At 40.3% G+C, this 127250-nt stretch overlaps 4 protein-coding genes and 1 long non-coding RNA gene across 5 annotated transcripts in view; all 5 read left to right on the top strand.

Moving 5' to 3' along the window:
- Positions 1-2863: 2863 nt before the first annotated feature.
- On the top strand, positions 2864-3726 carry LOC145434628 (uncharacterized). The gene is made up of 2 exons (XR_013913501.1): positions 2864-3325; positions 3395-3726. It is a non-coding gene; the product is annotated as an uncharacterized LOC145434628 (long non-coding RNA).
- A 29490-nt stretch (positions 3727-33216) lies between these two features.
- Positions 33217-50258, top strand: LOC145459057 (beta-1,3-galactosyltransferase 1-like). Its single transcript, XM_080337642.1, has 3 exons — positions 33217-34570; positions 36118-36290; positions 49146-50258. The coding sequence occupies exons 2-3, from the start codon at positions 36122-36124 to the stop codon at positions 50249-50251; spliced, it is 1275 nt and encodes a 424-aa protein (XP_080193768.1). The 5' UTR covers positions 33217-34570; positions 36118-36121; the 3' UTR covers positions 50252-50258.
- Positions 50259-57011: 6753 nt separating this feature from the next.
- LOC145459095 (lambda-crystallin homolog) lies at positions 57012-69328 on the top strand. The gene is made up of 8 exons (XM_080337696.1): positions 57012-57107; positions 57875-57982; positions 58054-58180; positions 59892-60056; positions 60537-60731; positions 62728-62833; positions 68814-68920; positions 68983-69328. The coding sequence occupies exons 1-8, from the start codon at positions 57082-57084 to the stop codon at positions 69094-69096; spliced, it is 948 nt and encodes a 315-aa protein (XP_080193822.1). The 5' UTR covers positions 57012-57081; the 3' UTR covers positions 69097-69328.
- A 1977-nt stretch (positions 69329-71305) lies between these two features.
- LOC145459033 (UDP-GlcNAc:betaGal beta-1,3-N-acetylglucosaminyltransferase 7-like) lies at positions 71306-107698 on the top strand. Its single transcript, XM_080337614.1, has 3 exons — positions 71306-72141; positions 104410-104598; positions 106508-107698. Exons 2-3 carry the CDS (start codon positions 104451-104453, stop codon positions 107671-107673), a joined length of 1314 nt encoding a protein of 437 aa, XP_080193740.1. The 5' UTR covers positions 71306-72141; positions 104410-104450; the 3' UTR covers positions 107674-107698.
- Positions 107699-120822: 13124 nt separating this feature from the next.
- The window catches only part of LOC145434627 (UDP-GlcNAc:betaGal beta-1,3-N-acetylglucosaminyltransferase 7-like), a 6965-nt gene continuing 537 nt past the window's right edge, over positions 120823-127250 (top strand). Inside the window, exons 1-3 of the mRNA XM_080311971.1 lie at positions 120823-121013; positions 123853-124038; positions 126601-127250. The exon at positions 126601-127250 is cut by the window's right edge and continues 537 nt beyond it. Of these exons, the coding sequence (XP_080168097.1) occupies positions 123864-124038; positions 126601-127250 (825 nt within the window). The 5' untranslated portion in view covers positions 120823-121013; positions 123853-123863. The remainder of the gene's footprint in view (positions 121014-123852; positions 124039-126600) is intronic.

The raw sequence follows: 127250 nt of genomic DNA, 5'->3' as shown, positions 1-127250 counted from the left end.
AGAATGGACGCTACCGAGAATTGACACCACAGAGAATGGACATTACCGAGAATGGACACCACAGAGAATGGACATTACCGAGAATGGACACCATAGTGAATGGACGCTGCCGAGAATTGACACCACCGAGAATGGACATTACCGAGAATGGACACCACAGAGAATGGACGCTACCGAGAATTGACACCACAGAGAATGGACATTGCCGAGAATGAACACCACAGAGAATGGACGCTACCGAGAATTGACACCACAGAGAATGGACATTACCGAGAATGGACACCACAGAGAATGGACATTACCGAGAATGGACACCATAGTGAATGGACGCTGCCGAGAATTGACACCACCGAGAATGGACATTACCGAGAATGGACACCACAGAGAATGGACGCTACCGAGAATTGACACCACAGAGAATGGACATTACCGAGAATGGACACCACAGAGAATGGACATTACCGAGAATGGACACCATAGTGAATGGACGCTACCGAGAATTGACACCACAGAGAATGGACATTACCGAGAATTGACACCACAGAGAATGGACATTACCGAGAATTGACACCACAGAGAATTGACATTACCGAGAATTGACACCACGGAGAATGGACATTACCGAGAATGGACACCACAGAGAATGGACATTACCGAGAATTGACACCACAGAGAATTTACATTACCGAGAATATTGACAATACCGGGAATGGACATTACCGAGAATGGACATTACCGAGAATATTGACATTACAGAGAATGTACATTACCGAGAATGGACACCACCGAGAATGGTCATTACCGAGAATATGGACAATACCGAGAATGGACATTACAGAGAATGGACACCACCGAGAATGGCCATTACCGAGAATGTATATTTCCGAATATGAAGAATGTCGTGAAATCTAAACCAGAAAATACCTAATATCACGACGTTGGGATCAATGTTATAGTTGTTACGCGCTGTTGTCCAAGGGACCGCGCAGTGAGTTGGGGAGTGCGCGCAGCCTCGTGAAAAATTAGAGAGTACGATTTGTGTTTGTGCGATGTGCAATGTGCATATGCATAACATGCGTGCATTATAGGCATTGTGCATATGAGACAGGACAGAAATGTGGTAATCTAACCCGCTTACTGTAAAATGTCTCGTACTACTTTCTGCCACCGATAAGTTGATAAGCGTCGCATTGTTTCCTTCTCAACAATTACCAATTAATAATAACAATATGCTGCTGGAAGGGGAAGGTGCAGAATAGCCTTATAAGGCTTTCTAAGTCGAGCAAAGTAAACATTATTGAGAGGACATTACTAGTAGCCTAAAGCCAACCGTTTACTGAAAATGACTAAGCTGCATCAACCGAAAATGTAGGCCATGATCCGCCTAGATACTTGTTTATCCCCTTTTCGAGATTTGAAAGAATTGATGCCTTCTTGCGTCATACCAATCACAGCAGCTCGATGAGTTTCGCTAGTATTACAGATATCCGTTCCTTTGAAGAAAACTATAGTGTCATAGTTTGCCTTTTCGCTTTCAAGCAGATAAAACGAATTGAGATACGAATCACATCAGGTTGATGGGTTATTAGAGGTAGGCTATCCATGCCAGTGAAGCGACGGAATTCCTTATCGATCCATAGTTTCTTTAGTGGCTCTTAATCATATTATGCTCTTTTAAGATTAGAATCACAGCAGGTTGTTACAGATTTGTGCGCCAGTGAAGCGAAATTATTCAATGTTATGCCGTAGTTAGTATCATCACCACACTAATGTGGAGTGTTCGAGACAATCAGCTGTTTTAAAACCAACCGTATCGGTCAATCACATGCTTTACGACTAAAAGTCATGACAGGTGTTGGTCAGCTAAGAGAGGTGGACGACGAAATGGCAGAACAATCAGGACCTAATGTATTAGCAAAATACATTACTTCGACCCGAGGAAATAAGTTAATCGCTGTTGGCGAGTTCGTATTTAGGAGAATGAAAGTTTCGAATGGTACTTCGTACTGGATATGCACGCATTATGACAGAAAAAAATGTCGGTGTTCATTGAAAGTCCTTGAAGGAGCAGAGCCACCAATCGTTTTGAAGCAATCTCAAGAACACAATCACTGTGCTACGTTTGGCATAGTAGAGGCAAAAGAAATGGTTCAAAGGTATGATGTTATTTCAATATCGTTTTATGGGAAATGTATTCACGTTTAGCCAGACCAGTGGTTCTCAAACTGGGGTCCGCGAGACAATTTTTCGAGACCGCGAAACACGTTCCAACAAATTCACTAATAATATTGAGTTTCCCGTTTGCTATTTCGGCTCGTTCGTGAATAGCGCAATACCGTTTGTCAACCGAATGCATAAAGAGTAGTGATCAACCGTTTGTGAACCGAATGCATAAAGAGTAGTGATCAACCGTTTGTGAACCGAATGCATAAAGAGTAGTGATCAACCGTTTGTGAACCGAATGCATAAAGAGTAGTGATCAACCGTTTTCGGGGGTTGGATTTGAATTTGAAATGGTTGAATCTTATTCACAAAACTAGACGCTGGAATTAAATATATGAAAAAGGAAAAATCCTGATAAACGGCGGTAAAGTCAAATGATTCAATAAATAGTTTGTTACCCACACATGGCAACAAACCTTCAAGTCTATTTTTGAATGCAGTCCTCGAATTGTGCTATAATGACGTCAAGTTTCAAGCGGCGCCGAAATTTGTTTGCGATTCGCTTTCGCCGCTTTGTGACCAAGTCATTATTCACATATCAGCCTACTGAATTGAATAAAATAATCCATCTAACTCTATATTTTAATATATAACTTAACTGGCATATGTTTATGCGTGTAGAGACGTAAACGTGAACTGGCATATGTTTATGCGTGTAGAGACGTAAACGTGAACTGGCATTTGTACGTACATAGATTTAACCCGATTAATCTACTACAATTTAAAACATTGCCTGATTGCAAAAAAGCACACCTCTCCCCCTTTTGATTCACCTCTGAAGATTGATGACACTTTTGCGAATTGTCCATGACTAACGTCTTTTCATTACCACATTATATCAAACATTGATAGTAGGCCTACAGATTTGCTTCGCGAATATATGAAGTATTTAACTCATTATTGTTTCTGCCTTAGGTATCACGAATGATCAACAAGGCAGTAATAGGCGGCCGCTGTTCCCACCCAGCATTTGGTATGTGCGACAACGTACCATCGATGGCATGCACCGAACCAACAATTCTGTTGAAGGATGGCATCACGGCGTCCGCGCTCTAGTTGGAGGATGTCACGTAACCATTTGGAAATTTTTAGAGTGTATAAAGTGAGTATAAACAATTGAAGATGTATATGTGTTCTTGGTTTCAACTTGAATATACATATATTTTTGAAGGATGGATGTCATGCAAAATCGAGTGCAGCTGTTACAAACTTCCACAGGCCATAGGCAACGCCTAAAAGAAAGAAAAAATACGTCGACATTAGCGACCAATTGAAGCGGCTTTGTGATGGAGCGTGGTCAACCGACATGACTACAGATTTTCTGCCTAGAGTGGCATACAATCTGAGTGAATAAATAGATGATAGCGATCACCACATATTTAGCATCCTTTCTGATGAAGAAACGCCTAGTCTGTGTTGGTGATCACCGCTGTACCTATTTATCTTCTGGACGTTTCATTCCAGCATGCCACAGACAAGTAATAAAATGCAAATAACCTGGAACATGATTGCTTATAATGTTGGAACTAGAGTTTCTGGGCTTACAGTAAATTCAGAACTTCTCAGTCTCTTATTTGTGCTAGCCGTAGAAGTTTTAAAACAGTAGGAAAGGAGCGACAAGGAAATATAGCGTGACTATCCGCAAGATAGCGTAATGGTTGGCTGTCAGTTGTCAGGTTGCTGAGTAAAACGGCAGCCTACTGATAAAATATTCTGCGATTGTAACAGGTAGAATTATCATCATCGCGAAATGAAATTCGGGTCCAATTAGTACGGTACAGCGACGCAACGTATCATTGAATATAGATATGATATATTGCATTACAAAGGTAAGTGCATAATTCGTTGATTGTCCGATTGTTGAGCGAAGCCATATCCTAGGAATCACAATCGTCACAGTCATAATCGAATATATTTCTGCGTAGGAATATTACGCAGTGTACAGTTTGTCTAGGTTTGCTAACTGCTTTAGATGAAAAATGCACCTCTGTCAATTGTATACGCAGCGATCAACGAAGTTCCTTTATCTTGTGTTGTTCAATCCTGATGAACGCGATAATTGAATTTTTAATCAACCCAACTTTATTATCTACGCCCTACATTAAATTGTGTTTGCGCCCAGAATCACCACAAGACACGTTCTCTTACAATAATTCGTGAGCCAGATTTTCGTGACGGTCACTACTGATTAAATACGCACTTTCTCCATAGTAATCATCTGCTACCAATATTAATTCTTGTCTACTTGATACCCTCTATTCCAGAATTATCGCGTCAGCCTAAACATATGAATTATCGCGTCAGCCTAAACATATATGTTGACCAATCTATATAATGACTAACCGTCTACTGAAAATTAGTAGGCCCATGCCGCAAATGAAAAATGTAGACCATGATTTGCCAGCATATTTGTTACTCCCTTTGCGATATCTGTGAGAGTTGATGACTTCTCGATTTCAACCATATTATACTCTTTTGAGATATGCATGACAATTGGATGCTACAGATTTCCGTATCAGTGAAGCGGAGTAAGCTAATTCGTATGTCACGGTACACGAATCGGAAACGTTGTAGACAATCAGCTGATATTGTAAAACCGCTTTAAAACCAACCCCATTGATTGATGATCACATGCTTCAGGACTATAAGTTCACGTGTACAATTTATGCATGCACTCATGCAGGCATGTCATGCATATGTTGGTACAGATCGCGTGTATGTGCATCACGGCGTTGCCACATTCGGTGTCAATTCGCAGGTATAATTTTCCCGACAACGTCCGTGTCTGGTCCGTCTCAGTAAGATAGATTCTCGACATTGGCAATTCTCGGTAATGTCCATTCTCGGTAATGTCCATTCTCGGTATTGTCCATATTCTCGGTAATGACCATTCTCGGTGGTGTCCATTCTCGGTAATGTCCATTCTCTGTTGCGTCAATTCTCGGTAATGTCCATTCTCTGTTGTGTCCATTCTCGGTGATGTCCATTCTCTGTGGTGTCTATTCTCGGTAATGTCCATTCTCTGTTGTGTCCATTCTCGGTAATGTCAATTCTCTGTGGTGTCAATTCTCGGTTCTGTCCATTCTCTGTGGTGTCAATTCTCGGTAATGTTCATTCTCTGTGGTGTCAATTCTCGGTAATGTTCATTCTCGGTGGTGTCCATTCTCGGTAATGTCCATTCTCTGTTGTGTCCATTCTCGGTGATGTCCATTCTCTGTGGTGTCTATTCTCGGTAATGTCCATTCTCTGTTGTGTCCATTCTCGGTAATGTCAATTCTCTGTGGTGTCAATTCTCGGTTCTGTCCATTCTCTGTGGTGTCAATTCTCGGTAATGTTCATTCTCTGTGGTGTCAATTCTCGGTAATGTTCATTCTCGGTGGTGTCAACTCTCGGTAATGTCCATTCTCTGTGGTGTCAATTCTCGGTAATGTCAATTCTCTGTGGTGTCAATTCTCGGTAATGTCCATTCTCTGTGGTGTCCATTCTCTGTAATGTCCATTCTCGGTAATAGCGTTCTCGGTAATGGTTTTCTCGGTATTGGTATAGAACCGCAGTCTCTATCGTCAGTTCATTTGCTCAGTCATCGCACTTTAATTTCAGGGCTTTTTAAATCACTGCAAGTGCAGTGAGGTCGGCGATGCGGAGCCCGTATAACCTCCGACAAATAGAAGTTAGTCAGAACCGGGATTCGAATCACTGCCATTGGTGTCGAGCAGAGTTGAATCAATTGTAATTTGTAATTGAGCTGAATGTATGTAATTACATTTTTTTCATGTAATCGTAATTGTAATTGTTATTGAAGCATTTCTATTTTTTGTAATTGTAATTGTAATTGTAATGTGATAAAAATTTTGCCTAATTACAATTTCAATTACATTGTCACTGAAACCTGACAATCACAACATAAAATAATCAGCCTATTTACGTCGACGTTCTACGCGTGCCTCGTTAACTAGATAATTAGGCCATGCTAAACTGTTTCCCATACCTCATTAGCGACAGAAAACTTGGTGAATTACAATGTAGGCCAGTGGTACCCAACGTGGGCGATTTTGAGAAATAAGGGGGCGAAAATGCCAAAAGAGGCGACTGGGGGCGAAAATCTTAAAACGTCCAGTGGGATATATGTAATTAACACGGTACACGGCCAAAAAAACGCACATGAAGACGGCTTACTCTGCATATAGCCCGAAAAAGAGGTCAACTCAACGGAAAGTAGACACGGAAACCGGTTTTCCGAGTACCTACCATAGTGATTCCCAAACTGTGTGCCGCTACAGATTCTCAGGCGTGCCGCGAATATTTTTGTAATTTGTTCAAATCAAGGCACGCAGGCAAGCACATGCGGAAAAGGCACTCTAACCACTTCATATCTGATAAACAAACACATGTGGACATTACAATGGAACCAATCATGACATTGATGATGAGTAGGGTCAGGTTAATTGTCTCGTTATATAACGAGACACGCTCACGCTCCTTGTGAAGCATCTCTTCAACATAAAAAATACTCCAAAAACCTGAGCACACTTCCTGGACTTCAGCTTGCATTGCAATATTTCGTCTCACGATTTGTTGTCCCATTCACATAAAAGAAACATCCCGTTTTTTGAAACGTTTTTTTCACAAAAATGGTTGTCTCATTTCAAATCCTGACCTATATCATGATAGGCACAAAAGCGATCCGAGTTGTATTGCCATTTGTATCACGGTGAGTATGTGAACATAGCTTCTTCGTTTTGAATATTATTGAAAGCTGTGCTCGAGAGAGACTGCTTGAAATTGACGACGAAATACGGGTACGTCGTCAACAATCCAATGTAGCTTAGTTTCAGTCGCATTATGCTCATATACATGAGCATATTCATCGCATTACCACGTAAATTTTTTCTCGAAAATCACATTTTTAGTAAGTGTGCCGCGAGTGTTTTATTATTTTTCTAGTGTGCCACAAGCAAAAAAAAATTAGAACCACTGACCTACCTCCTCGGAAAAATGGCCTTTTTCAGTAAATTCACCGTCGATCTGAGTTAGGTGAATAAATCTTCCGTTGATGTGTCCTCTTTTTTCAGATTCGTAAATATCGGGGAGAAAATTTGCATCGAGATTGACAAGGGGGCGATGAGTCGAAAAAGGTTGAACCATTGATGTAAGCTAAACCAGTGGTTCTCAAACTGGGGAGCGTGCCCCCTTGGGAGGCGTGAAAGCATCTGAAGGTGGGCGCGAAGATCCGGTAAACTGAAAAAATAACCGCGCTTGGCGCAATTTACCTCCATTTCATAGTTATTGATCTGTGTATGGTCCGAATTTCATATTGGTGAATTCTCTCATCAACAGTCATAACCTGTCATACCATCAAACTATCTGCAAGGATTGTTAACATTCTGGTTTCATTGTGTGATATGACCATTAAGGGGGACACGAAATATTTCATTGTCATAATGGGAGGCGTGTCTAAAAAGTTTGAGAATCAGTGGGCTAAACTAAATCTTAATATTCCAAAAATGGATGAACAGCAAATAAACTATTCTGAAACCTGTACTGAACCATTTCCTATATCACGGTCAGAGTTTTTTTTAAGTCTTTGACCAGTACTGAGGCTTGCTGCAATAATTGCAAAAATAAATTCAAGTTTTCAACCAAGGCTTCATCAAACTTGATCACGCATTTGTAGAGATGTTATCCCAATCTTACCTCCAATCTTTGCCAAATTTACTGGGGCCGCACCCGCACATCCGCACCCTAATGTTTATTAAATGCAATCTAACAGTTTTTGAGCAAGTTAAAATGTGAATGCGAACCAAAATTTTATAATTCGTAGTTATCAGGAGCTTCTTTCCTTTTGCAGTTATTTTAATTTTACACACCTTATCGGTATCCTCCTTATCGCTGACGCCTTACCAATTATATTTAATTTGCCTTGCTTAGCTTTGAGCAGGGCCGTAACAGCACTTCGTCAGCCCCCCAAAAAAACGTTGGTCTTGGGCCCCCCACATGATGATAAACCGAAATCCCCCGAGGCTATACGCTGTTGACCGCTGCTTATCATCTACATTGGGGCCCACTTAGTCAGCTTCTTTAACCTAAACACGCGAAGCGGGAATTTTTTTTATCATTCATGATTGAATCGGTCAATATGATCGGGATTGTATATTTCTATCAATTTTTATCCTCTCTCTGCTCACGTAATCAGATTTACAGGTAGAGCTGAGTGAGGTGTCTTGGAAACTGTAGGGCCCGTTGAGATGACTCCGTAACATGATGTCATTTCGTGACCTCCTGTCTGCTATATCAAAAAATATAGAATCGTCCAAACGCAGACTACTAAACTAAAAGACGCACACGATTTCAAATTGGTATTTCTTCACTGACGTATATTTTTTCCCCTGCAGGATTGTAATTTGTCTCGTGAGGTTCAGATGGCCAACACAGTAACATTCGGCGCCAGTCATACGCGCCTATGGACAATTACACATATATGTATTTTGTATATATAACGAAGTTTTCGGTCAGCATAAGGGCAGTCCTTTTCGGCCAAGGTTTTGTCGCTGCCGATCGTTCTTGCACATTTCTTGGAGTCGCATGTTACATGTTGGTGATACTCGCATACGCGATTCCTCTCGGATTTGAATCATCCAGGTACGTGACACTGTTGACGTCATAAAATTGATCATAAAAATGATCACTTTCAAGATAACAATTTCAGCCATTGCGTGTGGAAAACTGCAAATTGCAAAAATTGCAAAGACAGGCCCGAGTTGATCGGCAATATTATTCAGATGAGTGATGAAACATCGCTATATGCAGAAGAATGTATAAAAATGCGAATTTGATTGTGCCATCGGGCGAAGTCATGATCCGCAAAACGTGAACTTTCCGCCACGAAAATAAAAGATCTATATCCTGCGATATTCAGCCAGTATTTGATATAGTCTACTCGTATGCATGCGTTTACTGGAGAGTGCATTTTACACGGTGGTTTTATTGGCAAATCATTGTGAAAATATTGGAGCGTGTCCCATATGCCCTAAAAATCAAGAAGTAGTCTGAAGAGCCAGTGTTGGGCTCAAGTGGAAGGAAAATATTTAAAAATCCTCAATTAGCAGTAGTGATTTCCAAGGCTTGTCACTACGAACATGTAAACGTATAGGAAATACAAAACTTAAAAAGTATTCAAGTGAGTAAATTCGCAGCGTAGACATGATCGAGGGGTCACATTGTTTTAGCAGTCAATCGAAGGTGACTTCCTTCGAAATATCAGAGGCGCAGAAGCAAAATCATGAATGAACCTACAAATAGGTACAATTTTCGAAAATATTCTCAGTTACCGCGATAAAGGGATTCCTTCGACCGGTACTTATTACAATTTTTTGATGCTAAAATATTGAATGTGTGAGAGTAGACCAATACCTGTGAGTCCTGATATCTCGCGATCCAAGCCCAACACGTCGACAAAAGTTCATTTGTAATGTTTGTATGCTACGATTTTACGTGCATATCGGACAAGAAAAAAGTGCATCTAACCATAGTTGCACGCTACACAGATCTGTGAAACATTATTCATTACAAAAAATGTAGCCGATACAGTGTGGTTCCTGTCACTAAAATTTCTCCTTTAGTATTTTAATGTAGAACTCTAATGTATTGCGCGAATCAATGGTATCCAGACTCACGAACCCCCGGATCAGCGAAATATTCGGTTTATTTTACAAAACCGAGCATTCAACGTTGAAAAACAATGTGTGTCGTTATCATGCGAACAAGGTTTCTATAGGTCTTTTGGTGTTCTTCATAATTTAACCCGTTACGACAGTACATGATGACCAGTTATTTGGAAAACGCTACTGTGATATCGGTGGTTTAACCTCAGCACACCGAGTACCAACTCTCGTTGCCACACTCTACCATGCCTGCCGATTACCCGCGCCCGTTGCAGCTTTACAGAGAAATTAAATGTTATGACGTCATAACGAATGATACTCGATTACTTCACCCGGTGGACGCAGCTTTTTGAAACACGCGATTTCAAATTTAGCTCCATTATTTTCCTCTGCAGGTGGCATTTGTACTACTGTCGACTTAGATTATAATAAAAGGACGGGACCATTCGTTGCCGACCATGTCTACGACCGGTCATATCAATAACGAAAGTTTTAGGCAACCAGCGACGGTCATTTTGGCCAAGGTTTCATCGCCGCCTTTCTTTTTGCCACCGCCCTTTTACCCAGGCGTATGTTGGCCACAATTTCTTGTCTTCAAGTGTCCCGGGTTGTCCTCGAAATAACTGTGTCCGAAATCGGTCACTCGCTAGATGCACAATTCTACTCCAAAGCATCCCAACGGTCACCAACGGTGTTTTCCAGTGAAATCAATGTCTGTAAGTCCTTATCATTAATTCAAACCAGCTTGTGTTATACAAAGGTCTGCACATTTTTATGATCAAGCCATATTGTATAGAAACGATTTTTCCACGTCTATAGCTTCTTGACTATGGTATACTCAACACAATGAACTCGGATATGTAAAAACTTTTCACAGGAAATCGCGCGAGGTGCAAGGATTTTTTGTTGAAAGAAATTGAACAAATATTGCATACATATTAAAATATCGCTCTGGTGCCATCGCGACCCACAATTATACCATTCGCATGCCATGTCATGTTTGCGTCGTGACCCATACTTTAAGAACCCATGCCTTGAAGGAAGCAAAATTTGTATTACAGTTACTTGTTGCAAATGAGAGTCTGTAATGATGGTATCATTATGCCTCGTGGCTATTCGAATTGTTATTACGAAAATATGATGATTATCGAAAGAAAGAAAGAAAGCAGAAAGTCAATTTTCCGCGTGTCGTAGACTCAGACGTGCTGATGCCTGGCCTGCCAATACCCACGCTTTCATTATTATTATTACAACAGTGGTGCTTTTAGCCCGTTTTAGGCTTTGTGCTTCCCGCCATGATAATTCAACGCTTCAATTCATTTCTTCAAGTCTTTGTCATTTTTTGTGCACTCTCTCAGGCACGCTTCATCGGTTCGGTTGCTGCTGAATGATAGCTCGGTTCACTGTAGTTGTGCTATTTAAGTCACTGATATTGCAGTGAGGTAGGCGATGAGGAGCCCATATAACCTCCGACACATAGAAGTTAGTCCTAACCGGGATTCGAATCACTGCCATCGGTGTCGTGACGCTGATGCTTAACCAACTGCGCCACTCGCTTCCCCACCCCCGCTTCCAAAGGAGACTTCATGATTACGTAATATTAATAGTGCGGAAATATTAATTTACTCTAGCACTAGCTGGTGCGAGAAAAAGATTTATTGTAACAGCTACGATTAGTCTGCGTCGTAAGTGAAACATGTTTTTACAAATGCGTCGTAACGACAAACGTTAGGGATCCACTGTCCATAGGGTTTATTTGAATTTTTCCACGTCAGAAAAGTAAGGAATATGCACAATGTTCATCCGCACTCATCCATACCTCGTTTGTCATCTGCACTGCAATTAATTTTCATCCGTACCATCCCACGTGTTTAAAGGCACTGCTCTACCCGACATAAGCCTAATACTCGAATCAGAATCGCTTGCCTGGGTGATTTGACTGCGATTCAGTATCAAGCATCGAGGCTATCCGTGTATTCGAGTACCACATACTACTACGCCATAACAAAAATAAATGATTTTAAATTTCCAAATATGTATCTTTATTGCGTCAACGTGTTGGCAGTTGCCAGTCATCTAAAATAGTTTCTCATTTCTGAGCCATGACTATTTCGTAGCGCCTTGTGGACATTGTAAGGGTCGACCACTACGGGTCAGTAATGTTGTCCATGAAGATCCATATTACAGACTTTGGTAGCTTATGGAGACAGGATAGGAAAGCCTATAGACAGATTTGCATTTAAAACAAATGCTTTTTCAAAACAATTTGTTTAAAACATGTTTTTTTTGTACCCGATATAGTCGACGTATAGGATATGGAATGATCCGAACCATTGAAATCGTCTTCGGTTCGACAGTTGCCACTTACCATACGTCCTTCTTTAGCAGGATTTGTCTTCCTTTTTCAGGTTTTTGAAAATGTCTTCTGAGGACGCCTAAATGTCCACCTTTACAGCTTTTACAGCTTGGTTAATGCACAGGTTCAACTGAAAATCGGCATAAATGACGTGAAATAGGTAATACGGACGTTGTATGAAAGTAATGACCTTTTTTTCGTCAACACCACAAAATTCAACTAAAACCGGGTAAATCGGGAGTCGAGGGAAAACGATGATTTTTTGTTTTAGTCCACTTAACACAATTTCCAGTAGCCTAAATATTGCAAAATCGTCTGGTTTAAGTGTGGAACCACTGAATTTTATGATTTGGTAACAGTATCCTCCTTTCCCGATTCCAAAATATGATAGGCCTAACGCTAGCCTAGTCCGATAAGCAGTTATCGACAGATTATGAATGAAGTCAAAGAACCTAAAAAGATAGCCGTATTCCTCACTGACAAGTATGAAGAAATCAAAGATAAACTTGACACCACCGGCAAGGAACTATCGAGAGTGAAATCTGAAAACAACGACCTGCGGCAAATTGTGTTCGAACTTCAAGCATCCAATAAAGATAAAGCCAATAGTGCAATAAATGAGCTGGACCAATACGGAAAAAGAAACTGTAGAGAATTAATGGTATTACACTACGATCAGACAGAATATACTGAAGATTTCGTAATTTCAGTAGCAAGGAGATTGGGTGTGAACATCTTCAAGCAAGACATAAGCGATTGTTACAGACTTGGAGTGCCAGCTGCATTGTTTCCAGATCCGATTTTAATCAGATTTTGCTCAAGTAGAGTCCGAGACATGATCTACAACAACAGCTCAAAGCTGATGCGTGAAGGAATATATATCTATGAGTGCTGTACGTTTATTAACCTTAAAACATACATTGCTTGTCAGGAATTGAAAGATGCAAAAAAGTTTAAATACATATGGACAGAAAAAGGAGTAACCCACTTGACAAAGGACGATAAAAGTGAAGTTACGAAAATCAGAGATGAAGAGGATTTGTCAAGGTACGACATCCCCTTGTACTACACTAAAACCGATACTGAGATCATGAGATGATCTGATAGACATGCTGACTATATCACAAAACCACGATGCCATCAAGAATGAGCCTACCTATACTATTACTATAGCTATTATAGCATACACAATTTCAATGGCCTTTTTGACGATAGTCCTTATATGTTGATATTACATGCTAACATGATATCCCTCCTTCGGAACAAAGACATTCTTTCCTCCATGATTTCTGATCTTAATCAACTGATATAATTGCCCTCAGTGAAACTCGAATAGCTTCCACCCCTTTATTTGAAATATACCTGGAGGAACACATTTTCATAAATGTAAACTCGCCCATCATGGGGGTGCGTGATTCTATATTATAAATAGTATCCAACTTCAAATTATCGTTGAATTTAATCGAATCTAAGAAGTTGTGAAGAACTATGGATAGAGACTCTATTCGTCTGTAACAAAAAGATAGTACATTGTTATGAGTGCTATCTATAGACACTCTCACCAACCCCTGGCTCCGCTTATTTGTACTCTGGAGAATTGTTCAGGAATCTCGCTCAACAATACAAACTTTCACTTATTGGTATAGACTTCAATATAGATATTGAAACTCTGACGTGATAGCCTAAAATCTACATGATAAATGATCAAACTAGAATAACTTTAAAGTCTCAATCGTTGATACTGTCACAAACAACCACCTTATGCACCGCTATGGCGTAATAATAAGCGACGTGTACGGAATAACTACCAATATACCAATACCTACCAATATTCTGTAAGATTTCCAATAAAGAAAAACACTCGATCCTGCATGCTGCCATCGATAGTGCTGAAAACACATATCAGAGCTTGTTAAACAAACTAATAATCATTGGTATTTATTTCGATCGGTAAAAGGCGTTTGGCACTGGCGATAGAGGCATATTACACCACTATGAAATTAGAGGAGACATGCATAAACTAATTGTAATCAATAATAATCAATAATCGTTGGGTTATATTTTTCATCTGAACAAGTCACACACAATGTACAATGCGATAAGATACAATGCGATATAATGAACAGATAGGAGGATATCGAACGACACGCAGTTGCGATCCTTTTAGACTGACATCCACCTCGGCCTAGAGTGCCCGACGTAACAGCTTTTTTGTCGCCGTAAGAACGGCGACGGCGGGGGAAGAGGAGCCCAGATGAACCTCCGACGGGAATCGAACCGGCACCGCCGGATTCGTGGGCGCTTATCGTCACCACTACGCTACCTCTCCCTACTTGTTCCTACTTGAATACGTCAAAAACCATAAATTCGTACTGGATACTTTCTTGTTTTTGATATATATAAATGACTTCGATGATGCCTCTGATTTTACTAATCAGTTAATTGTGGATGACATCCCTCAGGTTACTATCAAAATATACAACTTGACAACATTGATAGCTTGTACATTGATGGGCAAATTCCGTAGTTTTTGTATGTATTCTGCGTCCACGAAATACACAGAATAATGACTGACACGATCTATAATTATAAAAGAAACAGCAAAAAATATTGCATGAATTGCATGAATGCCACGATATCAATATTTATCGACTTGATGCCATGTATAAACGAATTCACTGTACCAAAGAGCGCTCGATTGTCATTTGATATAGCACAGGCTCTTAAACTGTGGTCCATTACCCCTTTGATCCATGGATTAGTTTTGAGGGGTCTATTAAAAGTCAATATAGAAACTGCCACTTTAAACTTTAAAACTATATCGCCCTTATTCATAAGATCTATCTTTACTTTGGACTTGCGTCTATTCGTATTTCCAGTGGTCCACCACAGGTCACATTATAAGTACCAGAAGTATCAATTGCTCTCATACCGATAATGACGTAGCTTGTTATGCATCAGCGATCGGGAACCTATGGCTCGCGAGCCATATATGGCTCTTTTGGGTATAAGATATGGCTCTTTTCCAAATATTTAATTTTTAACTGAATTGATCAATGTTGCTGCACCTTAGTAAATTTCCATCACGACCATAATAATTATTCTCGTGACCTTATAAACATGTCTTTCGAGAGGTAAAGACAATGCCGTCTCCAGGGTTAGGGGCTCGGACCCCCTTTTCAAAATCCCTAAATTGAAGTTACTGTCGCCCGGCGACCAATATCACTCGCGAATTTGATGTACCCGACTCGAAATTTTGAATTGCACGATACGTTGATTGACGAAAGAGAATAGCAGACATGACGATGCCCATATGACGATGCAGTTATCAAATAAATGCGCACTGTCTTCATGATCTACGGCGCGAAATGAACTGCCTTGGAAGTGACATTCACAATTACAAACTCGAATTACAAACAACGCCGTAGCTATCCACGTTTTGGATTGGTAAGCCGCTTTGTAGTAGATAAAATGTCGGCGTGTGGCGCAACGTTATATGTTTCCGCCTTATACTTTGAGAATTGAGAAGTCGAGCAGTATTTAGATATTGAGAATCAATGCGACCATCTTATATTCAATTAATCAGTTAGGCTATTATAAATTCTAAGCTATTTGCGATGAATTACGGTATCAATAGTGAAGATTGGCCCGTCTGCATAGCCTATCGTTTCAGGCTTAATTTTCAAATAAGAAATTTGCAAATTTACTAATTTAGGGAGGAAAATGTTCAAAATGCTGTCATTCATGAACATCCATAGAAAATATCGTTAGTAATTGAAGATTTCACTATTTTCGTTCACTCATCCTGGCGACAGGTGACGAACTGCCTCACTTGGCTCCCCTGACCCCACGTCACTGATGTGACGCACCTTGTGTTGGGCATGTACTGCTCCTGTAATGACCATGTTTGGCTCCACTTACGCATGTAATCATGGGTTCTCGCATTTAAAAGGAGCATCAGTACGAAGCCACGCTCTCGTAACTCAAGGTTCGCATGCTCGAATAAGGTTATACCAGCATGATTAGTACGAGTTTTTACAGAGGAAACGAGGCGGAACACAATGAATCCCCTGCAGTGAGATTGTTTAAGTGCTAGCATGACGTCACAAATTTTCAATTGTGACGTAACAGTTGATTGACATGTATGGCTCTTTGGGAGTTGAAATAGAAAAAATTTGGCCAAAATGGCTCTTCGGACGAAAAAGGTTCCCGACCACTGTTATACATGATATTACTTTTCGCAGGCATCAAATATAGTAGATGACAATGAGATGAGGCTGTGATTTGGCTGACTTATTTTATTTGGTGAATAGTGGAACAGTTACTTTAGATCAGTGGTTCCTAACCTTTTTTTAGACACGCCCCCCTTTATGATAGTGAAAAATTTCGCGCGCCCCATATCGTCATATCACAAAATCGAACCGGGATGCTAGCAACCTCAACAGATTGTTTGATGGCATGAAAGGTTATGACTGTTGATGAGAGAATTTAAAAATCTGAAATTCGGTCTATATATAGAGAAACACGCATGAATTGAAGGCTTTCAGGCCCCCATCCCCCCAGGGGGCGCCCCCCCCCCCCAGGTTGGGAACCACTGCTTTAGATCATTCGAGTCGATTGTGTACTGCTACATCAAAGTAAACCTGCTCAGCGGTCTTGATGCGAACACGTCCCGTATCTTTATAACAGCCATTAGATGGTTTATGATGTTTTTTGGAAACGGTTAATAATATTTAACTCGCTCTAAACGAAAATAATATAAACAAATTAAAAGACAATCCTTTGGGCACTGCACATTTCTTGAGCCCGACAATGAAAACATGAACAGGGAAAACCCCGGCACGTGACTGCAGTTATTCGCCCGTTACAAATAGCTTCCCCCATTTCGTGGCTAGGCTCTTCAGATATTTTGGCTGTCGTTAAATTTTGAAAAAAAACTGGTTATTCCGTTCCATCAATTTTTGTCGGCCTAGGTCACGATACGGGAGTCCACGCAACCACCCAAAAATATTTCGGGCTTCCCTCACAAACAAGTTTGCCCTCTGTTATACCAATGCTTGCAATTTATCTACATTAGACCTGGACATTGTACGGTCGCGGTCCAAATGCGACCCGTGAAAGGTTCGACGGCATTAAGACCATAAAACATTAATGAGCTGCATGAACTGAACTGGAAACGTATTTACTTTGAAGTCAAGTCTATTTATGTTAAGTGATTATACGTAGGCTAACCTACGTACATAGTGTGAGTAATCCAAGTATGCCGTAGCAATTATAGTCACTTTTTCCATATTAAAGTTCAAATCTCGTTTGTTGCCAAGTCTGCGCGTTAAACTGTTAGGACATTCGTAGAACTGGGCCCAAGGATCCGAGTTCTCAAATCTGAATCGAGTATTAATTTGAATGATTCGAGTCGAGTAGTAAAACACGATTTTTTTGAGTACTGAAATGATACGCTTCTTGCAACTGAAAGTTAATTTACCAACGAGAATTATAGTTCTGCTGCCATTTTCCACTGTTGAAGCCTTGAAACCTTGATTGCCCATGTCGCAGCACACGAGACATTGTACAAAGCTACGAACGTTACTGGAAATAACACATTTCCGAAGTCATGATCATCCCACAACATTGTCAAGAAGAGCAGTGAAATCGGTATGGTCGAAAAAATACTAACGTATCTTTAATGTGACGGATAACAAGCATTATGTTATTTGTCCTGGCATAAAAGGTACATATTTGAACTTTGACAAATGACATTCCGTTGTGACGTCAGAATGAGTGATGCTCGAATACTCGGCTATACTCTAAGCGTAATACGTGATACAGAATCGAATCAATCAAGTACTCGATTTTGCCCAGCCGTAGTCATTCGTTTCTCAATCCTAATTCGTGAAATAGTGCAATCAGTGCACGTGATTAGCGATCATCCTCACTCACAAACGATGATATGTCAAGCAATGAAAGGTGCGCCCGATGGCTGACATTTCAACAAGATTTGGAGCACTAAATTTTGTTTACTGAAGTTTATAGCCGTGAACCGGGCTATTCGTGCATTGTGCGGCCGATGGCTGACATTTCAACAAGATTTGGAGCACTGAATTTTGTTTACTGAAGTTAGCCGTGAACTGGTCTATTCGTTTATGATGAGCACCCACGAGGTCTCTGTGTTGACTGTTGAGGGAATGTAATTAGAGACGGTAATATGATAAAAACTCATGCAGCGAAATACATTCACCCGATAGGATGCGGAGACCTGCTAGCGAGGCTTGCGGGCCTATTTTGCGCAGCCATGCATAGCTCGGAAAGCAGCCTAATAGTAGCACATTCGCTCAGCAGCATTTGTTAACAATGTATTTCACTGCTTCGAATTTCGAATTAAAACTGCATTGCGCAGAATATAGTTTCAACAAGAGGTTCCAGTTCCAGTTCGGTTTATTAGAAATTTTTATCTGTTCAATACACCATAAAAATACGATACAATGAAAAGATAGGAAGGTGTGGGAACGACTTGAAGTAGTCTTTGGAATCAGACACCCGTTGGTATATAGGGTTGCATTTAAAACAAAAATCAATTTAAAACAAACATGTTTAAAATAAGACCCTTGTTTAAAACATGTTTTTATTGTTTTTATGAGCCATGAAGTCACGAATATTTAATTGTGACGTCATAGTGGATTGACATTGACACTTAAAAATATAGGGTAAATATTACTTCTTTGACGAAATATCTGTACTATAGCTGTTGAACTGACTGTTTTGAGGTTCCATTCTTCCCATATAGATATACGTCGGCTATATCGGGTTGTAATTGTCCGCAGGCGAACACAACATGTTTTTGGGAAGTATTTACAGAATTATGGCATAATCCAGTGGTTCTCAACCTTTTTGACCTCGCGGCACACTTTGAAAACGAAAAATACTTCGCGGCACACTAGCACAGTGGTTCTGAATTCTTTTGGCTTACGGCACAGGCAAACTACCAGAATGCGTATAGCAGCAACCATAGTCTTACAGAGGCGGGCAGTGGGCACTGATGAAGTACTACTAAAGTAGGCTTCTCTCTGCTTGAGTTTTCTTTTATCTCAGCGGACATCTCCCGAATACGTATGCGAATGGTATCATTAGACACGAGAATCGTTTACCATTCTTCCCAAACATTTCTTTACAATTTTATTGCAGGCCGGAAGAATAACTTTCTCCGCTTCCGTGCGAGGTTTTGAATTATCCGCTTACCACATAACTGGCCTGCTGGGATCTCGTTTAAACTTCAGGTTGAGCTTAATTTCATGAGATTGGCTTGACAATAAAGTCTGCCCACTAACGCATTGTCGATGTAATTAACCGTCGCATTGAAGAGTCCAGTCGCGATCGCCACTAACCGATACAGAGGCGTAGAAGTATATTATGCCAAACGCAATTCCACGCAGATCGTGTAATGGCACCTGTGGGGATAGTATACCTCAATAGTGTTGCTGGCAGCCACCCGCAGTTGTATTGCAGTTCCAACAAACCGGAATAATAAACCTCCGCGATGAGAAATTTGTAACTGATATAATTTTATCAACTTTATTCTCAATTCTCTAATTTGCCGCCTGCAACATAACTTTGTGCCCTGAGCCTACATTTTACCTCCAGTGCTGGCACGCTACCTAACAATCGCAATGTGAATGGCTATGTTGGTAATTCTAATTTGTAAACGTGAACATCACTTCCAAATGAGTTCATTTCTCGATTGTGAGAATGCCTTCCTAGGTGTTGGAGGTTTATGTAGGCTGCTACTCGTCCTCCGATCCGCAAAAGCAGTGTCTTACAAAAATTGGGGGGCCGTGCTATAGGTTGGCATCTCAGGAATCAAAATAAGTAATATCGGTATGGTGTAAAATGATCATCGATTACAAAGACATGGCAAGAATACGACCACAAATAGAAACAGAAAAAGGTCATCAATCTGCGTCATGTCCCTGTTCTGCATCCGGTTCTGATGGGGGTGACAAGTATAAGGTGAACACCTTCATCCACACCTCAATATCACGGTACAATTGCCCGAGTTTAGTTATCACCGTTCTAAATGCTACTATGCGTGGGCAAACTAGCGTATCACCCCCATTGACGGTGGAGGCCCCAGTTTGATTCATGGCAGTGCAGTAGCGAGTTACGAAGAATCGCAGATGTATTAGATTCTCCGCCCTATACGTTGCTGTGCTCAAAGCGTCTTTAAAATATGAAGCCCAAATAAAGACCCAATCCATGACCTAATGGGGATGTCAGATTGAGATACGGTCGCCTTGACATCCTTATATCTGTTACTGCATCACATTGTGCATCGCGTGTCTTGATCGGGTAAATTCAATAAAAAAAACCAACAATGACACACTCAAAATTTGGATTTTTCTTATACTTCGACATAGTTTACCACATTTGCTCGCGGCACACCTGAGCAGTCCAATTGGCACACTAGTGTGCCGCGGCACACCTGTTGAGAACCACTGGCATAATCTAACAACTTGAAAAAAAAAACAATTTTTTTAATATGCCTTTGTTTTAAATGCAACCCTATTCGTATGCCGCGTGCCAAATTTCAAAATATTGCCGATTCGCGAGCCAAACTTTCAGATTTTTGACATATTTATCGTTCCAAGCGAGAAAACCCACCAACTATGCTTATCTGAAACAGGCAACGGCATCATTGCACCGGTGGTTCCTGAAGTATGGGTAGCGGCAGGGATAAATTTCGGTCACGACCGCATCATAGCTATTGTTTAATGTATTCGTAATATTCGATTAAATTAGATGAGACTATTTCGCGCGAAGAGGAACTGAAAAGACCGACCGCAACTTGGACCTCTTACCAATTTTTTATGACGGCAGTCCTTAAAATATGGGGGTGGGCGCCAGACCTAGGCAACTTTTGAAAGAGAGGCGCTGTAGGAAAAAGGGTTAAGAATCACTGATTTAGAAGTGATTATAGGCGGCATTCGGCTGTTGATGGTGTCAAGAATTCCCATTTCGGGATCTTCTGTTGCACTTTTTGCAACAGACATGGTTATAATATGTCGCGCGCGTCAAATGATTTGGCGTGCCATGAAAATTCATCCCGCGTGTCAAACTTCCTCGTAAACTTGATTCCACGTATATCATATACCATATAAATAAGCTCACGTCCTCAAAATTAGATCCGATGTACGAATGCGACATATCGTCACTGCAAGCGTGTTTTAGTTGATGGTTGTTAAGTGAGCGCGTGATAATCCGTCGACTCGCATACCCGTCACTCCGCTTAAATGAAACGGATTTGGCACGCTACCAGAAGTTGCCGACCTCTGGTCGAAAGCTCGAAACCCGCCGGGAAAAATAATTGCGTACCACTGATCTACATCATGTAATTTTTATCTCCGGTTGATAACCACGCCGTTCTGGAATGCTCTCCCTGGTGTGTGGAAGGTGTTATTCGCAATCGCTGTAGCCACTCTCTTCTGCACCGTCGTAGACTATATAACGACATGAATTGCAAATTTGCAACAATAGCTAAAATCCTGAATTTTTACTACCATAACCGTACTTTTATCCACGTATGTTTGCATGGATCGTCATTTTCCCACTAGTGAGATCTCATTATAGATGATCCAGCAATTTGTTTTCAGAGCCTCTATTCACGCACCTGGCACAATGAAGGAAATGACAATGAAGAATTTGCTAAAATTTTGGTGTTGAGCTATAGCAGTGCTTTTCAACCTGTGTGACGGTTCGCACTGGTGCGAATGAAAAAAATTGCAGTGCGAATGACGGAGGTGGTGCGAATGAAAAATCCGGATGAGTGCGAATGAAAATCGTGCATGATTGATAATTTTTCTGATGTGGAATAATTCAAATAAACCTAATACGAAATTCAAGGGCAGTGTAACTTTTGTGGTTGAGACGCAATTGTAAAAACTTGCTTAACTTACGACGCACCACTAATCGTAGCTGTCACAAGCCGTAGTGAATTAATATTCTCGAACTTTAATTATTACGTAACCGAAATCCTGGTTTGGAAGCTGGTGTAGTGGCAGACATCAGTATATCAGCCAGTCTGAGCCTGAGACGGGCTGAAAAAATGACGTCAAATTGACTTTCTGCTTTCTTTCGCTAAACAAACATCATATTTTCGTAATAATCTGTTCGATTAGCGCGAAGCACGAGGATAACATAGTATATACCATCATTACAAACTCACATTTGCAAGTTGCAGTAACGTAAATTGCGTCATACAAGGGCTAATAATGTATGGACCGCAATGGGTATAATTTTGGGTCGTCACGGTGCCAGAGCTATCCGTTAAGATGTATGTAATATTTGTTGAATTTATTGCAAAAAATCCTGCCACAGTTTTCACATATCCAAGGTCACTGTGTTGGGTACTGTAGCCAATAAGCGAAACACACAGAAATATGGCTTTATCATGAGAATTAATGATAAGATTTGTCCGACTGGTTTTTCACGGAAACATGGTCGAAGACCGTTGGGATGAACTATAGTGTAGGGGTGAGCAACGAGCGACTTCAGGCCTATGAGACTCATTCATTTCGAGGCCAACACAACCACCTCTGCGTCGGTGCACACGAAGACTTTAAGTTTTGGCCAACAAACCGCCGATAAAATGCGGTGCCAAAAACATAGGGATGGTGTGAACTTGAGGTTCACGTTCGCGTTCTGTGTGTGAACCTCGGAAATTTAGAGGTTCGCGTTCACAACAGAACCCTGGTAGGTTCTGCACTGTGAACCTTTTGGTAAATTGTAATTTTCACTCCATCTTTGGCTCGAATTTATTGCATTCCAACTTCGGGCCACTCCACGCATGGTGCTGGCAGCATAAAAAATCAATACTAAACGAGCATGCACCATGCACCTCGACAACCTTAAAAGTTTTACTTTCTTTGTTGCAAAAATTTTCTCGGAATATCCAGCTCTCCGTTTGTGAAAAATTAGTGACTCATTGCTGTGAGCTTGACCCGCAATCGATATACGTAGTCCACGAATGATGCTTATTCAACCAATCAATGACATTGATATCGGTTTCTGATGTTAAAAATCGAACGGTCGCACTGGGTCAATCTTGACTTCATATATTTACTGTATCATTAAAACCAAATCCGTGCGATTAAGGTGCTTGCTACTGTTGCATAACTTGTTGTTTGTGGTATCGGTAGCGAGTATAGAAACCCGTTGTAAACTCTGCTCAATATCAATGTAGCAATAGTCAAGATTCCGAACACATTGTCCGGTGTGGCTAAGACGGTTAAGGCGTAAGCTTATATTCCTTGGTAAGTCCTCGTCGAAATTGTTCGCAAAGCGACGGAATGTACTGATTTTATGCAATTATTATATCCTTTGATTACTGCGGTTGATACATTTAGGGACGTTTAAAATGCCGATATGTACTTCAGCATTGTGGCATTATGTGGGCCGAATCTTCGCTATAGGTATCGTGCACATTAATATAGGGCATAGGCTATCACTTCATTGAAAGAAAGGGTTGGAATTAGCAATATGACGTCACGAGGTTCACGTTCGTGTTCACACAGAACCTTTCAAAAAGGTTCGCGTTCACACGAACCTGAACCTTTCAGAGGTTCACACCATCCCTACAAAAACATTAGCGGCGACAAAACCTCGGACAAAAATGACCGATGCTGGATGGCCAAACCTTTCGATATGGATATGATCCGTTGTAGGCACGGAATAGTCCCGTTCTGGCAATCTGAGTAGACAGTAGTCACAGTAATAACTGCGACTTGCAGAGGAATTTAATTCACCCTAATTTGAAATCTCGTGCGTCAGACATGTTTTGTAGAGCTGTTTTGGGTAGGATTGTGGTGTGCGCGTTCTGTATGTCATACATGTCCGTGAAATCGCAGCATGATACTGTATTATTAAAAATAAATTCCTTTTCAAGGGTAAGGCTCGGGTCGCGAGATGACGCTAAAACTCAGATGTTGGTGGTAGTCTAAAAAGCTGCCTTACCGTTAATAAACTGTTGTAATTCCTCGAGTTTGATTGGGCTAAAGAGCAGAACTCACAGTATCGTGACTTTATTTGTTTTTCTCATTTACTCGCGAGATAGAAAATAGGAAATCGAAAAAAAAAACAGAACACAAGTAGGAGCAACGTATCAAAAGGTAGCGAGCTCTAATGCAGCTACTCTCCTTGACCATTTTTAGATCTTATTTCCCAAGACACAAGGCAAAAGCCCTCAACACAAACATGTGGGTTTTCACCCTCTCGACAAACTGGAGCCACCGAGATCTTTGTGTCAGCTCTCAAAAACGATTTCTGCCAGCAAGCATTTTTCACTCGCGAAAAATACGCTGTATTTTGGTTAGAAGTGCAGAACAGATTTTAAGACCTGGCCATCCAAGCACTAGTAGATGTTCTTGTACAAAATCCAACAACTTGTTTGGCCGAGAAGGGTTTCAGTGAAATAGCTGAAATCAAAACTAGCGAAAATAGTTGCATTTTTATTGAGACACTTCATAGCTTAAGCTTAGCCAATTTGTTGCACATCTGAACAAAATGTTGTTCTTTTTGTATAACAATTTTCGGTTAGTTTGTGCGAACGAAATTTATTTTACAAAAAAAGGGCGAACGGAGCTCAAAAAGGTTGAAAAGCACTGAGCTATAGTATTCTGAGTTGTGAATTTTAGGATAATAAATTAACTTAAGTAACGTCCAAGCCTCTGTTGGTATGAATTGAAACAGACAGGCTCTCTCTTGTATCTCCCTATCTATATATTGACCCGGTTCTGTGTTGGACCCTAGGTGGCAATAATGATACCTAATTATCAAGTCTCGCCCAATGTTGGTCATTGTTGGCTTGATTTATCGAACCTACAGGTAGATGCAAAGCATGTCGCTTCGCTTTACGCGGCTTCGCAACCAGACAGGGCTCACAATTTCTTGTAGGTGTGGAAAGAAATATAGTAATTACATAGCTTAGCTTGCGATATTACCGAAAAATTTATTAACATTGGTTTTGAATAAAAGCTACTGTCGCAATGATTCCTAAAATATATATTATAATCATGTCAGGCCCCTGCTAATACTACAACAAAATTGCACCTAAATTGCCGAAAATGAGCATTGCTCCGATCAATCGCCATACAATGACTATAAAACTGACAATGGCGCGCTCCGATTGTTCGCTACAATGCAGTTTCCTAGCTTTATCTGGTTTTCCAACCGTACTGTCACATCTATTCGCAGGTGAATTATATGGGGTAACAGTTGACACATGTATGCAGCATTCAAACGTGTGGACCCACCCAAATAAGTAAAATGTCACATTCTCTGCTGCAATACGCCCAATTGCTGGCAAACATCTATCAGAGCACCGAAATGTACTGTTATAGTGGTATATGGATGTAGAAAGTTTCACGCTGCTGATAAGATCTTGTTGCTGGCTGTAATCTTTACTAGGGTTACCATCTTTTTGTGGATCAAATTCCGGAAACTCTTTAGCGCCCACTAGCGGATTTTACAATGAAGTATAAACACATTGTCAGTGAATATGACGTCACACTAGCCAAACTTCGCCTGTCGACTGTACACAGGAGTGGAGTGGTTTTGAATTGGGCCATCTCTAATGTGAGCTCTGGTGATTGCTTGGGTCTGCAACAGATTTCTGCATGGGCCGGATGAAGTCGTCTGTTAGACCTCATCCGGTCCGCCGGTTTTGTGTTTGACAGCCCTGCTATACTGTTAGGTCGGTGCGGTTATCTGGTGGTGTGTTGTAACCAGGTCCGAAACAACATTGTTCAGTCCCATTCCATATACCCTGTATAAAATTCTCAATGATATTATGGTGTTGGTATCCTCATTGAAATTTAGTCACGACTAGTATCAGCGCATTTAGGAGTCCATGAAGAGGTGAGGTATTTAAGCTGTTCAAAATCCTGCTTCTGTAATACCCATCCGATGACACATTGTTATGACGCTCGGATTCGATCAACTTCTTCCATGATCACCTCGACCGTTGAGGGAATAGGTGGTGATGTGTAAGTTCGGAAATTTGTTGAGTGAAGGGGATTGTTGGACAGTCTCTATTCCGTCCCATTCTTCGTAGTCACCATCTTACAAGTCAACTATGATTGTAAGAGTTGACAAACTGGACATGGACAACATTACAATTAAATGACTATACAAAGTATATGCTGTGAATAATCATTTATATATCATTGGTTGTGCACAAGTCTATCAAACCTGAAAAGGACAGTGGCAGGAACTTTCTACCTATTGTGGGTCGCTCTTGCGCACACATACACTTATAAGATAACCCATCATATCATGGTAAATTGTACTCATGAAGTAGTTTGCAAAAGTAGGTTAAGACCAGATTTTGCAGACGTTTGCTAGTCAATTGGATATTGAAATCTACTTGTTGAAGCAAAAAATCAATGGTATGAAGAGTACTCGAGTAGTATGAAGAAATGAGTTAGACTATACTTTGTATACATCTGTTAGTCAATTGTATACTGTATCTACATGCTGCTGACGATTACTCCTGATAAGTATCAAACAAAAATATTTCGATTTATTCAATTGTATATTAGGGTTGTTCAAAAAAAACTTTTTTTTCCAAATCTCACTCGCCTAATGACTATATCGTCAGGTTGTCCAAGAAAACGATGCACACCAAATTTGACTCAATTCCAACCAGTAAAGGCCGTGCAATCTTGAATTGAAATTTTTAATTTATTAATAAAAATTAAAAAAAAAAAATCTCAAATTTTTCTGTCAACCCCATTAAATTGTTGAGCTGTCTTCAAAGACGATGGAAAACAAATTTGAGTCAATTCCGACTAGTAGAAGCGGAACTATATGAGTTTTTCGTTGATAATCCCCGGATCAAGGATAATCCAATAAATATCAACGAAAAACTCGAATAACTCCGCTTCTACAAGTCGGAATTGACTCAAATTTGTTTTGCATCGTCTTTGAAGACAGCTCAACAATTTCATAGGGTTGACAGAAAAATTTGAGATTTTTTTTTAAATTTTTAATAATAAATTAAAAATTTCAATTCAAGATTTCACGGCCTTTACTGGTTGGAATTGAGTCAAATTTGGTGTGCATCGTTTTCTTGGACAACCTGACGATTTAGTCATTAGGCGAGTGAGATTTGAAAAAAAAAAGTTTTTTTTTGAACAACCCTATTGTATATAGGAGCATTCGAATCACAAGATGAATCTCCGTAACAAAGGAATAATGACTATTATTACTTCAAAAACGTGATGCTTTTTGCGATATCCTCAAGTAGGTTTTGCCTACTTTCACAACTTCAGAAGGCCTGACTTCAGAGTCAGTTTTAGAACCTGCCTGAATTGACTTGAAAAATTTACAAATGACTTCGTGACTTGATTAAAAATTTGCAATGACTTGAAGATAGTGACGTGATCCCAACTCTACCTCGTACTATGAAGTATCCACCGTTATTTGATGCTGCGAGACCACCTCCGATCACAATGTTCATCACGTAGGCACACTGGTACATCAGTTTCGTCTGAATATTAAGCCATGCTACTGGTAGTGGCCAAAACCTGTACAGTATGCACACATTTCACCTGCAACAGAGGCCTCGATAAAAAAACTTTTTTAACTACGTTAACGCTAGTTCCTGAAGAAAGATTGCTGGCGAACCGTTTGTTTACATCGATTTCATACCGCTGGTGAAGCATGACTCGCGACGCGCTCAAACGCGGAGCTCACTGGAGTTTCCAATCATTGTATATATATCATTGCAGGAACGTAGCAAGAGACGTATAGGCACGTGGGATTTATGACCGCGATAGTTCTGAGTTAAGTTCTGTTTTGATGTACCACCCTTGTCGCCCCTTTGGGTGTAAATACACACCGCTTCTTCCTCAGAGTGTACACTGTACGCCACATAATTTTACCATATACTCAATTTGAAGCCACCTACAGCGTAGCCCTAGCCTTCGCGCAAGACATCTGTTGCCGTTCCGTCGTCCTGTCGGTAATCTATACTTGCTAACAGAAGACTATGGCTACTTCCATCTCGGTTCTTCTCTGGATAGATAGATTGTATAGATTCTAGTGGATTTAATAAAATACCAATAAAACCGACCAGACGCAATCAACGACAACTCACATCAAAGCATAGTCGTATTGGAGGAAAAGCTTTTGGGGATGCGAAAACAAATTCCCAATTGACTGCAGACCACAGACGAACCCTCAATTACAATATCAACATAATGGCTTCTACTCACTTCGCGGAGATTCAGCATTAAAGCACGTTACACGCATCTAGGATATTGAGCACGTAAACGTATAGCGACAACAAGCAATGAAGTGTAGGCTATCGAATAATGGATCACCTGTTAAAGACCAATGCTCTGATCATGGGGCTACATGGGCAAAACCCAGTACTGGACAGTGAGGAGACAGTGGGCTTAGTCATGTAACCAAGTACAGTATTCGTCAAAATACTATTTGATTCTTGGATTTACGCAGCCACAATGGAGCTAATGTCAAGTATGTTTTTATGTTGCTTGAAGTAATCGAATAAATCGTAAACGATGACAACTTTGACTAGAATTTATTCAACCAAACGCTCTACTGAAAACCGAGTACCTGCCCAACCCTGGTGAGTTGTTATTATTATATCCGGTTATTGATAGCGGTAACGTCGAATTTTCAACTCCACTGCTCAAAATGACATCACAAGTATGAGATTTCCTTGTCACTGTATAAGGAATTATCCACACGTAGTAAATATCTATTCGATTTAGAGGTCTCCAGATGAAATACCGACCGCCATCCGGCATGCCAGGTTATCGATACGGTTCGACACCACCACTACCCAGAACCCAGGAGGAGGAGGACAATCACCACTCTGCCTATAGTTTCAAATAGTAACGTAATTAATGATGTTTAGTTAACGCAGTTGGAACGTTGCTGCTTTGCAAACAGTATGTCCACCGGACAAAGATTGGAAATTTTATACTCGTCAAATATAACATGACGATTTCTACATAGAAGCATTATAATTTATAAATCAATGATTGCTGATAACAAATAACAAAACTGTTATTTGCCGATACTGGTACGGCAGATCGCAATATGAATGAAGTGATTGTGGGCAATCCGTACGCCGTAAGTTCCACTGCGAGAAGCGTCCTTCATTATGGCAGAATTTTATATTCACTTTAGCTTTTTCTGATACGGCCCAACTTGAAACGAGCACCAATCGTTATTTTGCAATTCTTTATTCAACAATTGAATCTTTGGCTATAAGAGCCATCCTACAGCAGGTTAGCCTGAATTGTAGCTAGAATGGCCATCGCAGGATGGCGAGAAATCGAGAGCTACAAAGTTATGCAATTGACATATTGTGACTCAGCGAACTAATGATGTCGCGTTAAAAGAGAAGATTGTTCTCCCGTTAGGCCTTCTCAGCCCAATCGGTATATTGTCTTCCAAAGTTCCAACAAGTGTTCAGAGGCTCCAGTACTAACAAGCAAAATAAAGGTAATCGTGAGTAATCGTGATTACTAGGGCAAGTTTTTGTTGCAGTTAAATCCGTGGAAAGTTGCATTTATTTTTGAAATAAGTTGAAAAGTTGACCACACTTTGACCACATTTTGCTCGGTTGACGAAAAAAAGGTCAAGTTTCCGGCTCAGCTCTCGAAATACCCGTAAAAGCGTTACTTCGGTGCTGATTTACGGTGTTTCAGTCGAATTTGGCCGTGTATTTCACCAAAATCGAAAATACTTTCATGGAAAATCGAGAAAGTTGCAAAAAGTTCCATGGAAAAAATGGACAAAAGTTGCAAAAAGTTGCAATATAAGATTCCTTCAAACAGCTTAAAACAGCATTCTACATATCTTACGAGTATTTAGGAAGCTGCCGGTAGCTGTAAAAAAAAGTTGCAAAAGTTGCAAAAACTTGCACTAGTCATTACTTTTCCAGATACTTGTAATCATAATCGACTATACTTCATGATTGTGCTGTAATTGTAATCGTAATCGCGTGATACAGCGGTAATCGTAATCTAAATCGATTACATTGGTGAAGTAATTTCCCCGTCCCTACCTACAACAACCCTTATGAGGGATCGCCGAGTATTCCTCAGTCGCACTCGCATATGCAACCGCCTGGTGTTGCTGCAGCGGGAAGTACCACTACGATATCATTCAAGTATAATAAAGCATAATGTCATGACCTTGACGCATATCATTGACTTAACGTTCATCTATATGCTTACTACAATATTGTAGCCGAGTAAGTTTCATTTCTTCGGCTTCCGTAATCTGCATAGTGTATACTTTTCCTCTTAAATATTACAAAAATTCGGCGAGCCCGTACTTAATCAAACTGTAGGCGGCCTCGTTGTTTCAATTGATCGAGAAATGCCTCAGTTTCGGGTTTGAGAGGTTCACAAGAGGTCTGAGAGGGTTTAATATATCCCACGAGTGTCGTTCAGTGACCGTATTCGTGCATCTCAACGGGCGACAAGTGTCAATTATGCAGAACTTGATGGAATTGATAGCTGCAACATTGGCGACACGAGCGTGTGAGCAAGAATATGACCTGGTGAATCGTATGTAGGGTAGTATACTTAGAAACGGTATTATTATTGGTTAGTATCCCTTCACAATGACATATATAATTAAATTATCTTTTGAATGAAACATAAGTTGGCAGCGCCAGTTATTTGATTCATTCCAATCGGAATTGCAGGTCGATTCATGCAGCTTAGTCCATTGGGTTTGAGTACCAGGCTACAGAGTTATCATGGGTGTACTCTTCATGCTAAGCACGATGTGCTGATAAACGGATTTATAAGTAGGTATATGATATCGTCAAATTCGTTTGATCATCACGCACCATCTTATTAGCATCGCGTTGCTTTTAAGACCAGGCAAGCGAGCTGGATCCATATCTTCTTGACTTCAAGGTAGGCCTACTCCGGTGAGCTAAGCAGACATCGATGTGAGTTGAGGTTCAGTGCATTAATTTACGGATTCTATGTTAGTCAATAACAATCAAAATCTTTCAAAGTTTCATGATACTTCGGGATGGACGTAGAAAGTAAAATGGGGCCAAGGAAAGCTATAATATTGAAACCCGATATTACCTAACTGTAGGGTTACCATACGTCCTCTTTTAAGAGGATTTCTCCTCTTTTTTGACTTTTTTAAAAGTGTCCTCGGAGGACGCCCTTTTGTCTTCTTTTTTGAGATTTTGTCCTCTTTTTTGAAAATTTAGGGCATATTTAGAGCAAAATGCGAGTGATATGCTGTAAATTAGCACAGAAGTGACGCTCCGGCTGGGCGAAAAGTTGACCTTTTTTTTGTCAACCACCCGGCAATGTGGGTGAAGAAACGGTATTTTGGGCTCTGAGCGTGAAAGTTGACCTTTTTTTAGTCAATTGATCATTAAGTGGGAAAAAGTCACCGATGTTTGACAATTATTCTCTAGTTTTGCAAGTCTCAAATTTCTGAAAAAGTGTCCTCTTTTTAGATTTCCAAAACATGGAAACCCTACCTAACTGTCACGGCATGCTACCCTCATCGTATCCATGCCGTTTAAAAACATGCAGTCATGCAGGCATAGGTATTAGGTTAAAGAATGGGACATGCCCATATCCCAGCACAGGTTCACCATATTTTGATATCCGAAAAAAAAGGACGCTTTCCAAAATTTCTCAGAGCTCCACTGCTCTAGTAGCGGAAAAGAAAACTGGCGATATTTTCCATCTCTGCTCCCAAAATACCGACGTGCCGTATTTTACGTTGATTGTCTTCTCAACTCTGGAGTTCGCAGCGTCGGAGTACAGTTCTTGATCGCATTTTAACACTTTTTCTTGAAAATGAGAACAAATTCTAAGAAAGTGGACAATAAGACGTCCTCCGAGGACACTTTAAATTCTTGAATAAAGAGGACAAGTCCTCCTAAAAGAGGACATATAGTAACACAGCCGTAGTACTCCTAAAAATCTAGCCTAAATAACGGTCAGTTATCGGTCTGTTGGGGATCTTGTGACATCATATGTGTACAACAGGTCAAAATGGATCCGAAATGTTCCGTCATTGTTGCAGTCAAAATGCAGTCGCGTTAACCGCACCCGGCACGCTAATCTAAATACTTGATTTATCCAAATCAGCACCGCCAGTTGGCAGAGTTAACTTGTTACTGACATATTAACACTCCTGCAAACCATGAGACGTATGTGAATTATCGGGATATAGAAATAGATTATGTGGACCGTCAAACTAATTAAAGAATCGAATCCTTCCACTTCAGTATGCCTACAATGCGACCTCTGAAATGGATTGTAGCAGGCAGGGAGATCGATATCATATAATCGTAATGAGTGTCGCAGCTCGAAAGCCTCACGCATACGGATCATGCAAGAAATCTCCGGCCTATTAAGCCTAGTAAGTAGCAACTATAGCACTTATCTGAACGCCGAATCGACCTGAGCCTAACTCAAAAGTCATAATTACGCTTGCAATCATTGCAAATCAAGGTCAAATTACATTCCCCAGATGCCAATTTCCAATTGATTAGTCACCCTGAATCTGATGCAAGCAAAGAAATCGACGGAATGTTTAAATGAATTGACATCAGCGTCTTGTGTCACCTCATATTGCCTGGGATGACCTCAGATTTTTACGGCTCGCGGTCTCCTGCCTTCAACAGACCTATTACTGTATTTGACGCACAGTTGCGAGTGTTTGATGAGCAGTAGGTTAGCCTATCTGGTATAGGCCTTGGTAACGTTGCGTTGCGTTGAGATGGATTAAAAACGTTGAACAAAGTAAAATCATTGCGCTGTGTGGTAGGGTTCGCGGGATACCAATGCGGACAAAGATCGGCAGCATACTGTTTTGGGTTACCATATTTTGGAAATCTAAAAAGAGGACACTTTTTCAGAAAATTGAGACTTCCAAAACCGGAGAATTCTGAAAAATCGGTGAATTTTTCCCACTTTGTGATCGGTTGAATAAAAAAAAAGGGTCAACTTTCACGCTCGGAGCCTAAAATACCGTTTCTTCCTCCACCTTGCCGGGTCGATCTTGTAACACTGGCTTACATTTGACACCTCTTATTTTGATGAAATTCCAGATACGCTAGATATAGCGAGTAGAAAAATGATCTGTTAAGTAAGTGAGAAATGTTCATCAAAGTGGTATTTCTGTGAAACACGGCGTTGCCAACCATATTCCATGGTTGATAAAAATGGTTGATGGTCGTCAAAGTCCAGTGTGAAAAACCTGTCGTAATTTCCTTCCGACTTTGGCGTATGAAATAATCGCGGTAGTATTACGATTCGTTTCGACACAATGGTAAATGCGGTGCGGGCCACCGGAGGAAAAACTGATAAAAGATAACGTACTCTGTCCGCTGTCCAGAAAACGTCAGCGAAAAAGTCTGGAAACACTGATTTAGTTCAATTCAGTAACTATAATGCCTTTCCGACTTGGATATTTCATTTTGATTTGTGAGATGATGCTGAGGTCGACCGCGTACTTATTTGAATGCGTAATGACAAGATCTCCTGCTGCGTCGTATCCCCACGCGCGTTGTCGACTTCGCAGCTCGCACCTCACATAAAATAACGATCTTATATAGTCACAGTGAGAGAGCTGCAGTACAATAAATTGTCAATGCCGTTTGTTCAACATTTGTCTTCATGAAGACAGGTCCGCGAAAAATATGTGATTTTTAAAACCGGTTCGTAGAGCAACAAGAGTTGGCGACACCTGATGCAACAGACGTTTCGCTAGTTGATAGCCCGATCAACATTTAAGCCGCCCATCTCACCAGATTAACAATGCATGCGCATGAGATTGCGCTAATGCAACAAGCAATTTATATGATTAGTCAATGTAATGACCGATTACAAACAAGGTCACCATTAACTTAAAGTTGTTATGGACGTAACATCTTACTTGATGTATAACACGCCAAGGTGATGAATGCACATTGCAAAATTTGCACGTCGCGAATGTAGTTGTCCGATAGCCATCCAATTATGATAGCAACTTTGCAGGACGACCGTGGGGGGCCTATGTATTTTATATATAGCTGGATACACCTACAGGCCCAATTTTAGTGCATATAAGTGGTCATTACTAACGAATTCTTCTTCCAGCAGAACTCGTAACTAAATATTACTGGCTGGTGTCACATACCGTTATCCACTTGGCATGCAGTTCGACTGAAGATCTCTTGGATATGTTATGTGACAAAAGGGAATCGGGATTTGGCGCGCTCATTTAATCTAAAATCACCACTTTGCACTCGGAAGGTCGTCAAAGTCTGATGGTACGCACAGATCATTTATTACGTTTCACAGAGTCCAGATCATCGGGCTACCGATCTATGTCGTATTAGGGATTATTCCAATGAAAAAGCTTTCACGGCCTCATAACACACTTCTGCGCAAATTGTTTTGAATTCGCGCGTGGTTAATTCGTGAAATTCACGCGCTGTAACACGATATCGAAACACTGTGATCAGCTGATTCGCTTGCCAAATTGCAGATCAGGATTATTCTGTCCATATCCCCTTTATTGGTAATCAAATGAAAACCAGATGAGCCGTTTTCTAAATCCGACGGCCTGCTGTTGTTGATTTAGTATTCGATGTGTGTCGACATCGGCGGTCTTTGGCCATTTTACACTAGGCCGGTATTATTATTTTCATTCCTGAACCGTAGACGTATAGCACTCCGCCTGTTCTTCTATGGATTACGGTTTGACACCGCCTAAATTTGAGTCAAAAGCCGTGCTGCAATCATGCGTTTGTTGTCACTATGAGATAAATTATTAACGAAAATTGTATAGTTTCGATACGGTTTTCCCCGGCGGAAGCCCTGAAACCTCGATCAGTTTGTTTGTTTATTGATATTCATGGTGTTTCGACTACATTAGTCATTTTACACAAGGTCAATACTCTTTACTTTTTATTCCGTATTTACCGACTTGTAGCAAGGCTCACTTCTTGGCTTTTTATAAGAGACCTCTGTACGCCGATCACGTGGCGAGGAGGAAACCCCAAGTGGCCGCATCGCAGCATAAAAAACATGTAGTACAAAGATATGCACTTTTGTGAAAATGATACATCCGCAAAGTTACGAACAATCCACAGCATTGCCACAAAGTGCAATGAAATAGGTGTTGTCGAAAAATATACCAAGACTAACCTTAGTTGTAGTTTATGGTATTCATGTTATTTGTCGACTACGATGTTCAATTGTTCATTGACACCAAGCCGATATTCGTTAATTTGATTCCGTAGCTGCTGACTTGTAGCACGGTCCACTGCTAGGCTGTTTTAAGACACCGCTTACAGTATACACGGATGATGTGGCGAGGAGGAGCCCAGATAATTCTCCAACACTTAGGTATAACAATTCTGGAGTCGGTCTCTTACCCGCAACCCATTGGTGTTGCAGCTGTGGATTATACCACCACGCTATCTTGCTACACATTAATTGTTGTTACGACATCGCAAGTACCTCTACACTACGCTATTATGCATATTGTGGTCTGCATTTTCAACATTGCTCTCACGATCCCGCTCATATATCTCAATCCGAACGTGACAAAGCCGGTAGCCTGGACATAGAGGTGACAAATTCGGCAGTTTATTCATGTAGTCTACAAGTCATGAAGAACAGTGCACTGATATCATTTAGCCTACTTGAAAAAGCTACATCAAGAAATATGAATATGAAAGCTACAAATTTGATTTATTGACTTGCTACCACGTAGAAACGATGTCATTGTATCCGAGAATACTCGACCGCAATCTTATATACCAATGTGTACAATTTATCTAAAATTACATCTTACGATTTTATATCTCAGATCGATGATGACCTCACCGATCTGGAATCTTCTTCCCGCTGGATGGAAGCTGTTATTCGCAATTGCTGTAGCCACCACTTTCTTGTGCACCGTCATAAACTACAACGACGCTCATTTCAAAATTTCAACCATAACTAAACAACTGGTTCACCACTCATTTGGAATTGCGAAAGGTAATAATGCAGGGATTTGAAGATTTCAGAATCAAACACGGTTTGCATAATTGCATTGCTCGTCTTCGCATATGTCTGTATCAATCCTCATTTCCCATGAGTAAGATCTCATGATAGGCGATTGAGCAATTTTTTATGACACCTTCTATTTTAGCACCTCTTCTGCCGCAAAATGAAAGAAAATGGCACTGAAGCAGTTGCGAAAATTTTTGTGTTTATATTTGTATTTTTTGGATTTGCGAATGTTACAATAATAAAGTAACTCGTCTCCTTACAATAGGCCAGTGCTTTTCAACCTCTGTGACGGTTCGCACTTGTGCGAATGAAAAAAATTGCAGTGCGAATGACGAAGGTGGTGCGAATGGTGCGAATGAAAATCCGAATCAAGGGCGAATGAAAATCGTGATTAATTTTTAATTTTTCTGACGTAGAATAATTCAAATGAGCCTAATAGGAAATTTAAGGTCAGTGTAACTTTTGTAGTTGCGACGCAATTGTAAAAATTTTCTACGACGTACCCCTAATCGTAGCTCTCAAAAGCCGTAGTGAATCAATATATTAGCACTATAGCTATGACGTAACCAAAAGCCTAGTTTGGAAGCAGGTGTAGTGGCAGACATACAATATATCAGCTCGTCTGAGCCTGCAACAGGCTGAAAAAATGACGTCAAATTGACTTTCTGCTTTCTTTCACTAAACAATCATCATATTTCCGAAATAATAACTGTTCGATTAGCGCGAGGCACGAGAATAGTAGTAAATTCCGTCATTACAGACTCACATTTGAAAGTTACTGTAACGCAAATTTCGATCCCTTCAAGGATTATAAAGTAGGTACCGCAAAGGGTATAATTTTGGGTAGACACGGTGCCTGAGCTATCTGTTAATATCTATGTAATATTCGTTAAATTTATTGCAAAAACTCCTCCGATAGTTTTTCCATATCCAAGGTTACTGTAGCGAAACACGCAGAAAATATGGCTTTATCATGAGAATTCATGATTCAAGATTTTTCCGACTGATTTTTTCTGGAAAACATGGTCGAAGACCGTTGAGAGAGAGAGAGAGAAAGAGAGTTCTTTTATTCGTCAACCATGAAATATAGTAAAGGCAATGTCCACAAACATTCACGTCCAATAGTATACATTTTTTAAGTTTTCTCAACTATAATTTACACGGTATAGACTGGGAGACCCGATATGACCGAAGTCTTCTAGGCCGGAGTCACCCAAGCATATTGGCAGTATTAATTATAATATGGATCAATTTCTTCTCTCAGTCGAGTAGCACCGAAAAGAGTAACGAAATAAACAAAAGTAAATAAAAGACAGCAACACTAGTGAAGGACGGTTACCATAGTTAACAGTGTGATCAGAAAATAACAATTTGACCCATGTACACAGTGGTAATATTATTGTAGCATATTGAATGAATCAAAACAACAAACAACATCACTGTGGTCATGAGATATGTTCTTCTTAGTACTTGGATAATATAAATTTGCAATAGCGAGGGATGAACTTTGTAGGGGTGTGCAACGAGCAAGTTCAGGTCTATGAGACTCATTCATTTCGAGGCTAACCCCTTCTGCGTCGGAGCACATGAAGACGTAAAGTTTTGGCCAACGAACCGCTGATGAAATGCGGTGCCATAAACATAAGCGGCGACAAAACCTTGGTCTAAAAATGACCGATGCTGGATGGCTAAACTTTTAGATAGATATGCTCCGTTGTCGGCACGGAATAGTCCCGAAATTGCAATCTGAGTATACTGTAGTACAACTGCGACACGCAGAGGAATTTATATCGCCCTGATTTGAAATCGCGTGCGTCAGACATGTTTTGTCGAGCTGTGTTGGGTAGAATTGTGGTATGCGCGTTCTGTATGTCATACATGCCCGTAAAATCGTACCATACAACTGTAATATTAAAAATGAATTCCTTTTCATGGGTGAGGCTCGGGTCGCGAGATGCCACAAAAACTAAGATTTCAGTGGTAGTCTGAAAGCTGCTTTATCGTTATTAAACTGCAATGAATTTTCAAGTTAGATTGAGCTAAAGAGTAGAACACACAGCATCGAGAGTTTACTTGCTCGTCTCATAAACTAACACGACAGAAGTTGGAGCAACGTATCATACGGTAATGCGCTGTAATGTGCCCACTCTCTTTGATCGTTTTGCAACTTATGCTTCCAGACATAATGCAAAACTTCAACACAAACTTGTGGGTTTTTCCTCTTTCCGACAACTTTGGGCCTCCGGGACCTTTGTGTCAGCTCTCAAAAACGATTTCTGCCAACAAGCATTTTTCACTCGCGAACAATACGCTGTATTTTGGATAGGCGTGCGGAACAGATTTTAAGACCTGGCTATCCAAGCACTAGTAGACGTTTTTGTACAAAACCCAACAACTTTGTTTGGCCGAGAAGGGTTTTAGTGAAATAGTTGAAAGCAAAACGAGCGAAAAATGTTGCCTTTTCAATGAGACACTTGAAAGCTTAAGCTAGTAGCCAATTTGTTGCACATCTAAACATAATGCAGTATCTTTATCTTATTCTTGTACAACAATTTTCTATTAGTTTGTGCGAATGAACTTCATTTAACAAAAAAAAGTGCGAATGGAGCTGAAAAAAGTTGAAAAGCACTGTGCTATATTTCTGCGTACTTCTGACGATATCATTCTAAATGCTTTGTAAAGGATTGACATCTAGCATAGGTAAATCTCTCATGACTTCTACAACAAATTTCCGAAACGTTTACAACCAGAAATCAACAGTAGACTATGCGATATTTAGCAATGAAGCAGTTGCGCGAGAAAGTAGCGTGCTAACCAATTTCTAGTTGCTATGCGTATCGTGTCACGTGATCGAAGTCCTGCAAATAAGCCTATTGAACAGTATATTCATATAGAAAGGAACCTGAATAATTTTGGCTGCACTCATCAGAGGTAATCGGCAGCAATTAGTAGAGATATTTAAAATAACTTTTTTGTCAACAGTCGTATCACCTCTAAGTATGAGCTTTTGTCGAAACAAGCAGGCTTTCCTTTTTTTCTACTGACCCCTCTCGGTGTTGGACGATAGGTGGCAGTAACAGTACGTAAAACCAATCTCCAATCTAGAACTTGTTTGGGTGGAATTGCTGACATAGGTATGCGACTATGCAGCGTTGAAACATGTGCGCTTTGTCAGTATTCACGCTTGTTACCGCAGGTAAACTCCCAAATAAGTACAAAATGATATTCGCCGCTGAAATACGCGCAACTGCTGGTAAACTCATGTTATTGCTATATACGACCGACGGACTGTACCTGCTTTAGAAATTTTCACGGTGCAATTATAGGTCTTGATAAGGCTGTAATCTGTATTCTATAGGCTACTCTCTTTTAAAAACATCACTGCTCTGTAGCGCGGGTTGTGGGAATGTTGAAAAGGCTGATATTGCCTACAGCCTTATAGCCAGGCCGTGTTATTTTTGCCAATTCAGGAGCCTGATGCCAAAACTGCCAAAAATAAAAATTTGAAAATGCCGAAAATAACACGGCCTGTCAATAGTGTATTTCGTTCATGGTGTTGTGTTAACAAGACCGCGTTACAGGCTAGAATAGGGTTGCCATACGTCCGGAATTTCACTGTTAAAACTGCGTACGGGAGGAATTTCTAAAATATGCTTAAATGTCCGTAATTCTGAAGGCTTGAAGTAAGCTCATAATTCTTTCGTAAATCAACATGAACAATATTTTTTTGAGCAGATTTAGGCTACATGAACCACCCTCGCAAAATCTGCGATCAAAAATAAACGAAAATAACATTTATTTACAAAAATAAGTGTAATTGTAATCACAATTACCAGATAACCGGATATTCATAGAGTCGGTTTAGGCCGTTTGGATGCTTTAACCGAATATAGTGCTTCTAAATCTGGGGGTAGTTTGTCTTTATTCTGGGGTTCGCGAAGATGTTGAACGAACGTAATCAGCTTCCAAAATAAAACGCGAGTAAGTCTGGGCTATAATGGGCCGACTTTTAATTAGTAATCAGCTCATCAAATTCTGAGCTGGGCCACGGGACATTTTGAAATTGGAAATGGAGTCGTAATCATAAAAGGTTGGAAACCACCCGATGTGCGGTGTTTATATAGCTCAGTGGTGCATAGCGTACCGGCGTTAGGCTGATAAATAATCTTATCGGTGTGACATGAACAATGAACATGACTTAACGATGTGCAATTACGCTCCTTGCATTTTCGAAGTCATCATCCTCCACCAGCTCTACCGCTAATGCTTATCATGTGGGCGCCGTGGGCGATGAGAGGATCAAAATTATAAAGTAATATACAGACGAACCAATATTATTGACATAATCATTCAAATCATTTAACGACTAGATGCATATAGTAAGATTCGGCCCTGGGTACAACTTACAACACACAACCACATACTCCTGAAACGGATCGTGACCACCTCCAGTCGATAGACAAAGCTTTGCTGGTTTGACGTCATATTGAGCGACAATGTGCTCATACCTCATTTTCAAATCCGCCAGTGGGCGCTAAAGAGCGTCCGGAATTTGTGCCATAGAGATATGGTAACCCTAGGCTAGAAGAGCGTGTGTGAAGGGCAGGTTTCTTAATCTGGGTCCAGCGCACCCATTAGGGTTGGAAATGGAAGCATGGTGTCCTAAATGGTGTGGGCTCCGCGAGATTGAACGGCTGACTGCTTTTGGTTTACGTCATACTTTCCTTTTGTCCAAAGGCAATTTTACGACCATTTTTGACCGGCTTGCCGAGCGCTAAATGTGATAAAACGGGTATCCATGGGAAGTTGCCGCTGTACTGATTACTAAAATATAAATTGCATTGTGCTCATGGATCTGAAACCGTAAAAATCAACCACGATTTTTGCATTGTGATTGAGTTGAGCATTGTGACGCAACAAACAGTCTGGCTATTTTTGAGCTGCAGTCTGGTTTTGCCAGACAGTCTTGTTGCGTCAATGTTCTTAAACAAGCTAACCTTCCGAAAACTCTTCCATGTAAGTTGGTAATATTAAAGCCATCTGAAGTGAGAAAAGTCCTCCGAAAATATTTCGGTAGACTGGAGGAGATGTGATGGTTGAGAGACAACACAGGAAACTCCTTGAAAATTATCGGGAAGAAAATTATTTCCGCGATGAGATCGATGGCACTAGCGAAGTGGTCTATTTTTATGATGCTTGAAAGCCAGTTCGGTCCTCCAAAATTTTGAAGATCTGAAAACCTTTTGTTAAGGACTGGCAACATTCTTTCCCTCAACGGCTACTGTTGAAGCCGATATTTCCCAGATTCGTCAGGCGAAAAATGAATTCAGGACAAACTTATAGCTGACCCGAGTTTGGAAGCACTGTCACAGTCCAAACAATTTAGGTCTATTCAACAGCCATAAAAATCAGGTGTTGAGCGTGTTTGTTAGGCGGCTTTTCTTTCTTTTTGCTTATTGGCACCGATTCCGAGTGGATACTACACATTTTGTGGTTTCGGTTGATATTATAAACCTATGAAATCGCTAGGTTTTTTTTCTTTTTAATACTGTTTGTTGGCACTGATTATAAGTGGATGCTGCACATTTTGTGGTTTCTTTTAATAAACTGGCCCAAATAAAGCGTTTTATGACTAATTTGAGTCTGAAACTATCTATTTGGAGGATGATGCCAAAACTGCCAAAAATAAAAATTTAAAAATGCCAAAAATAAGCCATTAAGGCAGTGTTGGCATATGCCAAAAATAACACGGCCTGCTTATAGCTCGTGCTACCTATATTCTCAATTTGTAACCATCTAGTGCAGGGGCGGGCAACATACGGCCCGCGACGGGATTTTGTGAGGCCCGCGACCAGTTTTCCGTCTTACATGATAAGCTGCTAAAGGCAGCATAGCGACAAAAAACTACGCAGTATAGAGAAAGCGCGATGGATCCACCAAAGTTATGTTGTTGAAATTAACTAAAAAACAAGACTCGTGGTGTTTTAGCCAATGGATCTTCCTCCGTAAGCTGTCATAGGCGGGCTTGACCCTACCGACAAAAATTCGAAGATTGGTATTTCGAGAAGATATAATGCAACATAAATTCTGGAAAAGTTGCGGATAGAGGATAAATCGTAATTATCGAAGTAGTTGTAGTATAGATGTAGATTGTAGGTAGGTAGTAGATATTTAAAAATGATTATAAACATAACGTAAAACGAATAGATATATAGATATAATTGTGAAAAAATAACGTAAGCAGAGGGAAGTAATATAGTAAAATGGATATTGACTCAGTCCAAAGCAGCTCTACCATACCATCTCACGTCGTCAGGGTAGTAAAGGTATAGGTAGGGCCTTAGTCTCTCCTTTTCTGCAGCAAATGCCGGTGATACTTACACCCTACACTACTGGCTTAAGTCAAATTGTAGGGTGTCCGGTCAATACCGAGAATGCTATTACGGAGAAGGACAATACCGACAATGGACATTACGGAGAATGGACAACACCGAGAATGGACATTGCCGAGAATGCAATATATGCAATGCAGGCATGTTATGCATATGAACAGGTCGTGTGTTTGTGTGCATCACGGCGTGGCCACTAGGGTTGTCCATAACTTGGAAAATCTCACAAATGCTGCGTATCCATTTCTCATTCTATAGATTATTGATAAAAAACGTCAACGAGCCTGCAATAAGCTCCCAGGAAAGTCGTTAAGATTTGTCTAAATGCGTTTGAAAGTAGCTGCTGTAGAGTGGGCGTGCCAGCGACCATAGAACGGAGAGAAGACTAGTAATCACGAGATCACGGCTCATGATTGGTTAATCAGTTATGCTTGAATGATCACGACCGCAGCAACTTTCTGATTACGTGCTTCTACTCATTACAGAAGTTTGCTAACGGCGATGATTCTGTAGGGGCATTGTAGGTTGGTGATTTAACAATAATATGTGACACCTGGTGATTTATTGTTTTGGTTAAAAAGTCGGTTACGATAGGTTTACAGCAGCAATAGCCTATTGCAGACATGGCAGAGGTGTAACAGTGAATGATTGTGAACTTGTAGAACTAAGTATAAATCCGAGAAACATCTAGTCTGATATGCTTGTGATTACGCCGAGTCCTCCTGCTTTTCTGGGTGCAGGTAAAGTATTAGCCATCGCCAAACTGGTGCAGCACAGCATGTGAGATGGATGCTGCGGGTGACAATCCTGTATGCTTATAAGATGATATGTGGACCGACCAGGTAGCTTACATTGGAACTACGAAGAAGTGTAACTATCGCATCGATTAAATCCATTTATATATCAATGTCTGGTTTGATTCAAACATCAGTCGTGATGCAGCAAGTGATGATCTATGATTCATTTGGGACAGACTAAGCTCTACAAGCAAACTGTAGTTTTGCTGACCCTACCAGTCTGTGCATACCTTTAGATCTCTTTCTGTGGTATGATTGAGGACTTCGACAGCAACTACGGGTAGATTCATTATGCTGTAAGAATCGGACAGGTGTCACGCATAAACGGACGATTCAGTCCATCCTTAGAGCATTCAAAACTTAAATTATATGCCACGACCAGAGCCTAATGAGATCAGACAAAGTATTATTATCACTGTCAAGATTTCTATTTGTAATAAATGATGGTACATCCCTTCTGAAACTAGAAATTCGTACGCTACTTGCATAAGTGCCATTGCAATGTTTCTTTGTGTGTTTTCCCTCGATTAAAGCAAGGTACACAGACTACAACGGTTACCTTCACAATAAGCCAGTCATGTTTCAAACGTTTTTGTGAAGCAGCTGTCTTTTGTTCGTTATGTAATATGTTACTAAACATATCCCGAATCAATCTCAAATCATCATATGCGGACCAACCTACAATGCGCTTACAGATTCACCGCCGTTAGCAAACTCCTCGAACAGCTGATCAGCAAGCCGCCACTGTCGTAGTCATTCAGGCATAGCCGCTTACCCAATCAAGCGCCGTGATTTCATGATTGCTAGTCTTCTCTCCGTTCTATGGTCGCTGGCACGCCCACTCTACAGCAGCCACTTTCAAACGCATTTAGACAAATCTTGACGACTTTCCTGTGAACTTATCGCAGGCTCATCGACGTTTTTTTTATCAATAATCTATACAATGAGACATGGATACGCAGGATTTGTGAGATTTTCCAAATTATGGACAACCCTAGTGGCCACATTAGGTATCGATTCTCAGGTATAAATTTCTCGAGAACGTCCGTCCCAAAGCTAGATTCTTGGCATTGGCCATTCTCGGTTATGTCCGTTCTCGGTAATAGCATTCTCGGTAATGTCCATCCCGGTAATAGCATTCTCGGTAATAGTATGTTATTATAGACGCAACGTGTGTGAGTGAAGCTTGCGCGTAAGTTCGTCGAATCTAGAAGACTTGCAATATCAGCATTGACGATGTACTCAACCCTAATGAATTGACATGTTGTTGTTGTTGTTTGTGGTACCGGGCATATCAAACGCCTTGGATTGTATAGGGTGTTGAATGATTAGAGAGAAGCAGATATGGCGGCGGCTGTATGACAATGCCGTTCTCCAATCCACATCGTCTTCGTCATTATCGGCGAAAAATGGCTTCGAAGTGAAATTGCTGTTGTTAAAATGCCGGCTTGTTGCAAAACATCATGTTGTCGCCGCTAAATCAGATAGCCTCATTGAGTAGGCCTAGTGGTAAAGTTAACCTAATGATAGGCTTACCATATTTTGAAAATGCAAAAAGAGGACACTTTTTCAGAAATTTGCAAGATGCAAAACCGGAGTAGAATTCTCAAAAACCGGTGAATTTTTCCCACTTTGCGGTCGGTTGACTAAAAAAAAAAAAAAAAAAAGGTCATCACTTCCGCTCAGAGCTCAAAAACACGTTTTTCACTCCACATTGCTTGGTGGATGACTAAAAAAAAAAAAAAAAGGTCTTCATTTCGCTCAGAGCTGAAATCACCGCTTTTCCTCCGAAATAACCGCCGGAGCTTCACTTCTGCGCTAATTTGCGGCATATCACTCGCAATTTCCTCTATATCTGACCTAAATTTTCAAAAAAGAGGACAAAATCTCAAAAAAGAGGACAAAAGGGCGTCCTCCGAGGACACTTTCAAAAACGTCAAAAAAGAGGACAAATCCTCTTAAAAGAGGACGTATGGTAAGCCTACCTAATGATATCAGCTAACAATTTTCTCTATGGTTGACGTTATTATCCCGGTTTGGCTATCCTCGCGCGTACAGTCATAGGCCGTTGAAAAGCGCACATTCATGCACGCCTCTGTATTTTTCTTAGTGGTGATCGTAGTTTAGGTATAGATAACTAACCTACGGATAGATAGCCAACAGCCGTCGTCACGCTTGCTTGCTCGGAGGAAAATACTGCTCTGCAATCTGAACTCAACGTAATTGCCAATCCCATAGCTGACGACCCGAGCGCTCAAATTTAACAAAGTTGATCTTATTAGAAAGCTACTGTCGCCCTGATTCCGAAAATATACATTAAACTTTCGTCAAGGCAAAAGAACCAGCCCGAAATAGCGTTCAAAGTCTGAAAATCGGCATTGTTCCAGACAATCGTATGGACGCACCACAATGACCATAACAATAACCCTTGCGTGTCCTCGATTGTTCAGAACAATGTCAATTTTCAGACTTTGAGGTGTATTTCGAGGCGGTTCCATTGCCCCGATCGGATTTGAATGTATATTTTCGGAATCAGTGCGACAGTAGCGTTCAAGTAAGATCAACTTTATTCAATTTGAGCGCTCGGGTCGTCAGCTATGGGATTGGCAATTACGTTGAGTTCAGATTGCTGAGCAGTATTTTCCTCCGAGCAAGCAAGCGTGACGACGGCTGTTGGCTATCTATCCGTAGGTTAGTTATCTATAGTTTAGGCTACCTTTTCTATCACCATGGCGATAATTACATTGACGATGCGGCAATGTATACGTATAGTGACCGAACAAATCTTGGGAAAATGCGCACGTGCACGTAAAGGCCTCTTCACACTGAGCTCGCGACCCGATAAAACGAGAGAATCGCGCCTGTCTGCGACTGGACCATGCAGACCGGAGTCGCCGGCAACTCGCAACATGCCGTCTGCGACAGGGTTGCGCAACTCCGCGACAAAGTTGAAAATTTTCAACTTTGTCGCGAGTTGCGAGCGACTGGTCAGCAGTTACTGATCGTTAGCTCTATGTCACCGCAATAGTTTGTCCGGGTATTGCGTGTTTTGGCATCTATAATTGTTTCCTCATTGAATTTAGACTGATTTGAGGTCATTTTAAAACTTGAAGCTTAACTGCAAGAGCGCATTCTACTGTAAGCAGTACCGGTACTTGGTAATTACCAAAGGCCAACCAGCTCCGGCAGTACCGATACCGCGAAACTCTCAGTCATTGTATATCTACAGGTGGATTTATTAGATATATACCTTGTCTGATTCATTTTAACCTGTACAGTGTACATTGGTTGGAAACTGGGTTAAGCAGGTACATATAATCGTGGTATGTCATGGGTTCATTGATGTATATTTCAGATACCGGTACATCTCAGTACACGAAGTCTGAAAATCTTTTTGTTGACTAGATAGCAGCAGTGTAACTCTTGATGTTAGATTTCGTCTATTCTCCTCTTTATCAGACTTCGGTACGAATTGTAGTGGCTAATATTATAAGTCAGAAATGGACTATGCATCATTATGGAGAATGAATCAACCAGGCCTACGGATCAGTTTCCATGCTTGATACCTGAGGGCGAATCGAAGATTGAAAAGGAAAGAATCCCAGAGTTATATTTGAATATTGTTAAGACTTAATTCATTTACAATAAAATTATAATGCATTTGAATGTTGTTCTCTATCTTATCGAGAAATTAATGTATGAGTGCTTGACAGTTGATGCAGTCACTGAGGCAGTGGAATACGGAAAGGCTTGGTGTCTGTAGCATAATAGGCTACAGCTAGAACTCCAGAAATTTGGATCGGCAACCGGAAATAGCGCCTTTAACTGGGTCACCCAGATCATGCGTTTTCAGCATTGAAATATGATATTGGTTCGTTAATGGTAGGGTTACCATATTTCTGCAACCCAAATTCCGGACACTCTTTAGCGCCCACTAGTGGATTTAAGAATGAGTTATGACGTCACACTAGCAAAGCTTTGCTCATAGACTAGAGGTGGTCACGATCCGGTTCAGAAGTAGCCTATGTCGCTGTGTGTTGTGTAACCGGGACCGAAAGCACATGCTTTCAGCCCCTTCCCGCCCAAATAAACAATCATTTTGAGCCCACACTATAGTGTAATCTATGCAACTTCCGGGGGTTGTTATAGTAATCTGGTTTCTATATGCATCTGGTCAATAAATTATTTGAATGAATTCAGTCAATAATATTGGTTGTTCCATATATTACTATATAGATAGGCCTACTACTCTCCGCCCACATGATCACAGTTTGCTGGTGGAGGATGATGAGTTCGAAAATACAGGGAGCGTAATTGCACATCGTTAAGTCATTAAATAGTATATTCATATTGAAATGAACCCGAATATTTTCGGCTGACACTAGTAGAGAATTGGAAAGAACATTGTATATCAACAGTCGTATCACAAAATATGACGTCACCAGCATGAAATTTCGAATGAGAGAGCTCTTCGTTAAGTCATGTTCATGTCCTACCAATAAGATTGTTTATCAGCCTTATGCCGGTGCGCACCACTGAGATTTATAAACACCCCACATCCAGTGGATACCAACCTTTTATGGTCGCGACTCCGTCTCCAATTTGAAAATGTTCCGTTGCCCAGATCAAAATTTGACGAGCCGATTACTATAGAAGTCAGCACCTTTGCCCAGACTTACTCACGGTCTATTTTAGAAGGTGATTACGTTCAACATATACGCAAACCTCAGAATAAAAGCAAACGACCCCCCCCCCCCGTTTGGAACCACTATCTTTGAACAAAGCATTTAAATTGCCTTGAAGATCTCTTGGAATCTATCGTTCTCCTATAATTGCAATTACAATTAGGCTTATTCCAGTAATGAAGGTTGTCTTTATCTATATTTTATTTCAGTTTTTGCGTGGGTGGTAGTCATCATAATAAATCCAATAAATGTGATGATAAATCGCGCGCAGCGCAAAGAAAAATATCATGCATCAGCATAAATATTCCCAAAAATATTGTTTTTAGGCTGATTTGCGAAAAAAATTATGAGTCTACGCCAAGTCGTCAAAATTCCGGACATTTGGCATATTTTAGGAATTCCTCCCGGACGCTAGTTTGAACAGTGAAATTCCGGACATGTCCGGGAAATTCCGGACGTATGGCAACCCTAGTTAATGGAAAAGTGTGTGCATATTAGACGTCATCTTATTCATTGACAAACCAATGTACACCCATCGAAATATTCATTTGCGATCTATCGGGAGCTGTGCAATGTGTATCCATTGCGAGACTTCGGACAGAACGCGCAAGAGCTGTAGTTGCCGCTTGTGGGCACTGCCGGGACCAGTGTGCATTGCTTCGCGACTTACGACTCGCGACTCGCAACGCGCAACTCGCGATGTTGCGTCGCGAGGTCAGTGTGCAGAGGCCTTAAGGGTTTCTACGTCCGACAAGGAACCAGAGTTCCAAGAACTTGTTGACAGATTTGATCGACCACATATGTCTCATCAAATTCAACAGATATGGAAGTACATTTCGTTAATAAATTCATTGAATTCCGTGTTTGGTGTCAATACTTAATGAACTTGAAGTTTTCATTCATTTTATACGATTTATTCCTTGTATATGTGGATAAATAGGTGAATAATGTATTATTTATTTAACACAGGTCGAACAAATCAACAAGAATTGCTGAGAAAATCAACCGAACCAAATTTTTACGAAGCAAAGGGCAGTTATGTAACTCCAGCCGCGTTTCTTCTGCAGACAACTCACCAGCCAATAGACGACAACCATACCAGTTTACCTGGGCTCGAAAGTATGGAAAAATATTTACAACTGCCCATTCCGCTAACAGCCTTCACGCCAATCGATGACGCGTCACAGAAACGAGATTATAAACTGGTCATCTCTTCGAATGAAACGTGTAGCAGGGCGCCCCAAAGAAATGCCACTTCGATTGGAAAAGATGAATTTGATTTCGAAACAGATATTTTTCTACTAATGACTGTCAAATCAGTCTGCCGTTCATCAGAGAGAAGAGACGCAGTTAGAACTACGTGGGGAAATGGGTCTTGGATTTATCGAAACCTGCACGTACGAACTAAATTATTGTTTTTACTCGGCGCGTGTAACTCAGACGAAGATCTAAAGAGAGTGATATCGGAAAGTCGTCAGCATTCAGATATTTTGTTGTGGGATTTTACGGACAGCTTTCGAACGCTTACTTTAAAAGAGTGTTTATTTCTGCAGTGGTTTGCTGCGCATTGCGGGGACGTTCCCTTTTTATTTCAGGGCGACGACGATATTCTGGTGAATGTCGAAAATATCGTGCAATATCTTTTGTCTCTTCCGCAAAGCGATAGAAAGTCTTTGTGGGCGGGGTCGCTGTTGAAGGGTAGTCCGAGAATTACCGACCCCAAATCAAAGTACTACGTTAGTAAATCTATGTATCCCGAAAACACGTATCCGCCTTACGTTTCGGGCGGTGGCCATATTTTAAGCGGGAGTGTGGCGGTGAGATTTTTTATGGAGTCGATGCGCACTCGTATGATTCCTATCGATGATGCTTTTCTTGGTATCCTAGCTAAGAACATTGGCATCGAACCGAAAAATGTTGCAGGTTTCGAAAGTTGGGGCATGGACGATCCAAGTCCTGAAAATCTTGTAAATATCAAAACGTATCATCGTGCCCTGCCGGAAAGAATGATTGCAATGTGGAATGCTATTAATAATTTTAACAGCAATGTCGGAAATAAATCGAACTTGAAATAAGCTCGAATTTGTGCTTGTGAATGTACGAGAAGAAGAGGATCAGTTGCTCCAAACATTGGATGCTATGTCCTATTCAGGGCCGTAACAGCACTTCGTCAGGCCCCCCCCAAAACTTTGGTCTTGGGCCCCCCATAGGGTTATAGACCCAACTTCTGGGGGGCTTCGCCCCCCAGACCCCCCTCCGGCGATTGACTTTTACCGCTAATCATCATTTTCATTCGGAGTTTGTTTAGTGAATAAGCTTTTGACGCCTAAGCGCGCCAATCGCGGAAAATTTCTAGAATTCATGATTACATCGGTCAGTATGATCGGGAATTGCATAAATTGTTATCAATTTTTATCTTCTCTCTGCTCACGTAATCAGATTTGCCGGTAGAGCTGAGTGAGGTGTGTTTGAAAAGGTAGGACCACTCAATATTAATTAAACATCTTCGGGGGTATACCCGTTGGCAGGAACGAAACAGCACCTGGTCAGGCCCCTAAAAACGTGGGTCTTGGGCTCCCATAGGGTGATGAAACGATCCCCCCCCCATCACGTTGTTCGCGTTTGTCACGAAATTATCTGTACTATACTGTGAGCCAGCGCGATGCGCGAAAATTTTCGATAATTTATGATGAAATCGATCAATCAGATCGGCGATTGCATATATATTATGCTATCAATTTATTGTCCTCTCTACTCACGTAATTAGATTTACCGGGAGGGCCCGTAAATAATCATTAAACATCTTCGGGCTGGCGGACACGTTGATATGACTTCGTCACATGATGTTATTTTGTGACTTCAAGTCTGCTATATCAAGAAATATAGAATCGTCCAAATGTAGGCTTCTAAACTAAGAGACGCACACGATTTCAAATTGGTATTTCTTCACTGGCATAAAATTTTTCCCAACGGGATGGTATTTGTCTTGTGGGGTTCAGATTGCAAAGACAGGAACATTCGGCGCCAGTCATTTAGGCGCCTATGGACAATTAAACCTATATGTATTTTGTAGGGATGGTGTGAACCCCAGAAAGGTTCAGGTTCGCGTGAACGCGAACCTTTTTGAAAGGTTCTGTGTGAACACGAACGTGAACCTCATGACGTCACGTGACGTCATATTGCTAATTCCAAACTTACATTTCAGTGATGTGATAGCCTATAACAATGTGAACGTCGACAAACGTCAAGTGTGTCAACTGCGGCAATCAAATCATATAATAATCCCATAAAATCAATATCTTCCGTCGCTTTGCCAACGAGGACTTGCAAGGGAATATAAGCTTACGACTTAACGATCTAGGCCAGACCAGACAATGCATTCGGCGTCTGAGCATTGCTACGTTGATATTGCGCAGAGCGTAAAACGGGTTTCCATACCTGCTACCGATATTGCCTCATTAAAAAGTTATATAGCAGTAGCCAACACCCCAATCGCGACGATTTGTTTTTTATGATGCAATAAACACATGAAATCAAGATTGACCCCGTACGGCAGCTAGATTTTTATTACCAGACAACGATATCAGTTTCATTGATTGGCTGAATAAGCATCATTCGTTGGCTGAATAAGCATCATTCGCTAAGTCAGGGATATCCCTGGCTAAGTTGAGTATCTACGTATAGCGTATTTCCCTCTTGATCTTGTGTGATTGCGGGTCAAGCTCACATCACAGAGTCACTAAATATTCACAAACGTAAAGCTGGATATTTCGAGCAAACATTTGTAACCAAGCATGTAGAATTTTTGAGATTTTCAAGGTGCATGATCGTTCAGTGTTGATTTGTTTTTATGCTGCCAGCGCCACGCATAGAGTGGCTCGCAGTTGACATGCAATAAATTTCAACCAAAGATGTTATAATGAAGTGAAAATTTTGATATATGAAAAAGGTTCGCAGTGAAGAACCTACCAAGGTTCGTTTGTGAACGTGAACCCCTAAATTTCGAAGGTTCACACACAGAACGCGAACGTGAACCTCACGTTCACACCATCCCTAGTATTTTGTATATATAACGAAGTCTTCGGTCTGCATAGGGCATAGACCTTTTTGGCCAAGCTTTTCTCGCTGCCGATCGTTCTGGCACACCTCTTGGAGTCGCATGTTATATGGCTAAAAAACTTGATTGTATGTCTTGGTGGGTCGGGGCGCGGTAATGGTCCAATACCCAATACTACAGATCAATGGCTACTTTAATTCGCGCGCGGCGCGAAAAAATTTTGAAAAAATTGCATAAAATTTCAAAAAATACTCTATGATTTATGCTGATTCAGGAAATAATTTTGGGCCCCCTTCGAGCTCGGGCCCCCCTCAATTGGGGGGTTTGGGGTGCGGCAGTTACGGTGCTGGTCCTATTAGCCGATGAGGATAAATATACATGTAGAACATAAAACTACCAGTTAACCAGCGTTGTCTTTACAGTCTGATCCATGACATGAACAGCAAAACAAGTAAACTATATACGATGGAAAACAACATATGCCATGGCCCCTGTAGAATATAAATGCTGATTTTTTGTGTTCGCGATACCTCAGATCAGTTGGTTGCTTTGTACAACCATTTAGACTAGCTATGGATAGATATAAATAGGCCTACTGCAACGATTTAAGGAATTTGTCTCTGTGAAGTATAACTCAGAAAGTAGCTGTCCAAGTGTCCAATTTTAGGCTGTAAGCCGTCTGGTACTTAACTGAGAGACTGTCCTGGTTTGCTGTCGCGGTAGTTCTTCGTACGATATATATTGCCCATACACATGCAGTTTATTCAACGTTGAAAGTAGGTTTACATGAATCTCGTCTCGAGTCAGCTAAACATACGTTTGTATAGACTCGTGATAGTTGCAATAGGAAGTCATATTCGTATCCTAACCTAATATGGTGTGAAATACACAATTTATCATACTCTCCCGCAATCAGGTGCATCACAGCTGTATTACAGCTTTATCAGCGGTATAAGTTGCTACAGCTTGGCAGCAGTTGCTTTTGATCGAATGAAATAAGCCAGATCGAATGAGATCAGCTTGCGGTTGGTAGGTTCATGTAGGTTTGGAGGTTGTCAATTACCATATACTCCCACACTACCTAGGGAAACGGTGGTATATGGTGTACATAGGGGTTTAAGTACATTACAGGACTGATCAGGGTCATTAAGGTGATGATGTTGGAGATATACATCTAAATAAAGTGCGGTAATCGAATAATGTCCGATCGAGAGTAGCGATGCGATCGAGTATCGATGGAACATATTTTCAAGTCATTGAATAAATTTTGTCAGAAATATTCATATCATGATCACATACGCATATTTTCGTGTATTTTGGCCAGTAGCTTACTCCTGGCCCACAGGAACTTAGGCCAAATCGAATACACAACACATACTTAAATTATAAACTCGATCACTCTACGGGCCGCACACCAATACAATTGGCATTTTCTTACCGTCTACAAAAGCCATTGATTTTTCATGCCTAGAATGAGGCAGTTTTGTAGTTTTACATATATGAATCCGAGTAGCCTACCATGGTTACGTGACTAATTTACTACGGAACTATATTCAACATCCGGACAGCATTGGTTCATTGTTAAAAGGGACGGCTGTGCACTATCAATTACAATTACAAATTATATTCCAAACCCCCTTTCCTTATTCTATTTCATCTGTTCAAAAATTCCAATTCAAATAGAGTCAAATGAAAGTTTTAAATGTGATAATCCTGTTCATCTATGGTCAGCAGCGCAAGATATACAAAGCAACAACTAGGCTACACAGACTCCTAGTCCGCCTTCAAGACTACCGGACCCCAATCTGACTTTATCGACATCGCCTACCGACCGACACATGCTGCTTTCATTTTTCGTCGCTTCCTTTTATATTATCCTTTCCTAACTTTCCAAGTCTAGACTACTCTCCAGACTACTCCAAGTCGTTGCGGCATCAGCGGCGTAAATAATAATCGTTAAGTTATATTTTCACACACAATGTAGCCTACAATGCGATAAGACACAATGCGATGCGAAGACACTTGGCGGTTCTGGCTGAAAGGGGCGGAAAATAAGGCTGCACACTCAGCACAGTGCACACAATGCGATGATATGGCTAATCACGACCTAATTTGTTACGATCTATTACTAAAAACTGGAGTCGGTGATTTTTTTCGACTAGTTGCGCGTGACAAAATGATTTCAAGACCGATATAAGAGGCCGGTGCGAAACAGTGAAGCAACGTTTGATCGTAATGCAACAGCATTTAATGTTTTACAATAGCTAAATCACACCTACTTGATTCGACACGGTATTCAGCATAGGTACTTATGTCTGAATCTTTATCTTACCATTTGTGTTTCAATTGCGAGCTGTGAGAGGAGTTTCTCAAGCTCAAAAGGATGAAGTCGTATTTACGTTCTACCATGAATGATGATCGGCTATCAGCTCTGTCGATTCTGCATACAGAAAAAGACTATACTACGTTCAAAAACTTGATTTCAAAGATATTATTGCTGACTTTCCTCCAGCGAAAACCCGAAATAAGTTCAATTTTTAGGCTGCTATATTGCTCTTTCATTTTCCGAATACATTTGTTTTCCATTGTTTGTCTGTTATTTTTGGCCTTTTAACGCTGACACTGCGAGCTGGCTTCTTTGTCAAGCAATATAGAACATCTGAGATGTACGTGGTATAGTATTTGTATTTATTTTTATTGAAAAGATTGCTGGAACATGAAACTATTTCAAAATCTATTGCAGTCTACTGGGGGCGGCATTTTCAACGAAAGCAAGTGGCGGCAGCATATGCGCCTATACGTCACTGTGCGGCACTCTCTTAACTTTTCACTATATCGCAATCTTGGGGTTTTACCAGATTCGAACTGTGGTCTGTTCTACTGAGACTACATGCTATTCTGGGTTCTTCTGATACTATCTATAAATCATTATTCCTATCAAAGTTACAATATGGCATCATCTGTTTAGGGCTGCCAATGTTAACGCACTGAATCCACTGCAAAAACTAGCCTACAACATCAGGTCCTCCCTATCATAGTCAGGGTCCCAAAGGGACCATGCAGGACGTAGGTCCAACAAATCACTGCTCAAGAGATTCGGTGTCCTAAACATGAAAGATATGAAGAAACTAGAAATTGCAAAGTTTCAGTTCCACTGTCGCCATTGGCAGGAAAAACTTACAATCGACTTCTTTTACCTCGGTATCAGAAGTGCATAAGTATGAAACAACGCTCGTCCACGTCGACCAATTACTATATGGTAAAAAAGAAATATCATCGCTGTATCAAATATGCCGGACCTGATTGGTGGAATAGTATCTCGCCGAGTATCCGATGACAGTCATCGAGAAAGTCCACATTCAAGTCGAAATACAAGCAATTTATACTTAATCTATACTAGTTAGCCCTCTAGTTCACTGGGCAACGACATGGCATATCGATTTCGTTTTCTGATACATGACACCTTTTTTGTCGCCTCGCTGCATGTCCTTTTATATTATCTTCTTTCACTTTTCATTCAGTGCACATGTCCCAATTTTTACATCATCTAGGCCAGGTGGGTGTCTGATTTCGAAGACTACTCCAAGTCGTTTATACACCTTACAATTTTTCATTGTATCACAGTCTTGTGGTGTAGTGAACCGGACCACGACTGACCTATCGATCTCGCTTCCCATGACATGCCGCCCTATTTATTGTCGCTTTCTTTTTCTATAGTATCTTCTTTACTTTCATTCAGTGTGCATGCCTCCTCTTTGCATCGCCTAGGCCAAGGTGGGTGTCAGATTCCATAGACTGCTCCTTGTCGCTTCGACACCTTCCTGTCTTTTCATTGTATCGCATTTTTTGTGGTGTATTGAACTGATAAAATTGCTAATAAACCAATGATGATGATAGTGAAATGATGAAATTTTTACTATTGTTAGCAATAAATTGAATTGAATCTCATGGTGTATTGATTTGATAAAAACTATATCAAAATGATGATGATGACATCTTTGGGATACCTCGAGGTAAATTGTAATGAAGTATCCCTATATTTGCTTGTCCAATAGTTCAGGATATAATTAGGCAGTAAAATGCAAGAATATCAAACGAGCTTCAATATAATTCCCATTTAACGTCAAATTTCTTCAATGGTTAGCAATGCATCCACGCATGACGAATTTTTGCGTTGTTTGCATTATAGAATGTAAACATGGAATGGCAGCGACCGATTTTGCAGCTTCGTTCCGCTTCGCTGAAGCTTTACTCAGACTTATTTTACGGCAGCTACTGTAGGATTTCTGGCAATCCAAAAGTTGTCTTCCAGAGCTCAGAATTTACTGAACCTGGTCTTGATCGAAAGCTACTATCGCACTGATTCCGAAAATGTAAATAAAAATATGATCAGGCACTGAACCGATTAGAATTCGCCCTCCAAGTCTGAATTATCGGCATTGTCCGAACAATCGAAGAGCCGCAATGGGTCATTGTTATGGTCATTGTTTTGCGGTATCCGATTGTTCTGAACAATGCAGATTTTAGATGTTGAGGGTGGTTTTTCATCTCAGTACGGTGCTTCACCATATTTTGATTGATATTTTCGAAATCAGTGCGACAGTAGCTTTCCATCAAGACCGGATTCAGTAAATTCTGAGCTCTGGAAGACAACTTTTGGATTGCCAGAAATTCTACAGTAGCTGTCGTAAAATAAGTCTGAGTAAAGCTTCAGCGAAGCGGAACGAAGCTGCAAAATCGGTCGCTGCCATTCCACGTTTACATTCTATAGTTTGCATTTTTGTTTGCTCGATTGCCGCATGCTGTCTGCGGCTGAGTTCGTGGAGTCGATTAGTTTCATCTGGAACAATGAAGAAAATTGGAATCGTGGGAAGGTATTTGATACTTGAATATTGCCTTACTATTTAGATTAATTAAGAAGCAATTTTAGAGATACCGGTATCAACCTTTTCTCCAGGATATATACTCGATTTAATTATTTAAACAGCTGCCTGCTTTCAGCTACACATCAATGACATCATCATCATCATCATTGGTTCATTAGCAATTTCATCAGTTCAATACACCACAAAATGCGATGCAATGGAAAGATAGGAAGGTGTCGAAGCGACTTGGAGTAGTCTATGGAATCAGACACCCACCTTGACCTAGGCGGTTCCATATCATTTATCCCCAAGTTTTTCCATGACGACATTGTGCTAACTTTCGAAAACGGTATCACCAGAAGCTCTAGGACTCGCTATTGAGCAATGGAGAATCATCGCTGCTCGTTATTGCTGTTTACTGATATAATTTTGTACTGTTGTTGATCTCGTTCAAACTGAAACTTTTCACTTTTGGGTGGCTTCTTCTGGAGGATTATGTGAGGATGCCTTTGGTTGAGAGCTCTTTGTTCATAATGACAACTGCTGTTAATATACCTGCCTGGTATCCTGAAATGAAAAATTACTCATAACCATAATTCTATGTGATCACTTACTATGTGTATGAAATAACTAACTGACTCAGCTTGGAAACAACAATGATCTCCATAACAAAATAAATAAGAAGATGTGACTACTGGCACTTGTCTATCAACCAATAAAATGAACAATACTATACGTCATATACATTGCAAATGCAATACTCGATATTGTTTCAGTGGCCTGATCGGTCGAAGCTGGGCCATGCTTTTCGCTGCCGGCGGTTACAAGGTGGTCATGTATGATATTGACAAGAACGCATTGGAAAGAGCATATAAAATAATAGAGTAAGTGTACATGTCGGCTGAACCATATATGCATAGCTGTAAAATATAATCAACGTCTCTTCTCACTTGAGAGAGCAACTGTATGATACGGAAAAAGATGGGTTATTGCGCGGTTCTCTGAGTGCCAAAGAGCAGTCTGCGTTGATATCAATCACTAGTGACCTTCCAGAAGTGGTCACAGACGCTGTCCATGTGCAGGTTTGTATTGTATTTTCGGTTGTAAGTATTATACTCACAAAAGATATTCTGAAATATAGTATTTCAAAATTTCACTTACACGGACACCGATCATATTGTTTGTTGTGGTGATCCGCAATTAGGCAATATTTACTTTCATTGGATTAGTTCCTTTGCACAGTATGTTGTCTCCTTATCGTTATCGTGTCATTCATTCACACTTTCTGTTCTGCTGTCGGTTGTGTTCTATGTTGCTTGAAGCCACATTGCTTATACCTTTACTGTAATAAAGCTATAGTCAGTAACGACGAGACGATAGTCATTGTACGACATTACCTTACCTGAAATCTCGTTACGCACCTAAGTTGGCTCCATTCCAATTCACACCAGTAGCAGCAGACCAAATTAAACTTGAAATTTCAACCATATTACCAAACAATAGTATTTACGGTGGTAAATTTGGTTAAAACATCTTGTTCCAGGCATGGCTAAGGGTAGAGTGATGCTTTTTGACACATTTTCATCTTAATCGAGGTGATGATAGAGTTTGGGGTAAAGGAATTGCTAATTAACCCAAAAAAATTATGATGCTGATTTGATTGATATCGGTCGACTGCATTGAGAAAGCCACGTTGTAACAGGGGTGAAATAAGTAAAATCGAGAAAATTCGAAATTTTCCCAAACAAGGTTGTAACCAAGTCACAAGGCTCCGGTCACTAGTCAATCTCACTTTTATAGTTTTGACTCGAGTCAATTCTAGTCATTTTCAATTCACCACCGAGTCAAGTCAGAGTCCAAGTCAGCGAGTAGAGGGCCGAGTCCGAGTCATGGTATTATGACTCGAGTCGAAGTCATTTTGTTGACTGGTCAGTTTCCAGTTAAAGTCTTGTTAAACCACTTTTTATAACTCTATTTGGTGATATCGAATAGTTCGCATTTATAATATACTAATTCTCCTCACTTTTAGCAGTTTCTAGTCGCATTTTCAAGTACCAGTTACCAATAGACGAAATCCCGATTGTGTATTGACTTATCCATTCTTCGAAATTACAATGAAATGTCGGTCTTGGCTGTCTGAATCTCGAGTCATATGACTTGATTCGAGTCATTCGCAATGACTCGAGTTCAAGTCGAGTTATCAGATAATCGGGAGTCGAGTCGAGTCTTCGCGACCCTATTGATTTTGTGTTCATCAATGGCCCCCATTCGTGTAAGAGGTGTTTTTGATATTTGATTATTCAAATGCTACAAGAATAGTGTTGTTGCTTTGATAGTTGATAGCTTTGTGCAACTTTAACAGATCTTTATTGACTATGATTATTTTATTGCTTTTCGGCGAATACCCTTATGGACATCATATTGGAATCTAAGTCGCTCAAATTTCAACTTCTCTGAAATGTGAGATATCTGCCATGTCATGCACGGATCACCAACTAAAAATTGGCCACTTTTACAAGAGGTCCAACTTTTCAACTTGGTAGGCCAAAAATATCAATATCGGAAAACGAAGGCTCTACGATACTGCTGCGTCACTCAATACACCGTTTTCATAACCGGTTTTTGTCCAGTAGATGTTGTAATGGGCTACTTGTGGGTCACGAGTTGCTGGCCCCTGCTGCAATGTGTCATGTTTGTAAATGTGGCATATTTCAGAATTTTCAAGTCCAAGCAGTCATGACCTGAATTGCTATATTTTTTGCTTTAGTAATGCTTTTCTGCAATCGTATTTAGGAATGTGTTTTCGAAGATGTGGAATTGAAGAAAAAAGTATTTCGTGATATATCAGATTACTGCAACAATGACCAGACCGTTCTGTGCAGCTCTACCTCGTGCATTATGCCGTCAAAGCTCTTCACCGGACTGAAGAGAGTTTCGCAATGCATCATTGCCCATCCGGTAAACAAAACTATTACCACTCATTTTTGAGAGCTAGGTGTATCAGAATTAGGGCTGGGAGCAATAATTCCAGTACTCGATTACAAATTGAGTAATAATTGTAACATTTCGAGTAGAATAGTGGGATGCCATTTTTGCTAGCACTGATTTTCTACCACTGTCTTTGTCGCTAAGTGTTATCAGTGGTTCTCAACCTTTCCAACCTTGCGGCACCCTCTCAAAGTGAGCATAGTCTGTGGCACCCTATACCACTTCGAGTACCATGAGTGGCGAGTAGGGTAGTGGCACGTTGCACCCAAATGCTACTATATTTGGGCGAGTTAGTGTACCACCACCTTGGACAGTGAAGGCACCAGTTTTAATTCTTGGTAGTAGCCCCATTGATAACCACATTTGTACATTGTCATATACACTAGACTGAACTTCATTCTTCAAAGTGTCGCGCATTTCTCAATAACGCCGAGACTTTAATTCCAACAGTGCAATCCGCCTTCGCTTTGCCCACTCACGGAAATTGTTCCTCACCCCGAAACGTCGGCCGGTGTGATTGAACGCACGCGGAACCTAATGGCCGAGATCGGACAAACGCCCATCACTCTGAAGAAGGAGATCGACGGATTCGCGTTGAACAGAATTCAGTACTCGATCATCAACGAATGCTGGAGACTAGTGTTGGTATGTGACTTTTGAAATTCAAAGACTCGGTATGTTTTTCGTGGCGCACAGAACAGAATTCTAGAAATGTTGCATCTCAAACTGTAAGTTAATAGCAGAGTCGCCCAGCAACAATGCACTCCTCGTTTTACAGAGTACTAGAATAGCCGTCGCCTACACTTTTACTGCTTGCTCAATTGATTGTTTTTACACTACCGGTACTTACAATTCGCAATTTCCTAAGCCAAACCACGGACTTTTTACTCTTCGTGTGCTATAGAAATTGAAATCTATTAAGAACGAAATGCTTGCATCAACTTTACGGATGAAATTTTGATAATGAATGGTACTGGTCAAAACACCCCGCGTGTCACCGTAACCGAATATGTTTAAAATAATTTCACTTGTTTGTGGTGTCGTTGGCCGCCGACTGAAATTTCTTGCGCACCTACCTCTGAATAATTGCTAATTGTTTGTGATGAGAAAATGAGAAAATTGAATTTGACACGTCAAAATTTATTCGAGTGGAAATTTAAAATCAAAATCTTAAAGGTACTCTCGTAATTAGTTTCATAAAGTAAATTTATGTGAGATGTATCGTATCGACCGAAAGTGACTGCAAGATTCATCTTGAAAGTAACTAATGAATTACAAACTAGTGCAATTTTCGAAATATATTGATTTCCTGGTACCGTGATAATTTGTTGTTACAATTTCATTCGTCCACTTGATGAATACATGTTTCAAGACTGCTTCCACCTCATTAAAACCAAAGTCTTAAAAGTATGCATTTTGCCTGAAATCTTGAGTAGTATTGTAAGTGCCAAACTCAGTAGAAGTAGGGGTAAGATGAGACACTTTCCGCATGTTTCAACGCCACTCGAAGACAATGCCTTCTGAACATAAATTTTGGTTCCTATAGAAAGCTTTATGATTCTATTTTGACTAATAATGAACAAAATACTCCCGGATTTCTTGGGCATCAAAAATCCTTGGTCAAATGTCTCACTGAGTGAGGGTAACATGAGACACACTGTGTTGAAGTTGTGACACCATGCAATTCTTGTTTGTTACAGCACCAAATCATCTCGAATGCTGAATCAACTAGTAATATTGTGAATAAAATCCATTAATCATGCGAAAATTCACTTTCACGAATTTATACAACATATATAATTTTTAATGCCATCAAGAGCAAATTATCCTTGAGATCCTGCAACAATAACAGCTTGTTTGTCTTGTACTGCCACTGCCGCATCTGGTCAATTACTAGATAACTAGGACCTACTCTGTAATCTGTGCTGTGAAAAGTTTCAATTTTGAATACTTCAAGGCTTTCAATGGAAAATATGTCCGATATCCACGTCTCAACTTGCCCCCATGTCTCTGTCTCATCTTACCCCTCACACCTCCATTATTGAATTAGCTTCAATGAAAACCACAAAAATACCTTTTAGGCATTTTTCTGCCCAATCTCATCTGTTTGCCTGGTCATATGGTCGGGCTATAGACTACGCTATGGGGTCAGCATAGTTGAATGAATCTGCCGATTAGAAAATAAATTGTTCTATGAAAAAAATGCATGTCTCATCTGTGCCTCCTCTCCCCTACTTTTTACTGACCATATCTCTGTTTTGGTAATGCTGATCAATAGGGCGATTTTTTTTGACATGTCAAATAAGTCAAAATTAGGTCAAAATTGTAGAATTGGGTCATAAAATGTTAAAAATTTTTACAAGGTTAAACTTTTTTGCAACCTGCATTTCGTTTGTATCGTAGATTTTTCACTGTCGTTGGACTTATCATTTGACATTTTACAGCTTGCAGCCCACTTTATAGGCCTTAGTTTTCTACCCGACAACAATTTGTAGTAAAGCCTCTTCGTCACTTTTGTCGCACGTCTGCGTTTTAGTTTACACCATCACTTTTTGATCTGCTGGGTAAGTCCTAACATGCTGCGGTTGAGTCAATATTTGTCACGGCCTTCTTGAGACTTTTGAATTCCTTTTTATTTCAGGACGGCTACTTGTCAGTGGAAGATGTTGACAAGGCAATGACGGACGGAATAGGAATGCGCTATGCGTTTATCGGACCCTTCGAAACATGCCACCTTAACGCCGAAGGTAAGTTGCCGGAGTATAGTTCCCAGAACTACAATCATGTTAATCAAGCCTTGAAATCGATTATATAACTTGATGACTCTTAACTGAATGGCACCGGCAAGCTATCCCGAAAAATTTTGCTTCACTTTTCAAAACTGTAAAATACGACCTCAATGGCATGCGAAACCAGCAAGTTATATATCGTTGGATACAGAACGTTAACGCCTAACCAACTACACCACCAAGGGAGACGAGAGCAGGCCAACGCTCGTGTATATGATTGAGAAGATGAGAAAACCTTGTAAAAATCTACATGTTTCGGTTACTTCCTTATGTAGTCCTCAACGTATACCTATTGGGAATAGGTTGCCTACATACTATTCACTGAGACAGAGATAACATCTTTCAAACAAGCCATGAGTGACTGCTTTTGCTCAACTCTTTGGATTGCTACTATCAAAACACTACAGAGCGATTCACTATAAACCTCAGCCTGACTCATCTTGTAGTAGCTAGGTAACAGAATTTGAAATCCATGGACAACATCAATTTTATGGTGCGCCAAGTGCAGATTGTCAGTTGGACATTCTAGAACGGAATGGGCATGATAAAGTGCTTAGCGGGCCGGATTTTTCAAAGGATGCGATAATCGCGTATTTATCCACCTATACAAGAAATAATCGTATTTATTGTTTACTTCAAGTTTGAAGTGTAGATACCCAAATCAGTATCTGTTGAATTAATTAGCATAATGTACTTTAATAGCTGTTGTTGAAGTCAATGAGACATCTGTGGTCGATCAAAGTTGTCAACAAGTCCTTTGAACTGAAACTTGGAAATCCTCGGTAAAGACTGCACGTAAACAGCAGTTTAATGCAACTCAACTTTGTCTTGTTAATGTTCATGGCCGAAAATGTTGGAAACACCATGTAGGAAAAATGAAGGGGGCCTTTGTGACGGAACATACCACGATACCAGTAACATGCTTGTGAAGTGACTGAAAACAAATAATTAGAGAACAACCTACAGCTACAGTCACTATAATTTGACGTAGTAAGCAAGTAGTGGCGATTGCCTCAGACAGCGGCCACTGGCCACATGTAAGACCGAAAACTGTCTGCGGACCGCTCAAAATCACGTCACGTGCCGAATGTGACCCGCCCCTGTTATAGTAGGTGTATGACTGTAGGCCCTATGTCTTTTTTCTATTCTGTATTCGATCGGTTTACGGACTGCAAGATCAATTACGAACACCAGCTTTAATCACATCCTGTATTGCGTTTGGGAATAGGTATGAATTTTCAAAGGGCTTGTCGCTATGTGTGTGTATACAAGACACCCGTGCAGCTTCTGCACTCAATATGAACTTAGTTTATGCTGAATCGTAACATTGACGTCCTGTATTGTTTGCTAAGTTAAGCAATCTTAACGTAATAGATCAGCAGTTCGCATCCTGCGACCCGCAGGGTAATTTTGAATAATTTTAACTGTGGATTATAAGGATGCATTGGCGGGTATTGTCAACTATACTGAGTGATTTGGTAGTGAATACAATAGTCATAATACCACTTGGTAGTTGAGACTTGAGAATCTTGATGACGATGTAGTTTTGATGTGGCACCATAACTAGTCAGCCCATGCTCTGGTTACGGACTATGATGATATAGGCATTTCAGATGTATTACTCGGGGGCGATTTCATTCGGCCCATGCGTGCCAGGCTTCATGAGGCAAAAAATGCTTTTGTTATCCAACATGTTTTCATCAAAACCTCAGATTTTTCCAAATAAATCAATCAGTCGAAAAACTTCGAATTCTTTACCTTTAAAGCCTAAATAAAGCACCCTACAAGATAGTAGGCTATATGTCGAACATGCTCATATGCCGCATTGTAACCGTACTGCAATGTTGTGTCAACATCCTAGCCACCATTGCGGCTGGGCACTGCGATCCGAGTACTTGAATCCAAGGTTGTAATGCCTTGAGTCAGACTCGAGTCGCAATTTTTCATTGAGTCTATGTGTGTATTGACTCGACTTGTACTCTAGTCATTGCGCATGACTCGCCCAATTCATATGTCTATCTATAAGACTTGCTCAAGTCTTGTATATCAGAACCGATAATTGAAAAATGGGCCCAGAAACTGTCTTTTAACTGTTGGAACAAACATATTTAGAGTGAGAAAAATAAGTAGCCTATAATATGAGTCCAAGGCGGTCAATATCACCCTAGAGCAGTGCTCTTTAACCTTTGCGTCATGGTGCACCCTTATAACGTTTACTCGAAACTAGTACGCCCCTGACCACATAACACACTCATTCTGTATAGTAAGCCTAATCTAGGGTGTTCAGCCCTTTTGCTATTCACAGCCGTACTTTGACTCCATAGATAGCATAAGGCCGCATCCCGGTGGAGAGTCGTCAAGGCCCATCTGAACGTCATCTATTCATGTTAAATTGGCTACTGGGAACTTCGCACCGCGAAGAGTCCATGTGGTGTTCTGTACCATCACTGATTTCTTGAAACATAACTTGCGTATATAAAAGTTTTAAAATGTATCAGCAGAACACTACGCAGGCTTACTATCTATGTACCAAAATCTTGAATATAAATGCTAGGAGAAGATATCTGGATACCCTTTCTAGCCGCGCGGAGCGCAAAAAAATTCTCCACCTTGAAAAATGATTTATTCGACAATATTGGTTGTTTCATATGTTACTGTCAAATATTTATCAATTCTTAGCCCACGTGATCAGATTAACCGGTAGAGCTGATGTGGGGGGCGTCTTCGAAATTTTTTAGCACAAAATCAATGACGATGCATATACTTTGCTGCATGTTGTTATTTTTTGACGTCCCATCAGGATTGTAGACATAGCCGAAATATATATTGGAATCACCCTAACGTACTAGAAGCTTCTTCATTCGTGAGACGCACACAATTCCGACTTGGTATTTCTTTGTGGGCTGCATCATTTTTATCTGCGGGGCTCAGATTAGATTACGCTATGATATTTTAAAAAAGTCCCGAGTCACCCTGAATCTTGCCATGCGTGAATAAAACTTTCAACAAGATTCTAAAAAGTAATTGAAATCGCATATTGATGGTCGCCAACACACGCTAATTTAATTATGTGTATAAGGGCCGCATAATTACTGCTCAACGGCTGCATGAATGCTAATCACGTTTCAAGGTTACCGGACCACGATCCCCCCGATACACCATAGCCACACCCCTGCAATGATGTACACTGCGCTATTCATAAGCATCTCGCATAAAAGACCATTTCAGTAGAGGGAGCTCTCGCGGCGGTTTCCTCGAGAATCATTCTAGACAAATATCGCGCAAGCCAAAAACATGTCAACTCCATCTTGTTTTCTCCAAAAGGAACCTAGTCCATTACCGACGTTAAATGATGAGAAGCATTTACTTATGCCAGTGCCAGTCCGCGGACTCATATGAGTCCGTGGAATGGCCTGGGTGAGTCCGCAGGCACAGGGATTTTAGGTAACTTAATCGGCAGACACCTTGACAAATTAGGTAATTTTTTATTGATAAAACCTTAAGAAACGATCATGGATCTTCATTTAGAGTTCCACGGACATAGTTTTAGATTGAGCAAGTCAAAAATGTCAAAATATGTAATTTTTTCTTCCACTTCCGATATGCTTTCGGAATATGTAATTGACGGACCAGCGGGGCTCATGCACTTTCGGACCAAACTCATCACAGCCTTACAGAGAAAACAGCTTTTTGGTCCGAAAGTGCATAAGCCCCGTGCTGGTCCGGGTTCGTCAAACTCAGATTTGAGACTTGGGCTTCGGCCTTGATGCGTGATTCACAAAATACCACTTTTGAAATGTTAGTCACCTTAATAGCTGTCATATAAAATGCAGAGATACCTCAAATATGTGACTGGCGGAACTGAACTTGAATAGTGCTTTCAGAACTACATTCATTGCAGTAGGCCTATAATTTATTACCCAGAAGACTTTTCCGTGTTCCACCTATCAAGAATTAACTGTACAATAAGTAGGAAAATGAGTTTCTATACATTCTTTGAATGTTCCATTAATAGATATCGCTAATTGTCTGTGTAAGGTCTTCCTTGTATTATATGATTTGGTATTCTCTTGTCCCGTTATTATGACTACCGGAGTACCGGTACAACTGACTTTCACCAGCTAGCATTCCTTTTTATCATTATATTGTTACGTCATATTTTGCCAATTTGGTTTGCGTTTGAATCCATTTCCGTATGCTTATTATTGTGCCTTTAACTCTTGATAAAGGGCATACGAAATACCTTCAAGTTCCTAAATTACACTGCGATTTATGTAGTTTTGAAAGCAATATTAGAGATACCTCAAGAGATGTTTCGCCATGTATATTTCAAACGCAAGAACAACGAAACATAGAGCACTACAACTGATTGTTCAGCAGTCCAAGCAATATTCGTTCTTCCGAAGTTTTCTGTGACATCACTGCACACCGAGTTTTCATGACATGGTTTCTATCGGTTTTAATGCGTAGTAATATAAGACTTGTTTTCACTGTCACCTAATCCGGTTGGCTCCTATCGGAGGACTAAATAAAGGTCATCAACATTCTAATGGCCCGCGCAATGGTCCGTAAATCTTGTATGACCCGTGGGCCGGAAAGGTTAGCCACCCCTATCGTACGCCTTACGCCAAACTTGCGTTCGTCACGCAGATGCAGTACCCGACAACAAAAGTAGGCTACTTTTTTCCACCCACATCTGGGGACTACCACTCCCAGTTACTTGAGCACCTTCAGCACCTTCAAAATCCTCGATCTACTCACAAAAATGATAATTTAGTATATTATAAAAATAATAGTAGAATATATAATAAAAATGAAAAAGTGCTACTGCTTCTACAATACTCAATTCAAATCAGTACTGCTATGGTGTTTAGCATATAGTGCTAATGTTGGTGACTACAGGGCTGACAGTGCAGCCATAACCCAATATATGGAACATGAATAAAAGCTCAAAGTCAAGTTTGTAATGACTCGAGTCTTGCTGGAGTTGCAATTTTCACTGACTCTGCTCGACTTGAGCACTTTGTGTATTGACTCGACTTGTAATCGAAACATTTTACATGACTTGATCACGTCTAGTCTATCAGGACCTGCACTTGGAAAATTGACCCAGAAACTCTTATCTGATGGAATAAACAGGTTATGAATGTCAAAAATTATCATATGAATGTGCCTATGTGAGCCATTCAATATCACCCAATATTTTTAAAAAAGTGAGAGAAACCCGATTTGAAATCGATTAATCAGAAATATGAATTGGACTCGACTTGACTCGAGTTAAAATTATATAAATGTAAGATTTACTTGTGACTCGGAACCTTGCGACTTGCTCACTAGGGGTGTTCAAAAATGACTTCATTTCTCCAATTATACTGGCTACTTGATAAAATTGCTAGGTTACCTAATTTAGGCCTGCACACCAAATTTGACCCAATTCCAACCAGCGGAAGCGGAGTTATTGCCGTCGAAAAATTTGGATTCGAATAAAATAGTATTTACGGCGGGCACAACTATATTAAATAGTTGAAGAATTGGCCACCGTAAATACTACGTTATTCAATTCGAAATTTTTCGACGGCAATAACTCCGCTTCCACTGGTTGGAATTGAGTCAAATTTGGCGAACATCCTTTCTATAAACAACCCAACACTTTGATGAGGTGAACAGAAAATTTAGGATTTTTTTATAATTAATTTTTACATAATGAATAGAAACTTTCTTCTCCTATAGCAATGCAGTTACTGGTTGGAATTGCACCAAATTTGGTGTGTGGGCTTGAATTAGGTAACCATTTTATCAAGTAGCCGGTACAATTTGAGAAAAAAATAATTTTTGAACACCCCTACTGTCACATTCAATAACGTCATAACTACAGCGTGATGTCACAATCGTAGAGCGAAATCTACCGGTATCTAAATATCAATGTTTTTTTTTTCAGGAACAACACAGTACATGGAAAAATACGCCGAAGGCATCCAAAGGGTTTCGTCCACGTTCGGGGCAGTTCCGGACTTCGACGACAACTCAGTGGCGGAAATCAACAAGGTTTCTTATCACAATCTTACCCGGTTAAGCAGCCTGTTCAAGAGTGCTTGTTCTTGTTTTAGCAAATGTGCAAGATGGTGCCTGACACGAGGGAAGGCTTGGAAGCCAGGAGGAAGTGGAGAGATAATTGCCTGCTAGAATTAGCCAAAGTCAAGGCCAAAGTCAAGACTGACTAATTGAGTCGGTGTGATGCGCCTCACCACTCTTGATTCATTCATGTGTAGTAGGGTTGTTCGAAAATAACTTCTGTTCTAAAAAATTGGCCGCCGGGTCATTTTTGAACAACCCTATTGTGTAGAATCGAAATGTAATTTTATCAAATCATCTTATGCATCTGTTGCTGTTTGTTTCTTGTAGTCGTAATGACTTGTGCAGTGCGAATAAATTCAAAAATCACGAGAATCGAAAGGGATCGGCTTTTTCAAAGAATTAGACATACTTTTTTTCATTGAAAATCTACAATCTCTCCGGGACTGCAGGTATTCATCCGGTTTCGCTAGAGCAGTGGTCGTTAAGTGCGGTTCAGGGATTCGCGGGTGGTCGAGACAAACACGCGATTCATACAGAAGACTGGTTTTCGGTAAATAATAATATTCTTTCTGTTTGTGTAAAAATACTGTATCAATGGTTTTGTTCGCCATTGTTCTGTAGTAGGGGTTGCCAACCTTTTTGCTACTTACGGCCGCATTCCATGACATAGTCCTGGTGAACTAATTGGACGCTAAATGCCCATGTTAAACGGTACATGTTCCTTTCCGGTGAACTGCAGACTAATCTATATTTTCATATCGGCTTTCTGTGGGGACCAATATCGCGAGTGGTCATGGTTCGAACGGGTATTGCGTTTTGCTATGGTCTCGTGAGGCGCGAAAAAAATTTCAGATTCACGAAGGAATTTCGTCATTCCGCATATTGGCCTCGAATATTGATCCTTTCTCAGTCCATGTTATCAGATTCACCGGTAGAGTTGATGGAGTGGGTGTTTTCGAAAAGTGCAAGCAAGGCCGTAACAGCACTTCGTCAGGCCCCCCCAAAACGTTGGTCCTGGGCCCCCCATAGGGTGATAAACCCAACTTCTGGGGGGCTTCGCCCCCCAGACCCTTCTCAGGCTGTACGTTGTTTATCGCTGCTTATCATCTATTGGGGGTGTCCGTTTAGTGAGTCAGTTTTTATCGCCTAAACGCGCAAAGCGCGAAAAATTCCTATAATTCATGACTGAATCGGGCAATATGATCAGGGATTGCATATATATTGCTATCAATTTTTATCCTTTCTCTGCTCACGTAATCAGATTTACCGGTAGAGCAGAGTCAGGTGTGTTTGAAAGGGTAGGACCCCTCAATAATAAATAAACATCTCCGGATGTATTGTATACCCGTTGGCAGGAACGAAACAGCACTTCGTCAGGCCCCAAAAAACTGGAGTCTTTGGCTTCCATAGGGTGATAAACCGACCCTCCAGGCCGCCACCACGTTGCTCACTTTGCCACGAAAGTATAGATGTATCGCGCGAGGCGCGAAAATTTTCGATAATTCAAGATGAAATCGGTCAATAAGATCGGGAATTGCATATATATTGCTTTCAATTTCTTGTCCTCTACACTCAGTTGCTCACGTAATCAGATTTACCGGTAGAGCTGAGTCAGGTGTTGTCTTGGAAAATGTAGAGCCCGTAAATAATAATTAAACATCTTCGGGCAGGTGGACCCGTTGGTATGACTTCGTAACATGATGTTATTTCGTGACCAGCTCCTGTCTGCTATATCAAAAATATACAATCGCCGAAACGTACTAAACTAAAAGATCCCACGATTTCAAATTGGTATTTCTTCACTGGCATATAATTTTTCCATGCGGGGTGGTACTTGTCTTGTGAGGTTCAGATTGTCCAGACAGGAACATTTAGGCGCCAGTCATTTAGGCACCTATGGACTATTAAACCCACATGTATTTTGTATATATAACGAAGTTTTCGGTCAGCATAAGGGCAGTCCTTTTCGGCCAAGGTTTTCTCGCTGCCAATCGTTCTGGCACACTTCTTGCAGTCGCATATAACATGGCTTAAAACTTTACACGTCTTGGTGCGTTGTGGCGAGGTAATGGCCGATGCTGATATGCCCATTTCTATAAATCTTGCGTATTTTTTCTTGTGGGAAGAGTACCCAATATTCAAGATACTCGGTAACTTTAAATCGCGCGCAGCGCGAAAAATTTTTGATAAAGTTGCCTAAATTTTCAAAAAATACTCTATAATTTATGCTAATTCACGAAATAATTTTGGGCCCCCTTCGAGCTCGCCCCCCCCCCAATTGGGGGGTTTGCGGTGCGGCAGTTACGGCCCTGAGTGCAAGTTATGAATGATGGGTTAATTTTGTTATAGTCACTTCGTCGTTGCATGCTGTTATTTCTTGACCTGCCATCAGGATTGTCGTATAGTGGAAATATATTTCAATCGCCCAAACCAATATCCTTCGGAAGGGGCACAGGATTGCATTTGGATATTTATATATATGGCGCAGCATTTCCCAAATGTAGCCTATACATATTTGAAGGCTACTGTGGGGCACAGATGACAAATGGCGCTATACTTTATTAAAATCCAAAAACGATGCGGCACTGTATCGCGCGCAGCGCGAAGAAAATTTCATGATTGATTAGAATCTCTAAAAAATTAAGGAGTCGCTCGTAAATTCAATTTACATGTCCATGGCCGCCAGCTTATCTAACTGAATTTCGCGTCGACGGCCGCAGGCTCGCCACCCCTGTTCTATATAGTAATGCGGTAGATTTTTGTTTCGCAACTGGACGAGAATATGGGTCCTCCGAAGGCCTGCAGTCGCTTCACGACCGATAGTTCAGCTGGGTGTCTTTATAAGCCAATATAACGGTATACATGTTGGAAATTTATGATTAACACATACTCTATCTTGAAACATGATACAGGAAATGACAACCCAACAGGATATATGGTGTGATATAATATGTGGATGGTATGAAATAATACGTATTTTTATATATGTATGTAATGCACCGTGAAATATATTCATTCAATTCGACATTGCAGTTTGAAGCGATTCGCTCAATAAATTAACAAGTGGTGGAGACAGAAACAAGAAAGCCGTCCGTGTGATTTTGATATACGTGTGTAGGAGACAGACTCTGTGGTACGTCGGTCAACAAGTTTTTCACTGCCGTGGAAGATATACGCCGCGAATTGTACAAGTAAGTCAGTTTACACAAGTTGAACACACCGCAGGGTTGTAAGTCACCAGTCAATCTTACTTTTATAGTTTTGACTCGAGTCATTTTCAATTCACCACCGTTCCAGTCAAGTCCATGTCAGCGACCAGAGGGTTGAGTCCGAGTCATGGTATTATGACTCGAGTCCGAGTCCAAGTCATTGTGTTGACTGCTCAGTGTCCAATTAAAGCATTTTAAACAGACTTTTTATAACCCTGTTTGGTGATATCGAGTGGCTGGCATTTATATTATACCAATTTTTCTCACCTTTATCAGTTTTTATCGCGTTTGACGTAGTACCGTACATGGACCAGGGCTGGCCAACGTTTTTGTTATTCACGGCAGCATTCGCCTACTTATGTAGCCTACGGCCGCATTCCGGGGGCATAAGTCGTAATGAGCTAGCTGGACGCCAAATACCCATAAAGTGTCTGTGGCAATTTCTGATGATGTCCGGACCAATCTATTTATTCATATAGGCTTGATATAGGCCTACGCACCAAAATCGCGAGTGCATGGTTACTGCATGGTCAATTGGTCATGTCATCGGATTGTTCATAGTCGCGCAAAGCGCGAACATTTTTTCGGGTTCACCAATGAATTTCATCATTAATATTAGTACTTTTACATATTACTATGAAACTTTTAATTCTTTCTCAGCCCATGAGTTCAGATCAGACATGGGGTGATTACTTCATGAATGTAATCGATTGCGATTACGATTACTTCTGAATCACGCGATTACGATTACGATTACGATTACAGCAAAATCGGGAAGTAGTCGATTACGATTACGATTACATTTGAAAAGTAATCACGATTACTCACGATTACATTTATTTTGCATCGTAGTAGTTATATTGGAAGACAATACATGGATTGCGCTGGAAAGGCCCAATGATATAACAACTGTCTTTAAAAACGATGGGACATTTCCTTGTTACGTCATAATGTACCCATAGCCCATTTTATAGAGGACGGTTTATCGCACCCAATGATTTGCATTCTTGCCATGTCCATGACTGCCGCACCCACAATTCCCTAATAGGGTGGGGAGCGTGGTTGGAGGGGAGTCAAAAGTATTTTGTAAACCAACATAAATTATAGAGTATTTTCGAGAGATTTCATTAACTTCGAATTTCTCTTTGAGCTTTGCGATTTAAATGTCTCTAGATAGCTTGATTTCGAAATGCATATACGTCTCCCCCTCAAGAAATAAAGCATGCATATTGCATAATTCATTGTAATAGGCATTTAGGTGCCAGTCAATACCGCTCCTCGACACATCAAAAGACTTATGCAGTTTCGGCCAACATGAGACTTCACGAAGTGTCTACTAAAAAGACATTGGCCAAAACTTAGCGTATGTGTCCATTGTTAGTAGCCGTGCTGGGTGGGCGTGACTAACAGTCCATTCCTTCCAATCTGAGCCCACGATGCAAATGCCACCCGGGCACCCACGGAGCATTAGTTAGACATGGCAATTTGTGTGTGCGTCTCACGCAAGTTTTTCTGTTAGTCTGTTGTTTGGCCACTACTTTTGGCTATATAACAGACCGGAGGTCACGAATTAACAACATACAATAAATTAATTATTGCAAGATACCAGATGTTATAATTATGAATTACGCCCCCCCCCCCCCAGCTCTTCAGGTAAATCTGACCTTAGGGCGCTGAGATAGGATTAAAAATGCAATATAATGCAATTACCAATACTATTGACGAAATAAAATCGTCAACTTCAAATTGACTATACCCTGGGGGCCCAAGACCAAAGTTTGGTTGGGGGACGCTTTTGCTGTTTTGATCCTGATTCTAGCTACAACCCACGCTAACATGGTATATAAGCCGATGGCTATGGCGGCAAGTCCAAATGTTCAGTAAAGAATTGTGAAATAGCGATTGGCGCCCGTTTTGAGTAGAATAATATGAGAATAACAGAAAGAGAACATAAAATTCTGCCTTCAACTTGATGCAGATAATGTAATGCAAGCTGCCATTACGAGAAACGGCAAAACAACGGCCCAGTTATGATACATATCAGCAGCTGTTGATTTTAATGCTTCGTTGTGGAAACCGTAATGTTTTATTTGACGAGTACAAAATTTTAAACCTTTGTCTGCTGTATGTTCGTACCATATAGGTCTACTGCTCGCCAAGCAGCAACGGTGAAACTGCATTTAACTCTAGAATTAGAACTATTACATTCTATAGTTTAACTAAGCATAACCAAACATCAATACAAAAGTTGCTATTTTAACTTAGGCAGAGAGGTGATTATGATTAATTATCCTGATGCGAGGTAATGGCACCTGAAATGTATTGATAAACCGATATACAGCACGGTGGGTTTCTCACAATCACACTAATGTATATCGAATATCTATTTGCTATGTGTGGATACTTCCTACGCAAAGACGAGCAAAGCTAATAGGTCACCTCTGACGTAATAATGAGCAGTGGCATTTAAAAATCAGACGTTTGTGCTCTCAATAATTGGTATAATACATCTTCCTTGTTCACATGTGTTCAGTTTATGTCACAGTCCTTGTACAAATAAAAAGTAATCGTTCTTTCACAAAGAAATCGATTAAATATGGGAAGTAGTCGATTACGATTACGATTACTTCGGGATTTTTTCGAATGTAATCGATTGCGATTACGATTACTTGAAAATGCTGTAATCGTCGTAATCGATTACGATTACTAATCGCGATTACCCCATGTCTGGTTCAGATTCACCAGTAAAGTTGATAGAGGGGGTGTTGTCGAAAATTTAGGGCCAGTTATGAATTATGGTGCATCTTCGGGTGGCCCAATTGTTATAGTCACTTTGTTGCATGCTGTTATTTCTTGACCTCCCATCAGGATGTCGGTATAGGGAGTAGCCCGCGAGTCCGAGTGGGTATATCAAGTAGGGCGCATCATTTTTTCTCTGCTGTTCGAATCTGTAGGCTACTGTGGGGCTCTGATTGCAAAAGGCGCTATTATATCGGAATCGAAAAATGAAGTCACCGTGAATCGCACGCATCGCGAAAAAAGTTCAAGATTAAATAAAATCTCTCAAGAAATCGGTAGTCAATTCGCAAATTCAAATTGCATGTTGACGGCCGCCAACATAGATTAATTGAAACGTGTCCACGGACGCATAAATTTCCTTCTACGGCCGCAGGCTGCCCATCCCTGCAATAGACGAAATCCTAATAGTGTGGTTTATTCGTCGAAATTGCAATGAAATGTCGGTCGTGTGAGTCTCGAGTAATATGACTTGGTTCGAGTCATTCGCAATGATTCGAGTTCAAGTCGAGTCAATAATACACGGATTGACTCGAGTCGAGTCATTTCCGTATTTTAAGAAAATGACTCGAGTTGTTGAATAATACCAAGACATTCGCCCTGCGTTATATATAGTGACTTCCCAACTTTCAATCACGATCGAACGAGCAGCCAACAGACGACGGAGACAATGTAAAGATCCGCCTAAAATATACGGCGGGAAAGACCATCCATCAATAATACAAAGAGACTATCAAACATGACAATCGCAGAACGAGGAGGCGACGAGACGCTATCGCATAACGAAGAGTCGAGGAGTACGGAATCGGAATCGCAATAGCAATCCGATCGCTGTCAGAGAGATACAGACATCGCCTAACTTATAGTGTTTCGTGACCTTGTCACCAGTAGCGCCCCCAAGGGGCAATTTGGATTTTGAAGGGGGCGGAAACGCTCAGGGGCGATAAGGGGGCGCTGTGCTCAGGGGTAGTATGGGGGCGCTGAAGAAAAATGGCGTCGCAGTAGTTGGTGCAGTAGGGACATATTATGATATAGTAGAACAACAGTTCTATAGATCCCTGAATTCTCGATTGCAAATTAACATTCGACAATGTCAAATTTGGAAGAAAATGCCGACAGTGTTTGCAACATGTTTCCATTATGCAGTGGTTTATTATAATTCAAGTAAAATTTATTGCGAATACTTTTAGATCGCAAATTGTCGGTTAATATATTGCGATCACTTTACCTCGGGTTATTTTCCACATACTGTTTCGAACTAGGCATTTCATCTCGCAGCGAACATCGTGTCGAAATCGATGAAGCAGTCACTGTATAGCCTATACCCATAGGCGCCGACTTGCGAGGTTACGAGGTGGCGCAGCCACCTCGTGACCCTATTTACGAGGTGGCGGCCACCTCGTACAAAATGCTCAAACGCCCAAGTGATTTGTGACCATTAATTGTAATCAGGCGAATCGATGCGACCGCGTTAGAGACGTCTTCGATTTCGATACGCGCGTGTGCCAGTCACGTAGCCACGGGGGTTTCGGGGGTCGAACATCCCTATTTGAAACGCGAAACCCCGTCATTTTTACAAGATCATTCTAACTCTAATTTGTGTAATCAGTGTTCCGCGCAGCGGATTTGCGAGACACGTGTTGTCAATTAGCGAGAAGAATCTGTAATGATCCCCGCTGAGACAGAGAGAGAGAGAGAGAGTCTTTATTTTCATCGAACCAAAATACATAGCAAACGGCAGTGATGGTGGTACAGGAAATATGCGTGCACAGTATTCGGTATATAGGAATGATCGATAAGACCGTGAAGGTCATCTAGTCTGATCACACCAGCATCAAACAGGTACACTTGACTCTGAACAGACTGGCTGTAAAGAAATGTTTAGTTAAAGGAAAATAGAAAAAAAAATTAAACAATGGTGGCAAATGATCAATGAAGCAATGTCTGGGCAAGGTAGGGCAACAGTGTTAGTGTAACGACAAGAGGTGATCAAGTAGGGCTTTTTTGAATCTATTATAAGGCAATTCACGGATATGTGGTGGTAATGCATTCCAGATGATAGGTCCCGAGTAGTCGATAGATCTCTTAGTTAGGTTGCTATTGGGTGGGGGTAAGTAGATGTTTCCTTTAGACGAGGATCTCGTGTAATGGGAATGGACAGGTTTAGCCACGGATAATTTCATGGCCGGCCACAGATATTACGTGGCCGGCCATGAAAAGTGCTATTCTGTAGCCGGCCATGGTGATTTTCATGGCCGGCCATGAAATTTCAGTATGGCCGGCCATGAAATTTCCATGGCCGGCCATGTCAAACTCATTCTCATGGCCGGCCATGACTATATTTCATGGCCGGCCATAGCCAAATTTCATGGCCGGCTGCAATTTATCAAGTAAGTATTGATACTGGTATGGTACGTGACCCAATCGTGGTCAAATCTATGATCAATTATGTTCCTTTATGGGCGTACAGTAAATAGAACTTGGTGAGAACGAGAATTTAGCTCAGTTTATATGCATTTTCACCCGAAATACCAGAAGAATAGCGGATGAAGATGAAACGATCTGGAATAGCCTAGTCTCTATATATCAATTAAAACACACAAAATTATGTAAAGAATGCATTAGAAAGGGGGATATCGGCTAAATAAAACAGGAAATAATGGTATAGAAAGGTAGAAGCGATGAAGACATTATCAAAACTGGTAACTGATCGTAAGTGTTGATTTGTATCTTTTTTTATAGAAATATATCAAAATATTCGGCTGACACTCGTCACAGCTAATCGTATGCAACTGCATAGAATTGGAAAAAACAAGGTATACCAGATATCGGTCAGAAAATCTCTATAAGTTCCCTTAAAAGCTGTGAGATTCACATGTCATTCTGTGGCCGGCCACAGAACAGATCAGAGCTCGCTGTGGCCGGTGCTTCCCCCGTTCTGATATTGAATTTCAACCGTAAGATGTGCAATGAGCATAGTGCAATTGTTGCAATCGATTGTATAGTTAGTTTTATTTTGTAAATATGCAAACCTACGATTAAACAATATGATGCTGATAATGTCCTTCGTTTTTCAACCATGTTTATCGTTTATGATGAGTCTGCGATGCGAAGTAATACACATATATTTGATCATGTAGTTTAAGGATGTAGGGGCAGTTTATAATCTTGCGTGGATCGCCCTGATGAATGTATGAATAATACAATACTGTACTGGAAGTTTGTCTTAATTCATTGCAGATTTTTTCGATTTACGCCAAGTAGACTCGACTATATACCTCCTTGAATACATAATCTATGTTTCATCGAGATACTGGATCGGTCAATATGCGGTCATTTTACCTGTTTTTAATACTAAATACCGTAATCAAAGTACCCGAACGAAACAATTAGAGAATCAAAGAACCAAGAATATGTGGAAAATACTCTTTCAAGTTCCAGAAAAGCTGTGAAATCCACATAACATTCTGTGGCCGGCCACAGAGCAGCTCGCAGCTCGCTGTGGCCGGTGCTTCCCCCGATCTGATATGTCTTCTAACGGTATAGGTATAGAAATTAAACATGGAACGGCAACGACCGATTTTGCAGCTTCGTTCCGCTTCGCAGAGGCTGGAGAGGAGAGTGGTTTTGCGTAAGCGACTGTAGGATTTCTGGCAATCCAAAAGCTATCTTCCCGAGCCCAGAAATTATTGAATCTGGTCTTGATCGAAAGCTACTGTTGCACCGATTCCGAAAATATAAATTTAAATAATGATCAGGCACTGATCCACCTAGAATCTGTCCTCCAAGTCTGAAATATCGGCATTGTTCATAACAATCGGGTAACCGCAACACAATGACCGTAACAATGACCCGTTGCGACTCTCTGATTGTTCGAACAATGCCGATATTTCGACTTTGAGGACGGATTCTAGGTGGATCAGTGCCTGATCATTATTTTAATTTATATTTTCGGAATCGGTGCAACAGTGGCTTTCGATCAAGACCATATTTAATAATTTCTGTGCTCGGGAAGATAGCTTTTGGATTGCCAGAAATCCTACAGTCGCTTACGCAAAACCACTCTCCACTCCAGCCTTGGCGGAGCGGAACGAAGCTGCAAAATCGGTCGTTGCCGTTCCATGTTTAATTTCTATAGTATAGGACTTGTAGTTGCAAACAATGGGGCTGTTCCACTTCATTTTGAACACACGGTGGCGACAAAGGTAACTCGACCCAAATCTGTTTTGTTGCTATATGCTTTACTATGGGAATGGACTAAACATGGACCGAATTTCGTCTCTTGGCGTACAACGAGGATGGTGAAAGTATCCACATCAATATAAATCATCCATATGGATATCAAATAACTGTTCGCCGACGAAAATGAGGCTATTTCTTGGCGTCTTGTCCTCGTGCTGGACATTGGCACCCTGGCAGGTTGCAGCTTACCGGTACATTGCTGTAAATTTTCCGAGAGTCGTTGATATGGCAAGTGTTATATGCCTCATTGTGTAAGGATGACGGTCATTTGATCGCAGAAGATGCATCAATTAGAAACAAAAAGTTATCAGGAGGATGGGTTCCGTTTACGACGAAGAATTATGGATGCCTGGTCCTCTCCTGGAAAAGTAGTCTGCAGAATATCATTTCACCAGCATGATTTATCCTGCTTCCGCTGCAGTAAATCAGTACCCCCATGAGTGTTGTGTGTTGTGGAAAATGATGCTATGTACATTGTACATTTGCTGCTGTGAGGTCCTACAACATATAAAAATCATTTGTTTGAATTACAATGAAGCTGATGAAACTTCAGTCAAGGCAGCCTCATCTATTCTGTGTTCAATGAAAGAGGTTGCAGAAGAGACGTCAGTGTCAAAAGCTGTTGCAAAAGAATGAACGTACAAGTCATCAGTCACGGCATCTTGTTCTGACAATTCAACAATTCGGAAAAGGGGATAGCTGAATCTACAGAGATTCACCCGTTATTGAAAGAAGCATACTCTATAGTTGATAGTGTAAAGCAACCATCATTCCAATTATAAATCCTGAACACTCAGCACTGTCGGATATTGAAAGCATGGCGTCATTTGTGTACTTCCAACTGAAGGACTTGGCAATCAGGCTTAGTTGTAAGACAACTATCTCATATTACTTCAACAAAACAGGACTATTGTCGGTTGCTCACTACATGGACTCTTATTATACGTATCTGATTATCTGATACCTATTATGTTGGTAGCACAACGAACTTTGCTACAACCTTCAAGATTTTCAAGTACAAACTCGATGATCAAAAACGACCAAGGCTCACAAGCTCATATTTGTGTTTTACAAGTCTTGGATATGGTAATGCTATTTGTATCAATTTGGTTTACACCATAGTATTTTGCTTTTTGTCTCAGTCCCATACATGGGTTTGTCAAATAGCAGGTTGACATTCCTTCTTCCTAATAATTATGTTAATATGTAATAATGACTAATGAGCATGCATAAATCCGTTGCTTAGAATGTTATAATCCAATGTTTATGTGCTTACCATACTATTTATTTTCGGGTCGGGCAAAAAAATATTCGAGAACCTTTGCTTTATAGACTATATACGCTTTGCAACTTCAGTTTATAACAGTTCCATTTTATTCAACAAAATAACGGCAACAATACAACTGGTACATCGTTTAATTGTCAATGATCAGAGAGGATGAGATCTATAGTTGGTATTATTAGTATTATAACTGCTACAATACTACTGGTACACTGTTTAATTGTCAATCATCAGAAAGGATGAGAACTAGTTGGTATTATTAGTATTTTATCATTTAAAAACACCAACAGATAGTGATGAGATTGAAGAATAGGAAGGTATGGGAAGGACATTAAGTCTTTCAACCAGACAGCTATTTGGTTTAGGTAATAATGTATCTAGAAAGGGTTTGTGTTGAACCCAGTCCAACCTGGTGTAGTATTGGGCGCTAAATGGCGAAAATGATAATGATAGAACCATTGCAGTTGGTGATAAGGATAGAATCATAATTTCAGCACTTCCATCACGAGGTCAAGACGCCAAGAAATAGCATCATTTCGTCATCTAACAGCTATTTGATATCCATATGGATGATTTAAGTTGATATGGATACTTTCACCATCCTCGTTGTACGTCAAGAGACGAAATTAGGTCGATGTTTAGTCCAGTCCCATAGTAAAGTATATAGCAACAAAACAGATTTGGGTCGAGTTACCTTTGTCGCCACCGCGTGTTCAAAATGAAGTGGAACAGCCCCATTCCACAGTTTGTTATCTTTCGTATACAGAGGTGGTCAAAGTAGTCAAGAAAGCTACTCAAGTAGAAGTAGAAGTAGCGACGAAGAAATCTACTCAAGTACAAGTAGAAGTACTTCTTTCATAAGCAACCTGAAACTACTTGAAGTAGAAGTAGAATTTTCTGACTTTAAAAGTACTCAAGTAAGTAAGTAGTTGTGAAAACGATCCTGCTTGAATGGATTATAAAAAGGTGCAAATTGAGCTATGTGATAGGTGACGAGCTTGATTCATATTGATGCATAGCAGTAGGTATCCAATTTTCGATAGCATAAGCATTCGCCCACCTCGTGGGATGCAAAGGATAGTATTGATAAGGAAATGCGATGCAAATCCTCTGTGTTATCGAACAGCACGTTTTGGAAAATAGCACGGTATGGCGCCATCCCCATATTATAAGGCCCGTAGTTTAGTCGAAGAGCAATACGGAGAAGTTGTATAGGATACGGTGTAAACACTTTGCGTGATTACTAAACGTTAATAAAAAATATGGTGAACCGTAAGAATGCCATATTGCGTAGCTATATTTCCAGAAATACAAGGCATTACTGCACTTGCTTTTACTCTTCAACATGTGTGTTATCCAGACAAAAGAACTGATATTAATTATAACTCAAAGTACATGATATTGGGTATAGAAAGTGAAATATTAATACTACTTCTAAAAGCAGAATATGTATTTCATGTTTTTAGTCTAGAAAGTTTCAAAAGTGGTATGCTAAAACAGCTCTAAAACTAAAAAAGTCAATAGTCCACTTTTCCAGATTACAATTGAATAGCATATTCATATTAAAATGAACCCGAACAGAGCCTACCGAACGAACAACCAAAGATGTTTACATCCATCTACCTTGGATAGGGCCTATTTCCACCCGCTTTGAAAAGCAATTGATTTCAGCGGTCAATAAGTGTTACGAAACAGTGAAGACCAACGTGATTTTCACGACAACGCAACTGCTCCCCGCAACACGTAAAGACGTGCTACCCGCACTTCAGCAAAGCAATGTAGTTTACGAATTTAAGTGCCACTGTGATTGTGGCTACGTGGGAAGAACGTCAAAGCGCTTGCAGGAACGCATAAATCAGCATGTCCCTAGATTCATTAGAACACGCTCGATGAAAAGCTCACCCTTAACTCACCCGCTCAAGATTGATGCGGACCAATCAAAGGCCATAAATTCTGCAATTGGCAAACACTTATTGGATAATCCCGCCTGTGCGAAAAATTATCGAGACGACAGATTTCGCATACTCGGAAAGGGTCGCTCACACTTTCATTTGTGCCCCTTGGAGTCGACTTTTATCAAAATACACCAGCCAAGGCTGTGTCAACAAAAAGAGTTCGTGTATCATCTAAAAATAGTACATTGAACGCTCTCGTATTCGACATTTCGTGCTGCTGACGTCATATTTTGTGTTACGATTGTTGATATACGCTGTTCTTTCGAATTCTCTACTAGTTGCTGACGATTACCCCTGACGAGTGTCAGCCGAAAATATTCGGGTTCATTTTAATATGAATATGCTATTCAATTGTATATTGAAGTTCTGTACCTCAAAGAAGCTTTTCCAGATTAGGACACGCCATGGACAATGGTCATGCTAAATTACGATATGACAAGAAAATGCTACATTGCGAAACATCAGTTTCAAACGTTATGATGAGCCATATATACTGTGATGAATTATTTCATATGGGCGAAGGGCGACAATCTGGCGTGAACGGAACCACGCCAACCCTCCACATAAATTATATTCACCGATACTTTCGTGAAATCATACTGGTCACTCCGTATCCACGGCGCGCGAAGCGCGACGTAAATTCTGGGCTCTACTAAACTTTTACGAAAATTAAATGTTAATACTCCGTGAAAACAGCTCCGAAATTCCTCAGGCTATCTTCCTGATTGAAAGGTTGAACTACTTCTACTTGACAAACTGAAAGTAGCGACAAGTAAGTAAGTAGATCACAAAATATTAAGAAGTAGAAGTAGAAGTAGCGAAAATCAGATCTACTTGAGTAAGTACCAGAAGTAGAGGAGAACTACTTGAGTACTTCAAAAAAGTAGAAGTACTTCGTTACTGACCACCTCTGTTCGTATAGCATAGCTGAATAGCTGTGAATTGGATAATGCCACGCTGATACAATCCTTCTTTCCTGTATTAGGTCTATGATGAGTCCGCGATATCCGGTTTTATACATTTGATTAACGTACTGCTATACAATACATACGACGTTCGAGATCCTCAACATCAATGGAGCTTGCACTCATATTGTTGCACGATGAGAATTGTGTCGATGAGTCTATGAATATTTCTATGCTGTAGCAGCACTTGAACTTGACACACTGCAGATGTGCTGTAGATGTAGAATAAAGGCAACGATGTAGCCTAACCTACCGGTCATATTGGTAAAATGTGGGGCTTGTTCCCAGAAATTTGATTTTGGTCACGTTTCCGATCCCATATAATTTGTATGTATATATCCACCTAGGTGCCATTCTTCCAGGTTGAAACAAATAATATACGAATGAGATGCATGTCGCAGTCACTAACGATGCCGTGTATGCCAGAGGATACTTGATTACTTGGGTGCAAGGATCGTTTTGTATCGCGTGTCGTTGTTAGATCAAGCTGCTAACCGATGTGGTGAGCATAAGGACATAAATGTGCCTGCTATATAATTAAATTACTGTTATAATAATAGATAACTCCAGATACTTTGCGTCATCTAATGCAGCACCATCGATCGATGCGACATCAAATGCAGCGCCATCCATCGATGAAAAAATGCCCCTGCCAAGCCTGCGAATTGACCAATAGGCATGATATATTTGTGATTGATGCAGGGAACAATGGAATGTTTCCCCAATCAATGTTCAGGGAACAATCTTGATGACACAGACAAGTCCCAATTATTCATTATAATTCGACATTTGAATGCAGTGCAGATACTTATCGCCATGTAAAGTGAATCTGATCTCTCGTGAGTAGTATAGTAGATCGGTCGTGAGGTGGCAGGGGTTCTTATGGGCCCGCTGGTGACTCGCCGCGAAACTCGTGTTGGTGATTCGCCCTTTTCGACCCCCCCTATCGCTGGTGAGTCGCCATGTGTTCTTATGGGTGCGGCCGTGATTCGCCCTTTCAGGTATAGGCTGCGTCGGTGACTCGCCGCGAAAACTCGTGTTGGTGACTCGCCTTTTTTACTATAGGCGGTGGCGGTGATTCGCCTGTCGTGTATTCTTACGCGGTCTCTGGTGACTCGCCATGTGTTCTTATGGGTGCGGCCGTGAATCGCCCTTTCGGGTATAGTCAACTCTCGCGCTGTGTTGAATATGTATCAAGTAAATAGTCACGTGATTGATTCTTAGATAATGTGTATATTACAAATTATTAAATATGACCGATTCGAGTTAATCCCAACGTTTACGGTGAGTGCGACAATGATATATCGTTATTCTTATGGTGGGGGTGGCAAGCGGCTATTGTGTCTTGCGGTCGCACGGTAACCCTTTTCAGCATAGGGATCGGTCGCAAGCGGCTCTTATGTCTTATCGCGGAGGTGGCATACGGCTATTGCGTCTTATGGCGAGGGTGGCAAGCGGCTATTGTGTCTTGTGGTCGCAGATCTCTGGTGATTCGCTGAATGAACCTTTGTTAATGTGTATATCGTAAATTATTATATATGATGTAGTTTAGTCGTGACAAATGACCGATCGTGTTCTAAGTCTTTCCTCGCTATTGATCGCTAGCTGAATAAGACTTCAGATCGGGTTATTCGCACCTTGTATACCGCTGTTTCGCACCTACAGAATAGTCTGCTGTCCACAGTCGTGACTTCACCGCGATAGCACAATATTCGCAGGTAATATTTCCGCAATAAGTTTGTCACAGAGCCGTCGCACAATATCCGCGTTCACAAACTAACACTCCAAAAAGGTGTGAAATATTGGTAAAATCCCGCGATCGCTCACAAGATAATACCTAAGACATAACCATCGCTTGCGACTCGCTGTTACATACATGCCGATCGTTGACAATGTAATATTTTGGTAATTGGTTTGCCACAGAGCCGGCGTAGACGGTGACTCAAATATCAACAATAGCCGCGTTCACAAACCAACACTTCAAAAACGCGTGAAATAGGTTACAAATCCCACGATAGCTCACAAGATAACACCAAAGACATCACCATTTCTCGCGTCTTGTCATTACATACATCCCAATCGCTACAGTGTAATGTGTCGATGGTTGTTACTATCAAGTAATAAGTCATGAATAACAGTACCAGCGCAGACCGTGATTCGAAAACCAACAATTTGACACTTACCCGCGATCGCTATATGTTTCATGCCTCTCGAATAGTGGCTGACTTTAGTTGCGTGATAAGATCCATGAAAATATTCAATCAATGTGTTAGTTTGTCAACTTGAAATGTAACTCACTACACAGATCAAGTTGAATCGTATTTGAATGTGTTGATCCGGTACAACTCTAATCCTTTGAGAAATCCATTTACCGCGATCTGTTGATTCGAACGTAACCTGAATATTACTGACTCCAACTTCAGTCGCGTCGGATTATTCACACATTCCACGCCGCTGTTTCACACCTATAGAGTCAATACCAACTATAACTCTACAAGAATCACAAGTATGTGCATTATACAGTTATTTTCTTTATCAACATGAATTTAAACTCTTAACAAAAACACGCAACTATAATCATTTGCCAACTCTAGCATTACCAAAAAATTCAGGTATTGTTGATTGAAAATCCTTGAATCCGTATTATTAAGAGTTTTATAGTACGACGTCGGAATCCACTCGCGAGATGTACTAAAGGTAAATCCAGATAATCCAAAATGAAATATTTGGACTTTGACATAGTCTGAATTGAAATAGATTGACAAACATGACTAACAACTTTCAACTTAGTCATATTTAGAGATTATACGCACATTGATTCGAAACAAGTAATGAAACATTACAACTCGATTCGCGACCTGTCTTTACGTTTGTCAAAGAGAGCTTCAGAAATATTATCACTATGACATCTCAACATTTTAACATCTTGCCATCAACAAAAGAGTAAAATACAAAAACCTTGTCAAGTCAATCCGTTTGTAACTCACCGAACCAAAGCAAAAAAGTGTCCATACGAAAAGTAGACAAGACTACGCAAGTAATCACTACAACCCACAAACATATCAAGTTCGGTTTTAGGCATATACCACCAACTCGTCTTTTTGTTCAACTGTAAAAGTCGTTACTATGCCGCAAGACAAAGAAATTACTATGCGGTATATTTTGTAAGACAAAAGTAATTACTTCTCGGTGTCGGCGACTTGAGGTTAACATAATATATTTGAGTATACGACATTTGAAAGTATGACCATCGTAGTTTCTTACAATCGAACGCAGGTGTTATATCGAAAATTATCGTGATGTAAACATAAGGATTGTCACATCGATTTAACATATGAGATTTCGTAATGGTCTATCATGACTTGATTATTAAATTATTCGCGTTAATTAGACCCGGCGTTGTGGTAAAGGTTATTATGACAGCAACAAACTTTTCAGTATCGTTGTTATTAACATATTGAGTTGTAAAACTATGCGTGTCTGAAATGTTCTTTAATGGAAAATTATTCCACCTTGGTACATATCACCCTGCGTATCGCGGATATCAGAAAATATTTTACAAATGTAATTGTCTCCACTAACCAAGACTAAAGATGAAACAACAATTTCCTTTGTTAAACAATAACCGGTACAATACTTTATCATCGTAATCAGCAGTGAGAATTGAAACACTTTCGCACATTATCCGGTGTCAAGATATCACACTGGGTGAATTGACATACAGCCGCTTGATTAATACTTAATCCATTCGCACCATTTCACATACTTTGATCATTACAAAAGTAAATTGGAATATGTTTGCTGATGCATTCAATTCAGTTAGAAATATCTGGTACACAACAATCGTAATATCAAGGAAGTACTTGCTACGCTGTAATCCACTTAACGTGTTTTGCATTGTTGTTCATTTGTAGTATTGATTGTTTTTGAACCCTCAAATAATAATTGCCGACATGAAACCAAACCGCTGAAAGTCGTTACCATCACAACGAAACAATTTGTACGATGTTTTTCAAATGCATCCTATAGTTAGGTGTACTAGAATTATTTGTGTAACACATACGCCGACAATGCAATCGAAAATTTTTCCGTTGTCATTCGCTAAAGTAAATGTCATCACAATACTCATCAAGCTGTCATCTGTAAATCAAGATTACATCCAACTTGTAGCTGTGTCGTTTAACTACCGGGTTGCATCAGTTTGCTATTTTTGTCATTTAGTGACTGCTGAACATACCAAACGATACACATTCACTTACGAAATACTGTGTTGGTCGTAATTTCCATCATCGTGATAATCGAAGTACATTTGTTTCGAGTTCATAACAACCGACTACTTTTCTATGACCCGATATATTTTTGACAAGTTATGCTTAGAAGATTGGTGCATCTCGCGAAAAATAATATACCACTCATATTGATACTGCTACTCCATCGACCGGTATTTTCAAACGAGTCGATTTTCAACCGAGCAAAATGTATTACTCGAGTTGTCCTGCTTACTATATTTAAATGTAAACTCACCCGTCTTTCAACAACAAACAATGATAAAAAGTACACAAGCAAACACAACAAGTTTTACTTTTGTAGGACACTAATTATTATTCCACGCATCTCATTTCATACTAAGTGTATATGAAAGATATTCATGGTACACGAATATATTCGCTCATGCTACGAACATACGCAATGATTGGTGACGCTTTCACACTATTTCGATTTAGTGTAACAAAAACAACAACAACAATTTTCACTCTCTTGACTTATGAAAACAACAGACGAACCTTCATTCAATATTTTGTTTTTGTCAACTAGTTACTTTTTCATGAGACCCCCACTACTCTTACAAAAGTACGAAAGATATTTACATCACACAAAGTAATCAACTTTACTCGATATTCCCATGCTACGAACCTGTACAATGATTGGTGACGCTTTCAAACTGTTTCGTTACCTCAAGACCTTTATTGTCTGAATGGTTGTTCATGTATCTTATTAATCAAATAGTTCAACACACAACAATAGTACGAACAGAAACATCAGAGTTGTTTACACAAAAGTTTGTATGCGTACAGTATGCGAATACCATGTGTAAGTCGAGCGCAATTGCGGTATCCATCCAAGTTTAGTTAACACAAATTCATTACAACGGAGCCGCGTAAACTTTCGTGAAAGAAAAGCATACCCACTTCCCGAGGGGTCTGTCAATGTCATAACAATAAACCAGATACTCCAACAACAGAGTACATATGTTTTCTAGTCACGATCCTTACATCTTTCACATAGATCAATCTACTTTGCTATCGAAAAGTGCTGAGTCATCATATGGTTATCCTCACTAGTAAAACATACTATCATACAAAATGGTCGTTATAGTTTGCACACCAACGGTACATCGTACAAGTAACAAGTCTCGAGAATCCAGTTATTCAAAAAACGTGAAAGTATTTCTACACCAAGTCGTTATGTTGACGAAAGCGTATATTGTAATACCATGATCGATTTGCATTCGTTGGTCACAAACTGTCACTACTCTAAATAATTATTTTTCACTCAAACACAAAAGCATACTTGTCGCCAATCGTTTTCATCAAGTACGAGTTCAAGAAACTTACTACGACATGAATTTTTATTTTTATGTAGTGTAAATAGGTAATAATTAATTCAAGTAACACTATATCAACATCATCGAGTTGTGCTAATAGATTTACATGTCTTGTGGTTTTCATCGGGACATACAGCACGAACTAACTGTAGACTCCTCTCTGTTGTACAGCTACTCGGTAATCGAAATGCATTAACATGTAAACAACGATCTTGTTTCGTCACACCAAAAATATGTTCACTGTCGCGATACTCCGCACAAGACGTGCATAGCCTTTGCACACTCGTAATAGTATACCAACGTCAAGCGATAACCTTTAACAAGACCAACGACACTGAACCCACGACGTTTACCTATGTAAAATTACCACTTTCACTTGCCAGTCCATCGTTTACCTGACTAAACATATTATTTTCCTTTGGAGATCTGACGTTTACCCAGAGTAAGAAACCATTTTCACTTGTAAATATATTTTTTCCTTGGCTAACAAACCTTTTTTCACTTGGAAATATAGTTTTTCCTTGGCTAACAAACCTTTTTTCACTTGGAAATATATTTTTTCCTTGGCTAACAAACCTTTTTCACTTGGAAATATATTTTTTCTCTGGCTAACAAACCTTTTTCACTTGGAAATATATTTTTCCCTGGGTAACAAACCTTTTTTTCCCTGAGCAACAAACCATTCTGACTTGGTGGTCCGTCGTTTAGCCGAGTAAAAAGATCATTTTCCTTTGGAGATCCGGCGTTTACCCAGTGTAACAATACATTTTCACTTGGAAAAATACTTTTACCTAGAGTAACTAATCATTTTCTCCTGGGTAACAATCCCTTTCCGTCTGGAAACTATCATTTAACTGAGTACCAATACCGTTTTCACTTGGAAATACATTTTTTCCCTGGGTAACAATACCATTTTCGTTTTGAAAACTGACAACCACACCGGTCAATTTGATATTTTTGTATATTGTTACAACGAACAGCGACGGAAATATACACAGACTACCGGTTTCAGAGTACACCCCATCGGTCGTATCACGTCAATATCATCGGTTAACCACATACAATATACTCTTGTACACCGAAATGCACGCTTTGGAAAATTGGACAATAGGCTGCGATAGTTCTGTGATGTCCGGGTTCGTGCTTTAGATTTTCCAGAGTCAAAATGTCTGAATAAAACACCTCCTCGACGACGGTTGGTATGTGGATAACGGTGTTCGGAAAACGGTTGGATTTATGTCACCCATCGCGATAACAATTCCAGGTCGAGTTTTCCTCCCGCATGTTTACTATATTGTGTCTTTATTGGTCAATGTATGTCTCGACATTCAGTTTGAAATCGGAAATGATAAAGTATGTAACCGGATCCGGATATCAACTCTGAATCGATAAACCAATGAACAATATTCAAAGTAAACATGTCACACCCTGTGTTTCCACGAAAAAATACCATCCAGACATACATCACGCTTGTTTGCCCACACCAGTATACGCGCAAATGGAGGTGTGTGACATTGCATGCAATGTGTTGGTATACAAACATCGATCCACAGACATTATCATAGCTGGTAGTTTTGATGTAGATCGAATGTCACCCGATAACAATACCAATAAGCCACATTGCAATGACTCTGAGTCCGCGCTATTACATCGATATTTCGATACCGTTCACTGATTTACTCGATGGTGTTATCGCGTTGTAACATTACAAGATAGTCATGACCCTATCTCCAGACAGACCACCCAGATCAATTGGATACATCGATCAATATCCAGCGTGTTGTCGAGAACCGAAGTTTTCTGCTGAGGCTACAGCGTTTGACCAATGTGAACTATCGAAGTACGGTGCTCGAAATGATTGCGATCAGTCTTTCACTAAATCACGATGCATGGATGTCGCTACTCCCACATAACGACTCCAGATAAATATCGCGAACAGTGATTCTGCAAATCTCGGACTGATACTGTGATCCAATAAGGTGTGTTTCTGTGAAGACTGCAATCGTACACCACAAATAGAACACTACCTCGTGATTTCACACAATCATAAAACACGCCATCTTGAGGGTCCCATTCGTCCAGCCACATTTCGAAACGGTCATCACCGCAAGGGATCGAGGTTTCGCTCGTCATATCGGTAACATTTTGAAACGACATCGTCACAAGGCTATTGACGTCGATTCTGTTGGTCATATCGAAGATCATGTCAATCCGTTTCACAATCCGTCGTTTTTCAAGTCCCAGCACCATAGTGTTACGACACAGACAAGAAGCGTCGGTGGAAATGATAAAACACGGAAGGCACACTTTGGTGTTATTTGATATGGATTTTACACCAGACGAACCTCACATTCGAGTGATGCATTTGAATGGTGATTGTATTATTGATGTCCAGGGAAAAGAAATGTATCGATTTATTGGATTTGTACATATCAGACAAAAACCTGGTTATATGATTGTACACGGTTTGCATATTTGACTGTGATCGCAATATTGGTATGTACTGTACAGTTCACTTTCACCGCCGTGCGAATAACCCATGTTACGGTTCCATGTTTGTGTGTCTGTATGTCATGCTTCAGATTACCTCAGAGTCATTGCAATGTGGCTTATTGGTATTGTTATCGGGTGACATTCGATCTACATCAAAACTACCAGCTATGATAATGTCTGTGGATCGATGTTTGTATACCAACACATTGCATGCAATGTCACACACCTCCATTTGCGCGTATACTGGTGTGGGCAAACAAGCGCGATGTATGTCTGGATGGTATTTTTTCGTGGAAACACAGGGTGTGACATGTTTACTTTGAATATTGTTCATTGGTTTATCGATTCAGAGTTGATATCCGGATCCGGTTACATACTTTATCATTTCCGATTTCAAACTGAATGTCGAGACATACATTGACCAATAAAGACACAATATAGTAAACATGCGGGAGGAAAACTCGACCAGGAATTGTTATCGCGATGGGTGACATAAATCCAACCGTTTTCCGACCATATCCGTGTACCAAAGTCGAGGAGGTGTTTTATTCAGACATTTTGACTCTGGAAAATCCAAAGCACGAACCCGGACATCACAGAACTATCGAGGCCTATTGTCCAATTTTCCAAAGCGTGCATTTCGGTGTACAAGAGTATATTGTATGTGGTTAACCGATGATATTGACGTGATACGACCGATGGGGTGTACTCTGAAACCGGTAGTCTGTGTATATTTCCGTCGCTGTTCGTTGTAACAATATACAAAAATATCAAATTGACCGGTGTGGTTGTCAGTTTTCAAAACGAAAATGGTATTGTTACCCAGGGAAAAAATGTATTTCCAAGTGAAAACGGTATTGGTACTCAGTTAAATGATAGTTTCCAGACGGAAAGGGATTGTTACCCAGGAGAAAATGATTAGTTACTCTAGGTAAAAGTATTTTTCCAAGTGAAAATGTATTGTTACACTGGGTAAACGCCGGATCTCCAAAGGAAAATGATCTTTTTACTCGGCTAAACGACGGACCACCAAGTCAGAATGGTTTGTTGCTCAGGGAAAAAAAGGTTTGTTACCCAGGGAAAAATATATTTCCAAGTGAAAAAGGTTTGTTAGCCAGAGAAAAAATATATTTCCAAGTGAAAAAGGTTTGTTAGCCAAGGAAAAAATATATTTCCAAGTGAAAAAAGGTTTGTTAGCCAAGGAAAAACTATATTTCCAAGTGAAAAAAGGTTTGTTAGCCAAGGAAAAAATATATTTACAAGTGAAAATGGTTTCTTACTCTGGGTAAACGTCAGATCTCCAAAGGAAAATAATATGTTTAGTCAGGTAAACGATGGACTGGCAAGTGAAAGTGGTAATTTTACATAGGTAAACGTCGTGGGTTCAGTGTCGTTGGTCTTGTTAAAGGTTATCGCTTGACGTTGGTATACTATTACGAGTGTGCAAAGGCTATGCACGTCTTGTGCGGAGTATCGCGACAGTGAACATATTTTTGGTGTGACGAAACAAGATCGTTGTTTACATGTTAATGCATTTCGATTACCGAGTAGCTGTACAACAGAGAGGAGTCTACAGTTAGTTCGTGCTGTATGTCCCGATGAAAACCACAAGACATGTAAATCTATTAGCACAACTCGATGATGTTGATATAGTGTTACTTGAATTAATTATTACCTATTTACACTACATAAAAATAAAAATTCATGTCGTAGTAAGTTTCTTGAACTCGTACTTGATGAAAACGATTGGCGACAAGTATGCTTTTGTGTTTGAGTGAAAAATAATTATTTAGAGTAGTGACAGTTTGTGACCAACGAATGCAAATCGATCATGGTATTACAATATACGCTTTCGTCAACATAACGACTTGGTGTAGAAATACTTTCACGTTTTTTGAATAACTGGATTCTCGAGACTTGTTACTTGTACGATGTACCGTTGGTGTGCAAACTATAACGACCATTTTGTATGATAGTATGTTTTACTAGTGAGGATAACCATATGATGACTCAGCACTTTTCGATAGCAAAGTAGATTGATCTATGTGAAAGATGTAAGGATCGTGACTAGAAAACATATGTACTCTGTTGTTGGAGTATCTGGTTTATTGTTATGACATTGACAGACCCCTCGGGAAGTGGGTATGCTTTTCTTTCACGAAAGTTTACGCGGCTCCGTTGTAATGAATTTGTGTTAACTAAACTTGGATGGATACCGCAATTGCGCTCGACTTACACATGGTATTCGCATACTGTACGCATACAAACTTTTGTGTAAACAACTCTGATGTTTCTGTTCGTACTATTGTTGTGTGTTGAACTATTTGATTAATAAGATACATGAACAACCATTCAGACAATAAAGGTCTTGAGGTAACGAAACAGTTTGAAAGCGTCACCAATCATTGTACAGGTTCGTAGCATGGGAATATCGAGTAAAGTTGATTACTTTGTGTGATGTAAATATCTTTCGTACTTTTGTAAGAGTAGTGGGGGTCTCATGAAAAAGTAACTAGTTGACAAAAACAAAATATTGAATGAAGGTTCGTCTGTTGTTTTCATAAGTCAAGAGAGTGAAAATTGTTGTTGTTGTTTTTGTTACACTAAATCGAAATAGTGTGAAAGCGTCACCAATCATTGCGTATGTTCGTAGCATGAGCGAATATATTCGTGTACCATGAATATCTTTCATATACACTTAGTATGAAATGAGATGCGTGGAATAATAATTAGTGTCCTACAAAAGTAAAACTTGTTGTGTTTGCTTGTGTACTTTTTATCATTGTTTGTTGTTGAAAGACGGGTGAGTTTACATTTAAATATAGTAAGCAGGACAACTCGAGTAATACATTTTGCTCGGTTGAAAATCGACTCGTTTGAAAATACCGGTCGATGGAGTAGCAGTATCAATATGAGTGGTATATTATTTTTCGCGAGATGCACCAATCTTCTAAGCATAACTTGTCAAAAATATATCGGGTCATAGAAAAGTAGTCGGTTGTTATGAACTCGAAACAAATGTACTTCGATTATCACGATGATGGAAATTACGACCAACACAGTATTTCGTAAGTGAATGTGTATCGTTTGGTATGTTCAGCAGTCACTAAATGACAAAAATAGCAAACTGATGCAACCCGGTAGTTAAACGACACAGCTACAAGTTGGATGTAATCTTGATTTACAGATGACAGCTTGATGAGTATTGTGATGACATTTACTTTAGCGAATGACAACGGAAAAATTTTCGATTGCATTGTCGGCGTATGTGTTACACAAATAATTCTAGTACACCTAACTATAGGATGCATTTGAAAAACATCGTACAAATTGTTTCGTTGTGATGGTAACGACTTTCAGCGGTTTGGTTTCATGTCGGCAATTATTATTTGAGGGTTCAAAAACAATCAATACTACAAATGAACAACAATGCAAAACACGTTAAGTGGATTACAGCGTAGCAAGTACTTCCTTGATATTACGATTGTTGTGTACCAGATATTTCTAACTGAATTGAATGCATCAGCAAACATATTCCAATTTACTTTTGTAATGATCAAAGTATGTGAAATGGTGCGAATGGATTAAGTATTAATCAAGCGGCTGTATGTCAATTCACCCAGTGTGATATCTTGACACCGGATAATGTGCGAAAGTGTTTCAATTCTCACTGCTGATTACGATGATAAAGTATTGTACCGGTTATTGTTTAACAAAGGAAATTGTTGTTTCATCTTTAGTCTTGGTTAGTGGAGACAATTACATTTGTAAAATATTTTCTGATATCCGCGATACGCAGGGTGATATGTACCAAGGTGGAATAATTTTCCATTAAAGAACATTTCAGACACGCATAGTTTTACAACTCAATATGTTAATAACAACGATACTGAAAAGTTTGTTGCTGTCATAATAACCTTTACCACAACGCCGGGTCTAATTAACGCGAATAATTTAATAATCAAGTCATGATAGACCATTACGAAATCTCATATGTTAAATCGATGTGACAATCCTTATGTTTACATCACGATAATTTTCGATATAACACCTGCGTTCGATTGTAAGAAACTACGATGGTCATACTTTCAAATGTCGTATACTCAAATATATTATGTTAACCTCAAGTCGCCGACACCGAGAAGTAATTACTTTTGTCTTACAAAATATACCGCATAGTAATTTCTTTGTCTTGCGGCATAGTAACGACTTTTACAGTTGAACAAAAAGACGAGTTGGTGGTATATGCCTAAAACCGAACTTGATATGTTTGTGGGTTGTAGTGATTACTTGCGTAGTCTTGTCTACTTTTCGTATGGACACTTTTTTGCTTTGGTTCGGTGAGTTACAAACGGATTGACTTGACAAGGTTTTTGTATTTTACTCTTTTGTTGATGGCAAGATGTTAAAATGTTGAGATGTCATAGTGATAATATTTCTGAAGCTCTCTTTGACAAACGTAAAGACAGGTCGCGAATCGAGTTGTAATGTTTCATTACTTGTTTCGAATCAATGTGCGTATAATCTCTAAATATGACTAAGTTGAAAGTTGTTAGTCATGTTTGTCAATCTATTTCAATTCAGACTATGTCAAAGTCCAAATATTTCATTTTGGATTATCTGGATTTACCTTTAGTACATCTCGCGAGTGGATTCCGACGTCGTACTATAAAACTCTTAATAATACGGATTCAAGGATTTTCAATCAACAATACCTGAATTTTTTGGTAATGCTAGAGTTGGCAAATGATTATAGTTGCGTGTTTTTGTTAAGAGTTTAAATTCATGTTGATAAAGAAAATAACTGTATAATGCACATACTTGTGATTCTTGTAGAGTTATAGTTGGTATTGACTCTATAGGTGTGAAACAGCGGCGTGGAATGTGTGAATAATCCGACGCGACTGAAGTTGGAGTCAGTAATATTCAGGTTACGTTCGAATCAACAGATCGCGGTAAATGGATTTCTCAAAGGATTAGAGTTGTACCGGATCAACACATTCAAATACGATTCAACTTGATCTGTGTAGTGAGTTACATTTCAAGTTGACAAACTAACACATTGATTGAATATTTTCATGGATCTTATCACGCAACTAAAGTCAGCCACTATTCGAGAGGCATGAAACATATAGCGATCGCGGGTAAGTGTCAAATTGTTGGTTTTCGAATCACGGTCTGCGCTGGTACTGTTATTCATGACTTATTACTTGATAGTAACAACCATCGACACATTACACTGTAGCGATTGGGATGTATGTAATGACAAGACGCGAGAAATGGTGATGTCTTTGGTGTTATCTTGTGAGCTATCGTGGGATTTGTAACCTATTTCACGCGTTTTTGAAGTGTTGGTTTGTGAACGCGGCTATTGTTGATATTTGAGTCACCGTCTACGCCGGCTCTGTGGCAAACCAATTACCAAAATATTACATTGTCAACGATCGGCATGTATGTAACAGCGAGTCGCAAGCGATGGTTATGTCTTAGGTATTATCTTGTGAGCGATCGCGGGATTTTACCAATATTTCACACCTTTTTGGAGTGTTAGTTTGTGAACGCGGATATTGTGCGACGGCTCTGTGACAAACTTATTGCGGAAATATTACCTGCGAATATTGTGCTATCGCGGTGAAGTCACGACTGTGGACAGCAGACTATTCTGTAGGTGCGAAACAGCGGTATACAAGGTGCGAATAACCCGATCTGAAGTCTTATTCAGCTAGCGATCAATAGCGAGGAAAGACTTAGAACACGATCGGTCATTTGTCACGACTAAACTACATCATATATAATAATTTACGATATACACATTAACAAAGGTTCATTCAGCGAATCACCAGAGATCTGCGACCACAAGACACAATAGCCGCTTGCCACCCTCGCCATAAGACGCAATAGCCGTATGCCACCTCCGCGATAAGACATAAGAGCCGCTTGCGACCGATCCCTATGCTGAAAAGGGTTACCGTGCGACCGCAAGACACAATAGCCGCTTGCCACCCCCACCATAAGAATAACGATATATCATTGTCGCACTCACCGTAAACGTTGGGATTAACTCGAATCGGTCATATTTAATAATTTGTAATATACACATTATCTAAGAATCAATCACGTGACTATTTACTTGATACATATTCAACACAGCGCGAGAGTTGACTATACCCGAAAGGGCGATTCACGGCCGCACCCATAAGAACACATGGCGAGTCACCAGAGACCGCGTAAGAATACACGACAGGCGAATCACCGCCACCGCCTATAGTAAAAAAGGCGAGTCACCAACACGAGTTTTCGCGGCGAGTCACCGACGCAGCCTATACCTGAAAGGGCGAATCACGGCCGCACCCATAAGAACACATGGCGACTCACCAGCGATAGGGGGGGTCGAAAAGGGCGAATCACCAACACGAGTTTCGCGGCGAGTCACCAGCGGGCCCATAAGAACCCCTGCCACCTCACGACCGATCTACTATACTACTCTCGTGCCCCTAGGTGTTTTCTGTGAAAAGCATGTATTGAACACATTGCATTCAACTACTTGTATATGAATTGTGAATGATTGTAATCATATCTTCAATTGTTTCAGATTTTGTGAAATTGGTAACGGAATAAACAAACTTTTTGTAGCAAAATATGACGGTTTCTTTATGTAGAAAAGGAAGGAGGGGCAGGGAGTCAGATTATCTACGTTTGCATCACTAATGGGCTTGGGCGATGGAGATGCGAAGAAGCTGCAAGGCTATCGAGTCCGCACCACGGTTTTATCTTTCCACGCAATCCCATTGTGTTGATCGCCTGGCGTGGAAGCTGTGTGGACACCATTTTTAATATAAAGACGTCTGTCTGACCGAGCAATAAGATGTACGCGCATACATTACTCTATCAAATATTTATATAGATTCTATAAGGAAGTTCAAGGAACATATGTTTCGGTGTTAGTTTACAACGCATCGCCCCAGAGTACTTTTTCAATAGTCAGTGGGAATTAAATTCATTTCTACAGCGAACACAGAAGGTAAACACGTGTAAAGCCGTGCAAATTTTGAACCCATCCCTAAACTACTCAATAAAGTGGTAATGTGACTTAAGTACGTGCGATAATAGTGAAAGTCGTCTATACAAACCTTACCGCCAGCAAGTTCGTATTGCAACTGAAGAAGATCTACTTGAGTATTGGCAAATTGGATGCAAATGGCGGATTTTGATCCAACTAGATGTGCCATAATCACGAACTGGCCATGAACCCGTGGCCGGCCACGATGAATTTGTATGGCCGGCCACGAAATTCACTGTGGCCGGCCACGAGACAACGCATTTTCATGGCCGGCCACGAGATATTCGTGGCCGGCCACAAAAAAATCTGTGGCCAGTAAGTGGCCACGGAAAAGCTGAGACCCCTACTGATCGTCGCTAGCCTGATTTATCGCGTCTCGATCAAGCCTGGTTGCGCAGGTTTCAACAATCGCATTTGCAATAGGCCCAGTTCACACTATATCATCGCTTAACTGCGCAATCGCATCTGCATTGGCGGCTTCGGCCTGGCGTGCACGATATCATCGCTAGCCTACACAATAGCATATGCAATAGGCCTGGAGTGAAAGATATCATTGCTAGCCTATGGCCTAACTATCGCGTCTCGGGCCTAGCATGCTTTGGCTCCTATCTCTCGCTGGTTTGGAGACAATGCGGTCGAGTTTACGCTAATTAGTGATTGTTTTATATCATATTAATTAAAAAGCGACATCGCGAAACTGAATAACATCGAATCGCTGCAAACAGACTGTAACGTGCGAAATTGATTCCCGCTAATACTCGAACGTAACGATCAGAAGATGTGTATCATGTCTCCAGTTCTGAAATACGACAAAGGTTTGAAATCGGTGTCAACGAGTTCTGACATTTTGATTTGCGAAAACTGTAGCCGAGACTGCGTAATGCGCGCGCGTATTTAATTGTTTGCCGGAGATCAGGGACTCACTAATTGACAGCACTCCCGGACTCTTTGGCAAGCCTATCATACGCCTAAAATCGTCGATACGAAGATATTATATGATCGCCATTTACACATGTGTACATTGTACAATCGTACATGACCCGAATTCAATTGATGCTATATTGGTAAATTTAAAAAAAATCCAAATCCCCCTAACTTTTCGACTGGCTACGCGCCTAGCGTGTGCTGAGAAGCACCATCCTAGATCTCCTCTCCCGACCAGGCGCCCAAAATATACGTTCTGTTTTTCTTAAATCTAAATTATGTGCGCCCATATTCGTTTACAAAATCATTCATGAGCTAGCTATAGCTTCGTGATAGGTAATCGGAGCGCGAAATTGGAGGGTGTGTTGGTGTGTGCCTGCAAATTGGAATTCATTTGTGCGCAGATTCGTTTCTCTAACAAGGCTTTGCCAGTGACATTAATCGGGAAATGTAGCAATACAGCTTAAACACCGATATAATGAGAAAACAATTGTCGCGACGAAAGTTACTCAATATGATGTCACATTCAAAACCGATTCGTGGCGATACTGATTTGAATACACGCTTTCTCACTTGCCATCATCCATATTTCTTGTTATCTACTTGATACATTCGTACTCCGAACAGTGTTCCTTTTATTGTTAACGTGCAGTAGGCCATGCCATGCCATTGTCAAATATTGATGCATCACAAGATTATGGGTGGCACAAATTCTGATTTTATTCGATTCGTTTGAACAGGGAGCCTTCTACATTCCGATAAACTTGATTGCTGGATGTACTCGTATCGAGAACAACACTATCGAATATTAAACTATTACGCATTAGATAGACAGTGTATTTCTATTGGTAAGTTCGCGGCATGCGTCCGGAAGTGGGATTAATTCTAGCCCAGGGGTGGCCAACCCGCGCCCCTAGAAGGAAATTTGTGCGGCCGTCAACATGTATTTCAATTAGTATGCGTTAGCGGCCGTCGACATGCAGATTGAAATTACGAATTGACCGATGTACTCCCGAAAAGCTTCGCGAACGCAAATCGGGAAATGCATCAATGTTTTATTGCTCAAACGATTGCCGCGATGCGAGTTGGTCAACGCGAAGCAAGAAACCGCAATTGACAATTACTGATTAGCTGTGCGATTTTGCGTTTGTAATTATCATTATTGTCTGCTTGAAGCATTCGAGAGTTGTGTGTTACTTGCAAGGCCAGTGCGTAGTGTATTTCGTTACTCATACGGGGCATTGCGCGTGAATAACATTGATGCAACTGCAGATTCCGTCGGACGGACTGGTAGCGCAGACCGCAGTTACACTTCAAATGATCGTACCGTTTTGAGATTCCATTTAATAACTCGACTGCATGGTTTGATATTAATAAGTGCAGGGCCGATATTAAAACGTCACGCGAATAGTTTAACTCTGCACGTACACCAGCGGCATGCAGTAAAGTGCGTTTTCGTGCGACGATGACGTCATCGATATGGAACAATTATGACGTCACAAGACTTCGCCATCTCGTAAAAAAATTAAAGTCGGCGCCTATGCCTATACCTATCGAGTATACCACTTTTAAGAGTGAGAGTGAGAGCCCTTTGTACGCTAAACATGCTTGGAAGCTTTCTGGTCAAAATGCGACGAACATATTATGACAGACTAGGCCTATTGCTGGAACTTTTCGAAAAACTGCACTGAATTGCTCACAGCCGAAAATAGTACAAGAACCAATTTTGCTTGGAGATAAGTTAATATTATTATATTCCAACTGATTATTTTGAATTTAAAATAAGTGGTTGACATAAAACTGACTCAATTAATGCAACTTTATTTGACTATTTAGGTAAATACTTATGGTTGAAGTTTATTTCTGTACATGATATCCATGAAAATCACCAATTATGATTGATTTAATACCCCGAAATACAATTCTGTTGATGTATTTTGATTTAAAACAGTCTTCAGCGTGTCAAAATAACAAGTAGATTGAATTTCAGAACTTTGTAGTACGACTGAGCCGATTTTTTTCATCTAGCCCAGTGTTTCTCAACCCTGAGTCCGCGGACTCAAATGAGTCCGTGGAAGGACATGGATGAGTCCGCGAGCACAGGGATTTCCGGTAAATTAATCGACACACACGTTGACAAATTGTCAACCTGATATTTCCCCATGTTTTTCAATGGAAAAGCGGAAGTCTCATTTTGAATGTGTTATATTAGATGATTTTAAATTGATAAAACCTTACCAAACGATCATAGATCTTAATTTGGAGGTCCACGGACATAGTCTTAGCTTGAGAATGTCGAATATCCACATAAAATATCGAAATTTAGAGTTTTTTCTTCAATTTCCGATATGATTTCGGAACATGAAATTGACGGACCTACGGGGCTCGTTCACTTTCGGACCAAAGTCATCACAGCCTTACGGAGAAAATAGCTTTTTGGTCCGAAAGTGCATGAGCCCCGTACTGGTCCGGGTTCGTCAAATTCAGATTTGATACTTGGGCTTCAACCTTGATGGGTGATTCGCAAAATACAACTCTTGAACTGTTAGTCACCTTAATAGCTGTCATATAAAATGCAAAGATACCCAAATATGTGACTAGCGGTACTGAGCTTGAATAGTGCTTTCGGAACTATATTCATTGTAGTAGAATTTATTACCTCGAAGACTTTTCGCGTTCCCCTTATCAAGAGATATACAATAAGAAGGAGAAAGAGTTTGTCTACAATCGTTAAGTATGCCATAAATATATACCGCTAATTGTCTGTGTAACGTCTTCTGTGTATTGTATAATTTTATTTTTCTCTTGTCCCTTTATTAGACTACCGGTACAGCTGACTCTGGCCAGCTAGCGTTCCTTTTTATTATGACATTGTTACGTCATATCTTGCCAATTTGGTTTTCGTTGTATGCTTCTTATTGTGCCGTTAACTCTTGATGAGGGTCATACGAAATGCCTTCAAGTTAATAAATTATACTACAATGAATGTAGTTTGGAAAGCAATATCAGAGATACCTCAATAAGCGATGTTTCGCCACGTATATTTCAAACGCATGAACAACGAAACATCAAGCTCTACAACAAATTGTTCAGCATTCCAAGTAATATTCGTTCTCCTGAAATGTTCTGTGTCTTGGGCAATCCATTTGGTTGCAAGTGTCACAGGCAAGACGGGTATGCTTTGCGCATCGCTAGCATCTTCCTGGCCTGATACCAAATATGACAGGTGTGCCTATAAACCCTTATTATCGCCAACTGGAATTTTTCAAAATGCCCTACATTTATGCCCGAGGTAGCCCATTGGTAAAATTGTCATAACCTATTCTATCCTGGTTATAAATGTACAATTTTGGACGGATTGACTTGAATTTGGTACGCTTGGATGCGGAATTTGACGCTGAGTATTCACATACCGAAAATGCCAGGTGTAAACCCCTATGACAGCTCTTCATACACACGTATGCACGCGTTTTCGGCGCGATATACGCTGAGTGATATACGCTGAGACTTATGGTCCACTTGTAGACGTTATTTGGATATTGATAAATCGTAGGGACATGGGCTCATCACAGAAACAATCTATAGTTGTCTATTAACAGTAGAACTCGAAATATGGACTACATTACTGAACATGAACAGTTGTTTGCATTGCAAAGCCGACAGATATGGAAAGACAACTTTAAAAAGGCTTCTTTGACTCAGTTTTGGGCAATTGTGCAGTCGATGGAGCATAGTCTTTCAGATCTTTGCTAGCAAGCTGCAACAGCTCTTTTGCCATTTCCAACCACATACCTGCGAAAATCTGACTTTTCAACGCTGACGATGATCAAAAGAAGTATCGCAATAGACTTCAACCGGTAGATGACATCAGATGTAGGCCTACATTACCAACCACAATTCCGGAATTCGATAAACTTGTCAAGCAATTTCAAGGACAAGGCTCTAATTGAGTGTGTGTTGAGTGAAAAACAGTGCTTGATTTTTTCGTTGATACCGCACTCTCTTGGATGTAAATTTTTAAAAAAACTAATTTTCATTAATATATAGCTTGAGTCCGCGGATATATAGGCGAGCTTGAGAATAGTCCGCGGGCCAAAAAGGTTGAGAACCACTGACTAGCCCATACAGCGAAATATGAGATTTTAGTCAAAATAGCCCCATGAATTATCTCCAAAAATAAAGCCAATTTGAAAAATCCAAGGTCACATTCGGAATCAGGGCCCTTCAGAACCCCCAAAACCACTCTTACTTTGTCTGCCTAAAAATATGTGTTGACCGTTGTAATAAGCATCAAAGTGAATCAATTCACTGAAATGTAAACATTGTGAAAAATATATCGTGGAAAATATATTTAAGCTTCAGACACATTGACGCCTTCAACAACATATATCCGCTGCTGGAAGTATTGTCGCTGTGATGTTGTTAGGTTATTTGGGATCACATAATACTGTATCGTTTCGTTACGCATCTGTTCTATGCTTTAGTGCTAATCGCTTTAACTTTCGTTTCAATTGCCGCATATCCAGCTGTAATTCCGATTCTAGCCATATTTTCAATATCTGATTCAAATCAGCTGTGATTCGGTTTTGGTCGTTCCGTTAGGAATTGTACGGTTTGTATGATGTAATGTAGCCTAATTTCAACAGGGCTCGTCCCGAATCCCGGTTATTCATGTATATCATTGCCGATGTCCATCAGTTCAGTATATTCAATCACAGTGGTCACTATTGCGTATCTTCGTCTTGAGTTCTAGTACAATTAACTGATCATTATCCTTTCCTGTGCAGTAAAGTTGACACGGGCCCGCATTGCTCTGGTGACCGGAGGCTGAGAATCATAGGCTACAGATAATTCGTTTTAAAATATGAAGGAACTTCAGTGAATTTATGACATTTAACCAGCCTTAATCTCCATTTTCTTTTCATCAGGAAATTATGCGACGAAGCTTGCGGAGCTGAAGGAATATCGTATGAAGAAACGGAAATCCATTGTGTCCGTTGCGTTGCTTACGATCGTGTCACTTTCAGCCACGTATCAGGGAACGACATACTTCACAGTATTCCAACTCAACCAGCATGCCAACGTGAACTTCTCCGCCGAAGCACATAATATATCAGGTATCAGTGCATTCACTCAAATCAGAAACATGCGGCTTTTACGTGACTGGTATATGGCGATTAATTCAATGGTCCGTGGACCCTGGACATATGAGCATGCGACATTATAGCATGCGACGCTTCTGCATGTGACAATTAGGCACGCGACACACGGGCATGTGGGTTTTCTTTTTGTTTGTAGTATATATGGTGTTTGTCGACTACAATGGTCATGTTCATCTGAACCAGGTCGATATTTTTTATTTTTTTATTCCGTAGCTGCCGACTGCACGCTCCACTTCTAGGTTTTATAAGACACCGCTTACACAGATGAGATGACGAGGAGGAGCACAGAGGAATTCTGGAGTCAACTTCGGTCGGACTCAAACCGACAACCCATTGGTTTTGCAGCTGTGGATTATACCACTACGCTATGTTATCGTCTTTTACTTTTCATTCAGCGTGAATGCCTTTTAACATCGTTTATAGGCCAGATGGGTGACAGATATCGAAGACTACTCCAACTCGTTTCGACACCGTCCTATCTTATATTGTATCGCAGTCTTGTGGTGAAATTTTTAGCTATAAATTGAATTGCTGACAATGATAGGGCAGTGGCGACGCATCTGCATTATATTGATTGACACTTTATCCTCAGCAAGAACCTTGGAAAAACTACTGAGTGGCATGAAATTACCGTAATTTGGTGCACCGATCTTAGGTGACTATATCACACCGTAAGTTATTATAACGTAGTTTTGGGTACATTTCAAACGCGCTGTATCAACATCTTGGTGCTTGCAATCAAAGGTTAATATCACTGAGAAAGTGGCTACAATCTTGCTTATAGGTTTGGGTGTACTCGTTGCAAAATAGTTATTTCAAAAAAGCTTCTCTTACCGGGATGATATACGTTCCACAGACAACTCTAATAACCAGTTTTATGTTCGGTACCCGAAGTGCCAACCTGGTCATTCGTAATTGGTGTTCGTAAAACAACCGTATCTAGTTTGTCACTGCGGATCTCATAAGTAAAGAATTTATTTGCGCAAAAATTGACACCATATCGGATCAAATTACTTTGTACGTTAACTTCTAGTTGTTCGCGCGGTGCGTTTAATAGGTTCGCACTAGGGTCGGCGTGAACGCGAGGTTCACGTCCGTCTTGCTTTGTTGCCGAAACTTTCAAAAAAATTCGCGTTTACACGAATCTTAACCTTTCACAGGTTCACACTATCCATCCCTAGTTCGCACCATTCGTCCTTATTCCATTATGACTAATCAAGGTTTTCGATGTCACTTTACTTAGCAGAGTATTTACTAAGAGCCTTTTCCTCGTCTTGTGACTTTCAAGTAAAGATTTCTTTTCAAATTTGTGGAATCACGTGTCATTAGCTACCAATTTGCCAGTGGAAGCTATTTTTGCAGATGATACTTCATGATCTGTGATTTTGACTGTTGCGTCATACTTTGCTTTTTTGTTTTTTTGCTTTTAAATCTGTTTAAATCCCTTTAATGTGCCGTTAACTCTTTAAAAGATGCACCCAAAAAGTATTCGAGTTTGAAAAATATTCTGTTACAATGGATGTTGTATTGAAAAAATAATACTTCAAGTTGTCAAAATCGTAGGGAACATTCGATAAAGATGATTTATCGATACTGGTTCTAAACTGCGTTGCATATACTTATTTATAAACTTACATGCTCTGAATTTTTCACCATTGGAAATCTTGCGTTGTGTTTGTAATCGAGAACATTCGAGCATACCGCTGTTTTATATTTCATACAAATTTTAATCTAAACAAATATGACCGCAAGTCAGTTTAAAAATAATATCGATTAGCCGTGATTTCTAAACAGATCGCAGAAGACCCATCTTGAACAAGTGACCATATCGTCTAATTTCTAATCACGTAAACATTTCTTACAGGACGACTGAGGTCGCAATCGCACTCGTCCAATCAGAATCTATATGACAGCGTAAGATTCGGTCGTTTGAGAGACAACGTCACCAACACAAACCGGACATTCTATCAAGCGAAGGGCAGTTTCGCCACCCATATAAATTTCACTGTAAACGCGATGAATACATTAAACTTCAGCGCCAGCGACGAGTATCAACTGCCTGGCATTGAAAGTATGGATAAATACACGGACTCCAGCTTGATGAAAAACGCTACCAGTGTCGAAGCAATTTCACAAAGAAGAGACTACAGATTATTAATTTCCGATAACAACACATGCGACAGTTTGAATCGCCCGAATGGCTTCAGTAGCTTTAATTTCAAAAATGATGTTTTTCTTTTAGTGGGTATCAAGTCCACCTGTAACCATAGATTTCGGAGAAATGCGATTAGGGCAACATGGGGCAACGAATCTTGGATATTCGACACGACAGGGGTAAGAGTGAAATTAGTTTTCCTGCTGGGGGCTTGCGTGAGCAATGAAGACACTGATAAACTGTGGGATGAATTGACAACGTATTCCGATATATTGCAATGGGATTTCATGGACAGTTTTCACAATTTAAGCTTGAAGCCTTGCCTGCTGTGGCAATGGTATGTGACACACTGTATGGAGGTACCCTTTTTATTTCAAGGAGATGAAGATATGCTCATGAATATGAGGAATATTCTGGAATTTCTCCTGTCGCTTCCTATCGAAAGAGAACAAGACCTTTGGACCGGGTCACGGCTTATGGACCAACCACCCGTCCGAGTGAATACCTCAAGGTATTACGTGAGCAGACGTTTGTACCCGGATAAAGTCTACCCGCCTTACGCGTCCGGAGGTGGTTTCTTGATTAGCGGAGGTCTGGTGGTGAGACTTTGGATTGCCACATTCTGGAAGTATATGCTCCCGGTTGATGACGCCTTCGTGGGTACGCTAGCCAAGGCTGTCGGCGTCAGGCCGACCCATGGCGGTAACAGTTTTGCCAGCTGGGGATTGAAAGACCCGACTCCGTACTGTCTGTCGACAATCAAAACGTATCACAAAGCGCTACCGTTCGAGCTGATCACATTGTGGGATGAACTGAATGAATATTACGAGTCCATAAACGCCAATTACACGGCAAACATCGCTACAATATCGTGATAAAATATATGTCTCTTTTATGGTTCTGCCGCGTGACCTTCTGCAGAGTATTTTTGCGAGGGGAAGGAAACAGTTACTTTGACTTGAAACATGAGAGTAGAGATGATCAATAATGGAGAAGGTTTGCATATTTGTCCTACCTATCGATGCGATTATGTAGTTTACTACTTACTTGTCTACTTGACAGTTCTGTGTTTTCATCACGTTTATGGAAGAGATTGTGATAAAAGACACTCTTGAAATAGCTTCTGTATCACGGAAATGGGAGATATGTTTGAACATGGCGCCTATCTGTAGTGTCAATAGTCATTTAGTGTATGTCGCGAAGTTGCATCTTGCAATTTCGAATGTGAACATCTCTAAATTTAACTGCTAAAAGTATGCGACCAATCAACGTAAGTACATTTTGACACTGCACGATGTATAATACAGTGTTGGGATGACTCGAGTCACCTTTTTCGTGTGACTTGACTTGACTCGAGTCACTTTGCTAAAATGACTTGACTTGACGTGTCTCAGCGTTTCAGAAATGCGGATTGACTCGTGACACGGAGCAAAATTCACGAGTCAATTTCAAGTCACCAAGTAATCGGTGTCGATAAAAATCACTGAATCTTCCATATGTTCGGATCGTTCGCAAAACGCTGTTGTAACCCGTGCGAGCGACTAATCCTCAATGATCGTGTGTTTTACCGAGCCTCCATTGTTTACTCACAAATATATTGACCACAAACGCAGTGATCGAAGCTCACAGCTTACGTTGTCGTAAACTAATAGTAAAGTAATTTAATAGCAAAATATCCATTTCTGTTCTCTGTTATCACCTTAGTCAAACATCTTGTTTTATTGAAATTGAATTCGTATATAATTTATATGCTCCTCAAACATTGGCAAAGACTTGAATTGTATCATATTAAGATGTAAATGGATAGCGTATTGCATCTTATCAATTCGTTACTTTATTTTGGCTGGTAACTATAAACTGAGACTATGCAATTACTTAAATAGTTTAACAATTTTACGTATGTGTGAGCGATACAGCTCTATTACCTCTAACTATGATCATGTGGGCGGAGAAAGGATCAACATTTTACAATAATATATGGAAAAATCAATATTATAGATAGATTTCATTCATAAAATTTACCGACTTGGTGCATATAGAAACCATACGCATATAGTAAGCAGCCAGAAGTGGTATCGATTAGGCTACCCCTACCCAGTGTACCCAGGTAAAGGTTCTGAAGCAGTAGTTCTAACCAGTGTTCCACGAAAAACTGGGGGATCAAGGATTCCGTATTCAGTCCAATCGCGACTGTTGTGGCGGTACGTGCTGTGCAGTGTCGTACGCAGGGAAGGTAAGGTTCGAAATCGAAGCCCCTTTCCTCCTGAAATGACAATTTCATCCGCGCATTTTAAAAGCTCATTTGTAATTTAGCAATTGGAAGTATAGGCTACTCCATTGCGTTTCCACCGAACAATGCGATGACTAGAGTTGCATATAAAACAATCAAAAATCAATTTAAAACATACATGTTTAATACAAGGCCTTGTTTGAAACATTTTTTTGTTGTTGTTTTTTTATTTTTTTTAAAGCCATGACGTCACGAATGTTTAATTGTGACGTTATAGCGAATTGATATTTGCAATTGACAATATAGGGTAAATATAACTCTTTCGATGAAATATCTGTGCGATTGGCGTTGGACCGACTATTTTGAGGGTTGCAACCATCCCTTATCGATATACGACTGCTATATCGGGTGGTAATTATCCGTAGGCTCCTACAACATGTTTGTTGGAAAGTATTTGCACAATTATTGTTATGTTCTTGATCTTGTTTGAACAATAACTCAATACGACGAGGTTGCAATAAGAAATCAGTATATTATCAGCAGTATGACTTTAAGACAGGCGACATGATCCAGAGTGCAGTTAAACGAAAGACCTGTAGACAACAGAACACAGGGTATAAATACAAAGCACGACACACGAAGAAATAATGATTGGCGGTAATTACTAATCCTAGACAAATAAGAGGCCAACGATACCAACGTAAAATGCATGAACATAACAGTCCTCCCCTGTAAGTTAGAGTACAAGGTAATTTACGTTGGCCGATAAAAATCAGTTTGGGTCCTAATTCTAAGCGGATAACGTCTGCCCGACGTTCGAGCAGGACTAACTGCAGGGCGTTGTGCCCTATTCCTGACCAATGGTTGCTCAGCTTGGGACTGTTGAGGCTGAGCAACTTCCTGTGTGGCTGTATCATTACTTGTGGAAATCAAGCGTGGTTGGATTTGGTTTTTATGCCTTCTCCAATACCCATGATCTGTTTTTATAATGTACACAACACGTCCCAGTATTTCCGTCACCACGCCAGCAACCCACTTTGGTCCGCGTCGGTAACTGCGAGCGTAAACAGAGGAACCAATCTCGAAATGAGTGACGGATTGTCTAGGCGTAACGGGTTTCGATTTAACGACGGGCGAGCACAAACTTAACAAATTGCGCGGCTGCCAACCATGTAAAATCTCAGCAGGCGTTTTCCAGTCTATGCCCGGGTGCGGTGCACATCGGTAAGTAGCGAGAAGTGTTTGGAGCGCGAAGTTGAGATCTTTTCCCCCGTCGCAATTTTTTATCAATCCAGCTTTCAAAGTCTGGACGAATCGCTCCGCTTCCCCGTTCGAGGCAGGGTGAAAATACGGGGATACGATATGGCTGATTGTCGAATTGGAACAATACGTATCGAATTCATTCGATGTGAATTGCGGCCCGCCATCCGTGACAATTGTTATGGGCAAGCCTTCAATAGAGAAGACTTCCCTCAAAGCGTTGACTACACGCAAGGTTGTGGTAGAACCGACATTCATTACTTTAACGAAAGGATATTTCGAATGCGCATCGACGATGACAAGAAACATTTTATTGTTTATTGGACCTGCGAAATCCAAATGAATTCGTTCAAAGCTTTTAGACGTTTTGGGCCATTCGCGATACTGACGATCAGGCGCTTTCATTACTTCACGGCAAGCGTCGCAACTCTTCACGAGATTTTCAATGTCGCGATTAATGGAAGGCCATGCAATGTAACGTCGAGCCATCTGCTTCATTTTGGCGATACCCCAATGTCCTTCGTGCAACAATGATAAGGCTCGCGAGCGAAGTGACTGCGGAATTACTACGCGCTGAAAACCATCAATATTGAGCATGACTATGTCTTCGTGCAGAGAGAGCGAATGTTTGCGAGTCGAAATCCAAGAAAATCATCAATGTACGTGTTTAAATTCCAATTACCATGAGTGACAGATAATTTCAGTAGTTTCATGGTTTTGTCTCTCAGCGTCGCGTCGCGAATTTCATTGCGGGTTAGCGGTAAGCCATCGAATGCCATATTAATAGCGATCTCCGCGATTTCACGAATTTCCAGTTCGTCAAACTCAGGGTCTGGACCCTTTGGTAGTCGAGATAAACCGTCAGCGTTTCCGTGCTGATTGGTCGGTTTATAGCGAATGTCATATTGATAAGCCATGAGCGTTAGCGCACATCGCTGTAAGCGTTGCGCTGTAATCGCGGGAATTTTCATGTCTGGCGAGAAAATAGCTAAAACCGGTTTGTGATCCGTCACAAGCGTAAATTTTCTACCATACAAGAATTAACGAAATTTAGTGACTCCGTAAATGATTGACAGAGCTTCCTTCTCGATTTGAGAGTAGGATTTTTGCGAATCGGAAAGCGTTTTCGATGCGTGCGCGATCTTTCTCTCTTCGCCATTGTGCTCGATTGAGAGGACAGCGCCGATTCCGAATTGAGAAACATCCGTTGACAAAATGAGCTGCTTGGTTACATCATAATGAGCTAACTGTGTAGCGTCGATTACGTCGTTTTTGAGAATGCGAAAAGCTGCGTCACAGTCCGTATTCCAAATGAATTTCGCATCTTTTTGAAGAAGGCGATATAACGAAGCGGCTTTATTCGTGAAATTAGGAATAAACGCGCGATAATAATTGACTTTGCCCAGGAATGCCTGTAGCTGGCGAACATCCCGAGGTTTAGGCAACTGTTTGATTGCTTCAACGGATTTTTTTTGCCATCCTTGTTAATTATGTGACCAAGATACTCGATACTACTTTTGAAAAATTCACATTTAGCGAAGTTGACGGTGAAACCGTATTCGGTGAGGCGCTCAAAGAGTAGCGTTAAGTTGCGAAAATGATCGCGTTCATCAATGCCAGTAACGATAATGTCATCGATAAAACTAGCAACACCGGGTAAGCCGGCGATCATGGCATCAATACAGCGTTGAAAATTTGCGAGACTAGATGCGACTCCGAAACACATGCGTCGATAACGGAATAGACCGAATTGCGTGTTGATGACACACAAATTCTTCGCATCATCATTTAATTCTTGCTGAAAATAAGCATCGGCAAGATCAATTTTCGTGAAGATACAACCACCCTGTAACTTGAAGAATTTCATCTAAGGAGGGCAGGGGATGTTGATCTATCTGAATTTGTTGATTCAATGCTTTGAAGTCACCACAAATGCGTACTGATCCATTAGACTTAGTGGCGGCAACAATTGGTGCTGCCCAATCTCTGTAATTGATTGGTTCGAGAATACCTTGATTGACTAATCTATATCCAATTCGGTTTGAACAGCGATTTGCCTTGCAAAAGGCAGAGGACGTGGCTTGTTGAATACGGGCTTGGCATTAGGTTTCAAGTGAATTGTCACCTTTGTTATGGTGCATCGTCCTAATACATTAGGGAAAACGGAGGGAAATTTGGACTGAAAAGATACCAATTTGTCGTTCGAATTACAAATGGTAATACTATTACATGATTGCGATTTGACCATCTGCAAGGAAATTGCATCCAAAGCAGACGTTCCCTTAGCGGTCATGGAGAAAGCATCGCTCCAATCAAGACCAAAAATGATTTGCCCACGGTGTTCGTCGAGAACTACCAATTTTAAGCCAACTCGAACTTTGGAACCCACCTGCACGGTTACAGTGCAAATACCTTTCACTTTCAAAGGCTTGTCGCCGTATGCTACGAAAGAGCAATGGTATACGGAGAGTTTCGGAGAGCCCAAAGTTTTGTACCCAGTCAATCCCACCATGGCGGAGGGTGCACTAGTGTCCCACTGTGTCGGCAACGAAATGCCGTTGATGCTGGAGTTGATCCAGATCTGGTTTCCTACGCGTCGATATAGTTGATCGATGTCGAAGGAGAGGAGTGGCACTGAGCAGATATTGACGGATGTGACCTGTTGCGTGATACTAGGTTTGGTAGACATGCACACAGGTTTGATATGACCTTTAGCCTACGACCACATTTCTGACATACTGCATGTCGATATTGACAGTCTTTTCTCTAGTGATCGATGAAACAGCGGCTGCAGGATTTCAGTCTTTCCGGGAAGTTGCCCTGGATGGATTTGGAAAGTTTTTTCCCCTTCTGATAACTTCCCGTCATTTTATTGACGATGGAAGTATGTTTACCGTTACTCTCGCCCTGAATAACCCTATCAGTTTCCAGCGTTCTCACGTATGTTGCGGCTACTTTGAGAACGTCGTCAAGGGATGGATTGGTTTGTGTTAGACATTGCCGTCTCACATCCGCGTGCGGCGTTTCTTTAATGATGAGATCGCGCATTAGCTCATCAACGTAGCTCTGATCACAGCCTTCTCTTGAGCATGTGAAGTTGCAATCCTTGGAGATTCCGCGTAGAGTAGCGATCCAATCCGCATACGATCGTCCCGGCTGCACTTTGCAATTGCAAAATTCGTACCTGGCTGCTTGCACATGGATTGAGTCCTTGAAGTGTGTAGACAACTTCTCAGTCAACGCGTCGAAGGTTTGCATAGTGACATCAGCAGCACCGAACAAATTACGTAGGAGCGAGTGCGTTTCAGGTCCGACCCATGAGAGTAGACACGCTCTTCGTTTCTCCATGTTGGAAATGCCGTAAATTGCTAGGTGTTGGTTGAATCGTTGCAGATACTGGTCCCATTTCTCCTTTGATTTTACGAACGAATCGAACTTGAGAGCGGTAGCTTCAGATGTTTATACACCGAGATTCAATCTCTGCGTTAATCGCGCCATTTCTTATTTGTGCTGAGCATTTTGTTGCTTCATGTCTTCTTTGTGCTGTGCACGTTGTTCCACAATCATTTCCTGCTGCTTCTCTAGAAGCTTCAATATACTTGCTTCCATGATGTTTCTCAGTCGCAGAAATAACTATGAATCCGACTTCTGACACCAAATGTTATGTTCTTGATCTTGTTTAAACAATAACTCAATACGACGAGGTTGCAATAAGAAATCAGTATATTATCAGCAGTGTGACTTTAAGACAGGCGACATGATCCAGAGTGCAGTTAAACGAAAGACCTGTAGACAACAGAACACAGGGTATAAATACGAAGCACGACACACGAACAAATAATGTTTGGCGGTAATTACTAATCCTAGACAAATAAGAGGCAAACGATACCAACGTAAAATGCATGAACATAACAATTATGGCATAATTTTACAACTTAAAAAAACACATTTTTTAAAAAAGGCCTATGTTTTATACAAAGTGTTGTAAAATACCGTTTGCTTTAAATGCAACCCTAGCGACGACACTTTCTAAGGTGAAGCCCTACATTTCTGAATTGGTATCTGAAAGGGAAAAGTACAACTCCCGCTGATTTGCAATAAACTTTCAATTGAATAGTATATTCATATTAAAATGAACCCGAATATTTTCGAATATTTTGTCAACAAAAAGAGTTCGTGTATCATCTAAAAATAGTACATTGAACGCTCTCGTATTCGACATTTCGTGCTGGTGACGTCATATTTTGTGTTACGATTGTTGATATACGCTGTTCTTTCGAATTCTCTACTAGTTGCTGACGATTACCCCTGACGAGTGTCAGCCGAAAATATTCGGGTTCATTTTAATATGAATATTAGGGTTGTCCAAAATTTGAAAAATTTCGAAAATGCTGCGTTGTAATGTCTTATTCTATAGATTATTGATTAAAAACATCAACAAGCCTGAAAGAAGCTCTCAGGAACGTCGTTAAGATTTCTTACAAAGCGTTTGAAAGTAGCTGCCAAAGAGTGGGCGGGCCACCGACGGCGAAATTGCAACTAGGCGGGCAATGACGAAACCACGATTCTTGATTGGGTAATCGGTTATGCTTCAATGATGACGGCGGCTGTCAGCTCTGATTTGGGTGCTTCACCGTGTTTGACAGAAGGAGTAGGTTTTGCTGCTGCTGAGTCTGTTGGTGACGGCTGTAATACTGTAAAAGCGTGTTGTGGTTTGATGAGTCAATAGTAGTAATGTAACAGTGGTTCTTCGAATGTATCAGTTGTAGCAGTAGTTTCTGTTTTGCGGAGGTCGAGTCTGTTAGTAGAGACGGGAATTTGTAAAGCGCATTGTGGGTTGATGCATCAATAGTTGTAATGCAACACTTGTTCCTTGCTCAATGTTTTAGTTGCAGCAGCATTTTCTGTTCTGATGAGGTCGATTTTGTTAGTAGTGGTTGTGGTTATGTACAAGGGCATTGTGGGTTGGTGAGTTAATAGTCGTAATGTAACACTTGTTACTTAAATGTTTTAGGCGTAGCTGTAATTTATGATAGAAGGCAAAAATATTACTGTCATGGCAGAGGCAAAACGGCGGAAGACTGTGCACTTGCCACAGAGAAGAACAAGATCTCGATCTGAGCATTACTTGGTCGGATATGCTTGCGATTACATCTGTGGCTCGAGATTACCAACCTTGCGAGAAGTAATGAGTTACTTTCTGCATCTGAAAGAACATTGCCCTCAGTCAACCCCTACTCGTGAGCTATGTAATGTGGTGGTTCATGATGTCATGACAGTGTGGCAAATGGCGAGAATTGCCACAATACTTAAAGGAAATGCGGTGAAATTACTTGAAAAACTGAACAAAAAATATATTTTTCTGAAGGCGACCATGAAACGGGAAAGTGATCCCAAGGGTAAGAGGAAAAAATTCACGGAAGATTTGGACAAGTTGTGGGATATTGGAAGTACAGATGCGATAGCAATAATACAAAATGACATTTATCTATCACATGATAGAAAGCTCGAAGACATTGCATTCTATGAAGATCAACAGCAATCTCGCAAATGCATAATGTTGGGAAGAGACAAGATTCTCGCTAAAGACATCGAAAAGAAAACAGCAACCATGGCGGATAGAACTGTTAAAAACATTCAACATGACTCAAGTGATGACTATGTTGTTTTAGCATCTTCTTCATCTTCAAAAGAGGGTGATAGTTTGAGTTCAAGTTCTGATTATGATGCTGATGTTGGTCTTGGCACCTCGACAGCCATTAAGCTGATGGCACCTAAAAATATTATGAATAATACCCATGTGTCCCAAGCTCTGGATCGATTGCAAATAACAGACAACAAGGCAACAATGCTGATCGGAGCATTTATTACGGCTTGTGGCGGTGACATAGCAATGTTCTCTCTGTCAAGATCTTCGACAAAGAGAGCCAGGGAAACAAATCGTCTTGAAATTTCCAAGGATATTTCAGAAAAATTTGCAGAAAATAAACCTCAACATGTTGCTATTCATTGGGATGGAAAGCTCACAGAGGATAGATTAGGAAATCGGTATGAGGCTCTGTCAATTGTCCTATCTTGTCATCCTCAATACTCAGAAGGAAAACTACTTGGCATTCAAAAGATGCAAAATGCTGCAGGTCAGACGCAAGCAGAAACCACTTTCAACATAATTGAAAGTTGGAATATAAAAGATGCTGTAACAGCTTTGGTTTTTGACACTACAGCAAGCAACAGCGGCTGGAAGAAGGGTGCGGCAAAGATTCTTGAAGACCTTCTAGGAAGGAAGGTGTTCTACCATGCATGTCGGCACCATGTGTATGAGCTGGTAGTGAAAGACGTTTGGAAATCTTTATTTGAAAAGGCCACAACTGGACCAGAGAATGCATGGTTTGCCCACCTTAAAAGGAACTGGAGCAGTCTTGACAGGGAACAGCAATTCAAGACTCTGACTATTCCTCTATGTTTTGCTGAACGAGCTGCAATGATAGTTGATAAGTTCAAGCTACTGTTGAACAGAAAAGATTTTTTCACACGGGATGACTACAAGCAATGTGTGACTAATGCTCTTGCTCTTCTCGGTGCAGATGAAGATATACGTCATCACAAACCTGGTGCAGCACACCATGCGAGATGGATGGGTACAATTCTGTATGCTCAAAAGATGTTCATGTGGGCCGACCAATTAGATTACAAATCTGAAGAAGTTGAACTGCTGCGCCGCTTCAATTTATTTTTGGTTCTCTTTTATATCCCTGCGTGGGTGGATTCAAGCATTGGTCGTGATGCAGCTGGTAATGACTTGAGATTCGTTCAGCACATGTTGAGTTATAAGGAATATGATGAGCAAGTTTCCACAGCTGCTTCACGAAAGCTTTTGAAGCACGACTGGTATATTGTTGAGGAAACCGCTGTATACGCCTTGTTTTCACCGACGGAAAGCAAGGAAACCCGGGAAAATATGGCAAAGGCGCTCCTGCAAGTAGAGCGAACTTCCAGTTTCAGAAGGGGCCCACCCTCATTGAATGCAACTATACAGATCAACAAGGACAGTACGTTGTCTGACCTTATTGGGCCCCAGTCGTGGTACATATTTGAAGTTTTTAAATGCTCTGGGGATTGGCTACGTCAACCGGTTGATGATTGGCACTTTTCAGATTCATTCAATAAAATGAATTGCTACGTTAGTTCTGTCAAAGTCGTTAATGATGCCGCAGAAAGAGGTGTCAAGCTAAGCACAGACTATGCTGCAATCTTGACTGACAATGAACAGCAAAGAGACAGTTTGCTTCAAGCTGTGGAACAGCATAGGAAGATTTTTGGAGACAGCAGGAAGTCTACTCTTATCAAAGGCCAGTGATCTGCAACACTGACCCTGCGATATACTTTTTAATGATGCCTTTTGTAAATAGCATTTTTGCCTTTGTTAAATCTTGAATAAAAAGTGTAATATGCGTTCGTTTTAGAGAGAGACGTCGACTTACCATAACAAGCCATAAGGAGAAATTGACTACTGGTTTGCAATTTATGAGTTACAGTCGTTGTCAACTGGTATGTTTTAGAAGGCTCGAAGGTAGCACGATGCATGCATCTAGTTCATTCTTATCTTAATTGGCCAAGCTCCTGTGCAAGAAGTAACAAAACTGTTATACACAGTGTTCAGGTAGAAAATATATTACTGGATCGTTATGCTGTTGTCGATGGCAGCATTAACAACGTCAATTTACCATATCGCCAATGCCACGAACAGAAATGGCTGCAAACCAACACAACAGAGTAGAACGAAATCGTGACCAGCAATGATCACAAAATCAGTATTTCAGCCAATCAGTAGCTTATTATTACAGGTTCCAACCAATCAAAATTCTAGGTTCGTGATTGCCCGCCCACTTCATCGATTCCCCGCCCACATGCAGACGGCTACTTTCAAACGCTTTGTAAGAAATCTTAACGACGTTCCTGAGAGCTTCTTTCAGGCTTGTTGATGTTTTTAATCAATAATCTATAGAATAAGACATTACAACGCAGCATTTTCGAAATTTTTCAAATTTTGGACAACCCTAATGAATATACTATTCAATTGTATATTGAAGTTCTGTACCTCAAAGAAGCTGTTCAAATAAACTTTCATGATAATGTTGTCATTGTGTGTGAAAATTGTATTTTAATGGTTTTCGTCTTTCAACACTCTAGTTCAGGGGTCGGGAACCTTTTTCGACCGAAGAGCCATATTGGCTCAATATTTTCAACTGTATCTCCCAAAGAGCCATAAAACGTCAATCAACTGTTACGTCACAATTAAAAATTCGTGACGTACTGGTACCACTAATATATGGGATTCGTAGTGTGCGCCATATTTTTCTGCCCACATGCGTAGGTTAAGCCAAACATGGTCACTACAGCAGTACATACCCACTGTAGGGTGTGATACGTCACCGACGTGGGGTTAGGGAATGCAAGTGAGACAGTTTCTCACGTGTCGTCAGGGATGAGGAAAAATTGTGAAACCTTCAATGATTATTATTGGTATTTTTATCGATGTTATTGAATGATTAGATTTTAAATATTTCTATTCCCAAAATCACGGAATTTTCATATTTATTGTTCTGAAATAAAGCGAGAAAGGTGAGATAAGTCACAGTTGAAGCACTCGGGCCAAGCCGCACCTGTGATCGCGCATCTCATTGTAAATACCTTAGAATCCATCATCACTGATATTATTCAAATAAAATTGCCGGGCTGATTCCGAAAATCTAAATATTTATCGATTTCTCAAGTATTCGGCGTAACATAACGCTACACACCTATACATTAGGGCTCTTCAAAAATGACTTTTTTTTCAAATCGTACTAGCTACTTGATAAAATTGTTAGGTTACCTAATTTAAGCCTACACACAAAATTTGGTCCAATTCCAGCCAGTAACCGCTTTGCTACAGGAGAAGAAAGTTTCTATTTATTATATAAAAATAAATAATAAAAAATTTGAAATTTTTCTGTTCACCCCATGAAAGTGTTAGGCTGTCTATAGAAACGATGCTCACCAAATTTGGTTCAATTACAACCAGTGGAAGCGGAGTTATTGCCGTCGAAAAATTTAGATTTGAATAAAATAGTATTTACGGTGACCGATTCTCTGTTTATTTATTGTAATTGTGCTCACCGTAAATACTATTTTATTCAAATCAAAATTTTTCGACGGCAATAACTCCGCTTCCACTGGTTGTAATTGAACCAAATTTGGTGAGCATCGTTTCTATAGACAGCCTAACACTTTCATGGGGTGAACAGAAAATTTTCAAATTTTTCATCATTTATATTTATATAATAAATAGAAACTTACTTCTCCTGTAGCAATGCGGTTACTGGCTGGAATTGAACCAAATTTTGTGTGTAGGCTTAAATTAGGTAACCTAACAATTTTATCAAGTAGCCAGAACGATTTGAGAAAAAAGTCATTTTTGAAGAGCCCGACTATACATACGGTTCTAGAAAGCTACTTACGTTACCAACCAAGAACTTGGATAGCTATTGAATTGTTTTTAATTTCAATTTGTAACTGTTAAAGTCACTGCCAAGGAAGTATCGGCGTGGATCAGGAAGGCAGTATGTATTTGAAAACCGCATTGTTCTACAAGCGTCGCCATGTCAAAGTATCATGCATTCCAAGATTTCGAGGCGCACGATGGCGGGTAGATCAAATTCGCCAGTCGTGTTCGTCGCCGACGCGACTTCAACTTAAATTTGACCGTCTGTCTTGACCTCTAAAAGACATGCTAATGCTGCCACGAGAATAATTATTCGGTCCGTCAAGAAAATTTACCAACTAGTTGTTGCAATATTGATAAATTAAGTACAAAAGTAAAATTTGTCAAAGAGCCATATCTTATACCCCAAAGAGCCATATATGGCTCGCGAGCCATAGATTCCCGACCACTTCTCTAGTTGTTCAAAGGCCATATCGTGCATAAGTATTCTACAGTAATGTATTAGTCCTCTAGTTAGATATGTGTTGCGCTAGATTTTTGTTTTTAGGACTCGGAGAAAATTTGGGGTTACGCGAAGGCTTGAAGATTAGCGTAAGCGTTCCGCGGGTTTATAAAGGTCTAGAACCACTGTTCTAAAGGTTTCTGCAGAGTATATTCGTACTGGTGACCTATCATTTTTGCAGTAAATCATTATAGTTAACCTGAATCTATAAAAATATAGGCCTATATTGTCTAATATTACATCGTCTACAAAAGTACTTGTACATTTTCTGTAATCCTCCAAGCGATATCGCAAAAAGATGATAACATCGCGTTACCTAATTATAAAGTAAATTCACGCGACATACGCGTCAGTTCAATGCTTTCGCACACAGCTCGTGCGTTCCCCTGCGGCATTCGAAGTTTCAGATGTTGAACTGGAAATTTAGAAGTATCTGTACCGCTTTTATACGAATGAGCCGCATTCTAATTTTGAGCCTTCGTCGTTGTAAGATAGGTAGAATTCTGAGCGCGAAGGCTCGGCAGAGTACTTCTGACATGCAACGCATGACTTATGAGCTGTATCGAGACACATGCTTCATATGTTACTGTTGTATGATGTGTGAACATCGTTAAATTCGCATCATTATTGAGTTTCAGGATACAAATTTGTAATTGATATATTCCCTATTGTTGGGTTTAACGTGGTTGCCGCTTCGCATGGCTATTGAGGAAGATCCAGATTCGATCACACAATTGAGGTAAGCACAGCATCATAGACTGGTTACGGGCAATTCAAATCGATGATTTCAAATCCAATCGATTCATTTTTCGTGCTGTATGTTGAATCGAATCTAATCACTATGGAGCAAGTTTTTGCAATTGCTGCAAAATTTGTTACAGCTTCGGGTTCGGGCAGCTTTCTAAATACTCATAATTTACGTAGCACGAGGTTTTAAGCTGTTTGAAGGAAATTTATATTTCGACTTTTTTCGATTTTTCATCCAACTTTTTGCTGCAACTTTTTATCAAGTATTACGCTGAATGTAAAGGAGTGATTTAAGAAACATGCTGTAAAACTATTTCTGGTATCATACTATTCTCTTTAAGATGTACACCAAAAAGCAATGTATTTGATTAACTGCATCTCAATGTAGCCTACTCTGTGACGCATCCGTTGGCTTTCAAGTTGAAAGTTCAGCGATCCCATCCAAGCATGACAATGCCCGAACGATATTAGAAGGGGAAATACAGCTTGGCTTTTGACGAAGCCCGCACAAACAAAAACTGGTTGCGTCTCGTAGAGGTCACATTTTGTCGACATACCTTGGTGAGTTAGACTGTGTGTTTATTCGTGTGTGGATATTCCTTAAGAAGAAGCAATAACCTTGCGATATGGTAATATGACATCATAAGGTAGGGATGTCCTGTCCAACCAGCGGACCGCTAGTCATTTTTACTCCAGTAGTATTCTGAACTTTGTATCTTAGCCTAATTAAAATGTAATTTTAGGCGGAGTCGCCCAACCGTCCGTGAAATGGAAAGTTACCAGATCTGACAGCTCCGCTGGAGCTGACAGCGAAATGCGATCATATAGGTCTCAAACCTAAAGAACATAAAATGTATGCATGATCCATTGAATAACGAAGGAAGGATCGGAACAAGCAGACACACCCCACAAATCTTAAAAAGTTGGGTTATACAACGGAACCATTCGAGTACCAAATACCCCAATCATAAAAAAGTATCAATGCAACTTTTACTGCAACTTTTAATAAACTGAAGTGCAACTTTCGCACGATTTTAGTGCAACAATAACTTGCCCTACTAATCACCTTGTTGGCAAAGATTGACAGCTTCCATATTACCAGTTATGACTTTTTCGATATGCTGTTAATAACTTATAACTGGTAAGTGACTCGCACAAGATCAAATTTGCTCATGATGCTGCTGTTTTAACTAACATAGCTGCAGAACGTGAATGTGTTGATGTCACAGATTCTCCTCCTATACCGCGAGACACTGGAAATTAGGTATGCTGAAGTATATAGCGGTGTCATTTAATAATTATTATAATCAAAGTAAATCAATTCACTGAAATGTGAATATTGTCTATGATTAGCTGGAAAATATCTTCAAGCTCGAGACACATTTACGCCATTAAAAATACCATATTTTTCGCCGTATTTTCGCAGTGATGTTGTTAGGTTAATTAGGATTACAGTTTAATGTATTGCAACATTACACATCTGCTCTATAGTTTAAGTACAAATCGCTTTACGATTTTCCCACTATAAATTCCGATTCTAGCCAAATTTTCAATATCTGGTTCAAATCAGCTGTGATTCATTTTTGGCCATCCCGTTAAGTATTGTAGCCTACATTTTGCATGTTGTCATGTAATTTCAACAAGGCTTATCCCGATTATTTATGTACATCGTTGACGATGTCCATCGATATATTTAATCTAGGGTTACCATATTTTAGCAACGCAAATTCCGGACACTCTTCAGCGCCCACTAGCGGATTTCAAAATGAGTTATGACGTAACACCAGCAAAGCTTTGCTCATAGACCAGAGGAGGTCACGATCCGGTTCAGGAGTATGTGGCTGTGTGTTGTGTAACCGGAACCGAAAGCACATGTTTTCAGCCCCTTCCCGCTCAAATGAACAATGATTTTGAGCCAACACTACAGGGTAATCGTTGCAATTTCTGGGCGGTGGGTGCTTGCTATATGAATCTGGATTCTCTGTGCATTTGGTCGTTAAATTATTTGACTGAATTCTGTCAATAATATTGGTTGTTCCATATATTGCTATATAGATACTACTCCCCTCCCACTTGATCAGAGTAGCGGCGGAGCTGGTTGAGGATGATGAGTTCTAAAATACAGGGAACGTAATTGCACATCGTTAAGTCATGTTCATGTCCTGATGATAAGATTGCTCATCAGCCTTATGCCGGTGCGCACCACGGAGCTTTAAAATCACCCTACATCACCACTATCTTTGAATAAAGCATTTAAACGGCCTTAATATACCGCTCTCCTATGATTGCGATTACAATTAGGCTTATTCCAGTAAATGAATGTTGTTTTTGTCAATATTTTATTGCAGTTTTTGCGAGGGTGGTAGTCTCCATATCAAATTCAATGAATGTGACAGTAAATCGCGCACAGCGCGAAGAAAAATATCATGCATCAGCATAAATATTTCCAGAAAATAGTATTTTTATGCTTATTCACGAAAAAATTATGTCAAGTCTTCAAAATTCCGGACATTTGGCATATTTTGGAAATTCCTCCCGGACGCTAGTTTGAACAGGGAAATTCCGGACATGTCCGGGAAATTCCGGACGTATGGCAACCCTAATTTAATCACACTGGTCAGTGGTCACTGTTGCGTATCTTCGTCTCAAGTTCTAGTACGATTCACTGATCATTATCCTTTCCTGTGCAGTAAAGTAGACACGGGCTCGCACCGGTCTGGTGACTGGAGTCTGAGAATCAGACATACAGATATAATTCGTATGAAAATATGGAGGAACTTGAGTGGATTTTTGACATCTAACCGGCCCGAATCCTCATTTTGTTTCATCAGGAATATCTGCAATGACGCCTGCGGAGCTGAAGGAATATTGGTTGGAGAAATGGAAATCCATTGTGTCCGTTGCGTTGCTTACGATCGTGTCACTTTTAGCCACGTATCATGGAACGACATACTTCTCAGTTTTCGAATTCAACCATGCCAGCGTGAACAGCTCCGCCGAAGCCAATAATATATTAGGTATCATTACATTTATTCAAATCAGAAACATGCGTTTTTACGTGGCTGGTATATGACGATTCTTTCAATAGGATACATGTATTTGCCAATTCTGGTTGATGAATTCCATGCAATGTTATGATTCTGCTATTAAAAATAATTATTCGTAACTCACCACTGTACCAATTATATTCTTCGAAATCACGTTCACTATTGTTAGTGTCTATGGGCACTGCAATTCTGCGGTTGCGTAATAAGCTACCAGAGAGGGCAAATGTTTATTTGGAGTCTCCCGATGTATTTTCAACTCCGTGTGATTTTTGAAACGTTTTATACCATAAACACAAAACATTAAACGTAGCACTTTATGTCGGTCATGATAGGGTTACCATATGTTGGAAATCTGAAACGAGGCCACTTTTTCAAAATTTCTAAAGTTGCAAATCCGGAGGTTCGCGGTCGGTTGACTCAAAAAAAGATCAAGTTTCTCGCTCAGCGCCGAAAGTACAGTTTTTTCCTTTACATTATCAGGTGGTAAAAAGGTCAATTTTCCGGCTCAGCTCTCGTAATACCTGCAGGAGCGTTACTTCGGTGCTGATTTAGGGCATCTCAGTCGAATTTGGCCGCAAATTTGACCAAAATTCTCAACAAAGAGGATATAATCTTAAAAAAAGAGGACAAAAGGGCGTCCTCCGAGGACACTTTAAAAGAAGTAAAAAAAGGACAAATCCTCTTTAAAGAGGACGTATCGTAACCCTAAGTTATGAGCAGGCCATGTTATTTTTGACATTTTGGTAACCAAATGCCAAAACTTCCCAAAATAAAAATTTGAAGACGCCAAAAATAAGGCTTTTTGAAAATCTAGATTTTTATGAAGGTTTTAGATAGAAATGCCAACAAGTATTGAAATGAGTCTGCATGAAGCTACAAAACAAGTGTGTTACGCTTCATTTCTAAATTGAGGTCCATGAACCCTTCGGAAGGCCGCAGTCTACCGTCCAGGGCATCTATGTAATGTGACTGAAAATCTTAGGATCGAGGCCAAAAAGTTGAGTCCTAAAATCTGGATTTACGATATACTGTGGATTGATCAACCCGGGCAGTTGATGATATTCTGCAATTAGGAATGTTGCTCAATGACTAAGCATTTTGCTGTTGTCAACGTTCGTACTTCCTGTTATCCCATGTAGCCGACACGCGCGACCCATCCCGCATATAGACCAATGCGTATATATAATTCCATTTACTTTCAACTTGGTAATGAAAGTGTCAACATATGGTGCAATGAGTGATAAACTGTGTCGCGTTGGACAATAGGGATATAGTTTCATCGATGAACAATTGAACACCACACTTACAGAGTGCAAAATGCCTCAGTCGGCAACAAGTGATCCCCATCAATGCGTACCACATACAGGCTTGCAAACATTCTGTCCGTTACTGTTTTTGTTTGTTCGCACATTGGATATTTTTTTTCATATTATATTGAATATTGAAGCCACTCGTGATTTCTAACCATCGGTTTGCCAGTGAAGGGCTCTGATTCAAACGTGTCAGCAGCGATTTTTAATTCATATCATTAGTGGTATTGTGATCTGTGTCAATGTTGGTAATTACATTCGGGTTGCATTTAAAATAAAAATCAATTTAAAACATACATTTATTTTTTTAAATTTTTTTTAAGCAGTAACGTCACGAATATTCAATTGTGACGTCACAGTGGATAGACATTGACAAGTGAAAATCTAGGGTAAAAATAGCTCCTGTGGTAAATATATGTACTATATTGCTGTTGAACTATTTTGAGGGTTCCAACCATCTCATATCGATATACGTGGGTTACATCGGGGGGTAATTGTCCGTAGGCTCATACAACATGTTTTTGTAAAGTATTGACACAATTATAGCATAACTTTTGCTGCTTAAAAAAACACATTTTTTTAAAGGTCTTTTTTAAAAACACTTTTTAAACCATGTTTAAATGCAACCCTTGACACGCATATCGAACCGACTATTCGGACTCGATATTGCAGAAGCAGTCGGTCGGTTTTGTATTTGGTAAATTGACTCTCCAACGCAGTTGTTAATTCGGTTTTTACTCTCGCTGATCGATGATACAAAGTGGACACTGCACGTTTGTGACTTTCGTTTGATATGACAGATTAGAATATACAGTGTTTTACATCGTTAATTCGAGTATACAAATAATAATTTCTGGTGATGCCATAACTACCAAAATAAAATCCGAAAATTGCCAGAAACAATCTATTTTTGTATTTTTGGCGTATGCTAAAAATATCAGGACCTGGTTACTAGACAATGTGGTGGCGCCTAACCTAACAAATCGATGTGATAGAGAAAAACGGGAGTCATTTCTAAATTCAGCGACCAAAAGTTGGTCGAAATCAATGTCTGATCAAAGTCAACAAAAGTAGTGTTTACCAGAGTAATAATTTAATTTCGTTTAGTCGTGATTTCTAAACAGCTCGCTGAGGATCCATCTTGAACACGTGATCATGCCGTCTAATGCCTAATCACGTAAACATGACGTCTATTTTCTAATCACGTAAACATTTCTTACAGGAATGCTGAGGTCGCAATGGCACGCGACCAATCAGAACCTATCTGACAGCGTAAGATTCGGTCGTTTGAGAGACAACGTCACCAAAACAAACCGGACATTCTATCAAGCAAAGGGCAGTTTCGCCGCCCATATAAATTTCACTGTAAACGCGCTAAAGACGTTAAATTTCAGCACCGGCAACAAGTATCAACTGCCTGGCATTGAAAGCATGGATAAACACACGGACCCGAGCCTGATGATAAACGCTACCAGTGCCGAAGTAATTTCACAAAAAAGAGATTACAGATTGATAGTTTCAGATAACAACACATGTGACAGTTTGAACAACCCGCATGGCTTCAATAGCTTTAATTTCAAAAATGACGTTTTTCTTTTAATGGGTATCAAGTCTACTTGTAACCATAGATTTCGAAGAGATGCTATCAGGGAAACATGGGGCAACGAATCGCGGACATACCACACGACAGGGGTAAGAGTGAAATTAGTTTTCTTGCTGGGGGATTGTGTGACAAACGAAGACACTGATAAACTGTGGGACGAATTGACTACGCATGCCGATATATTGCAATGGGATTTCATGGACAGTTTTCACAATTTAAGCTTGAAGCATTGTTTGCTGTGGCAATGGTATGCGACACACTGTATGGAT

This window comes from Botryllus schlosseri, chromosome 2 (assembly GCF_051294905.1).
Source record: "Botryllus schlosseri isolate E-star chromosome 2, Bs_hap1, whole genome shotgun sequence".
Classification (NCBI taxonomy): Eukaryota; Metazoa; Chordata; class Ascidiacea; order Stolidobranchia; family Styelidae; genus Botryllus; species Botryllus schlosseri.
The sequence above is the reverse complement of the archived record's forward strand: the minus strand, read 5'-3'. Positions and strand labels throughout refer to the sequence as shown.

What these genes read in the sequence shown, in the direction of transcription:
- LOC145459057 (XM_080337642.1), top strand. Translation starts at nt 36,122, where the DNA reads ATGATGACCTCACCGATCTGGAATCTTCTTCCCGCTGGATGGAAGCTG. An exon ending in CTCATTTGGAATTGCGAAAG is followed by an intron (nt 36,291 to 49,145) that starts GTAATAATGCAG and finishes TATTTAACACAG; the next exon opens with GTCGAACAAATCAACAAGAA.
- LOC145459095 (XM_080337696.1), top strand. Translation starts at nt 57,082, where the DNA reads ATGAAGAAAATTGGAATCGTGGGAAG. An exon ending in AATGCATCATTGCCCATCCG is followed by an intron (nt 60,057 to 60,536) that starts GTAAACAAAACT and finishes TAATTCCAACAG; the next exon opens with TGCAATCCGCCTTCGCTTTG. An exon ending in CAGTGGCGGAAATCAACAAG is followed by an intron (nt 68,921 to 68,982) that starts GTTTCTTATCAC and finishes TTCTTGTTTTAG; the next exon opens with CAAATGTGCAAGATGGTGCC.
- LOC145459033 (XM_080337614.1), top strand. Translation starts at nt 104,451, where the DNA reads ATGAAGAAACGGAAATCCATTGTGTCCGTTGCGTTGCTTACGATCGTG. An exon ending in CGAAGCACATAATATATCAG is followed by an intron (nt 104,599 to 106,507) that starts GTATCAGTGCAT and finishes CATTTCTTACAG; the next exon opens with GACGACTGAGGTCGCAATCG.